The 144,179-nt window shown below is 42.3% G+C and overlaps 1 protein-coding gene and 1 long non-coding RNA gene across 2 annotated transcripts; one reads left to right on the forward strand and one right to left on the reverse strand.

Moving 5' to 3' along the window:
• Positions 1 to 38,911: 38,911 nt before the first annotated feature.
• LOC147634345 (uncharacterized) lies at positions 38,912 to 90,819 on the reverse strand. The gene is made up of 23 exons (XM_086805490.1): positions 90,053 to 90,819; positions 82,334 to 82,548; positions 81,376 to 81,484; positions 81,182 to 81,283; positions 80,177 to 80,236; positions 79,967 to 80,045; positions 78,533 to 78,680; positions 78,263 to 78,386; positions 77,809 to 78,018; positions 76,486 to 76,634; positions 73,523 to 73,625; positions 73,283 to 73,378; positions 55,477 to 55,541; positions 55,109 to 55,232; positions 54,788 to 54,850; positions 54,618 to 54,677; positions 40,631 to 40,792; positions 40,476 to 40,549; positions 40,287 to 40,380; positions 40,055 to 40,191; positions 39,859 to 39,939; positions 39,665 to 39,770; positions 38,912 to 39,184 (listed from the first exon to the last, which is right to left on the reverse strand). Exons 1-23 carry the CDS (start codon positions 90,224 to 90,226, stop codon positions 39,110 to 39,112), a joined length of 2,610 nt encoding a protein of 869 aa, XP_086661616.1. The 5' UTR covers positions 90,227 to 90,819; the 3' UTR covers positions 38,912 to 39,109.
• LOC147634346 (uncharacterized) lies at positions 39,032 to 81,614 on the forward strand. The gene is made up of 3 exons (XR_015267004.1): positions 39,032 to 39,208; positions 77,471 to 77,720; positions 81,133 to 81,614. It is a non-coding gene; the product is annotated as an uncharacterized LOC147634346 (long non-coding RNA).
• Positions 90,820 to 144,179: the final 53,360 nt, after the last annotated feature.

Below are 144,179 nucleotides of genomic sequence, written 5' to 3' on the forward strand. Positions count from 1 at the left end.
ACGTTTTTCTGAGATGTTTTTGACATTGCAAATTCCACAGATCAAAGCTCTCTAATTCCTCTTAGCCCAAGGGGTAATCAAGCATGCTCTACAAGCTGATGAAGACAGAATTCAGTTTTATCAAGTCTACATTGAGATCAAAGCTCTTCATCAAATCTGCAGGTGACTTTGGTAAAACAGAGATTAAGCTTTCATTATTTGGTCAAATCTTGTGTTTCTTGGCTTAATCCTCTACTAGACTCATTGCTATTGATGCCTTTGAAAGAATTTGAGCTCATTTGAAGTGGAAGGCACCAGATCTGGACTCCCCGCATACTCTGTTTTCTGCACACAAAACAGAGTATTAATTTCCTAATCAGTGATTAATCAGTGCTAATCACTGTACTTTGGTGCAATTGAGGGTTCAAATTAACCATTAGGTATCTGATACAGATCCCTATAACTTCAGATTGCAAATCGGAGTTGGTTTGATACTCCAACCATCCCGTACAAATTGGTTACCCTTGATTCAGTGTAATTTCTGGTAAAATTGTGCTGATAAAATTGTGAAAATCATCATTTTGCATTTAACCCTTGGTTAATGCCTGTAAATCTCACTCAAATTAAAGATTATTCACAGCCAGAGTTGCATTTGGAATGTGCATGAGAATGAATGCTATACGCATTATGTATTGGGCACATTGCATCAGTGTAAAAATGGGAACAGACACTGCCCTTGTCAAGATTAAGGCAAGAGGTAAGACCTCCCGCATAAATTTGGGTTTGCATTGCATAATGACAAAATATAAACATCAAAAACCCAAAGGAACTGTCAGCAAAACATTGAAACATGTTGCTCACATGGAGCAAAATGACCTGACGGACGAGCTCATGGCCCCAGCCATGAAAGAAGAAGAATATCTCTTCCCAAGAAGAGGATCCACACCGAGAAGAAGACCTGAAGGAAGACATGGACACGAGAAGAGAAGCTGCCACAAGAAGAGAAGCTACCCCGAGAAGACTGAAAGAAGAGACGGACACGTGGAGAGATGCTGCCACGAGAAGAAGACTGAAGACAAGAGAAGATGTGAGGCTCTAAAGAGTGAGGAGCCATGTGAAAATCTCTGAGAGAGAGAGAGAGAGAGAGAGACCCCACAACCCAATGTAACCTGCCCCAATAAAGTAAAACCACCTCTGAGCCACCGATGATGTAGGCCACGTGGTAGATGTATGTGTGAGCACTTTAGTCAAGGTCGCGGGCAACTATAGTAAGCCTTGGACACATAGAGAGAGAGAGTGTCAAGGACTATGGGTTTAGGGATCTGAGGCACTGGTCGCAGGCTATCAAGTAAGAGAGAAACTTGATATAGGGTCCAGGTGTGCTGAGATAACTTGAGGGGAGGAGTAGACACTGGTCGTGGACTATCAAGTAAGGGAGGCAAACTTGGTATAGGGTCTAGGTGTACTAGGATTATTCACTTGAGGGGAGGTGTTGAAAAATACAAGTGAATAGGGTGTGTGTGGGAGCAAGCTCTTGGATAGAGGTTGTAAAAGAGGAGATGTAATTGTGAAAGAACCTGTGAAAAGGTGAGAAGAATCTACTGAGAGAGAATAATGGGTAGCATGAGGGAATTTAGGAGTGTGGAGTTATTCTGGGAGATATTCAGGGAAAAGAGAAGAGGTGGAGAGAATCAGGCAAAAGGTGGAGATATTCTGGGAGTGAATCATGGAGAAATCAATGGGATTTGATGCTTGATGTAAACTCTATAAATTGAGGCATAGCCCTAATGAGAATTTGCTGGTTTTTGAGTATCCATGCCTACATTAATCTATTTGCTAATTATTCACTAATTACATCTTAATCACTTGCTAATCACTTTGTTAATCATGTTGATTCTAGTGTATGATCCACCATAGCTCATCATTATGCTCAAATTTCAACATCCTTGCCACACCTACTGTCCATGATCTGAGCACCTAGCCGCCTACTGCATAGAGGCATTCTTTCAGCCCTGACATGTTGCTGATGCCAACCAACATGCCTCCTGCACCTTCCCATGATGATGGTTATGATAATGATGTTGATAAAGATGATGATGTTTATGCTACTGATGATGAGATGAAGTGGGTTACTGATGACAATGCTTCTAATGTGATGACTACACTGCTAGTCACCACTTGGTTCAAGCTCTCCATTGTAAAAATCTTAGACCATTTGGTGCACACATTACAATGCTAGAGCACAAAAACAAGTTGGGTTTCCAAGTAAAATTTTGTGATTTTTAGATTTTTGGGCTTAAATTTTTTCAATCCATCAAAGGTAAGGAAGCTATACTGAAAGCTCCTTCAATGCTTACATCTACAAGCTCAATTTCAACCTCCAAATTTTGTTACCTCTAATGACCCTGATTAAGAACTAATCATCATTATTAGTATAATATTAGCAAAATTTGGGTTAATTAAAATTTAAAATTAGAAAATTATGGTGTAGATCCACTGTGGGAAACTCTCTCTTGCATCCAAATTCATCGTATCCATTTGCATTGCTCAATTTGAGTGGTTTTCACTACATTCACTTCAATTTTAGTGTACAATTTGTATCTAAATCATCTTCATTAGCTTGAAATTGGTCGTTGCATGAAAAATCAGAGTTTAATCTTGTAAGAGAGTATAGACAATGCCATAGAGACTTGTCATAAGCTCATGGAGGTAAGACCCTCTCACATGGCATCAACATTGGGAAGTTCATTAGGGAAGGGTCACATATCCTCAAGCAAATCAAGCATCTCAAAAAGCAAAGCATGAAGACACAAAGCACAATCCTAAGCATGTCTAAAGCACAAGTGTATGAGATGACCACTACACACAGCATGGCATCCACACTAAATGCATCAAAGGCACATAAGGAAATCACGAACAAAGCATCAAAGGAAGCATCAAAGCACCAAGCATCAAGTGGAAACAAGAAGAATGATGTCCACACCAAAGGAGTTGTTAAAGAGCCAAGAGTCAAGCCAAGGAGCAAAGACCAAGAGCCACGAAGCATTCAACAAAGTGAAGGAAGACACGACATCGACATGAAGCATGAAGGAAGCAACAAGGGATCTTCATCAAGAAAAACCAAGGACATCTCAAGCCAACAGCACCATTAAGCAACATTAAACAAGGACATCTCAAGCCAACAGCACCATTAAGCAACATCGAGCTACCAACAACCACTACCCTAACCAAAATTATATGTTGTAAAAGCCACCAAATGAGTAGACAAATTGATATGCAAATGTAAAACACTCCATCACCAGAGAGTAGCCAACATACCACACTGGGAGAGTGAAAATCAGCCTGCCCATTTCTAAAAGTAACCTCTAGGCTAATGTATACAGAGGAGGGGGGCACATATGCAGGGAGTGGGCAAGAGAGCATAGGCAAAGGGAGGGGTGGAGAGGAAAGCGGGGGGGGAGAGGGCAGGCCACAAAAGGATTCGGGTTCAAGTGAGGCCTAATGCTAAACTATGCACCTTCATCTAGGACACCATCAATTCATGTTACTCTCCTTGGACTGTGCACCCTCATCTGTGTTAACAATCCAAAAATGAGATTGATCATGGTGATAGACATAGATTAAGCAACATAATTAAGGTAGATTATACCACACTAAGAACTCCATAAGAGAGAGAGAGAGAGAGAGAGAGAGAGAGAGAGAGAGAGAGAGAGATTGCACACTCAACAATAGCTCTATTCTATTGCATATCACAAAATGAACCATACAATGATATAGGCCCTCTAGCCTTATCCCACTTTACACATCATCATCCATGTGGCACTCCCTTTTCCACTCTTTTGGTCAACACTCACACATCATTCAATATTACATGTGGCATTCCTATCTTACCACAATATCTTGCAACTTTAGGGTGCTTTCCCACATACACACAACACCACGATTACATCTCTCAACACCCCCTCTTAATCGAGGTGTTCCACAACTCACCCATCACCCATCTCAATGTAGCATTGCACAAACGCAATCGCTACCTCTCAACACTCCCCCTCAATGATACATTGGAGTGTCCACCATCAACCAATCATGTGTGCGCGTGTCTACCATCTTAGACACCAAGTCCATTTTGAGCCGACTCGCTCACAATGGAACCACTGAGTCCAATTTGAACATGGAAGTTCGGGTGGGAACCAACCCATGCGCATGCACCTCACACGTTGTCGTGCCATGGCACGTCTATGGTGTGAAACCATGCATGTGAGGCCATCAAATGCAAATCCAGATGCATGGGTTAAGTGCCATGACGAGTCATTATATGATGCCATGTACATATGTTCATATTGTAAATGAGGTTCAATAAGACGACGAGCTGAGGCTGAGCCAGATCTAGGAGTTTTTGTATATGAGTGTGGTGGGTGATGGTTCTGCTGTTACTCAGAGCTCATGGGTAAGTTAGAAACATCCAGTTATATATGATGGTATGAGTGGCACGCCAAAGGGATAAGTTAATGATGTTAATGGCTTCCCATGTGCATAATGTGTAGTAGCTTCTTAATGGTATCGATGGGTCAAATTAGTGAATACCTCTTATGGAATGCAAACATGAGGGCATGCCAATGCACAAAGGAATGCATTTATGAAGACATGGAGATATATTTGAGTGAACAATTGGGGGATTCTATAAATCACATGGTCGATATGATGACATTATAAACTATGGAGGCATCAAGAGCAATGGAGATTCAATGGGGCATTAGAGTGCCGAAGTCTTTATTGAATGCGGGGGATACAATTGGATGATCTACTTTGCATTGGGAAGCTTGCCTTAATGCCAAGGTTAGGAGCATTACACACCTTATTGAAGGAAGACCATAATAAGGGATATTAAAGGGGGGCAGCTTGTGTGGCATTAAAAAGAAAAGTAATCGAAAGTATTGGAAATGGCGGGTGGCAGCATACGTGGAATAAAAAGGAATGTTTTTTTTATTGGAAATTTCTGGATATTGTGCAAAATAGAAGCAAGCGCAGCCTTTTGAAAAGGGAATCCCGAATCTTGGGCTGCAAAAGGTGGTGAGGGCCGCATTCCTTGCGGGAAAAAGAGGAGAAAACCAGAGTGTAAGAGGCGGCAAAAATCAGAGTTTGGATGTCTGCAGAAAAAAGGAGAACCAGGGCATTTATCGACCAGTGAATTTCAAATGAAAGATATATCTACTGTTCACACCGTGTAGGTGCTAGAATTGAAGAGCGAATTGAGTACTACAACAAAAGATGCTTTTAGTTTTCCACGCTACCTTCATCGAATAGTCTGCAGCGAAGCGGCTTTTGATATTAGTGAAATTAAATCAAGAAAAATTTCACTTGTAAACCTTCAGATAAGTGTCTTTTTTTTATTTTTTTTAATATACTTTCACTTCATACGATTTAGAAAAATCGTATATCTCATATATCAAAAAGGGTTTTGGAAATGAGTAGAAGGATTTGGAGAAAAAGTTAAAGGATTTGGAGCTTGGAGATTTGTGGGAAAAAGGTATCAAAAATACATTTAAGTCGCGGGAAGTTGGTCTTACTTTCTACTCGATTGAATTTTGGAAATCATGAGCATGTTATAGTTATGCCATATGCCATCTTTTGCTTGTGAGATGTTAGAATTAAAAGGCAGGTTTTCAGGTGATAAAGGACATCTTGAAATGATGAAATTGATAACATTGGGATGTATGGAATGTGAATGATCACATGTATGTTGGAAATATTTGAAGGTTAAGCTATGCCTACATGTGATTGGCTTGAAGGATTTGGAAAAAGGAGCCAGTGAATCTATGCCTAAAAAGGGACAAGCACTTGGTACACAATTTTGTGCAATCATCAGGATGAATTCAAGGATGTATTGACGTGAATTGACACATGTATATGTCATTAAAAATGGAGATGTCCAATACTCCTTGGGAAATTTTGTGTGTGAGTTTCCTTGTTAGATTTGGTACCTACTCTCACAGCTAGAAGTCTCGTACTTTCCTGGCTATACCGCACACATCACGACAGCTTTTTGGTGAACCCGACGTGAAACTGCTGGGGTGAGAGTGTGGTGAAATATACAGGGAAGCTATGGCTGAGAATTTTGAGGGTCAGGGGGTTCATTTTGACCCCGGAGTTATGCAGATGTTTCAGATGTTTACCATGTACATGCAACAGCAACAAGCTGCTGAGAGGGGACAAATTTCCACGACCAAAGCATTACAATCAATTGTGAAAAAGGTGGATCAATTTGATGGGAAGGATATCACAAAGTACCTGCGCAATTACATAAAGGAAATGGAGCTAAACAGGGTGACTGAGGAGGATATGGTTCGAAGTTTCGAGCTGGTATGTGTTCCTGAAATAAGAGAGCGCATAAGAGGATTGCAGACAGCACATGGTGGCAGAAATTGGGAGGAGTTCAAGCTTGCTTTAAAGGATGAATATTTCATGGAAGATTCTGAGCGAGTGACCAAACGAACTTTCTTGGAATGGGTCACAAAACCTAAAATGGGAATTTCTGCCACAGAATTGCTAAGAGAGTTTGAGAAGCGCTATGCCCAGCTGTCAAGGATAGAACGCACAACTTTGGACAGAGAAAAAACAGAGCTCTTCTTACAAGCAGCTGGGAAAGATCTCCAAGAGAAATTGGAAATCCTCCTTGAGGATAAGGATACAGAGCAGGGATTAAAGAGTGATTGGAATGATGTTGAGGATGCGGTCACCATGTTAGCAAAGCGGCAGCGGAGGAGGGATAAAATGGTGATGGGCTCTGCAACTCCTATAACTGCTGTTACTCCTGAGAATCTGCCAAAACCAGCTGCTACAATCCCAAAGGTAGAAGGGCCGATGGATGAGCTTATTAAGGGTATGCGTGACCTAAAATTGAAGATGTCCAGGATTGAGGCAGGCTTCTATGCAAAGGCCTCAAAGCAAAGAAGGGTTTACATATAGATGCATATGGTGTGATGACCCAGAACATGCAAAGAAGGATTGTGCTAGCTATAAAGAAGCTCTTAAAAATCAACTTGTGTTTTTCAAAGATGGGAAAATCCATCTTACAGAGACTGGTCTTCCATTGAGTACAAACTTTGGGAAAGGAGGGATGAAAAAGCTGGTTGAGGATATGGCTGCTAGTCATGCCATTTCTATGGTTGAGGCAGCAACCTATGGATTAAAGGTTGATCAATCAAGGCAGGGATTTGAGAATGATGAAGATTATGAGAATGAGGATTTTTGGCCATCAACAATGGAATTAATTGCGTCAAAGAAGGTATCTAAGCAAGCTTTGCATGAGGCAGGTGACTGTATACGTCTTGAGACTGGCTGGGAGGAGCCTGTGGATTCTTTATCTGTTCATGCCTACATTGCTAAATGCCAGAATAATGAGGCACAGGTAGAGGAGAAGCGAAAAAGGGAAAATGAGGAAGGAGGGCCATCAAAAAGAGTTACACGTGGAAGTGAAAAGAAGGATCCTAGGCCATCACATATGCCTCCACAGCATAGCAGACCTCCACAGAAAGTTTCAATGGAAGAAGTGCCAGCAAAAATGAAGGAGAAGGGTAAAGGGAAAAGTCCACTCTACAAGCTTCAATCTGATATTGAAGCTGCAACAACAGATCTCAAAAAGGTGCTTGAAGAGAGGATTCTAAACAGCAGGGTGGAATTTACACTAGGGGAAGTCTTGGGGATTGCAAAGAAAGAATTTCATGATGAGATAATTGATATTATACGAAGAAAAAGGCAGTCCATAATTGAATCTATTCCATCGCAAGGGGAGGCAAGCACTTCCAAGACTCATGGAGTACAGGTACAGAAAAAGGAAGAGAGAGAAAATGTGGTGGAATGTAATCACTCTGCTGAGATGGGGCACGACAAGTGCGCTTTGTGGAAGAGGATGATGAAAAAGAAGTTCTTACAAAGAGTCATTACTCCAGGAGCCATTGGGCAAGAGCAACCACTAAAACCCTTGTCAAGATAGGTGATTTGGAAGAGCCATATGTCGCTCTAATTGATCATGGGTCTGAAATAAATCTTATGGCTAAAAATCTCTACAACAAATGTAAGTGGCCAATGGATGTGGATCATGGGTGGATGATTAAAGCAGCTAATAACTCATCTGGAGAACTTTATGCAGCATGTCCAAATGTAAGGGTAACTATAGGGGATGTGAAAGATGATCAGAACTTCTTTGTTCAGGAGATGTCATCGTATCCCCTTATCCTTGGGCAACCCTACATTACAGCTGTGAGGATGGAAACAAAGGTTTTGGATGATGGCTCGGCATATGCAAGAATAAGGAGTAAAGATGGCAAAAAAGCTGTTCAGTTTTTGACAGTTTGTATTAACCATGAAAGGAATCGTGAGTCTCTTCGAGCACAGTCACTCCCAAAGATAAACAGAGAATTCATGAATTACAGGGAGATGAGGAATTTTGGCCAGGTGCCATTGTAAAGCGGGATTCCAATGGTACAAAGGAAAATGAGTTCTCGCAGGACTCAATCAATGTAAATAGCTTTTCAGCAAATTTTCAGGGATTCTCCAGCTATGGGTCACTGGTTTTTGTAAAAAGCAAGGATTTGAAGCGTGGCATGCGAAAACATATACAAAATGAACAAAAAAGTTTTGAGCAGTGTGGTCTTTTGGAGAAGAATGAGTTTATTTCAGGGATGCTTGATGAGGTGTCATTTGTAGATACTATGGATGTGCTTTTTGATATGGGAAGAGCATGCTTACAGGGTGGAAATGAAATGATAGAGGTGTCATCTGTGGAGATGTATGATATAATCCAGGAATTCGAGGGGGTGGAATGTAAAAACATGAATTGCGAGATGGATGCTCATGTTGATACAAAGTACAAAACAGTTGCAAAGAAGGTGAAACCAGTTGCCTTGCCTTTGCCACCAGGAAGCAAGGAGAAGATAGATGAAGCTTCTATGCAACCAAATCTTAGAGATCCGAAGAAAATTGGGCATAAGTTTACTCAAGAAACTCTAAAAGAGCTGAAGATTGGTGAGAAGGATTTTCTATTGCCAGTTGAAAGGGAATGCTTTGAGGAGATGCTTGTAAAACATGGGAAAGCCTTTGCTTTTCAGCCGCATGAGATAGGCTGTGTTGATCCAAGTGTAACAGCACCAATGGTGATCTTTATTGTTCCACATGTGCCCTGGAACCTGCGGCCAATTCCAGTACCAAAGGCTCTCTTGCCAAAGCTGATGGAATTACTAAAAGAAAAGATCAGGATGGGAATCTTGGAGCCATCATGTGCCCCATATTCCAACAGATGGTTTACTGTACCAAAGAAAAATGGGACATTGCGCTTTATTCAAGACATGCAACCTGTAAACAAAGTCACAATCAGGAATGTGGGAGCAGGTCCGATTGTGGATGAGTTTGCAGAAGCATTTGCAGGGAAAGCTATATACTCTATGGGTGATCTATATTCGGGATATGATCAGTTCCAGCTGGATATACAAAGCAGGGACTTGACCACAATGAGAACTCCTTTGGGACTAGTAAGGATGTGTACTTTACCACAGGGAGCCACCAACTCAGTGGCACATATGATGAATGGAATGAATAAAGTCTTACGAGACTTCATACCACAAAAAACTATGCCATTTTTGGATGATGTGCCAATAAAGGGCTGTGATGAGAAAGACAAAGATGGGGATTTGGATTCAAAAGGGTGCCGCAAGTTTGTGGCGAATCGTATAAAGGATTGTGATATGATTCTATCCAGGCTTGAAGAAGTGAATCTTACTTTATCTGGGCTGAAATCAGTGTTTGGAGTTGGTGAAGTGCTAATAGTGGGACATCTTTGTAGTACTAGTGGACGCCGACCTTGTCCAGCCAAGATAGATGCAATACAAAGAATGAAAGAGACATGCATTCGAATTGAGTACTACAACAAAAGATGCTTTTAGTTTTCCACGCTACCTTCATCGAATAGTCTGCAGCGAAGCGGCTTTTGATATTAGTGAAATTAAATCAAGAAAAATTTCACTTGTAAACCTTCAGATAAGTGTCTTTTTTTTATTTTTTTTAATATACTTTCACTTCATACGATTTAGAAAAATCGTATATCTCATATATCAAAAAGGGTTTTGGAAATGAGTAGAAGGATTTGGAGAAAAAGTTAAAGGATTTGGAGCTTGGAGATTTGTGGGAAAAAGGTATCAAAAATACATTTAAGTCGCGGGAAGTTGGTCTTACTTTCTACTCGATTGAATTTTGGAAATCATGAGCATGTTATAGTTATGCCATATGCCATCTTTTGCTTGTGAGATGTTAGAATTAAAAGGCAGGTTTTCAGGTGATAAAGGACATCTTGAAATGATGAAATTGATAACACTGGATGTATGGAATGTGAATGATCACATGTATGTTGGAAATATTTGAAGGTTAAGCTATGCCTACATGTGATTGGCTTGAAGGATTTGGAAAAAGGAGCCAGTGAATCTATGCCTAAAAAGGGACAAGCACTTGGTACACAATTTTGTGCAATCATCAGGATGAATTCAAGGATGTATTGACGTGAATTGACACATGTATATGTCATTAAAAATGGAGATGTCCAATACTCCTTGGGAAATTTTGTGTGTGAGTTTCCTTGTTAGATTTGGTACCTACTCTCACAGCTAGAAGTCTCGTACTTTCCTGGCTATACCGCACACATCACGACAACGTGCATCACTCATGCACACATCATGACAACCATTTTGAGCTTCTCGATGAGCTCGGGCATGGCAACCCTCAATGGGTGATTACAAAAAAAATTGTTTTGCGCATGCAAGCTCAGGGACGGTTACCCATCATCATACATTGGATGAAAAATCAATTACAAAACATTTTGGTTGAAGCCGGGCAATGAACCTTGATAAAATATGGGTGAGAAAATGTTGCAATTCCATTTTGGCTATAGTCGGTCAAGGCACACTCTATGTGGGAACAAGTATTCTAGATCTTGTACATAAACATGCTTCATTACATATGAACAAGGTCTTGAAATGGGTGTGTGAATGAGGCATTACATATAGTAAGGTTAAAACCTTATGCTTGAAGTTTGAACCAAATAACTTCTAGCAGATTAAGTCTGCATACTCAGATGCCGTGACCCACTGACCCACACTTCAAAGATTTTGAATTTCACATCGAATTCTTTGGGACCCACACAATCCTCTTTTCCAGCTCTCAACCCACTCCATGTGCTCAGGGGCCCACGACTGATTATCTTACAGCCTTTTCTACATGCCCCATGTGCTCAGGGGTCCACGAGTGATCATCTTCTTCATCACATCGTTGTCTGCGCAACTTTTCTATGCCATAGCCAAAGCTTTCACCGCTATGGCTGCCCTCCTCTCTATTAGCTACAATTGTCTCTGCTTATTGACGAAGAGCACGTTGGCTGCTGCAATATGCCTTGTTATCCTTGATGCCCAGCCAACATCTCCCTTATGGTGTGCGTTGGACCCCCCCCCCCCCCCCCCGATGCTTGTCTCCTGTATAAGTAGCATAACACTACCGTAAGCTTCTTCTCAATAGGCCACCGTCGATGCTAATGTGCTTGAGCTACTATGGCCACTGTTTCCTAGTCTGCTCTGCAGTAGAGATCACCGTGCTCACACTGCTATTCCAGCCCACACTGCCACTTCTACAGTCTACTGCTACACAAGGCTTCTCTCTTCATACTGTCCTAGCATTGATTGTTGTCGCTCTCTTAATGATGCTGAAAATTTCATCTTTGCTCTGCTTACTCTATGGCAATCCTTTCATCACCCGATCCTATTGTTGTGTAGATATGTGCCTCTTAAGCTCTTTATTGAGTTCCACATGCATGCTTCCTTGTTTGCATGCTTCTCCAAGGGTGCTCTTCCACACGCTTCTTCCTTCCAAGAAGTTCTTGAGGTGCCACAACATGTGAAGCCTCCTTGGACTCCACTAACATTGCCCATATTCTTGAGCAATATCTTGAGCCATGCCCCATAGTGACATGCTCCATATGGGCTAGAAAATCAACCCATTACAACTTGATTCGGAGACCGACAAGCATGCTCCTTGCCACAATGCAAGGTTTGTAGGATTGATTAATCCCACCACATAATAGCAACCCTTCTCACATAGAGCATTCTTCTAATGCTCCAAACACATATGAGCATCTTCTATGCTCATAAACACCAAAAATCTGAGGCAAAAAAAACTTCACAAAATACCTTCTTGAGACATTTGTCTCCTTGGTAGATTCCTTTTTGAACTGAAGACTCCATAGCCTTCATACTTGCTGAAATCTCCATTTTCAGCTTCCATGATGATGAGCAGGCTCTTCATGTTGCAAAACTCCCATTTGCAACTCTCTTGGGTAGCTTCTATGCAACCTCCTTGTTGCAAATCTCCTCTCAAATCCTCACAAATGCAAATCCAAATGATAATATGAGTGTGCATAATTTTTTTTTCATAATAACTGAAAATAATGCTTAATCATATGAACACATAACCAAGAAAAACTATACATAAATATTCACCACCATGACCAAGAGCCCAAGTTGGCTCTGATACCATGTTAACAATCCAAAAATGGGATTGATCATGGTGATAGACATAGATTAAGCAACATAATTAAGGTGGATTATACCACACTAAGAACTCCATAAGAGAGAGAGAGAGAGAGAGAGAGAGAGAGAGAGAGAGAGAGAGAGAGAGAGAGATTGCACACTTAACAATAGCTCTATTCTATTGCATATCACAATGAACCATACAATGATATAGGCCCTTAATGAAAAAACAAGTAGAGGGAGAGGAGACACACACACAAGAGCAAACCCTAATGTATATTGCAAACCCTAACAATCCAAAAATGGGATTGATCATGGTGATAGACATAGATTAAGCAACATAATTAAGGTGGATTATACCACACTAAGAACTCCATAAGAGAGAGAGAGAGAGAGAGAGAGAGAGAGAGAGAGATTGCACACTTAACAATAGCTCTATTCTATTGCATATCACAATGAACCATACAATGATATAGGCCCTTAATGAAAAAACAGGTAGAGGGAGAGGAGACACACACACAGGAGCAAACCCTAATGTATATTGCAAACCCTAACCATAGAGGGAAGCCATCTCCCTTCTCACTCAATGCAAAAAGCCATAATCCATAATACACTAGACACACTATGAGTTGTGTCCACACACTACTAACCCTCGCTAATGTCCACACACTATGACCAGCTGGACGCGATCATTTATGTCTCACACATGCTGCTACCTAACATGCCAGCACATAGCACAGCTGGCACACACTGACATCGAGCTTGAATCTCAACAGCCCTCTCAAGCTCATGATGTACTGCCATAGATGAAGATGTAGATGAGCTTGGGCTATCAAAGCTCTCAACACTCCCCCTCAAGCTCATCCCACATACTCCCAACATAGTACAGAAGTACTCAAACTTCTCCTTGCTCAGTGGCTTTGTAAAGATGTCGGCCACCTGCTCTTCAGTCTTCACATACTGTAGATCCACTGTACCATCCAGCACTTTCTCTCTGACAAAGTGATAATGGACCTCTATGTGTTTGGTCCGTGCATGAAAAACTGGATTCTTGGCCAATTATATGCTGCTCATGTTGTCACAATGAATGACAATTTGCCATCAACAATAGGCTCACCCAAATCAGCCACCAAGAGATTCTTTAACCATATTCCTTCACATGTAGCAATGGCTGCACCCCTATATTCAGCCTCTGTAGTACTGGATAAAGCAACAGTGGGTTGCTTCTTGCTACTCCAACTTACCACAGTACTTCCAAGTGTAAAGGCATAACCACTAGTAGACCTCTTATCATATGAGCTACCTGCCCAATCTACATCTGTGTAGCCATGTATATCCAAGCCTTTACCATGCTCATGAAGAAGACCATAATGTGCAGTGGTCTTTACATATCACATAATGCGTCTCACTGCATCCAAATGAGGTTTTCTGGGGCTCTACATAAATTGGCTTACTAGCCCCATAACATAACTCAGATCCGGGCGTGTGATAGTTATGTAAATAAGGCTTCCAACCATCTTTCTATACATAGATGGATCATCCAACTCTTCACCAACATCAGCCCGTAACTTTACATTCTGCTCCAAAGGTGTACTCATTGGCTTACACCCTGTCATGCCATATTTTGCCAACATATCCAATGCATACTGGCGTTGCACTAACCATGTACCTGCATGGTTTTTGATCGCTTCAATTCCAAGAAAGTATCTCAATTCACCCAAGTCTTTCATGTCAAACTGCCCACTCAATGCCTTCTTGACATGCATAACATCTATAGCATGATCACCTGTGACAATCAAGTCATCCAGATAGATGACAAGTAAGACAATCCCATGATCTATTTTCTTCACATAGAGTGAAGAATCTGCTGTAGAAACCTGAAAACCAGGGGATCATGGATAACTCTATTCATAGTACCTCAAAACTATATCATGTAACATATCATTGGAAAGATCTTGATGAGCACTGACAGCTTACAAAATTTAGGGCATTTGAATTTTTCTGAAAATTTTAGCCCGCACATGTTTACAGATTTACAGGTTTGTGGGATTTGGCAGTTTTTTGACCTGAAATTGCACATTTTGTTTGACGTTAATATAACTTTCTCTCTTTCTTTCTTTCTTTCTTTCTTTTTCTCTCTATATTTTCTGCACATCTTCTTTAATATTGTGTGTTATATTTGTTGTGAATGATTGCTGAATTCTAAGCATTGAATTTACCGATTCTTCCATGAGACAAGCGGCCCTCCTCGTGGCCCATCTTGCGTGACTCCATGCTAAAACCTAAGCCTAACACAGAGGTCCAATGCTTAGTGCTAAGTAGCACTAATGAAGCTATAAAACAATGCTAATTGGCCCACTAATGCTAATCCAAATCAAGAGAGCAAGGAGAGTGAAAATGACTCGTGACAATGAGGCCAAAAAAATCGATTTTATAACCTCGAACGAGGTTCAGTGGCATCATGCACTTTAGGGTTTGCAAGATGTACGCTCTGGATTTTAGGGTTAGTGAGACGAAAGGCCAAGATACGCACTTAATTTTAGGATTAGTGAAGGATTGACGGCTGTGACATTAAGAAAATTGTGGACTTATTTTTGGACCCTCTAAGAAATGCCAGGTCATTGTTCTATTCCAAAAAGGGGAGATAAGATATCTGCTCATCTTATCACTCCAAGCACAAGGTTCTTGCTTCAAACCATATAAAGTTTTCTTCAATCTGTATACATGAGTGGGATATCTTGGGTGTACATATCCTTCTGGCTGTGCCATATAAACTTCTTCTTATAGATCACCATTTAGAAATACATTTTTCACATCCATTTGATGCATTTCCCAACCATTTGTTGTAGCCATAGCAATGACTGCTCTCACTGTTCCCATCTTTGCCCCACTGGACTAAATGTTTCATCATAGTCCAAGCCTTGGGTTTGTGTATAACCCTTACCAATCTCGCTTTATGTCGCTCAATGGAACCATTTGACTTGCATTTCACTTTGTAAACCCATTTACAACCAATGACATTTTTATCTTGTGGTAATGCAACCAAATCCCATGTTTCAACCAATGTGTCCATCTCAACATCCATTGCCTTCTCCCATACATGCTTTCCAATAGCTTCTGTATAGCATGTAGGTTCCACATGATTCACCAAAGTGGTCATATATGCATAATGCATAGCAAAATCACGATATGTCAACCTGTCAACTGGATATCTGACCCTTTGGGATCTCCGCAATGCATGTGGATCACTCTGAACACCTGTCACTCTAGCATGTGGTGGCACATATCTATCCTGCCTTGCACCAGGTGTGCGTAAAACGGGTATTCCAAGTTCCTCATCCAAACTCTCTGAACTTGATGACTCATAACCTATAATTCCAATTCCTTCAACTCTTTTTTTCCCTTTATCCACAGCACTACTCCCAATGCTCACACTCTCATGCCTCAAAATGTCCTGACCATGGACGTACAATGCTACTCTCAGACTCTACTGGCCCAGACATAAAAATAGAACTAGAACTTGCTTATGGGGGTAGCAAGTTCACATGCACATCAGCATCAAGTGAATCAATGACACCCTCATCCTTTTCTTTGTACCAACTAATAAGTTTATCAAACACCACATCTTGTGAGATAACCACCACTTGCCTAGTTTGTAGATTGTAACATTTGTATGCCTTACGATCATGTGCATAACCAACAAATACACACTTCTCTGCCTTAGGATCCAACTTCCTCCTTCTCTCTTCAGGCACATGTACATAAGCTATGTAACCAAACACTTTGAGGTGTCTAATGTCTGGCCGAAAATCTGTAAGCCGCATCTCTGGCGTACTTCCATGTATGGCTACTGTGGGTGTCTTATTAAGTATATACACTGCGGTGGCATATGCTTCTTCCCAATAATAGTCTGGCATACTCTTTTCATTGAGCATCACCCTGGCCACTTCACACATGACTCTATTCTTTCTCTCAGCAACACCATTTTGCTGAGGTGTATACCTGCAAGTTAACTGCCTTCTTATTCCATGCTTTCTCAAGGAATGCTCAAAAGCATGTGAGGTGTATTCACCACCTCACATGCTCAAAAGCATGCGAGGTGTATTCACCACCTCCATCTGTTCTCAAACATTTAATCCAAGAGCCATATTGCTTCTCTGCAAAAGCTTTGAAATCCATAAACTTTCCCAACACTTCACTTTTCTCTCTGAGAAAGTAAATCCAAGTCATTCTGCTGAAGTCAATGAATGTCACATAATATAAGCTGCCTTTAATGGATGGGTTTTGTGCAGGACCCATACATCGCTCTATGAACTATTTCAAGTGGCTTGCTACTTATGTTGCCTTCTCTAGGAAATCGCAACCTCGCTCGCTTTCCAAACTGACAAGCCTCACAAACATGCATATTCCCATTATACTTAAATCTAGGTAGCCCACTAACAATGCCTCTTGCCTACATCATACTTAAATCTAGGCAGCCCACTAACAATGCCTCTTGCCTGCATGTTCTTTAATCTTTGTATATTCACATGCCCAATCCTTTTATGCCACATGTGTTCCATGGGAACACTCATGGGAACACGGATTATGGAAGGAGGCCGGAAGCAATTAATGCAAGAGAGCGGGATTATAGCCATGGGAACATAAAGACGCACATAATTTTTCTATATTTTTGTGCCGAAGTGCAATGTAAATCGTTTTAGGCCAATGTGGGTTCTAAATGAGAGTTCTACATGTATTAAAGCAAGGCTCACTTATGGGGTTGTCCGCCCATGTGTGAAAGAGGCCTAGGGTTAGGGTTAGTGTAAAAGAGATGTTAGCTAAAGAACGAGGACGCTTTTGGCCATTCTCATAAGCTATTGAGTGAAGCTCTTGAGGTTGAGCTCTCAAGCTATGGCAACTCTCTAACTCTCTCTATTGTACTCTAATGAGCATCAAGCTCCAATGAGTATAGCTCTACTTCTTTCTCTTAATCTGTTTTAGCATCATTGAAGTAGATTAATCTATGATTAGTTGAATGCTTCTTTCTTTCTCTTGTGTATGCATGCTTGTAGAGTGTGTGTGTGTGTAGTCTCCATTGATGCAAGCTCTTGCCCACTTCATTGGCAATGAGTTATTTATGGATAGACTCTCTCTATGAGCTTGTGGGTTTGTGAATGTTATATTCTATGCTTGCTTAAGCTTGTGGGTTAGTAGATGCGCATTTTAGTTCTATGTTAAACCTACACCTGTAGAGAAACTGAAATCTGTACACATACATGAAGATTGAACATTTCGAATTTGCTGCAAATCTCACAGCAGCTGCACACGCATTGAGTTCCCTGCACACACATTGAATTTGCTGCAAATCTCACAGAGCTGCACACGCATTGAGTTCACTGCACACGCACTTCAAAAAATAATAATAATAATAAAAGAAGGCGGCTGTGCGTGAACAACGCACCATGCGGAGAGACCCACACACCGCACCATAAAGACCGCCACCGCACTGGATAAAGGGGTGCAAAAAAAAAAGCAAAAAAAAAAAGATTCTGGAAAATTTTTCATTTTCTACCGTAAAAAATTGGGAGGTTTTCTAACTTTCCGAGAGGAGTTAGAAAACACCCATCGTCAAAATTTTGGTCCCGGAACCATTTTCCCATAGTGAGTTCAGTATAGGAAACTCGTAAATTTTAGGCGATTTTTGATCCTGAAAAATACACTATTTTTTAAAGCCTAATGTGTTCGAGGGGGTTCAAAATGGGTTCTGGCAAAGTTTGAGCCAACTTGAAAATTTTTGGCTTTTTTTTGAAAAAAAAACCTTAAATTTGACCTTATGCACTTGCGGTCGGGACGTCATATAGACACTGTCATAGGGTCTAGGGCACCTTCTAGAGTACCTACACAGGAAAGTGGAACCCAATCGGTAGGAAATTTGGCAGATATTGCTGAAACCTTTTTCGAATCCCAATCTGATACCCTTTCCAGGACAACTAGCTCATTGTCTATGGACAATATAGGGCCGTCAAATAGTCATCCCTTAGCCCCAAATAGGACACCCACAAGATCTTTTAATCCATTTTTGAAGCCGACATCATGGGGTTACCACTCAATGTGAGACTTCAATATGTCTACACACGAATGCTCAAGGAGCTGAGATCTTTAGGGATCCACAACAACGATATCTCGTTAAGATTGTAGACTTTTTCTCAGAGCTTGATAGAGCACCTCTAGTCAATGACCAGGGTAACATGTACATGGGTGGAGATGGTGTTCTCGCTACTACGAAGTCACCTATCATCCAGAGAATGTAGACAAATTAGGAGAGCTCTCTAAGAGTGAGTTCCTAGATTTATCAAAGCCTTCCAGAGCAAGGGAGTCTACAGATGATTGGCTCATTGAGCCGGACATGCCTGGACCATCCAATGCCCAGTCCTCAAAGCCATCCATAGATGATTTACTTTTTGTAGATCTAAATTTGGAAAGGGACAGGAAAGGCAAGAGCAAAATGGATCAAGGGACTGAGAACCAATGGGAGTTTGTACGACAAATTCCAGTGACAAAGGTCTTTCAGGAGGGATGAGGACTCTTTAGAAGGATATTATGCCACAACTATATTGCCAGAGCTAGATCTTCCTCTAGCACTTGTGGTGGTAGTCGAGAAGCTTGCAAGATACAAGAAGTGAATCGTGATAAAAGGGCCAATGAATATCGAACCTTAGATTGGAAGGAGATTCGTGAGCTCATGTGGAGAGGACAACCATTATTCATGGAAGTGTTCCCAACTAATACAGCTAAACCAGGAGAGACAGCCTTTCTTGGAGAAACTGTTGCTCCTCCCCTACGAGAGTTCACTAGAGAGGGACCCTCAACATTAAAGTGGACCACTGCAAGTAGCCCAACTCTAGCACCAAGATATTATCCTACACCAAAAGTGCGACCACAGATCACACCACAACAACGTTTCTCTCACTATGACAATCGGAGGGGTAGGGGAGCCAACTCGGCCTCCCATAAATACACCTCCTGAAATGCGGGTAACAAGATCTTTGGAGAGGGTTGGTGAGGCAGGTAATAGGGGACCCACACCAATTTGGGATGCATATGGACCATCTTACCAAAGAGAGGAACCACTGAGAATGAGAGGCCGTAGGCCTGATGATGAGTATTCAAGACGAGTAAGGCCATCAACTCTTCAGAAAAACTGGTAAAGAAGTACGAAGGGTCGGGAGATCCATATGACCATGTAGCAGCATTTAGGCAAGCAGTTCGAGCTGAGCAAGTGACTGACAAGCACACGCAAATTGAAGGATTTGGGCTCACTCTTGAGGGAAAGGCCCTTGCTTGGTTTCAGGCACTAGAGACTTCAGACAAATCTTCTTTACGAGTTTTGGAAGAGAGATTCATTGCTGCTTTTTCCTTGATGGGGATTCAATATGACACAGTAGCAAACATCTACTCTTTCAAGCAAGGCGAGACTGAGAGTGTTAGAGACTGTGTAAATAGGATGAAGCAGTACATTAATCGTTGCCCAGAAGATGAGAAGCCCACCCAGAGTCGATTAATTTCTCTGTTCTTAAAAGGACTCAAAAATTCAACACTACACACACATCTCTATGCAAATCCACATTCACATCCATACATCCACATCTACATGCATACCTCCATTTTCACATCCTCATTTATACATCCACATCCCATATATACATACACATCCATATCCACATCCACATCCACATTCATATTCACATCCATATATCCACATCTACATGCATACATCCATTATCATGTCCTCATTCATACATCCACATCCACATACATACATACATCCACATCCACATTCCCATTCACATCTATACATCCACATCTACATCCACATACATACATACATCCACATCCACATTCCCATTCACATCTATACATCCATATCTACATCCACATTCATATACATCCACATCCACATTCCCATTCACATCTATACATTCACATCTACATCCACATACATACATACATCCACATCCACATTCCCATTCACATCTATACATCCACATCTACATCCACATTCACATACATCCACATCCACATTCCCATTCACATCTATACATCCACATCTACATCCACATTCACATACATCCACATCCACATCCACATTCCCATTCACATCTATACATCCACATACATACATACATCCACATCCACATTTCACATTCACATCTATACAGCCACATCCACATCCACATTCCACATTCACATCTATACAGCCACATCTACATCCACATTCACATCTATGCATATACATCTTCATGCATACATCCATTTTCACATTCATACATCCACACTCATCTTCATACATACATCCATTTTCACATTCATACATCCACACTCCCATCTCCACATCCACACATCCACATACATACATCTCTTATCGCATCCTATCCCTTCCCATATCTATTTATAGAATATAAGGGAATTCTTATATTTGATATAAAATTTCTTCATCTAATTCCATTTAAGGATACTAACTCTTTCGAAATAAAAATCAATCTTTTATGCATCTTCCTATGCATAAATTCATTTTAAATGAGAATGACACTTTGAATTAAAATTCAATCTTTTATGCATCTTCCTATGCATAAATTCATTTTAGATGAGAATGACACTTTTGAATTAAAATCAATCTTTTATGCATCTTCTTATGCATAAATTCAATTTAGATGAGAATGACACTTTTGAATTAAAAATCAATCTTTTATGCATCTTCTTATGCATAAATTCAATTTAGATGAGAATGACACTTTTGAATTAAAAATCAATCTTTTATGCATCTTCTTATGCATAAATTCAATTTAGATGAGAATGACACTTAAAAATCAAATTTTTATGCATCTTCTTATGCATAAATTCAATTTAGTAGGAATTACACTTTTAGAATAAAAGATTTTCTCTTATGCATCTAATTTATGCATAAAATCTATTTATGATAAAAAATCACACTTTTAGTATAAAAATATCTTTTATGCATAACTCTATGCATGAAATCCAATTATGATAAAAGTAACATTTTTACAATATAATAATCATCTTTTATGCATACCTCTATGCAAGAATTTCAAATGTGATAAAAGTAACACTTTTATAATAAAATAATCATTTAAAAAAACATTTTTATAATAAAATAATCATTTTTTTTTCATATCCCTATGCATGAAATTCAATATGCTAAAAGTAATACTTTTGATATAAAAATTTATCTATTATGCATACTTCTATGCATGAAAATAAAAATGCTAAAAGTAACACTTTTGATATAAAAATTTATCCATTATGCATACTTCTATGCATGAAAATAAAAATGATAAAAGTAACACTTTTGATATAAAAATTTATCCATTATGCATACTTCTATGCATGTAAATAAAAATGATAAAAGTAACACTTTTGATATAAAAATTTATCCATTATGCATACTTCTATGCATGTAAATAAAAATGATAAAAGTAACATTTGATATAAAAATTTATCCATTATGCATACTTCTATGCATGTAAATAAAAATGATAAAAGTAACACTTTTGATATAAAAACTTATTCTTTATGCATAATATAAAATTTTAATTTCTCCATGATTATAATGAAATTCTTTCAATTAATGTAGGATGATAATTCCTAGAATATGGTAAGAAGTCCTCTTTTTATGCTTTGAATGACATTATTTTATGCGTAATTTTTATAAAACTTTTGGCATAGCTCCGCTGCTATGACTGATAAATCTCAATTTTTCTAAGGGATAAAGCTTATCATTAAGGAAATAATTAGAATGGTCTCTAATTGGATCATCAATCCATAATGGATTGAATCATCAATATGCATAAACTAAAAGCATAGAAAAAAGCCATTAATTTGGCCTCAAGTATAGCTTAATCTTGGATTAAGGAAAAGATTTATGAAAAGCTTCATTTGGATTGAGAATGGGTCATGAGTATGACCATTTCTTGAGTGAGAGAGAGAAATTACATAAAAACCATTAGAATTTAAACATAAATGGAAATTAACTTCAATAGCATTTATTAAATTATGTAACTCTTCACTACTATTCACCAATTAACTTCAATAGCATTTAAAAAATAATACCAATTAAGCTTCTCAAGCTTGAGAGGGGTTGAGAAGAGAGAAACATTGAGAAATTATAGAAAAGATCAATATTCACTAATTACCTTACAAATTGCTTGATTCTTTGTTCACGGTAGAGGCCCCCAACCAATCAATTGGTTAAGTATGTTGATGGAGCCACTAATGGGGATTGAAGAAAGAGGGAAGCTCCAAAAACTAGTGAATTATTAAATGAATTCACAGTTTTTGGCTTAGGTGGAGTAGAGTAACGATGCATAAACACTATATATTTTTCAACAAGGGGGAGGCTTCTATTTATAGGAAAATTTGAGCTCCTAACCAAACAAACTGATTCTAGAATTTTCCAAATCAGTTTGGTCATTTTTTGACCATTTTTAGGTCAGTTAAGCTAACTTTTTGGAGCTAGACTTGAATTAGGAGAGAGGAGAGATGAAATATCTCAATTTTTATGAGTTTAAAACTCATTCAAGCATGTGAAATATGCACCTCCTTTAAAGAACTCCCCTTCCTTACATATGTGTCATAATGGAATCATTTTAATATTGCTCATAGTTTTTTTACTAATAAACCTTGTACATTTTCAACTCTTCATCTTATGTGAAATATGCACCTCCTTTAAAGAACTCCCCTTCCTTACATATGTGTCATAATGGAATCATTTTAATATTGCTCATAGTTTTTTTTTACTAATAAACCTTGTACATTTTCAACTCTTCATCTTATGTGAAATATGCACCTCCTTCAAAGAACTCCTCTTCCTTACATATGTGTCATAATGGAATCATTTTAATATTGTTCATAGTTTTTTACTAATAAACCTTGTACATTTTCAACTCTTCATCTTATGTGAGCATTTACTCATTTTTGGATACCCAAAATATCTCATATTTTTAATATTGCTCATAGTTTTTTACTAATAAACCTTGTACATTTTCAACTCTTCATCTTATGTGAGCATTTACTCATTTTTGGGTATCTTCTTTACAAATTGGATTTATCTCCTCCCTACACATGGATTGATGCTATTGGCCCATAGGAACCTTAATTGGACCATAATCCAAAAATTTCTGAAAATCTAGACCCTTAGGCTAAGGTCCTTTATACCCATTTCCAATAAATTCTAATTGCACATTGGAAAGTTCTTTTTGAATTTCTGTTTCAGGGGAACTTATTTTAATAAGATGAGATAATTTTCTATCCAAAAATATTAAAAATCTGAATATTCTCTCTCTAGAATATTTTCTCTCTCTAAGTTAGAAACAAGGTCTTTATATTTCTGAAGAGGGATTGATTACAGGGGAAGATACTAGACATCAAAAGGGGGGTTGGGGGAGGAATCTTACACCCAAGGTGCTAAAACAACCCAAGGTCCTACCAAGCATCTCACATGGCCGTAGACACATCATGTCTCAAGTCACTTCTATATATTTCTAGGGCATGTGTTTCGTAAGTTTTTGTTTATCATAGCACCTAGTCCATACCTAAGAGGTAGCTACCACTAGGGATATCTAATATACTTCTAGGGCATAAGAACTTGGCATACCTAAGAGGTAGCTACCACTAGGGATAACTAATATACTTCTAGAGCATAAGAACTTGGCATACTCCGTTGGTATATGTCTTACACCATCTTCAAATAGAAATACCTTCTACTAAGTCCTCTAAGAATCTAGAAATTACTCGCCACATAGTAACAACTAATTTAAAACTTAAACTAGCCAACTATGTGTGAACATACAAACAATATATGCAAAAGTGAAAAGCACATAAAGAACAAAAGATTATGATTTGAATACACCTGTTGTAGTGCTCATTGATGTGGCGCGTTTGTCTTGATGCATTGCTGATGTGCAGATTGCCTCTTTTGCTCTTTGTAGGCATTGCATGTCTCTCCCCTTCCTAATTTGTGTGCACAGTAGGTGGACTGTTGGGGCGTGTTTGTATGCTCTTGTTTAGCTGAGATTTTTACAAAATGTCTTATTAATAAACAAGAAAAGAAAAGAATAAAATTTATTATTGGTACCAATCACCGAATATAGCCGAGGGAAAAAACCCAGTGGAAGAAAAGTGCCCTGGCTTGTTGATCTTATTGTGGAGTTGATGAGCTTATCCTTGCACTGGCGGTGGATCCGTGTCTACTTCTGCTGGAAAGATTGTATCAATCACTTCAAGATGCAAGGACAACCCTGTACAAAATCCAGCCTCTGGAGAAGGTGGTAGAGGAAGGAGTGCTTCCTCGCTAAAATATGGCATTGGTTCTATGGGAAGGTTAAGTAGACAATGCCGATTTTGGAATTGCTCAATATAGGTGCTCAGTGATCCAAAATTGACATGTTGAGGCTGGGGGAAGTAGGGCTTGCAAGATAAGTGGTTGCAAGTCATTTATGCATGTATCCCTCCATTGTTGTGCTTGAACCTCCTTAGGTAATCTACGTTGATTTGGTCCTCGGTCTGGTACTCTCACGTCAAGAAGGTTATGGCGTTGGGGTGTAATTCCCATGATTTGTTTCATTAAGGCCGTGCCATATCGTGTGCCATATCATCGAAAGTAAGAGCGGCATAGCCAACAAATGTGTGAAGCTTCCCCTAATACGAGTCATGCACACTCTTGACAATGTGGAAATGGATGATGCTGTTGATAGAATAAAGTGACAAAGTGATGCCCACAGCAAATTTCATCTAAGGGAGCATAAAAGTACCTAGAATGAGTTTGAAAAGGAGGAGCACTATAACCCCCGCGATGTTCAGGTTGAGTACTATTAGGGTCAATGCATGGTCGACATGTATCTCGCTAAGTATCCATCAGGAGGTATCTAGACGTAGAACAATGAAATTTAGAAACTTCAAACTTTATACACTCATATCCATCATTACAATCCCTATCAAAAACAATGTAGATAAGATCATCTCAAAAATAACACAATCCTGTAAAGGCAGAAGGAACCACATTAGTAAAAGTGAGACTATTCAAACACTGATCTACCAAAGAGCTTCAATTGTAGTGTTAATGCCTTACCTTTGGTTTTGGGTATGTCCTTCTTAAGAGGTGGGAAGGATAGCAATTGTCGAGGAATTTGAGCAAGATAAGAGGATTTAGGCAGTGAAGTGCTAGAATCTATGCTCAAAGGAGACTCATGTAAAGTTGGATTTGTCTTAGGTACACAAGTTGATGGTGGAAGTGTGTAACAAGGAGAAGTCGGGACAACTGGTGATTCAATACATGTTTGGAGAAGGTCAACACAAGGAGATTTGTAGGTGCTATCACAACCACCTATCCTATCTTGAAGAGGTTGTGTTGATTTCCTTTGCACCCACTGATATGAAAACCCAAGAGTGGCTTTTGGAATCTTATTGATACACTCTTCTGGCTCTAGCAAACCATGGCATTTGGGAAGCCAAAGTGCTGTTGCACCCTCATAATAGCCTTGTGCTTTAAGAACATGCTTTGGTACCCAATGAGTAGTAACAATCTGAGGCTTAAGCTTGGAAAAGATATACATTTTAGGAGGTTTAGCAAGTAGGCTAGATGGTACAAGTTTGTACGTATCTTTGGGTAGCCAAATTGACAATTCCTTCTTGCTTGGCCTTCTTTGAGCAGTGACTAGAGTAGTTGGAACATGCCAGCCATGGCCCTCACTTGAGGACTCATCGATTATCCACATCATTTGTCTTGGAGATTGAAGAGCAGATGTTGAAAGTGGGGTGTGTAAGGTAGAACTACCACCCTTTTGATATGATAAAACTCGTGGAGCAGCAGATCCCAAGATGCAATCAGAATCAATTTGCAATTTGTAGTGTCTATTGTTCTAATCTAATGAACAATTGGTAGCACTTAACCATAATCGACCAAGAACAACCTCTACCACTGCCTTGGACTTACTAGCCACATAAAAGGGAACTGACATCTGGTGATCCTGAATGGACATCATGATGACACATTTTCCCTCTATAGGGTTATCTTCACCTGAGATGCTTCGTAAGTCAATAGGAATGTGCACGTGTTGGTTGTCCCAAGGCTACCCATGTGTCAAATGAGAGAACATTATAATCTGCACCAGAGTCAATTAAGGCAGAGACAAAGTAGGTAGTCTCATGAAGATGAAGACACATGTGAATATTGAAAGGATCGACATATTGTTCATCTCAGTAGCCAACTGTAAGGTCAACACGGAAGCCTTGTGACGCTCCTTGGCTTCTGCAACTCTAGCTTTAGCTTCTTCTTGAGCTTGACGTTTAAGTAGATCATGTGCTTCTTTCCGTGTGTGGGCAGCATGCATTTGTTGAAGCATGGCTTCAATTAATGGTTCATTGTATTTCTTGAGACGACTTCCATTAATGAAGTTAGGCATTTGCTCACCTTCTAGTGTCTCTAAACGCACTGCACCACTAGGAGTAAGCTCATTAATCACAAACGGTCCTAGGCCATGTTTCTTGAGCTTTCGCTTATGCTTCTTAAGTGTATACAAGAGCACAAGGTCCCCTTTTTTGAATCGACGAGTTGTTACATTTCGATCATACCATTGCTTTTGTCTCCTCTTCTCGGCATACATCCCCATTACCGCCAAATAAGCGGGTCTCATGAAGCTTTTCCAATTCATCAATGCGTTGAGAAAGCTTATGACCAGTCCAGTCCAATTGTTTAGCAACTCGTAGAGTAGGTACAAGAAATTCAATGGGAAGAATTGCATCTAGCCCAAAAGCAAGCTCAAATGGGGTTGTGCCCCCACAGATGTTTTATAGGCTATTCTATATGCCCAAAGAACTGAGTGCAACTTTTGCTCCCAATCAGTCCTATGTTTGAGCTTGAGCTCTCAAGCTATGGCAACTCTCTAACTCTCTCTATTGTACTCTAATGAGCATCAAGCTCCAATGAGTATAGCTCCACTTCTTTCTCTTAATCTATTTTAGCATCATTAAAGTAGATTAATCTATGATTAGTTGAATGCTTCTTTCTTTCTCTTGTGTATGCATGCTTGTAGTGTGTGTGTGTGTAGTCTTCATTGATGCAAGCTCTTGCCCACTTCATTGGCAATGAGTTATTCATGGATAGACTCTCTCTATGAGCTTATGGGTTTGTGAATGTTACATTCTATGCTTGCTTAAGCTTGTGGGTTAGTAGATGCACGCTTATGGGTTTGCTGGCATTAGGGAAAGCTAAGATTTAATCAATGTTTGAATGGGATTAAGAGATTGCCATGCATTGCTTGTTCTCTTGATTAGTGTAGTAGGTTTAAGGGATTGAGAGATTGATTGAGGTGTTGAATGGTTGAATCGTCAAGTGGTGGTTCGTGTATGTGAGCTCTCCCACAAGGAATAAGCCTTCATGCACTAATCGGGTCGAGTCCTTGGATTGACATTGTGTTTCTCAGCACATTTTGTTTATGTTCCTTTGGATCCTTCCTTCTCTTCTCCCCCATCATTAACATCTCTTAGCTTCCCCACTAACACAAATCACATGCATTAGGACCTCAATGGAAGGCTTCTTGGGCCCTTTTATTTGGCAATTTAAGGAGTCAAACCTTTTCTCTTAAGAACAAACGTTTTCTAATTAGAAGCTTCAAAACGGCTACTTTATTCGAATTTGAATTTTGGGGGGAAAATGAAATTTAAAATCTAGCGGAAAAAACCATATCATGTAACATATCTATGGAAAGCTCTTGATGCGTAGATCACGGATCTATAATCTCCGCTCAAATTGGAGCTTGTATGTAGAAGTTATGGAGGTCCGAAAATTGTAAAATTGCCTCCCCCCTTTTTGGGAGAAAAAGTGCACCCTTTGACCACTCTTACACCTCTCTTACAAACCCAACATTTCAGTCCACATGGCAACCCCCCATTTGGCTATTCCTTAATCACCTTGATTAGGCTTGGGCAAATTAAAGGGCCCAAGAAGGCCCCATTCACTTCCTAATGTAACCTGGCTTATGATTGCCAAAAACAAAGTGAGCCAAAAAAAAACCATGCTCAAAAAATATAAAAAATGCAATCATTCACAAAAACCCCACCCCTCAAACCCGTTAGAAATTCCCAATAAACCACTAACCTTTTCATTTACTAACTAGACCTTCTTATTCCTTCTGGAGGAACAAAAGACCATTGAATGTCAATCAACATCAAAGCCATCTACAAGCATGTCAATTCTCCCCACACAAAGGTCTTCAACGTGATCACCATCATAAAGGGGGGAATGTTAACCCATTTCTAGGGTTAACAAGAGCTACTACCATTATCTTATATCAAGGAGTCAAGGTAGATACACCAAACGGTCATACATTCAAGATATAAAGCAATGGTATCCAAATCTATAGCTTGGACGGGCGCCCGTGTGATTTGACAGAATACTTATGGTGGTGATTCTCGCTTTAAGAGAGTTAGGATGAAGTCCTAAAGTGATGTACTTCATGGATATATTATGAGAGTAGTCATCATAATAACCCTAATTGGACACCTCTCGAGTCGATGCCATCCATTGGTAATCGTCACTTCATTTCGCCCCCGTTGACATTAAAAATGCTAACATTACATATTTTAGGTGTGTGATCCCACGTTTGTTTATATGAAAGGCACGCCATGTGATTAATTATGAAGATTGCATGCTTAGATTAAGTGTTTACACAAGCCTAGGCGGCCCTGGATAGCCACGGGATTAATTATGGTGATTGAATGCTTAGATTAAGTGTTTGCACAAGGCTAGGTGGGCCATGAATAGCCATGGACCTATATTTTAAGTATGGTCGCCCAAGGTGTGAAGACTAAGGGTCATTTTGTATTCTCACCATTCATTCTCTTATGCAACTAATGGAGTGCTCCTCTTCCCTGCTCTCTTGTGTGTCTTACTTGCTTGCCTAATTCAATTAGAGCTACTATATATATGTCATTGTGTATGTGTGAGTGCATGTGATAGAGGGAGATTGAGTGAGAGGGGGGTTGAGCTTCCACTAGAGTGCGGCGGTGGCGTTGGAGTGGAGATTTGGAGTATGGTAGCCTTGCCCATTCAATTGTGAGCTGGGTTATAGAAGATTAGCTTCTCGGTTTGAGCTATTTTATGCTCCCGAGTGCGGTTGGGCAAAGCCCCATGATCTTGGTTAGTTCTTGCACTCTTTCTATGGTGCAAGGGCTTCCCATAAATGGCACTGCTATATCCATGTTGCATAGCCACAATGCATTTTGAATGCATGTGTTGGTATGAATGAATTCTGTTACATTTCTGTTTTTTATTTTTTTCAAGAAGGGTAGAAATGAAATGAATTGCTGAAAATTTGTCCCTTTTGTAGCATTGTTGTTGAAATCTACATATTTTACAATTTCTTTAATTTCATGTTTCTCAATTTCTATATGTTTTTCAATTTGTACAAGTTCTACAATTTATGTATTTAGGTTAATTCTTCTCCCATATATCATTTACAAGTTCAATTTGTGATTTCTATAATTTTTGGTTTTTGTATTTTTTTTCAATTGAACATGAAAGTGAAAGAATTGGGTTAAATAGACTACAAATTGGTTTCCTAGAATAGTATTTATTAGGGGTGGATTTGCAACAAACATAATTTTTTGTATTTTTTGCACATTGTACATTTTTGCATTAGTGTAATTAACGCGAGTTAATTGTGCTTAATCTCTAATTTATGGCATCTTGATTTACTGACCACATTTAATACGTGCAAGCTTTTAGGCCTCTTACAAAAAAGTTCAAAAGTCTTTTTTGAATGGCTGGACACATTTAATGTGTGCAAGCCCCAAGTCAAAGATTCTAGGAAAACCCCTTTCGATAAAACCGAGGCCACTAACCAAAAAAAGTTCAAAAGTCAATTTTGAGTGGCTGGATGCATTTAATGTGTGTAGGCTCCAAGTCAAAGATTCTAGGAAAACCCCTTTTCGATAAAACCAAAAATTGAAACCATAAACAGTAAACCAAAAATGTAAAAAGAAAAAAAAATAAACAAATAAAAAGTGAAAAGGTAAAAGGGGAAAGGGGAAAGGTAAAAGGTCCAAGGGCAAAAATATATAGAAATTTTTCGAAAAGTTCTCCCACAAACTTGCCTAATATATGCTTTAGGCTATTGCAATCGTGTTGACGCAACTAAATTTATAAAGGTTCATGGAATTTTTCTCTTAAGCCAAGACTAGGGAAATTACATGCATAGAATAAAAAGATCCAGTTTGTTAAGCCAATCTCATTAGGGTTTATGGTTTATGATTATAGGGAAATTATCTAAATAATTTGGCTCATAACCAAGACTCCATGACAAATATAGTGTAAAATTATTTGTTCCTTAGGCCAAATCTTTCATAGTTTTTGCAAGATCTGATGGCCAAAGGTTTTAGCCCTTAAGCTTGATGTTTCATTGTTTTGGCTCAAGAGAAAAATTTGGAAGGTCATATAGGCTTTGGTTCAAGAGCCAATAGACGCAATGCTTGGAAGTGTGGGCTCTTAATCCCAGTCTTTATAGGGCTATATTGTTGGCTCTTAATCTCATGGTTTTAGGAAAATGCTCTTGAGCAAAAAGATTTTCCTCAACAAGAGCCAAATCTCAAGGTTCATGGAGTTTGGACTCTTGAGCCAAGACTCCAAGGCAATGATATGAATGTTAAAAGATTTAACTCTCTGGCCTGAACTTTTCTTAATTAATGAAAGTTCTTGACATAAGAGCCAACTTCTCTAATGCTTAAAAGATTTAGCTACAAAAAAGGGTAATCAAATGGATCGCAAATATTTGGCTCTAGGGTCATGTGCACTTCACCCTGAGCTAAATGATCTTGATCTCAAAGAATTGTCTAAAGAGGTGCAAATATCCGAGATCTCAGAGGCTTTGGCTCAAGAGGCAATATCCCTAGGGCTTGGAAGATTTGGCGCTTGAGCCAAATATCTCTGGGTCAATGTGGTTTTAGTCGGAAGCCAGATCTTTCTAGGACCATGTGGTTTGAGCTGGGAGCCAAATCTTTTTATGGCCATGTGGTTTTTTCTGCTCAAAAGTATTGATCACTCAAGGTTTTGGCTCTTGAGCCGAATCCTTTGCCTCTTTAAAGACTTGAGAGCCCAAAGCATTTTCAAGAGGCAAAAGATTTAGATCAAGATTCAGATTTTCCAATGCTCTAAAGAGGCAAAAGATTTTGGTCAATAGGCAAATCTCCAAGATCATAAAAGGCTTTTGACCTAGATCTTATAGCCCCAGGGCTTAAAAGATTTTGCCATTTAGCCAAACCTTTCTAAGGCCATGTGTAGATTTCTCTTCAGCCAAGGGTTTAAGGCAACAATTTTGTTAGAAGTTTATGGTCCTTTGGCTTGGAAATTTTGGCTCTTTAGCAAACTCCTTGCTACATATTAATGATCCAGATCCTAAAGATTTGGCTCACGAACCAAATCCCCATAATTATAAAGGTCCATGTAGATGGCTCTTAAGTGAGAGTGTAGGGCAACGATGTGCTTAAAAGTTAATAGTCCTTGAGCTCTGATGTTTTGGCTCTTAATGTTATGTGCATGCACATGCCATGGCTAATCCTCAACATGAATAGTAGAACCCTTAATCTAAGTCGGCATTTAGGGCATCATTAGCAGTAGGAGCATTACCATTAGCAGTAGTAGAACCATTAGTATCATCAGCATCATCAGCATCATCAGCATCAAAATCGACATCGTAGTAGTCAATCTCATCATGATTAACAACAACATCATCACCATCACATCAAACATCATTATGGAGGGATCGTAGTAGTCAATCTCATCATGATTAACAACATCATCATCACCATCACATCAAACATCATTATGGAGGGACCAGGGATCCTATCCGTAGCCCATTAGGGGATCTCAGCCTACAATCATCGGCAACCCTTAGGTGATCCTAACAGCCAATTCGCAGTAGCCCGGTTGAAGACCAACAGTTTGGGCACATCATGCATGAAGCGCAGCATTTAACAAGAGAAAATCAAGATTGTGTGTGTCCAAAGCTGGCCAACTGGCACTCCAATCAAGTATATAAGCATAAAGTCATTAATCAACAAATTCATTTAGTTCATCTCATTCATTCATCATCTCATAAGTTAGTAGAAGTCACATAGGACCAGAGGTCAGCCAAGACCCCCTATAACAAGTTACTCCTCCGCGAGACAAGCCTGGCTCAACTAATATTTACATATTTATCTCCCTACAAAGAATCAACTCTTGCAGACATGCCAATAGAGACAGCATCCAAACAAGACAGCACCCAAACAAACAGCACCAATACAGGTTAAGGAAAGACAAGGCGTTGAGGCGACCACAGCTCCAGTACAAGAAACAGAGGCCCCAATTGATGCAAGCAAAAGAAAATGAAGTCCAGAGCCATCTAGTCCAAGCAAGAGAAGGCGGTTGGAAGATGAAGTAAGAATACCCCAACTGGCCTCCTTGTATCAACAATTCTTGCAAGAGACAATGGAAGAACTAGATGAGCTACTCAACCAACCACAGACTGGGCTGGAAGAAGAAGCAATCACAAGTGCAATCTAGGAGCAAGAACAAAAGGTCTGGCAGGGTGCCATCTCCTCACAACACACGCGCCATGATCGTAATGCCACCCTCTGGAAACAGGTTAACGATGCATGCACACAAGTGCAAAAATTAAAAGACAACTTGGCAGCAGCAGCTGAAGCTACCCATAAGGATGTAATCATGAAGAGCTTGAAGGCCACACAGGAGCAAGAGAACGGGAATAAAGCCCTGGAAAGCAATAACATGGACCTCAGCCAAACAATCGTGCAAAGAATCAAGGAAAATGTCAACCTCAACGCAAAATTAGAACAAGCTGAGCAGCTTCAGAAAGAGGTCACCCACATAAATGAGCTCACTACACTTCATGCACACCAAATACAGAAGCTCCAAACCAATGCCAAGGCCAAGAAGAAGATTTGCAATGCCAAATCTAGTAGCTAACAGCATAGCTAAAGGCAGCGGAGAAAAGGGCAACTCATTTACAGCACGAGAGGGAACAAACAAACAAGGATTGTGCAGAAAAGATTAGAACACTTAACGACACAATAAGTGCAAGTTGGGCCAAAGTACAAAGAAAAGAGTTGCCACACCAAGAGGCAATGGTGTAGCTTACACAACAACTACGACATTCAGAGGCTAGCTGCCCAAAGGCTCCAACAAATCACTGAAGCTCAGGAAAGAGAAGCAACGGCCAGGCCGGCCCAAGAGAACGCAACTAGAAGATTCGAGGAATTACATGCTGCAAGGATGGTCCAGGAAATGGCAATTTCAAACCTCCTTAGCAACACTAACTCCCGCCTATAAGAGTTAGAGTATTGGCTGCTCTGGCGATCCAAGATAAAAGTCAGCGACGACTGGAGCCTAACGATGATCTCTATCTCCTCCCTGACCGCGCCTCTCCGAGTTGGGTTGGCCTGCTACTGCCAGTAACTCCTCGGGCCCCTCCTCAAACTCTTATCTTATTTTTGTCTACACTAACAGTCTCTCTACTTCAGTATGACATAAATCTAGTTGAAGATATAGGTATAGGAGAACTAACCCTAATTTAAAAAAATACTGAAAGAGATGTTGACCCTACCATAATAATGGGAGTTTTGCGGGGAAACTTAGTATTAACTAATCCACAAGACATCTTCTTCTACCCTTTACATCCTATAGTGCTAAACCTTCGTAGTTGGTGTCGCGTCCTCCATAATTAAGAAATTATGGACAACAGTGTCGAAAAATTAGACCTGTTTGTCCCACATGACATTCCTACTGAGACACCCGCCAACTATGAGGTAGTAGCACATAGTTACCAATGGATTATAAGTCATGGGTGGCTAGAAGTATATAACACTCACCAGCATCTATATTTATGTGAGTCCACTTTATATCATCCTTTTGGCATTCTAAAACTCTACTCTAATATCTACAAGCACTTAGAAGCCATGCTAACAAATGTAAATACAATTTTGATGCTACCCACATTGAATATTCCATTATTAATTTCCGAAGAGATTCCTAACACGCCACCTACTAACACATCTCAAGCTGACTGTATTTTGTCAACCTTCAATCCTCCAGAGATAGATTTTCCCACTAAACCTTTCGCCCTCGGAGGAGATACTGGCATCTCACCCATCTCCACAATGACACTCTCAAAAGATACGACATCCTATCCCGCAAGATAATTTTGAGGCATTCAATGATGACACCATTTTGGAATCTTTATCAGGTGTAGAGTACGAGGGCTTCATTCGTGCTGGCAACCCTCTTTTGAAGCCAAAGTTAATGTTCAAGGTCCTCATGCCGATAATTCCATTTGAGCCAACTAGACGAATCATGCCAGAAGCTTACTCGGAGATCACCCAAACAAAACAGCACAATGTGCCATACCCTCTCCGAGCTCCATGCCTTGAGTTAGAAGAATTAATTCCTTTGGCTAGAGAGGGCACATTATGGGCGAATATGGAAAAGCACACAAAGTTGGCAAACCCCCAGTTAGTTGATCTGCTGGAAATATGGATCATTACATTCATGATCAACTACTGCTTCCAAAGGTGGAGGAAAGCACACCTTGTGCACATAAGAGGCAGCTATGCCACCATAGTCACCGATGAAGGGCAACCCAGATTAGCGGAAGGAGTACCTGACAATTCTAAAATACAGCCAGGTCTATATGGACGCGCCACCAACACAACGAGTGGATCCTTTATACATGCCAGTTAAAAGAAGATGGACACCGTTGGAATTTCAAGAAGTCAAAAGGAGCGACTCACATGTTTGCTACAACTTCCCAATTTTCATACCATCAAAATTTACAAACATACAGGAGCAAAGACAGCAAATGCTTACATGGATACGGGCATGGCGCATAATTCCAAACCCAGCAATAGTGGGTATGAAGCTGAACAGCTGAAGTTCGACATGAACCGAGGGCCATCTGACAAGGGCATCATGCTTTACTACCACCAACTAAAACGATGTCTTCCAAAATACATGGCTCATATCACATTTGGTTGGACCCTTGTCACGGTTAGATAGGTTCATGTCTCACGGCTCATGACTTACTAGGCTCACATGGGTCTATTGAGCTAGGCTCATGCAGATTTTATAGTGTAGGCTATCAGATCCATGTGAGCTAAGCTCATGCAGATTTGCTAATGTAGGCTCATGCAGGCTAACAAAGCATAGCTTACATGGGTCTAGTGAGCTACGCTCATGCGAATTCATTGATGTAGGCTCGTGCAGGTTTAGAGAGCTTAGCATGCATCACATCTACATAAACTCACGTCACGTTTGAGTAGGCTCATGTCTTGCCTAAGTGTGACTTCCTTGGCTCATGCAATTTTTGATGAAATAGGCTCACAAAGATTTGATGAACTCACCTCATGTCTTAGTAAGCTCATGTCGATGTCTGGTTAGGCTCACATCACACCTTGGTAGGCTCACGTGGGTCTCGTGATCTAGGCTCATTAATTTCTAGGTGCATGTGGGGCCCAATGCCTCGAGCAAGGTTGGTGAGTAATTATTCATCACAGTAATTGATTTTTTAGTGCTTATATTTAGGAATGATGATAATTTTTCTTGGAAATTTTTAGTGCTCATAAATAGGAAGGACAATAAATTTTCTTCGAATTTGGTACATGTCCAAATTTTTTGATTGAAAAAATCTTTCCGAGACATGGGTAGGAAGGTAAAGTCCTCACAAGTGATCAAGTTGGTGTTTAACTGCTTTGTTCAATATTAGGTGCAACCACTAGGCTCACATCGGCGGGGGTTTCGCGATAGGCTCACCACATGTATGGGTAGGCTCATGTCGCATCGTTGTAGGCTCACAATACGACCCTGTTGGCTCACATGTATACTTTTCACGGGACTATGGACTCACATGGCCGACCAGAGAGGTACTGCGCAATTTATTGCCTTGTTTTTCTTGTTCCCTTGAACTTTTGGACTTGTTTGGGGATGTTTAATGTGCCTATACTCCAAATGAGATCATTTTTGCTAGTAATGGAATGCTTATGATTGTTTCTTGTTGATTTTGTGTTGCATGCAATGCATGAACAAGAAATCATAACTCTTCACACTCTAATCCACAAGACCAAAGCTTCTAGCTAATGTTTCGGAGTGGATCTCACTCCTAATCACTAAGGCTAAGCAATCCCTTGACTCAATGCAATGAAGTTCAAGTCTTTTGGCCTAAAAATCATGTAAATAGCCAAGACAATTTTGGGCTTTCCCCTTCCAAAACATTCAAGCCGATTGTTATAAAACCTTATGCAAACAAGATTCAAATAAACAAAACAAATACCTCTGAAGCTCTAAAGCCGTATGCATTTCGAAGTGTAGCATCCTAATCAACAATAGGCAATATTGGATGATCCCAATAGCTCGAATTTAGAATACTCCTTGAGGACCACTATATGTTCGAGTTACAGCTTACCTAACCTTGCCAAAACAAGTGTCGTTGGAACTAAGGACTTAGACTACTCCTTGAGGAGACCAATATATGTTCGAGTTAAAAGCTTACCTAGCCTTGCCAAAACAAGTGTCGTTGGAGCTAAGGCCTTACAATAATCCGTGAGGACCAATATATGTTCGAGTTAAAAGCTTACCTAGTCTTGCCAAAGCAAGTGTCATTAGTAGCTTTAACTTAGAGCCATAAAATGTCCCTTCTCAATTGTGGGTGTGCTAGTCCCACATATGGATTACCTAGCCTTGCCAAAACATGTGTCCTTGGCAACTTTGCCTTAAAGCCGTGAAATGTTCACTTCCTGATTGTGGGTGTGCTAACCCAACATTCAAATCCTCACTCCAGTGTCACACAGAGAACTCTATAGCCATGGTCGTGAAGAAAGAGCTTAAATCACCTTGATGGAGGTGACATACAAAGGGTCTCACTCAGAAGAGGTGAAAGAAAAGAAGAAGCTTATGCAAGGGAAATCTACAACCAATCATATCCAAGCAAGCATGAATCCAATAGAAGACAAGCTACTTAGTATATTTTTAACCTTTAAACCTTGCCTAGTTTGACTCTTAAGGAAAATACAAAACAAGGAGCTTTGGTTTAAAAAAAGCAACTCCATAGTTACGATGTTCCAAGTAACAATGCACTAAGCAAAAAGCAAAAATAATTATTTTCTATAAACATAAAGTCCAAGTAAACATTTCAATAACACCATCACTCCATAAAATCTCCATGTATCACACATACTACCCTATTTCCTCTCAATTACATGATTCCAACCTAAATTATTTCTACCTTTTCAACCATTTATAATGTCACCAAGAAGTTATCTTTAACAATCAAGCTTTTTCCATGCACCATACAATTTGGCTTTGCAAACTAAACCAAATTTCAAGAGGTTACTTTCATAAAAGGTTTTTTTTTTAATTGAACGTGTTTTAGGGTCAAATAAGGAAAACCTTCAACATCTAGAGGATTATTTATTTCAAATGACTACAAATTTCATTGTGATGACATTTTTATATTTGTATTGTATATTCAACTAAATTTTTGTATTGTATTAATTAAATGCCACTAACATGGCATTTAATTAATACAAACCTTAGACATGAGTTCCCTCTTCTCTCTCTCCCTACCTTTACTCATCAAATGAGCTATTTATGGCCTTTTATAAAGACTTGTGAGACCTTAAATAGAAAGGGTATGGGTAAATGCATGGAAATAGAAAGCATATGGAGAGTCATCATTTCATTGCCTTAAATAGAGAGGACATGGAGGGGTGAATGCATGCAAAAAGCAAGTATATGGAGGGTCATCATTTCATTGACTTTTTCAAGCCATACTAAAATGGAACCTTAGAAAAACACTCTTATTCTTGCAAATCTCAGAGAATATATTTAATGAAAATATAAAAAACATTTTGGTGCCATATATTTATTTTGGGTGATAAATAATCAAATTGGATCAAACACGAGATCAATAAAAGAATGAGGTGTTTTTGGGGGGGGGGGGAGAATGTGTTGTATTAATTAAATGCCACTGACATGGCATTTAATTAATACAAAGCTTAGGCATGATTCTCTCTCTCCCTCCCTTTACTTGTTAAATGAGTTATTATGGCTTTTCATAGAGAATTGTGAGACCTTAAATAGAAAGGGTATGGGTGAATGCATGGAAATAGAAAGCATATAGGGGGTCATCATTTCATTGCCTTAAATAGAGAGGACATGGAGGGGTGAATGCATGCAAATAGCTATGGAGGGTCATCATTTCATTGACTTTTTTGGAGCCATTCTAAAATGGAACCTTAGAAAAACACTCTCATTCTTTCACAATATATTTAATGGAAATGAAAAGACATTTTGGTGCCATATATTTATTTTGGGTGATAAATTATCAAACGCGAGAAGAGATCAATAAAAGAATGAAGTGTTTAAGGGGGGGCGATGTTGTAAAAGGGAGTTATCCCCTTGTAAAGCAAATGTCCATTCAATGAATGATGCAAAAACAGAGGACAAATCAAAAGCCTTTGTGTTCTCAGCACTCGCAAAAGCATTTTCTCTTCCACGCATCCCCAAAAGCAGCTACGTTTCCTGGACGAGAGAAAACGATCTGCAGCACCAACCATCACACCAGGTAAGACCCTCAGTAAACCCTAAGCCATCAACACCAATTAAGAACTTGAGATTACCCTACTCTGCTTGTTTTAAATAATTGTTATAGACCACTGTTTCTCATGAACTATGTGAGATGTTTATCACTGAGGAAAAGCCTAAACTGATGTCCCTGAACCAAAATTAATAAGATTATCATGTCAGTTAGCTTGACCCTTGTCCACCTAATTATGGATGCGATGCGTGATTCCAGTCAAGCAGAATTTGCCTGACTCACCTGATTACAGCATGCCTATATATATTGCCTTAACCCAAACATCATTCAATAATTAAATGGACTTAATGCAGCTGCATTTCCAAAGATGTCATAAATTTCCACAAGTACAAGATGGACAAGGAGGAGAAAGCTTAGACTAGTTTGATTGCCTTTTTTCTAATTGTCAATGGACCTAAGATCCATTTAAGTGGAGAGAGATACCTGCAAAACACCTAACGTGCAGCTCTGGAACCCTGCTGCACAGTATATGAAGTAGTAATCCCACATGCGAAGAAACTTCTCGCTAAATCCAAGCTTCAGGATTTCACTGCCAAGGAACAACAAAGACCGTTCAAACTTTTAAGCGAGTGTGATGTTACCAAGAAGTATTTCTGTAGTTATGTCATTTGTTTTACCTGTGGTTTGAATGGAATTTCCTTCGCCACGCTAGTAGCGTATGATAATAGTGGATACCTATGTTCTCCATATGCTCCACGCTGCAAGGCAAAATACATCAGCGGTAGCACTCAATTTCTAGATAGAAGAGGTCAGAAGCAAGTGGAAAGGTTGGCAAAAATCTTCACAGAAATGTGAGGCTTCAGTAGTCCTCACCATAATGAGGACCCAGCAGTCATGGCTGCTGTCAAGGTACTGAAAGCAGGTAAACAACCTCCTGGGAAAATGTACTCTTTGATAAAGTCAGAACTTGTGCGGTATTCATCGTATCTCTCCTCTGGAATGGTGATCACCTGTAGATGCATCAAACAAAATGAAGTCCATATCTGCAACTTGCTTATAAATTTAGATCGCACCAACGGTCAGAAAATCCCAAGGCATACATTACCTGTACAACCACAATTCCATCCTTGGCTAGAAGATGGTCACACCTACGGAAGAATTCCTGAAAATGGTCATGCCCAACTGCTTCCAGCATTTCACTGTAATCATATAAGCTCTGCTTAGCACCTTCACTCCACATAAAATTCTTCACACATTCTCATGGATGACTTCCATCAGGACTAGAAAAGCTTACCAAGAAAGGATTCTATCGTATTTTTGGAACCCAGGTAGAGTTCGATAGTCGCAAAGCTCGAGTGTTATCTTATCCTGATTAAAAGCAACCCAGAGATAAGCCTTCTTTGTTACTGGCACTGAAAATTAATATTGTCATGAAAAGCACAAAATTACCTCAAGGCCAGCTTCTTTGATCCGTTCTTGGGCAAACTTCAGCTGCTCTTCGGAGAGAGTAATGCCTGTGTATTTGCAACCTATCCGATTCACAATCTCTAATGCCATGCTGCCCCAGCCAAATCCAATTTCTAGCACTTCATGTGATTGCTGAATTTGTGCCTACCAACATTCACGCAGCACGGTTGTTGCTTACCACTATGAACAAGGCATACATACACGGAAGACACACAAGCTGCTAGTACTAAATAAAAATTAATAGCAAACATTGAGCTTAAGAGACATGCAATTCAAGTTCCGCAAAGCCCGTAATTCTTTTCATAGGATTTTGGTCACTTCTAATCGTATTGATCTATACATCCTCATTTTGGTGTCAAATTTTTTTCTTGAAACTGTTGAGTTTCAAGCTGATCGTACATGATATGGTCTCCACGACCTTGCCCAAAGAGCGCCCTAAGGGCATTGTATCGCACTATTTGGGAAGGCCGGGGTGAATGTAAATTATGCCCTCAAGAGTCAAAATGTCTGATGAGAGCAAGAAAAGGAAGACATGTTTTAGTAGCACACTCTTCAAGTCCATTGTAGGAATTAAATGTAGAATCTGACTAAAGGTGTCAACTTGCCAGTCCACTCATATAGAAGGCCAACAGTTCTCACTATTTTTGAACACTGCTTCTCTTTTTATCCAGATACCAGGCCCAAGTGTGCTAATGCCTGATAACTTGCCAAAATCCCCTTTCGTTTTGGATCAAATAGATGTGCCCCTTAGGGAGGTGCTCCAGCATCTCTATGGTTAGCATGTCCTCATGGAAGGCTGCTCAGTTTAACCTCCACGAGCTCCCATATTAGCTGCCGCAAGCAGGGCATTTTCCACAAAGTAGTACTGGGGGTATCACTGCGCGCTCCACTGCCAGGAAGGGTGCCACAAGGATCTCTCATGGGGCTAGTCACTAGTGTGACTGCCATACAGGCTTTATCCCTCTTCTCTGAGTCTGGATTGCCTGTGTCAAATATTCTTTACTGCTTGTTTTATGGGGAAGTTGTCCCTCCTTGTCTTGAGGCAAATCTCATTTTAAAATCCTTTCGTGTACACCATGAATATGTGAGGATGATTCTGTTTCAAAAGTAACAAAAAGTTGGCTCTGTCCCATGCATTTTCTTGGAGTCAAGATATAGCAAATCAATACTCCTTGCTATCACATGTGGGGATCCAATGCCTTGGGTAATTGACCTTGTGTTTGTGACCTAAGGGGGTTTGGTGGACTCCAAGACGTCTAAATATTTGGAAAGTACAAGCTTTGGGAATGGGGGATTATCTTGGAATACAAAGGATCACACTCCTAAAATTTAGTAGAGTTGCTATTTTTGGCCCGACTCCGATGGAAATTCTGTTCGTGTCATTACATCTAGAATTGAGCAAACGGGGGGACATGCCAAAGCACATTTGGTAGAAGGTCTACCAGTTGTGATATTTTTAAAGGTAAAGATCATGGGAGAACCCATCTCTTAGATTGGGACATGTGGCAAGAAACCGGATCAAAGTGAGACAAGTGGCCTCAAACTTGTCCGAAAGTGGATCAAACTAAGACAAGTGGCCTCACACTTGTCACTTTAGCTATTGTGTGGCTCTCCACTAGTCATTATAGCCTTCTCTATCCATTTTAGCTCATGGGAGGCCCTAATCTATAAATTGGAGCCCTCTCTCTTCGTTTGGAGTAGGCTCTCTTGCTGCAAGCTCTCTTCTACCATGTTGGCTGCTCGCATTCTTGTCTACATCGCCTTATGGAGAGCCTCTACATTACTTCACTCCCTTGTATAGAGGGTTTCTCTATTTTTCTAGCCCCTTCATGGATTAATGCATGTTGTACAAGCTGAATCAACCACTGTACCTGCTGTACCTGCCATTGTACTTGTATGTACCGGCTGAGTGGACTGTATATGTTGTTTTCAGATTAAGTACCTGTTGTTTTTAGATTTTGTACTTGTTGTACAAGCCCTTGTACTTGCTGCACCAGCCACTGTATTTGCTTTACCAGCCATTATACCTGTTGTATTGGCTGATTTGAGGGCTGTACCTACTGTACCAACCACTCTACCTCGTGCACCAACCATTGTACCTATTGTTCCAGCCACTCTACTTGTTGTACCGGCCCTTGTACTTACTATACCAGCCACTATACATACTGTACCAGCCATTGTGCTTGCTGTTCCAACCATTGTACCTGTTGCACCAGCCATTGTACCTGTTGTTCCAATGCTATACCTGCCCTTGTACTTGTTGTACCGGCCCTTGTACCTACCGTACCAACCATTGTACCTACTGTACCAGCCCATGTATTGGCTGTACCGGCTGAATGAAAAGTCGTACAAGCTGTACCAGCTCTATTTTTTTTTCTGGGAAAAAGATCCTTCAATTAGTTAAAGAAAAAACAACAACAAAGGGCTAAGTACAACCATAGCGGGCTAGATATAAACTCGCCTCATATAAGGGCGGGAAACAAGTGATCATAAGGGGAAGAGATGCTTCTCCTCCGGTTGGCCGCTTTGTGAGGAGAAGGCTATCTCATAAGGGGGGGGGAGGGGGGGGGGTAACAACCACACAGGTGGTCTATAATGCCAAATGGGATCACCGCCTCTAACTGAGAGGAAAGGGCCAGGCCTCCAAAGTCTCAAGAAGGCTTCCGGCTCCTTTCACATGCGGTCAGAACCTCCCTGTAACTCCCCTCACTGACTGTAGAGGGTGTGAATAATATCAAGCCATATGCTCCTGATGGTCTGAGCCGGCGGAGTGTGGGTACCCTCGATAGCCTCGCTGCATCTAGCACGCGAAATGTGCCAAGCTACGATGCTACTGCAAATCTCCCATCTCTCGCATGAGCCTGGCCTCCAGTCACCTGTAGGAGGGGCTATGATTGGTACTGCTGCAATACCATGGTGAGAGACCTAAAGGGCTATCCCTCCCCCATCCTCCCCATAAGCTTTGATCACTCTAGCCTCTGTGGCCCAAGCGACAGTGCCCCAAGTTATGATCCAGGTCGATGCCTTATCCATAGCGAAGAATACCAAATCTGCTGAGCCTTCGAGAAGTGCCAAAGGCAATGACGTTGAGACTCCTGATGGTGGCCGCACCGCGCACAAGCCGCTGACCGACTTCCAACTGCCAGCCAAATACCAACCGCCAAAGTCCTATGTGCCATTAACCAAAGAAAGAGTGTGATCTTTCTAGGCCAAAAGCTGTCTCAAAGCCTCTTCCAGGAATTTGAAAGGAAGCCCTGTGATAGGCCCTGTGATTGCCATTGTGTTGCTGCCGACGGTGTGCCATCTATCTCAGGCATTTGGATCCTACAGCCTAGCCGCATTGTATATGCAAAGAAGGGGGTGTCCAGAGTCTCCTCCCGATCTGCAAGATCTATGTGCCATTCCTGTGCCCGAAAATCGATCACCCTCTCCCTCTGCAAGGTGCAGCCTCTGAAATCCTCCAAGAGGAAGCTCTAATCTCTCTAGTCTGCCCTGGGATCCAATAGAAAAAGTGAGGAGACAACTGTCCTCATCTGCTCCGGGACCGCCACGAGGACATCGTGTCTAGTAAACACTCCTAACCACACTGGGTCTTGAATAGGCATCAGCCACTCTTGAGGGATAGCTGAGTCAATGTCGATGCTGAGCCTATCTCGACCCCGGATCCCTATCAGGCCTCGCTCCTGCTCCTCCAGGGGTAACTGCATGTGTGCAATCCAATCTCCAAGAGATTTGGCGCTCAAGGCTCCCCAAGATACATGTGGTCGGGCCCCTAACATGTGGCCACTCAGTAAACGGAGCAAGGGTTTCCAGACCAAAGACTGCCAGAGCCGCTCATTTGAGGCAACTGGAACTATCTGTCTGAGGGCTGGCCTGAGATGATCCCAAGCCCGAAGTAAGCTGGCTGCAAATCTGTCCTCAAAAGCTGGGCCAAAACCATGGGCTCGCATCTCTATGAAGATACATCGGGTACTCTACGGCCACGGCTCCCAAGGCTCGGAGTGCGGGCTGAAATCCGGGCCAATAAGAAATCCTTCCAAGGCTCACCACCGGGAAGGAATCCTCTAACAACAATCAGCTTGCCCAACAAGGCACGGCTCTGAATAGCAAGATCGATGAGGCCAAGCCCCCCTCTGCTATGTGGCTGAATGATCACTTGCCATGCCACCTTGGCCCTGGCTGGCCTCCCATCACTTCTGGCCCATTAGAAGTTCCAAATCAATCATTGTACCTAGCCAATGCATGCCCAAGAAAAGGCCCAACACGAAGTGATGTACCACATGGTGGCTAAAAGTACCTGGTTCGCCACCACCAGTCTACCTGCTAGGGAGAGCCTCGCCGAGCTCCAATATAAAAGCTTCTTCCGAATACTCAGAAGAAGCGGGGCGAGCTGTTGCTCGCGAGAGATATCAATGCCAACCTGGCAACCGAGATATCGAACTAGAGTGCCCTGCGAGATCCACTAAAAATCCTGAACTGGTCGCCAAGTCGGCACGAGTGTTGAGCCTACCCAAAAACCACATAACTTGTGCCAGTTGATCTGTGCTCCTGATGCGCGGCACAAAACCTCCATCCCCTCCGCAAATCTCTATAGATTTCCCACATCTCCTGCGAGGAAGGCTGTTGTGTCGTCTACAAACTTTGAGTCCAGCACCTCCTCCTGCGTGCGGAGGGGAAGACGCAATCCTTGAAGCTTGGTCTCGTGGGGCGGAGAGAGAACCACTCATGGCCTTGGCGACGAATAGGAAGAGGTAAGGTGCCAAAGGACAGGCATTGTCTAACCGAGTGGGAGAGGGGGAATTTGTCGCCACGGGCTCCCTGAATGCGAACCTGGTTGTGTGAGGCTGAGTAAAGTCCTGAGACTCCACGAATCCACTCCATGGGGAATCCCATCCGGCTCATAGAAAGCTCCAATCTACCCTATCATAAGCTTTCTCAAAGTCTAGGAGTAGCACAATGAGGTCCTGCTCCCGCATCTTGGCCGAAGCTATCGCCTCCTAGAAGGTAAAGATGTTGTCCAGAATGCTCCAATCCTGAACAAAGTCGGTCTAAGTGTCGTGGATCAAGTCTAGAAGAAAAGACTGAAGTCTCTTGCCAATGGCCTTGGCCAAGATCTTATAGGCTGTCCCTAGAATCAAGTGAATCAAGTCCTCTGAGAGCCTCTCTAGCATGGCACCTGCGATCATAATCTCATTGAAGGCAGCACGAAGGCCACCTTCCATGAGGTCCCAATGGCGAAGAAAAAAGGAGACTAGAAGCCCATCCGCCCCCGAGCATTTTCCCTTGGGAAGTGCTATCACTACCTCTGCCAACTCCTCAGCAGTAAAAGGTGTCAATAAGAATGACTGAAGAACAGCAGATGGAACCACCTCCCTCATATGCCGCCAGACCCTCTCGCGTGCTTCCACCACCTTTGGAGATAGTGGGGCACCAGTGAGGAGGGATCAAAAAAAGTCCGTGGCCGCCACGTAACCTGCGAATATCGTCTCTCCTCTTGTCAAAGGAATCCCTTGTGACTCTATCACTTGGCTGAGTCTAGAAAGAGGGCCTGGCATGATACATGTACTCCACCCTCCTCTCCTCTATGGATCTAATCTCTGTGCGAGTGGCGGCAAGTTGACTCTCGATCCACTAGCTATCCGGGGACCTCTCTTGAAGCTGCTGTAGAGAGGCAAGACTCCTCAAACTCCTCTCCTGCTCTCGGAAACCCTCTAGTTGGCTTTGGGCTGCCTCCTGCAAGAAACAGTTGATCTCCCCTAACCCTCATCCACTATGCGTACAACATGGCCTGAAAGAAAATCCAATCCCGCTCATATTTGCTCTATCTTGGTGCAAATCTCCGGGTCCCGAATGAGGCTATTCGGGATCCTCGAGCTCACCTGCCTGTCATGCCTCCAAGGGTCCTCTTAAGGACAAAATAGCCAGGGTGTGGTCAGAAAAAGAAGTACCTGCCAAAATACCAATCATACCCCCTCTGCTGCAAGCCCACTCATCAACGTAAAATCTGTCAAGTCTAGAGAGGTTGGGACAAGTGCTCCTATCCGATCTCGAGAAGCGAAGGCTCCCATGGCTACGCCCAAACTCTAGAAGATGCCAAGGGTCCTGTCCCTTGATTGCAAGAATCATCTCCTCCTAGGCTAAGTACTCTGCTCCTAAAACTATGGCCGTGCCACCCCCAAGTCTGTCCTCTGCTGCCTCTATCATGTTAAAGTCACCACCACAGCACCAAAAGTCAGCCTGAGGGAGAGCTTGCCATATTGAGCTCCAAAAGAGGGCTCTACCTGCATCAGCGTTTGGAGCGTAAACGTTGAGGAAGCCAACGCTATCCTCTCCAATAGTAATGGTGATCCACTGTGCACGCCCGGGGACGATGACTCCTGAGCCAGTCACTGCCGTCAGTAGTTGCTCACTGACAAAAATACACACCCCTCCCTGCATCCCAAAGGGGCCGAAAGGTGGGGACCAAAAAGTGTGACTCCTGCCTGGAAAAATCTTCCTGCATCTGCAGGAGAGCCCCTCTGAGAGGTAGAGCTCTTGGAGGAATAAAATGTCTATGGGTCTCCCAACCATGGCTCTCTGGAGCTCACCTCGTCTCTAAAAGCACCGAGGCTCCCCCTACACCCTGAATGTTCCACTTAACAATCCGCATATCAGTCTCTGTGTGATGCGTGTGGGGGTTTAGACGGGGAATAATCACAATCCGTGCGGGGGCGAGGGTGTGCCAGGTGGGCACTAATCCTGTCCTCTATGTGACGCCACTCTGTACGAGCACGAGCGTATGCATGCTCTAGACTCATTGATCACAATAGAGGTATCTTTAAGAGGGGGGAAGAGGTACCGCACCAGAAGTATGCATGAAGACAAAAGGCAACACCTCCAAGTTGGAGACTACCATCTCCCCGTCTTGGCCTCGATGAGCAAAGCCTCCAAGCTCCATCCTAGCCAAAGGCCAAAAATGGGTGAGAATGTCAGTGATGCGAAGATCCTGGAGGTGCTGGGCGAGCTCAACTGTTTGGCCTTGGATGGCAGCTGCCACCATCTCGGGATCCCACTCTATCCCCGGGGCTGCACTGAAGAGGAAAGAGAAGATCATTGCGCCATTATCTGACGTACAGGTCCTAGAGTGGTGAAAAACCACACATACCCGAACAGGGGCTACTGTCTCCTTAAAAATGCCGGTCCCTTCCGTCGGCAAACATCGGAAGAAACTATAGTCCATTGGCTGTTCCAGGATCCTGGGAGGCCCACCAGGGGACTCTAGCGGAAGAGCCCTTACGGGGGAAGCGGCAATGGTCATCTCTACCAGCTTCGAGAATCGACGAATCAAGCGAAGGATGGATCTTGCCGGCTGTCTTTGCTCCAGGTCGGGGGCTGCTCCCAAGAGTACTCTGGAGAGGTAAAAGGGGGGAAAGGGGGGGGGGGGGGAGGGAGGGAGGGAACTGCGGTGGGTAAAGTCGGTGCCGAAACAGGGAGAGGAGGGAGGGGAGGAGGTGAGGAAGGCGTTGAGGGAGGAGGGGAGGGATGCTGCTGAGAGAGATCCATCAGAGAGGACGGTTGCGGGGAGGGGCTCACCGGGGGGCTCAAAGAGGCCGGTCAGCCTCTCAGAACACTGGGGTCGAGAGGGGGGGGGTCCTCGACAAGGGATCAGTCACCATACTGGTGGGGCCGGAGGGGCCCACTCTAGGACTGACGAGGGCGTGTCACGAACGGGAAAATCGTGAGATAAATGCTCATCACAGTTCTCTGAAAGAACCGAATCCTCTTGAGATCTACCAGCTTGGCGCACGTGACGGCAGCGCTCAGCTCGGGTGGTCGTTTGGCAGCCCGAGCACACAGGCCAGCCGATCGCCACTAGCCGGTAGTTGGGTCATCCAGAGTCGGGGTCTAAGGCTTTGTTGCGTGAGGGCCTGCCTCTCTCCCTAACCCCTGATGAGGATCAACATGAGAAACGGGGGGAGAAACCACTTGAGGCGGTCGCTTGGTTTGCCACCGAGGGCAAGCTCCATCTGCTTGCAAATGACGCATTGGCCAAGGAGGCCTGAATACTCCACGTGTTGTTGTATGGGGTCATCCTGGAGGCCAGGAAGAGATATACAATGCGGTATAGACTCCGGCAAGGCCACACAAATACGGAGGGATGGAATCCCAACTGCCCGCGTGAGGGCCGAGGCAACACGGGGGGGGGGGGGGGGGGCTCCATCACTCTTCCGATGGCACCACCAATCACTAGGAGAAGAGGAAGAAGGTACTCCTTTTCATAAGGCCTAGAAAACAAACTGTCACTGAGAAGCCCGAAATGCCAGCTAGTGGGTCAGACGCTAGATCGAAGCCGTGCTGCCACTGTGCAAAGAAGGCCTGCGTCGTACGCAATGCAAGGGGACTCAGCTGCATGACCCGGTCTGACGTCGTTGGAGAGTCGAATTCCACCTCGTAGCATCAGCGCCCCAGAGGGTGAATATCGGTGATCTTCGCAGGTTCACCAATGAGGCTGGCCTAAAAGAGATCCCTGAGCTGTCCGTGCGCAGGGCGGCTACCAACAATTTTGCAGACCAGAGTGGAGGCCTCATGAGAGGCAACTATCATGGCGAGAACCTGAAAATCCGCTTCAGAGAAAGAAGTGTAAGCAACATCGGCTTCAATTGGGGGTGACGGAGTAGCTGCCATGGAGTCCTCCCGAGGGAAAAGACCAAAATGAAGCCAAAACTTGCCGAAAACAGGGGAGCCCTAAAGCATTGAAAAAACCTGGAAGGAAAGGGATACAAGGCTGAGGGCTGAAGGCGGGAGAGAGGAGGGAAGAGGGGGAGAAACGACGGCAAGGGCTAGGGAGGAGGGGCGGGCAAGCATAGGAGAGAGGGGAAGGGAAAAGGCTCAGGGGCAGAAACAAGGCGGGAGGGGAGGGGGGGGGGGACGGGGGACGGGGGAGGCAGGCGAGGGGGAGGAGGGGTGAAGAAGAGGGTGGGCAGAGGGGGTTCTGCGCAACAAAGGAAGGAAGGCGGGCAAAGGCGGAGGGGCGACACAAAGAGCAGCGACGCGGGGGAGGATGGCGTAGAGATGCGAAGAAGTGGGAGGCGGAGCTCGCAAAGGGGAGGGCGAAGGAAACCACAGGCAACGAGGGGGGGGGGAGCTCGGGAAGCACGCACACGATCAGTGTCCTGTACCAACTCTATTGCATGAAGACCTGTGGTTTTTGGGGAAGAATCAATACCCACACAGAGGTATATGGATTATATTGTTGGCTCGGCATTTCTATAGCCTCTATACCGGCTGAATTTTATGGTTGCCTCATGCTAGGCCGTATTATGGCATTTGTATATGGATAATCCGGCATCTCCCATGGGGGAGAAAGGCCCTTAAAGCTTGTAGATGATATTTTCTCCTTGGGTAATAAAGTACTCAAGGTAGGGAAGGGGGGGGAGGGGGGGAGTGGAGGAGGAAGGGGGGAGGAGGAGTGTCTGATAGAATGTGCAGCGGAAGAAGGGAAAGTGGAAACACAGGAGAGAGAGAGAGAGAGAGAGAGAAAGATGGAGAGGAAACACAGGTGAGAACCTGCTCTCAATATCATCACCAAAAGGAATACATGTCCCGAGCAAAAGGGGAGAACCTCGTAAGTGAGGGACTGCAGCTAGACAAGCTAGGCAAGCAATAAAATATGAGGGAGGCATGCCGGCTATATATACCTCTACATGAAGACAGCCGACTGGTGATAAATATCTAGGACCATAAATGGGGAATAAATATGGGTAAAATACATGTGAGGGGTGACCAGCCTCTCAAACTAACATGGTCAGCCCTAGAGGCTAAAATAGGACACCAAATAGGAAGCCAGCAAGTAGGGGATAATATCTAACACCCCCTCTCAGCACTGGATGCTGAGCAAACTCCAAGAAGGCCAGAGACGCTGTCCTCGATCAAAGATGAAAGATTGCAAAGACAGGTACCAAGAAAGCTCCATAAGCAATCTCCTCAGCAACTCAGCTACAAAAGCAACAGAACAAGCTGCCAGGTACACCGCTCCTCTGGAAGAAAACAACCATATAGGCTGCGACGTGCTGCTCCAAATAATGGTTCCAAACCCAAGTGTAAGAACACTCCCCGAAGTTAAATGTCGTGTATCCAGCCTGGAGAAGGTATGAAAAACCTCATAACCAACCAAGATCAGATCCTGTATATAATCAATCCTGGGAGAAGAAAACTACTCCTCATTGGAACCCTCAAAAGAAATAGAGTCAATCTGCTCCAACTCTGTACCAAGAGTAGCCAAATGCTGTATAAAAGCATCGTCTGAAAAGGTCGGGATCACCAGATGTAAAGACTCTGTAGAAAAGATGGGATCCATCTGTCAAACTCCATAACATGAGTTGCCCAATGCTGTACATAAGTACACGCCACTGAGGTGGGCATCACAAGATCAAAGGACTCCACATCCCCCTCTGAAAAAAAATATCATCGGACTGATATAAGTCCAACTTGATTCTGATCCAAATCCAAAAAACTCTAGAAGTACCACTGTGCCCCAAGCACGGTTAGCAACCACAGATCCAAATCATCCCACCGGGTCCAAAAAACCATCCTCCAAAACAACAAGCCAGCAGAATTGGCAGGGAGAGGTGCATCCTCAAAAGCATCACAAAGAGAGGCAGAGGTAGACTCCTCACAATGAGGAAGGGAAGCACGAATATAGACTGCAGTGGTAACAAAGTCCTCAAAAGCATCACAGATAGCAGAAGACTGTTCCAAAAGTAGAACCAAATCCCAAGAATCAACAACAAATAAAGGATCCATGTGAAAGGATCACACCGCAAAAGTACAAAACACCCTCCTTGTTCTGCAAATACTGCAAAGAACACAAGCTCGGACAAAATAAACTCTACTCAGGATCTCTAAAAAGATCACTGATCTCCTCCAAATAACTGTAAACTCCTGTCACAGAAGAAAGTCTCCACAGATACAACACAGCTCCCGAAACTGATCCTCAAGTGAAGTAGCTGGAGCAAGGCCCCCTCTCAGTGTAGAAAACTCCTGTGGGAAGCAAAACGTAGCCAAAACACTGCTATCCAGCAAAAAATAGCACTCCACCGCCAACAGAAGGCAAGGAACATGTAGAAACCGGGAAACCGTGTAGGCCAGGAACAAAACACAGGTATAGATGCTCCAAAATCAGCAAAACGCTGACTGAAAACTGAAATTCAGAATCCTCCTCAAGTACCAAACTGCCTCCAAAGCCACAATCCAATCAAGAAACCCCCTCTGCAAGTGATCTGTGTCCCTTGGAGAAGAAAACACAGCCAAACAAGGGCTACAAACCTGAAAATTCAGGCCAACCAGTGTCCACACCTCCTATGAGGAAAAACACTGAAGAGAAGGTACCTTCGGGTCCAACAGATGAAGCCCAAGTGAAGGTAGAGTTACCAGCAAAATGGGTTCAGAAAAACGCAGCAACCATGGCTGCAAATCTGAAAACGCAGAGGTATAAAGGGCTGAATATGGAAACGCTGAAGCCTCATATCAAGAACTGCTGCAAAGAACAACCAGGGGGTGGGAGGGATGGCACGAGATAACCAGACAGGATAGGCAAAAGGCAGCCCAGAGAGCTCCAAGATCAGGGCTGGGAAAGCAAGCCCAAACAGGCCAAAAACGCAGCCTGTTTGGGACAGCTATGTTGCTGTCCAGACCTAGAAAAAAATGCCTAAGAACCCCTGGAAGGTGCCGCCAAGATGGGCAGGTATGCTGTCCAGAAAAAACACCCCTGTCAGGCTGCCTATAGGCTACAAACTGACGCCCTGAAGAGAAGAAACTGCAGCCCACTGAAGTGGTGATGAATCAGCCCTTGAAATCTGAAACGCAAGCTTCAACTGGAGTAAAAACGCAGATCTGTCCATGGGCGGAAAAAAGCAGATATGAAGAGGTAGAGGAGGGAGCATCCAACGCTGAAAATCACCGGCGCTCTGATACCATGATAGAATGTGCAGCGGAAAAAGGGAAAGTGGAAACACAGGAGAGAGAATGAGAGAGAAAGATGGAGAGGAAACACAGGTGAGAACCTGCTCTCAATATCATCACTAAAAGGAATACATGTCCTGAGCAAGAGGGGAGAACCACGTAAGTGAGGGACTGCAGCTAGACAAGCTAGGCAAGCAATAAAATATGAGGGAGGCATGCCGGCATTCCAGCCTCTATGCGGCGCCACTTCTGCGCATCTCTCTTTTACAGTTTTGTGGATTAAGTGGCATATGTTTAAGGTTGTGGCCAATTTCAGAGCTTAATTGCATTAATGGTCAAAGAGTCTTGGCCGTGCCCGAGAAGTTACAGAAGTAAAACACCAGTAAAATGCCCAAGCCCCTATCCTATCATAAGCTGATGGACCAATGGCTACACTTAGGTAGAATCTTCTCGCATTTTGGGCTACAACCAGTTGTGAGGTGGTGTTTCATGAATTATTAAGAAGTCATCCCATCATGCGACCAAGGCTTTTTGCAACCCCTTGTGAATAATCATTTGTGCTATAGCACTATGCCATACACATTCCAAGAAATGATGTGGCTCTATTATTCTTGACTCAACTAAGATCACTATAGACGTGTGGCCCTTTCACTGAAGTCCTGGAGAGAAAATAACAGAAATCACCTCTAGGAATGTGCTCTTATATGTGCTTGAAGTCTAGTTACAATGGAGATCCACTGGGCTGAAGCACGCAGCTTTGTAGAATAATGGTTTTGCGGCTTTGTTAAGTGTCAGAGTCTTCTTGCAAAGCATATTACAATCAAGTGGTGGTGAGGAACTGGATGTATACGTACAGCAAAAGGTCCTCATGTAGATCAGTACAGCTCCATGTCAGCTTGGAACCACAAAACTTTGTTATCATCTGGGATACTCGCATGTCTCTTAAGCAGCTGCCCTTAAGTTGACTTGTTTCCCTGAGAGAGGGGACTACGAGCAGCTCAGCCCACTCAGTGTCCATTTGGGGCATGAAAGGAAAGGAGAAGGCTAGGGTTCTAGAATCTTGGGGAGATGAGTGGACGTACTATAGGACTACATATGTTGAGGGAGTGGAAGCATCATGTTAAGCTATATTGGAATTCTGTGATGGGAGCATGGAGTCTTCTGCATCAAGGTGGGCAGTAGCTTTTACTGGGGATTGACTTCTGGCCTTGTATAACTGGTAAAGTGGGATCGAAGTTCCCACCAAACTCTAGCATGTTTAAAATTTATAAGGCCTCCAATTCAATTTTTTTCGAGTAGAGAAACTACTAATCAGTCAACGAGGTTGTTCCGCCCGAAGCTCTATCCACAGGGAGCAGGGAGAGTCCAGAGCTCACTTGTAGGCAAAATATTCCGAGTGTCCATCAGCCATGGCAAGTGGGGATTGATCCGTGCTCAAGAGTTCAATCACTTGCCAACTCACCTACATGCCTCGGATATAATGCCTCCATTTACAATCAGAAGTCAATTCAAGAAGCCTAGAAGTTGGATATTTGTTTGGACACCAAAGAGAAAATTCAGCCTTCACGCAAAGAAAGATCACTTCAGGTGGTTTGGCACATACAGCGCGACAGGCCAATCACAGGTTAGAGGAATGAGCTTTAACACGTGATAGGCTGGCGGTGCATTAGACAGCACTCCAGACAGCAAGAACGAGGAAGAGAACACTAGGCAAAGGTACCGGACATAGCATGTGCCTAAGTGACATGACAATCAGCAAGGGCAGTTGGGGCTGCAGCCTTAATCTGGTCAGAGGCATCTAATGCCATTGGATATGAGCCAGTTCCTATTCCCTGACATCAACAACAACAAATTAATCGGTTGTTAGCCTATTGACAGCAACAACATGGGAAATTCTAACTGTAATTGAAGGTTACCAATGACCATGCCACTTAATTTCAGTACCTTACGTTCATTGCCTTCTTTCCTACACATTTTTTCATGGAGAGTTTTTATTTGGGTTTATTAATGACATGTGTATTTTACATACTTTATTGATCATGCGACTGATCTTGCGTAGCTGGGCATCTTCCAAGCACTCTGTTGGGTTCTGCAGACAAAAAAAGGTTTAGGCAAAACTGGTCTAATGAAAAGGATAAGCGTAAACCAGTAGATTTTAAATTCTGTTTTACAAATTGCAAGGAAAGTTGAAAAGTAAACCTTGAAAATTGCACATGAGTATGTCATTGTCTCGTCCAAGAAGAGACCAAAGAGATTATTACTCTGTACATAAATGATTGACATTGTGAACAGTTTAAATTGTCTGAAAGTAGAAAACTGCAAGCTACAATGGACTCAGCAATGTACACACACACACACACACAAACTTAACTTTGCCTAGGCCATAAACAAAATTTGGGAGCATTCGAGAGAAAGAGGACTTTGATGCTAACATACTTGAGAGACAAGGAGCTGTGCTACTTAATCATGCATGCCCTTAATGCGTAACAAATCTGCTCATTGATCTCAAAGGAAACTTACAAGATCATAGTGTGCTGCAATATTTCGTCGAGCGTTCGTTAAGGAGTTGCCTCGTAAGAAGTGCCTTATGTAAGAGCTTGCAGATCCAACAATGGCAGTGAAGAGAACTGGACTCCACCATCCTCTGAAGTATGATAAACGAGGAATCACAAAAATATGAGTGCACATTCATGACTTGGTTTTGCCGTGTTAATGAAATATAGTCTTTATATACTTGTGATAATTAAGTGCTTGAAATGTAAAGACAGATCAAGTTCCAAAAATATCAAGGGCTTGGTATTCTGTGCCAAAGAACAAATTCCAAAGACAAAGAGACGTAAACCAGCTCCATGTTTGAAGGACATGGATTCACAGTGCTAAGTGCTTACCTTCTTGATATGCGCTGTCTAGACTGTTGGTATTGATCTCTATTATCTCTGTTATCAATCAATACCTGAGAAGAGCAGTTCCACATGTCATAGTCTAGCAACACTCTTTTACACACAGGAAAAGCCCATCGCATTTTCATAGTACTGATTTTGTTCATTTATTTTCCAATGTTACAAACATTCTATATCTAGATCTACTTTCTAGATGGCTTTCAATTAATAATTCTTAGGTTCATAAAAGTATGAGAGTACACTATAGAGGTTGTTCTTGTTTCTAAAGCTAGCATCAAATTACAACAATCATCAAACCTTTTTTGCATATATACTTCTACATGTTCAGCATGACCATGGTTGCAATTATACTTATCACACATCAAACGTGATAAAGCATGAATGAGTTTGAATTTAGTAGGACCCACCAATCACACATATGTTATCGTACACACTTCGTTCTAATGCCTGTGGATTCATGGTCTACATAAAATAATAGTTCCTAAACATGTTTCAGTTTTTTGGGTAGTAGAAGATTGGGAGGTTGAATTGTAGCAAGCTGCTTATAGACTAAGGCTAGCATGATGATTTGGCTTGTTGATGTGATGGTTTGACATGAGCGTTAGAGACAGAGAGGATGCTTCACTACTTTATACTTCATGATTCTTCAGTGTGCATAGACCATGGTCAAGGCCATATTTCTTAAAGTTTATTCAAAAGCTCAGTAGAAGAGCACATAACTTTTGTGAGCATCATACAGGTTTTTTTCAAACATTTACAAACGTTTGGATGAGCAATTAAAGGAGTATGATTGCAACTATGTCGGCATCAGCTGCCTGTGCTAGAAAATACATGTTAAAATATTTTGCATCTCTTTAATGTAAGGGGAAAAGGCCTTAAGTTGGAAACCTTATTTATTTGGCTTGCGTTATTTATTAATGCATGTCGAGTTGCTTTGTGTGGGTCGTGAGACCTTGCTGGCTCCCTATTTAAAGGCCTCCCTCCCCTCACTTGTTATCATCCATCCTCAAGCACACATTGTGGCGCCTTCTTGCTGGCTATTACCGTTGTAAACCTCTTTTGCTATAATCAAAAGATCTTGTCTGCAATCTCTCACTCTACTTGTCTCTCTCTCTCTCTTCCTTTGTCTATGATTACGCCTGTGCACACTCTTAGATGGTATCGATTGCCTAAGTTCAAGGGGCTGCCTTCGGTGTTTTTGCTTCCCTCTCCTCCGGCATTTTAAAGGTGCTACGTTTTCTTCAAGGAGGTACTGTGTTTTCTTTTTTGGTGCCTCTACTTCATCAGCGAATTCCCTCTTCTTGTCTTGCGAGTCTCGCTTGGTGCCAAGGGGGCAGCAATGGAGGGTGCTTTCTTTGCGTGTTGAGCCGCCCAACAAGCTTGGACTCTCCTGCTTCTTCTCCGGCTTCCCTCCCCTCCAGTTGCATGTTTCCAATGAGTTTTGGGACTGTTTTTTTGGCAGTTGTCCAGCCCATTTCTCTCGCTTTTGAGAGGGGGCTGATTGATCCTTGTGCCTTGTTCCGTTGGAAAGTGCTAGAGAGAAGTCTTGGAGTGCTGAGATTTGCAGTTTTTGCGGCATACTTTGTTGCTGTGGATGTGGGTCCCCCCTCTACGAACAAGGAGGACAAGTTGGATGGAACCAACTATGCTCATTGGAAGCTGAATCTGTAGGTCTAGTTTTATTCATAAGGGTCTATGGGAGATTGTTCAGGGCAATGAGAAGAAGCCCTAGCGTCCTCTAACATCGAGGAGACGTTGGAACCAGGATCAGGAGGATGAATTCTATAACACGCCGAAGCTCTGGGGGTCTTCTTTCAGCCCTAAACACTACTGGAAACATGCTGATGCAAAACGCAGACATGAAGAGAGAGAGAGAGAGAGAGAGAGAGAGAGAGAGAGAGAGAGAGAGACATGCTCGAAATTCGGTATATTTCATATAGTACAAAAAGGTACTCCTAATCTACAGCCCTTGGCTGCCTTCATAAAAAGGTGAACATCACCAAAATCTATCCCTAACTAGGACCCTAAGGACCCAACTCCTAAAGAGTTGAATGGTATAACACAATGAGCACCTTGCCCTTTTATAGTCTCTAGGACTTCTTGGAGTGCTGGCCGACCAGTAGTCCGCCAACCTCCTGGACAAAATAATCATAAACTCCATAAATATAGATGCGCCTGCAGCCACCTCATCCGACAGTGCATCCTAGTCCTTCTCCAAGTCCACACTAGCTAATCTGCACTCTGTGCTCCATAATCCTGGTTCTATCTAGTTCTCATTCTCTTTATCTGGCTGCCTCTTCTAGACCAGCATCTAAGAATGTCCATGGCATCTTTCATGCACATGACATCCCCCTCTGCTAAACTTGATGACGGAATTCCAACCTGTTCTTGGATGACTGTCATCATCCCACTTCATTCCTGGAGTCCCTCTGTCATCCATCCAACTCTGGCAACCCTTTTCACCGAAAACCCGGCCCAGTCTCCAAAACCACTCTGACTCTAAATAAAATCTATGCAGTTGTTCCCTCCAATCCCCAATCCATTCTTGACCTGACTCTGAACACTGTCTTGGTCTTCATTCCTGAGAAATGAGTGTGGCACCCTCACATCACCCCTTGGAGGATAATCCTCCCTTGGGACCGTTGCCCGAGAACCTATCAGGCTCACAAGACTGCCATCCCCTCTGGCTTTGTGGAACACCACCAACAAACCTCGTGGGAGCTCTTCCCGATTCTGTGTTCCTTGCCTTGGGCTTCGTATCCGTGTACTTTCCTCTACCTTGGACCTATACACCATCATATGGGACTAATTTAGTGTTTAGCTTTGCTGAGCTTGATGCTTTGATACCAATGTAGCACACGGAAGATCTGGGGGTCTTCTTTCAGCCCTAAACACTACTGGAAACATGCTGATGCAAAACGCAAACATGAAAGAGAGAGAGAGAGAGAGAGAGAGAGAGAGAGAGAGAGAGATGCTGGAAATTCAGTATATTTCATATAGTACAAAAAGGTACTCCTAATCTACAGCCCTTGACTGCCTTCATAAAAAGGTGAACATCACCAAAATCTGTCCCTAACTGGGGCCCCTAAGGACCCAACTCCTAAAGAGTTGAATGGTATAGCACAATGAGCACCTTGGCCTTTTATAGTCTCTTGGACTTCTTGGAGTGCTGGCCGACCAGTAGTCGGCCAGCCTACTGGGCAAAATAATCATAAACTCCATAAATATAGATGCGCCTGCAGCCGCCTCAGTCGACAGCTCCTGGATCCTTATTTGGCTCAGCCGACAGCTCTGTCATGCAGCTGACAATGCATCCTAGTCCTTCTCCAAGACCATGCTAGCTAATCTGCACTCTGTGCTCCATAATCCTGGTTCTATCTAGTTCTCATTCTCTTTATCTGGTTGCCTCTTCTGGACCAGCATCTGAGAATGTCCATGGCATCTTTCATGCACATGACAAATTCCTTGCAGAATTACAAGAGGATCGTGATTCGAAGGTGCATTTGGCACTCGTGCAGGCCAACTCGAAGGTGGTCTCAGCGGTCGTGCACATCAACTTTGGTCCAAGTTGGAGGATCTCTATGCTAAAGATTCCTTAATGAGGGCAATTACTCTGCAAGGGCAATTCTACAGTCTGGTATTTTCTGCTGGTAGTTTGATGCAGTCGTTTTTAATGAAGGCCAAGGTTATCCATGACCAGTTATACTCGCAATGGGTGCTACCTTGTCCTCTGCACAATTGGCTGCACTTATCCTCCCCAAGCTCCCGTCGGAGTATAATGTGGTTTCTCGGGCTTTGAGGTGCTAGGTCACAACAAGTCAACTTGATTTTGATGACCTCAACTCCCTTCTCTTGGAAGAAGAATTCATCCTTGTCTCACAGGGTAAGTTAAATTTGTCTAGTGGTTCTGATCAGGCTCTTGCTTCTGTGCATAAGAAAGTTCAGAGGCGGTGCTACTCGCGTGGGAAGAAAGGTCATTTGTTTAAGGATTGTCGGCCCAAGAAGGACATAGCCAAAGGCAAAGACAAGTCCTCCTCATCGAAGGGCAAGGACAAGGTGACTTCGATTCGGCTTCTGACACTTCAGGTGATCCCAGGGCACTCCCTACTCAAGAGAGTCTTGGCATTGGTGTGCTTGTCTAGCCCTAACACATGACTCCCTCCATGTGCTGCTTTTCGACGAGGCTTATGGGCAGGAGAGGGGGCTGTTTTCAGCTCTTGAACAAAAGAGAGCAGATGGTAGGGAACATGGGCACTTGAGAGGATAGTGTGGGTTGCAAGTCTACATCGACAACCACTTGTTTGCAATACTGTATTCATATGCATTGGTATGGAAATCTGGTCAGAAATGCCCATGACACTATGTACTTGATTCTCCCAAGATCAATATACTTTATTTGAGGGAGGGGTCGGCCGTTCCGGCTCATTGTGTGTCTCTTGTCAATTCAGCAATTTACTTCTTGTATTTGAACAAGTGTCCATCAAATCTTAGTGTATTTAAGTGTATTGATTAGCACTGTGTTCAACCAAGTTACATTGGTATCAAAGCATACGGTTCTCTTTCACTTCTATCGTGAGAGACGATCACCGTGAACACTAACTATCTCTATGGACAGCCATACAATGAATGTTGGAGATGCTAATACAAGAGGCAGGGACGATGAAATGCATGCCTCCAATGCTTTACACAATGAGCAAACTCATGTGGTGCACAATAGGGAACATGAATATGTGGGACAGCTGTCCCGTGGCAAAGAGAAGATGCAGGAAGAAGAGTCCATAGTCTTGAGGGCTGAACTTACTCGTATGCAGGCTCTTCTCCATGCACAAGAAGAAGAATTGAATCTCTACCACCGCGAGGATCCATTGATACATGACTATTTGAAGGCCAAGAAAGCTGAATCTTATATAGATCATGCAATGGCAATGATTGCTCAAGAGTTGCACATGCAACCAAGGGATGCAGCGCGTGCATACTTGGCTCGTACCGAGGATGCCTATGCAGAAAAGGCAACCATCCCACATGTCTTGGAATCCCCACAAGTGCCCGAACAAGAACTTATGTCTAAGAGGATGAATCTCCATGCTATGGGAGAGGAACAATCAGTGACTTCACGCCATGCAAGAATACCTTATGTAGCCCGTGAAGGATACAATGTTCATGGCAGTGGTCAAAATGTATGTCAAATGCCATTGCCGGCTGAAAATGTGCATGCACAACACATGCATCATGGGCTGCAATTTTCTGTTGGTGCAAGTATTCCGCGTATCTCTCATGCCACTCATGCCTTCGAGTGTGCTCGTGAGGGAGAAGTCATGGCTGAAAATGTATCAATGCATGTTGAGGGACCAGCCATGCCTCATGCTTACAGGGCACATGTATCTATGCCTTATGCATCACCTTTTGGTCCAAAAATGATGCCAGTCACCTCACAGGGGCTGTCCCAATGGACAAACATGGGGGAAAACATGTTGAGATGCACACACATGCATCAAAGTCTCGTGACTTCAAAGCCGGAGACAAATCTGTGATGTTTGACACATATCATGGGAAATATGATGCATCAAAGGCACTTGCTTTTATTGCCCGGTTTGATATTGCTTTTAGTGATGAGGATTTCACTCATAAATCCATGATCCGGCATGTAAGCATGTTCATGAAAAGCACTGCTGCCCATTGGTGGCTCACGAAGAAGCTCTCACCGAATCCTGTTAGATCATGGGAAGAGTTCAAGGAGAGGTTCTATGCTCAATTCTTGCCTCCCAATGCATTGAATGTGATAACAATGAAGTGGGATTGGGTAAAGCAAAATGAGGGAGAATCGGTAAATGCATATGTACAAAAGTTTTGGAAAGTGCTTTTGGAGGTGTCTCCATTTATGCATGTCACCGAGACGGAAAGGAAGAGAAGGTGTCAATCGGGATTGCAACTCGTATACAAAGCAGGACTACAAATGTATCCTGGTCATACCTTACACCAATTAATCGCAGCCGCCACCGCCACCAAGCAATTGGAACTCAAACTGAGTCGATCCAATAAGGCTAAACCCTCATTTCAAGGCAAAGAGAGGGCTGTCCAAAACCTAAAAAATGACGGACAGCCACCTAAAAAGGACCAAAACCAAGATAAAAATGGTCCAAAGGCTCAAAATAACACTACCAAGAAGCGTCCCTTCAAACTGAGAGACTATGGTCTCACTCCGGAACAAAAAAAGCAATATATGAGTAAGGGGAAATGCTTTACTTGTGGTAGCACCCACCATATTGCAAAGGCATGCCCAAACAAGAAGAAGCGTGATAATGCAAATGCATCAAAGCCTAATGTGAATATGGTTCCGGATGTGCAGGGCAACACTTCACATGATAGCAAAGATAGGGTTGTATGTAAAGCTTGGGGACAGCTCAAAGATCAGCCCGCTTTGTTCATGTTTGATGATTGTGCATCTGAAAATTTTATATCCACACAGATGCCAGCTGCTTTGGGTATTGAAGTGGAGGACATGGGTCCTCAAATTGAAGCAGGGGCTGCCTTTGTTGGTAGAGAAGTGCAGGTCATGGCTATTTTTGGCAAGTTGCGCATACACATTTAAGGCTATGTAGATCATGAGGATTTTCTTGTGGCGCCTTTGAATGGATGTGATGTATTGCTTGGAAAGCCTTAGCATACACGTATTGATCCGTGCAAGGCTTACAAGACCAACACGATCACCTTCATGCATAAAGGCCGAGAACATGTAATTGATGCTGGTGAGGAGGGTGATACCATTCCCCTTGTATCTCATGTAGAAAGTAATGAAAAAGAGTGTTTTTGCATACTTGATTTTTGTACGAGATTATGTTCAAAAGAAGGATGGATCCTTTCGTATGTGTGTGGATTATAGAGCTTTGAATAAGCTTACCATCAAGAATCGGTTTCCAATTCCACGCATAGACGACATCCTTGACAAGTTGGATGGATCAGCATGCTTTAGCCGAATTGATCTCAAGAGTGGGTATCATCAAGTGCGTGTAGTGTCTGAGGATGTACACAAAGCTGCTTTCAGGACAGCATTTGGGCTTTATGAGTATCTTGTTATGCCTTTTGGTCTTACAAATGCCCCGGCTACATTCAATAGAATGATGGATCGCATATTCCGTGGGTACAGGAAATTTACAGGTATCTTCTTTAATGACATCCTAGTCTTCTCGAAGACCAAAGAAGAGCATAAAGCTCATTTGGCTAAACTCTTCATAAATGCAAAGAAGAGTGAGTTCTTCTTGTCAGAGATACATTATCTTGGGCATATTGTGTCCAAAGATGGAGTGCGGATGGATCCTGCAAAGATTGATGCAATTCGGAATTGGCCCGAATTGAGTTCGGTGCATGAGATCCGTAGTTTTCTTGGATTATGCTCTTACTACCGCAGGTTCATTCGGCACTTTGCATGGATTGCTTCTCCTTTACATGATTTGACAAAGAAGAAGTCCGTGTTCAAATGGACTAATGTAGAGATAGATGCATTCCTCAAATTGAAAGATGCAACTACTCATGGTCCAGTGTTGATCATTCCGGATTTGCAAAAGCCTTTTTGTGTGGAATGTGATGCATCTGAAAATTGCATAGGAGCTGTCCTTAATCAAGAGAGACATGCCGTGGCTTATGAGAGCCGTAGATTGCATGATGCAGAGCTATTTCTTGGCATTTATGAGAAAGAGCTCTTGGCTGTAATTCATGCACTTACTATATGGACACATTACCTTCTTGGGACTGATTTCACTATGAAGACAGATCACCAGAGTTTGAGGTATTTTCTTACTCAAACTAAGTTGTCAAAGAAGCATATGAGGATGGCCAATTTCCTCTCTATGTTTCATTTTCAGATCTTGCACACCCCGGAAAAGAAGAATGTAGTGGCCAATGCCTTGTCACGAAAGCCGTATGTAGCAGCTATCTCGGTTGCCTCTCATGGGGACTTGTCTACCATGCGTGATTTGTATCATACGGATGCTGATTTTGCCACTATTTGGGCTGATTTGATGGCTGGTCATGCACATGCCTCATATGTGATCAAAGAGGGTTATCTCATGAAAGATAATTGCCTATGTGTAGTGTCTAACATGAGGCAAAAGGTTTTGGATGAGTGCCATGCTCCTCCATATACTGGTCATAGAGGCATAATGTGCCTACTACGCACATGATTGAGCGGTATTTCTTTTGGCCAAGTATGCGGAAGGACATAGAGGCACATGTACGTGCATGTATCACCTGTCAAAAGGTCAAATTTGATAGGCAAAAGGCACCAGGTTTGCTTCAGCCATTGCCTATTCCCACGCAACCATGGGAAAGTATTACAATGGATTTCATTATGGACTTGCCACGTACCCAACAGAGTAATGAAGCAATTTGGACAATTGTGGACAGGTTTAGCAAGCAAGCTCATTTCTTTCCGGTCAAAAAGACCATCAAAGTTGAGCATATGGTTAAAATATATCTTGCACAAGTGTTCAAACATCATGGAATGCCGAAGTCCATTGTGGGGGATAGAGATCCCAGGACTACAAGTCTCTTTTGGTGGGCCTTATTTGATAATATGGGCACCAAATTGGACTTCTCATCAGCTTATCACCCTCAAACGGATGGACAAAGTGAGGCTGCAAATTCAGCCGTGTTGGATCTCTTGAAATGTTATGTGGCGGATCACAAGTCTTCTTGGGAGAAGTACTTACCGCTTGTGGAATTTGCATACAACAACATGGTGCATGCATCTACGGGAAAGGCCCCGTTTGAGATTGTTTATGGTAAGGTGGCTTTGCCACCCATCCTTCGCACTAAGGATGAGATATTTGCAGCTGATGAGTATGTAAGAGACTTGGATATTGCTTTTGCTCAGGTGCGGACAGCCATTGCAAGGTCACAAGACAAGCATAAAAAGGCTGCCGACAAGCATAGAAGGCAATTGGATGTTAAGGAGAATGATTGGGTATTGCTGAAATTTGAGAAAGCAAGACTTGCAAAGAGGCCTGGCAAAGAGGGTGCATATCCTAAGCTTGCAACCAGGTACTATGGGCCTTTTCGAGTGATTGAGAAGATCAATGAAGTGGCTTTCAGATTGGCATTACCTAGTCATTGGCACATACACAATGCTTTTCATGTGAGTCTCCTTCGCAAGTATGTAGGGCCAGAGCCCAATGAATTTCAGTTTACGGACAACTGTTTAGAAGCCGGTGGGGATGTCACCATTTGGCCACCCAATTGGTCCACCCGTGCTTTCTTATCATGTATGTACATTGGACTGGTGTCCATGGCAGTTGTTTATGCCGGGGATTGATGCCACTCATGTGATATTGTAGACTTGGATTTCCGTTGGGACTTGTGCCTCCGTGTACATGCCCGGAAATGCTTGGTGGATTGGTGTTCCATTGGGTCTGGTACCTCATCTACTTGCCAGGAGCACGTCTAATTTGGTATAGTCTCATGAACGGGGATTGTCCATACCAACGCTGCATTGCATAGCATCTTTATGTGCTTGCATGCAATTGAAATTGCATGCTGTTTTCATGCTTGCTTGACCAATGTGTAGTTCCAGGTAAGGGGACGCCCGCCCGTGAACCGTGCATGTAAAACTGTCTGCTGACATGGTTGTGTGGCATGTGAACAGATGGTAAGTATTACCCAATCTAGGCTCAAATAGCCCTTAGGACTTGGGCCAATATTTATAAGTGAGTGCATTCCCACTTCATTAAAGTTTGGGCATCCAAAAGTCACTTATAAATTATGACCGCTTCCAAGTTCACACTCACTGAAGTCCCGAGACGGACAAGACTCAATGTCCAGGACCTGATCCTCCCCTTTTACTCATAAATGGGCATCTCCCCATGTCCCTTCACCTGATTGGACCCCAATTCACTTACTTATTAAGAGAAAATTCGTGTTTTCTCTTCATGAAGATTTTTGGAGACTGAAAACTCTGTTTTTCCACCGTTTCTCTCAATTTCCAAGCTCTCCATAGCCATACCCAACTTGCTAGGGTGTTTTCCAAGCTTCCAAGAGTGTTTCCAAGTGCTAATCACTCACCTACTCACTCCCAATGACTAAAATTCAACAAAACAGCTCTCATTTTTGCTGTAATTTCTGGTCTTTTTTACTAAAAACCCTAATTTCAGCCTTCCTTTCTCAAGTTGAACCATAGGGGAAGCTTTCCCAAGGATCCCTTCATCCTCTTGAAGACTTTTGTCGCGAAGAAAGACGACAAATCAAAGATCTCAACACTCCAAGGACTTCCATCGCGAAGACTTCCGCTGTTATCGACTCTACTTGCTATTGGTAAGCTTTTATGCTTAAATATGGGAGCAAGTAGCAGGAGGGAGGAACCGGATTACAAGATCACATACCCTGTGTAGTGTTCTCTTGTCCTACGGGATTGGTGCTACCATGTGTTGGTGGAACAATAGAGAGCAGATGGTAGGGAACATGGGCACTTGAGAGGGTAGTGTGGGTTGCAAGTCTACATCGACAACTACTTGTTTGCAATACTGTATTCATATGCATTGGTATGGAAATCTCGTCAGAAATGCCCATGACACTATGTACTTAATTCTCCCAAGATCAATATACTTTATTTGAGGGAGGGGTCGGCCGTTCCGGCTCATTGTGTGTCTCTTGTCAATTCAGCAATTTACTTCTTGTATTTGAACAAGTGTCCATCAAATCTTAGTGTATTTAAGTGTATTGATTAGCATTGTGTTCAACCAAGTTACACTCCCCTCACTTATTTATCATCCATCCTCAAGCACACATTGTGGCACCTTCTTGGTAGCTATTACCATTGTAAACCTCTTTTGCTATAATCAAGTGATCTTGTCTGCTCTCTCTCTCTCTCTCTCTCTCTCTCTCTCTCTCTATGCTTCCGCCTACGCACACTCTAACAATACATTGATGTTGACTACATTCCTCAAGAAAAGAAGACTGTTTTGGCCTTTAGAAAGCAACACCATTACAGTCACCTCCACACCACACTCACCTCTCAGTCACAAGCCTAAGCTCAAGCAGAAGCTGACAAAGGAGGGCAGAGAGCCCCTTGCACATCGTAACTAACTCGCAAAAAAGTGGAGTGAGAGGAACATGCTTTAATACAATTTCCAGAAAATAGATCCAACTGTGCTACCGAGGATCAGGAGTGTCCAGTCTTTTACAAGTATGAGGACCAAAGTTGCATGGCTTTCTACTTGTATGAGATCTGTGGGCATAAAGAAAGACCCTTACAACATCATATGTGCGAAGGGAAAGACATTGCCAAGGGCCCAACCTCTCATGTAATCAAGGACATTAGACATATACATACAAATCTTTTGGTTTAAAGCTCTCCAAAGTTAACCGTAGGAAACGAAGACCACGCCGAAGATATAAAGGGTATGGGCAGTTAAGAAGAGCAAGTGCAGATATCTTCTCGGCCCTAGCTTGATGTCATAATGGCAAGACTGAAGTAAGCATTGCTTTGAGCAATCAACTAGAAAAGGTGAAGCAGACATGGAGCATTAGACAATGTGGAGCACCACTGATGAAAGGAAGAGGAGAAGAAGAGCGCATGGCCAAGGTATGTGCACATAGGGAAGAAGGGTGATGAATGCACAAAAACGAGGCAAGAGGGCAAAAAATGCCATGCAGCACTAGGCAGAGGTTAGCAAAGAAAGACATGACATCTGCTGTTGGGTTGCCTTTTAGACCCGCAGCCACAGGGTAGAGGCTTGTGAAGACAACACGGGAAAGAAAAGCACAAATTTAGGCTTGGTTTGAAGGATAGAGCTCAAGTCTCTTATGTCAGAGGTGGTGGGCTCAGCCACATCTTTGGGTTCATGATATTTCTTTAAGCTTGTGGATTTTGTATCACGTGCACTCCACACTTGGGTGCCTTGTGTTCCTGTGGACAAACTAATCATTGTTATTCGCAGATTTGGGCTAGTGATGTGCATATTGTGCCCCAATGTGGCAGGTTGGGCAGCCTAAAACCAGGTTGGGCATCAGTGTCAGCGTTAGCTGGTTGAGCAGGCCCACGAGTCAGAAAGAAGTGCAATTGTGTCCTTTAATAAGCCCAGACCTCCCTACTTCCTCAAGGGCAGGTCACCAAGCATGAGTAGGTGCATCTAGGAGATTCAAAGACCAAGACATCAAGACTTCAATTCAGCAGAGGACACCATGGCCCCTCGCTTGGGTCTTGATCCCTGGAGAATCCTCCCTATGAGGGATGTGCATTTATGAGCACTTATATAGGGCCGTGGCTATAAATAAAGCAAGAAAGCAGACTTCTGATTAAAGAAGCCCTATCATGCCATCAAGTCAGACATCCTCCCTGATTGGCAAGACTCTTTTACACAGTCCTTTCCCCCCGGAGTGGTTAGGCTCCGAGAATTTCAGCAGTGGACCTCTGCAGCAGGCGAGGATTATTGGTTTCCAATCACCAGTTTCATGTTGACCCTCCTCTGGCCAAGCTGGCCCATGACATATCTTGGCGACTTTGGCTCTGGGAGAGCTAACCTGTGACATGCATCCATTGACACTTGTCTAGTGGGACCAAGGCGAGTGAGAGTGGCAAGATCCTTTCAGCCTGGAAAGTCTGACCACCCCCTTTTTTCACTACCTGGCAAGGATGGGTTGGATGATCCACATTCATGAGATCCGTGGCTCAGCTCACTCGTCCTCCCACAGCATCTCCCCCCACTTCCTCAGAGATTTTTGGAAGCGCTTTGAGACAACTATCGGCCAAGGAAGATCACAATCGACCATTGGTGCCTCGGAGGGGATTGCAACATGCTGGAGGATGCAGAGGACAGGATGGGGGGCAGCCAGGAGACCATTCATGGGCCGGAGCTAGCTGCCTGGGAGGAACTAGTGCTTCAGGTGAGAGGCCAGGATCCGTGGACTCTCCCGGAGTTTGGCAGGTTGCAGGGGAGCCTATCTTTCTCGCGCTCGGATAGACGGGCCACAGGGGTTAATCTATCCCGCATCGACAGGTTTTACATTGATGAGTGGGCCTGTGATAGAGGTGGCACAGTGGGCATACTTGCAGGCTCCTCGTTTTCAGATCACTATCCAGTGCTTCTCCAGATCGAGGACCCCACGAGAGGAGAGCAGGGCCAGAGCGTCCGGATTCCAGATTGTCTCATAGAGGAGCCCGAGATTGCGATCAGAGTTGAGCAGGTCTGGCAGGAGCTGCAGTTCAGGAGAGGATCGGCAGCCAGCGACCTTGCCAGTGGCTTGCAGGAGATTAGCCAGATGCTCAGACAGGCTGCCTTGGACCGGCTGGAGGCTTTCAGAGAGCAGGAGAGGAGCCTACGGAGGAGTCTAGCGTCCCTCCAGAGACTCCAGGAGAGGGATCCTACGAGCCCTTGGATCTCAGAGCAGATGGAGTCAGCTCGCACGGAGATCAGATCCATCGAGGAGAGGAGGGGAGGGTGGAGTTCCGATTCCATGCTCGGGCTTCTTTTTGGACACAGGCTGGGGACAGAGTGACTCGAGATTTCTTTGAGGCGACAGGGCCTCGCTTCAGACGAGAGGGTCTCAGGCGTCTCCGGCAGGCTGATGGCCAGGTTGTGGTGGATCCCCCCAGGGTTCGGGCTATAGCCACAGATTTTTATAGGGACCTTCTCTCTGCTGAGCCAACAGATGACAGGGTGAGAGAGGCCCGGGAGGCAGTCTGGAGCTTCACGAGACCGGTTGTGCCGGCCCATTTACAGCACTCCCTTCTCTCTCCCTTCTCGGATACGGAACTGGAGGAGGCTCTTCAGGCATTACCTCGGGGCAAATGCCCAGGAGAGGACGGTCTTTCGGTGGCTTTCTTCCAGAGGTACTGGGGCCTCTTACACAGGGGCTTCAGATTGGCATTCCAGGAGATTATGGAGTCAGGAGTCATGCCGGACAGCATGGCTGAGGGTTTGATCCACTTGATCCCCAAAGAGGGAGGAGACAGACTGGAGATTAGACAGTGGAGACCGATCACCTTGCTAGGCACGGCTTACAAGGTCCTAGCTAAGGCGATCAGCAGGCGGCTTCAGCCTCACCTTCCGGACATCATCCACTCCACGCAGACTGGCTTCATCCAGGATAGGAGCATTCTGGATAACATTTTCTCCTTCTGGGAGGCTACGGCTCTGGCTAGATTTCGACAGGAGGATCTGGCAGTGCTCCTTCTCGACTTCGAGAAGGCATATGATCGGGTGGACTGGGCCTTCTTGGAAGGCACTATGGAGAGGATGGGCTTCCCCCCTCAGTGGATCCGTGGGGTCTCTGCACTTTACTCATCGGCTCATATCCAGGTGCTGATACAGGGCGTGCGCGGAGAGAGGTTCCAGCTCTCGCGCTCGGTGCGGCAGGGGTGTCCCTTAGCGCCCTTTCTTTTTCTTTTTGTGGCGGAGGCCATGAGCACTTTTTTGACGGCACAGGATACAGGTTTGCGGGGCCTCCAGCTTCCCATCCGTACCTCGGAGGAGCTCCTAGACTCGGAGTTTGCGGATGACACTGCTGTCTATCTTCAGGGAGGTGAGGAGAACCTCCGCCGCTTCGCCTTAGCCATGGACAGGTTTTGCAGAGCTTCGGGCGCTTTGATCAACTGGCACAAGTCGTGTGGGCTGTGGGTCAGCTCTATGCCCCCCCCGACTTGGAGGCCAGTTGACGGTTTTCAGTGGCTGCCCCCTGGCACTACAGTGCGTTATTTGGGATGTTATGTGGGCATTGACATATCTCCGGAGCAGCAGATAGCCCCCCTTCTTCTGAGCATTCGGAAGAAGCTTCTGTATTGGAGTACCGCTCGTTTATCTCTGGCTGGCCGAGTAGTTGTGGCCAACCAGGTTCTGCTTGCTACTATGTGGTACATCACTTCCTGCTGGGCCTTCTCTCGGGCATGCATTGGCCAGGTGCAGCGGCTCATCAGGAACTTTCTTTGGTCCGGTGGCGACGGGCGGCCCGCCAGGGCCAAGGTGGCATGGGCGGTGATTACTCAGCCGAGGGAGAGAGGCGGCCTGGGCATTGTTGATCCTATTTGCCAAAGCCGAGCATTGCTTGGCAAGTTGGTAGTTCGTGGCCTCCTGCCAGGCGCTGAGCCGTGGAAGGAGTTTCTTGTTTCCAGGATGCTCAGCCGCACCCCTTCTCTTAGCGGCCCCTGGACCCCCAGCATTAGGTGGATCTTTACAGAGCAGCGATCCAGAGGAGTGGGCCTTGGCTTCGAGGAGCGTTTTGCAGCTAGCCTTCTGAGGGCCTGGTCGCATCTGAGGCCGTCACTCTTCCAGACTCCTCCGGGCACCGATGAGGAGCGCCTGAGGCAGCCATTGATCTGGAACCCCTTGATTCGACTTCCCAGTGGCCATATGGTTGGATCGCGGTCTCACGTGTCGTGGGGCCCTTTGAGCTCCGGCCCAGCCCAGTCCCTAGACGACTGGATATGTTTCCAGCAGCTGCCTCTAGAGGCTCAGGAGAGGAGACTCAGTGGGATGAGGGGCAGAGAGTTGATGAGACAGGACATTGAGGCGGCCATCCCCCGGGAGTGGCGGACCCCAGTACAGGACCCTCCACCTCCACAGTGGATGGGTGTCTTTACTCGGCATGAGATCCTTCTAGCGGTCTGCGGCACAGCGGAGAGAGTCGCCCCACTCACTTTCGAGGTGGGAGAGGGTGGCCAGCTTCAGAGGACACGACTAGATTTGGATGGGCTCCAGGGTTGTATTCTTTAGAGGGTGCGGGTGGTCGGCTTTCATCAGAGACAGTGGCATGTAGACCCCTCACCGGCCTCGATAGGGGAGGACTGTTCTTGGAGATTATGGGCTTGGGACAGCAGGCCTCTTATTCGCCTTCAGTGGGATCCAGGTGAGTGGTTTTGGCGAGATCCCTACTTGGCCCCTACCAGCCCAGGCATCCCCTTTTTTCAGTACACAGCGAGGCTGGGGCGGCGGATTCAGAGGCACAGGATAGCGAGCACCCCGGCGGCGGCCGAGCATTGGCGGCGACAGGGGCTCTCCCCTGCCTTTCTTAGGGACTTCTGGCAGCGCCTTTGGGCCAGCTTCCGGCCCCGGAAGGTGACGCTTTTTCTCTGGCTCACAGCGCATAGAGGACTGGCTGTGGGGGCATGGCTAGCTTTTGGCAGACACCCAGCGTCCTGCCCTCGGTGCGGCCATGCACAAGAGTCGCAGCGGCACTGCTTATGGGATTGCCCACAGGCTCAGCAGGTCTGGCAGCGGGCTCTCAGGATGGTTTTTGCAGGCTCACCAGGTGAGATGCTGGTGACGTGGGGTGCGGTGGCTTGGGCCACGGACAGCGGCCCGGCCCTTGGATATGAGGACGTCCCTGGCAGCGCGACCATCCAGGTCTCTGACAGGGCGATGGCGGTGGTTCCGACGCCAGACTTCTCATCGGCAGCCCCTCAGGAGGGGGTCGGGCACAGATGGGAAATGATCAGCAGCATGACGGCTTGGCACATATGGAGAGCCCGATGCAGGGAGGCCATTGACCGCCAGGCGACTCCACCGGCGGAGGTCATACAGGCCCTCTGGGTGGACATCATTCACACCTTGAGAGGACACTGGGGGAAACTCCAGGGCGACTCGGATCGCATGAGAGGGCGCCGCAAGGCTTTCCTCCGCACTTGGCACCCTGGCCCTTTCCTCACCGCGAGGGGCGAGGATGTCACTTGGCACTACAGGCCTCCAGTCTGGCTTTTCTCACCTTCCATATGTACTACTAGGTAGCCCCCCCCCAGAGAGCGGCCAGCCACACGGGGGTGGAGCTCAGGAGTTCACTGTGTTTTATCCCTCCTTGCGAGGTGAGCTTTGTAGCCTTATGGCGTTTTCTCATTAACTAATAGAAGGATCTTTTTCCCGGAAAAAAAAAAAAAGGAAGATCACAATCTTCCTCTGGCAGTTGTGCAGCAGTTGGTGCCCTGACTCCTTGGGATGGTTGCAATGCACACACTGTGCCGGACGTCCTCCGATGGCCAACCAAGTGCCGACAGTAGCCTGGGTGACACAGACTGCTCTCTCCTAGGAGGAGGCAACAGGAGGACATGCTCTCTGACTCTCTCTTTCTGCAGGATTGATACTGTTCCCAATCCCGGCAGATTGTTAGAGCCCTGGTCTCCAACTCCCGAGGACTAGTCAGAGATGGGAGATCATCAATAGCATTGATTATATGGCAGGCCCATATTGCAACAAAACCATCGAGGGCACTCTCACCCCTCCTGCTGAGTCCATGGATTCCGTATGAACGGACATCATTCATACCCTCCACTGTCTGCGGGGGAAGCTTCAGGGAGGTTTGGATCGCATGCGTAGTCGGAGACAGGCTTTTCTGCCCACATGGCACATGGGTCCCTTTCTTTGATTGGGATGTCGAGATCACGTGGCATTACAGGCCCCTCGTATGCGCCCCCCCTCCCTCTTCGTTGTATGAGGTAGGTTAGAACCACCCTCCCCAGTTCCTACTTTGCCTCTTTGGAGGGTTCTCAGCATGTACAGTTAGCCTATGGCTGTTTGATTTTTAACTAATAGAAAGATCTCTTTTCCGGAAAAAAAAAGGATCTAGTAAACTCTCCTTTTGCACACAGCACGTTTATCCTTTTGCAAATTTGGATAAAAAGCATGCATGCCCTGTGTGTTGATCACTTCACGTTCTCTCAGGGAGGTGAACCAAAGGCCATGGGCATTAAAACAAATTCAACAAATATGAGTTGGGTGCCAGGCTGATAAATTGCCTTCAATGCTTTCTAGGCTTTAGGCCAATAGGGCACAAATGTTTTAGTACGAATGCATAAATTAAGTTGTGATGGCACACTTACTGATAGCAAGTTGAGAAGTCCTTTTTCGGAGTCCACACATGTGAAGTCACCATCAACATACGCATCTGCAAGACCAAGATCTGCTCTTGTCGCAATCTGCCCACATCAAGTCAACGTAGATGATTCAGCCCTGACTTTCAGCCAACCAACTACCCTTGCTGTTGATGTGAGAGCGGAGAATCCTATTACATGCAAATTTTGGACAGCATGCTTGAGGGTAGTATGGCTTGGAAAGATTACCTTCCAATAGAATGAGGGATGATTTATGCGTAGAACACACTTGTCGGAAATTCCACTGTTATGCTCTCCAAAGCTTATTAAGGGCCCACCAGCTTCTTGAAATCTGATCAGCAGAAGATACAATTAATTCAAGATGCAGTTAAATCATCCGAATCTTCTAAAGGCAACATAGATGGTGGTTGGCTGAAGTCCTATCAGAGTGCAAGGGCTTAGTATCTTGTTTGCATGTTTAGCTTCATGCAATTGCTACCATGGCCTTAGAAGTTCTTATTCAACTTCCATGCTTCTGACACGGATATTAGTTTTTGTCATGAACTTGAAAGGTTATAAAATCTGGAAATATGCACTGAAAGTGCGTGAACACAATTGACTGTAGAAAGGCACAACCTACCATAGCATAGAGAGAATTATCCTGTAGGTGTTCTAAGGACGTCTAAAAGACAACAGTGACAACAAACTGCTTGACCTCCGTTTTAAATGAGGGCTTGACCTCCGTTTTAAATGAGGTCTTCCTACCATCTTCACTCTGATGACATGTGTATTTGAGGATGTTCTTCTGTAACATGCGGAAGCTTCGGGATCATTTCGGTAACTTTAATGCTCAGAATTCAGCAATCTTTTACGACGAATACCATGCACAAAACTGAAAGTCGATGTGCAAAAGAGAGAGAGAGAGAGAGAGAGAGAGAGAGAGAGAGTAGGAGAGGACACAGTATTGGGTCCCAAATACCCTCTGTAGGGCCCCCACCACAAATGATGTATTTGCTTTATTAGAATGATGCAAATCAGAAAATAAAGACTGAACCTTGACCTGTTTTGGCTGAGATAAATCTCTGCCCTTGACCTTCAACCTTCACCCTTGCGTTAGCTTCTCCCTTGGCTGTCCGGGCCCTTGAGTTGATGCAGAACTTTGTGAAATATGAGATGAAAAGACTGACAACATGACTTGGGTATTTATACCCCTCCATGTATCCAGTCGGCCAGTTCTACAGGAGTCAACCAGCATAATAATGCTCATGACTGGCTAAAATAGCAATAAAATGCTTGAAAAAGGTATTCACACTTCTGTAAAGTGTCTCGGCCATTTGTGCATGGCTATGGACTTCTGGGCAGCCTGTGTGGGCTGCCCCACACCTGGCCAACAGCCATTCTAGGCCTTTTTGCCCAGTTGTCTGGCTGGCCCAAAGCCCTAGGGCTGGTGGCCGACAGCCCCTTACAGCCCATCACATGGCTGGTGGGCACAGCCGGGGCCCTCCTTTGCCCCTTGGGGGTGGGTCTACGCCTCCCCCATGCCCACATCAATGGTCTTGGGGTAGCCCTATGGGCTGGCCCCATCTCTACATGCAAAAACCTACATGCCTACACACAGGTCTGGCATCCAGTACCATACCAGATACACAAAGCAACTAACATCATTCTAGAGGGAGACTCACAGCATGGACTGGCACTCCTTCATGTGCAAGACAATGCACACCTAACAGAGTGTAACCCAGGCTGACTCGCCCCGAATTGGGCTCACATGGGAATTGGGCTCACATGGGACCAGTTTCCACTCCAGGTCCTGCACCTTCTTGTTCAGACATGTCCACGTGGCATCCAAGTGCAGGATGCACGTGACATTGTCATTAAGGATAAATCAGGGAATTTCAAGCATTGGACTGCGTCTTTTACACACCTTATGTGTCATAAGCAATTCATCAATGAGAAGAAAAGTAATCTTTCTTGAATGAGAATAGATTGATAATATGAGGCATCTATTGGGAGTTTGGAGTGGGAGGCCACTAATATTATGTGAAGTGCTTGTTTGGTACAAGTCCTGAGAGCACCAGTATCTGACTCCTGAGAACATTGTTTTCTGTAGTCTCTGTGAAACCGCATTCTGGCAATGTGAAGTTACCTACCCAAATCGGTGCTCCATAATGACTGCCAGCGACTAGTAAGTCAAGTAAGAGGGATCTGGTTGGAGCTGTTTATAATGCACCAAGAAGGAATGCCTCTCTAGACATGGGAAAGACATATACCCCTGGTTAGTCTGGCCTCTGTTGCTGCTCTCACGAGGGAATTGGCCTAAGTACACCACTCCTAGGCATGTGAATACCCTAGACTACCTGTAAAATCTTATCAATGTTGCATCACCCTTATCATCCTCCACATTGGCTCTGGAAGCCCTTGCTCCACATGTGCTTGACCATAAACTTGATCATTAAGTGTGACTATAGGCCAAATTACTTCAACTTTTCCAACCTTATCTCTCTCAACTGGTGGATCAGTTTGACTTGCGCAAATGTGTTAAAATCTCATGTCCTCTGTGCTTGGCCTCCTAAAGGATGGCTCTAGGTGTGAAGATATGGATAGAAATTAGCTGATTTTTTGTTCCAAGGAATGCCTAGGAACTTTTCATATCCAGTGGTAATAGTAAGAGCAACCAAATCTATGCACCTACCTACTTCATATCCACTTGGTACTTACTGTGCTATTACAATACAATGACACCTCAAGATGATGCTCCATTAAACTGTGACAGAGTATTGAAGTCAACAAGACATTAGATTGGGGATACAACAACGTTTATAAGTCCAGGAATGGAAGTTGCATAATGTATTTCTAAAGCATTTTTTAATAGGTATTCGAGATAACAGGATACTTTATCAGAAACATTCAAGATCTAGGTAAGAAACCCCTCAAAACTTCTATGCCATGGTCTCTACCTCCTTGCTCATTGAAATGTAACATTTTTGGTATTTGAACTTTGCATGATGTCCTGACTAAATGCAGCTCAAGCCTGGCAGTTCAGGATAGCCAAGCTCATGTCCACTACAATTTATTGCCATTAGTCCTTCCTAAAACTGGGCTTGCGATGGCTCTTCTGTAACCTGTGCTGGCTTGATAGAAATGGTAACGTGAATCATTGTGTTAAGTTGTTCTATCATGGTGCAGAATCTGAAGGAAAGAAGCTTACTTACTGTAAACATCCTGTCTTGATATATTGTCGGAGAAACGCTATTACTATCAACCGAGCAGCAGCTTCAGGCCATGTCGGGCTTGTGTATTTGATATTTTTCAATGGACTAAATGTTCGTCCAAGCAAATCATTTGCTGCTCTCAGTCCAGACTGCATTCAACAATAGTTAGATAAAACTCTCTCTCTCTCTCTCTCTCTCTCTCTCTCTCTCTCTCTCACACACACACACACACACGTGCACCCGCACATGCATGCACAACCGCCTTGATTTCTGTCATGTCACATCTGCAGAGAAGATGCATTTATAGTTTTAATGGTGTTTGCCTTTGACCAGGTTTCCTTTAAACTTTAAAGATTTTGTTTTCTCAGCTCCTGTTCTCTATTTAGATTTCACAAAAATGAACATGGAAACACTTCTCATCAGCATAGGTGCCCATCATTGTGAAAATAGGCATACCTTTGAAATTAGTTTGCTATTGAGGAATTGATTCGACACCTACAAGATTCCTTGGTTCAATGACCCTCTTCAAACTTCATCAATTATTCCTCGTGTTAGTAGCTTACATAGCTCCTTAATGTTTCTTATCACAGTTTTTTATAGAAGCCACCAATGCCCATCATTGTGAAAATAGGCATACCTTTGAAATTAGTTTGCTATTGAGGAATTGATTCGACACCTACAAGATTCCTTGGTTCAATGACCCTCTTCAAACTTCATCAATTATTCCTCGTGTTAGTAGCTTACATAGCTCCTTAATGTTTCTTATCACAGTTTTTATAGAAGCCACCAATGTTTGGATTCTGTGGTTAAGGCTCTTGAGTAGTGAAATTGTTTCACGAGCAGATTTCAATTTTTGTAGAGCCTTTTGAATATTTTTTGTCATGTGAAAGATATTGGGAAAGTTTTAGAGGCGTAGCTAGATTAAGTAGAATATTATAGACATCTAGAGAAAAGTAAGTCCTCTAAACACACAAGGTAAATGCAGCGAGGCCATGGAGGGTACCCACACTCCGCCAGCTGAGTCCATCAGGAGCATAAGGCTCGATATCATTCACACCCTCCGCAGTCAGTGGGAGAAGCTACATGGAGGTTCGGACCACATGCGGAATCGGCGGGAAGCCTTCTTGAGGCTTTGGAGGCCTGGCCCATTTCTCACAGATAGAGGAGGTGACCCCACTTGGCACTACAGACCATGGCAAACACGGCCATCAAGGTGGTTGAGGTCATTGTAAGAGGTATGTATTTATTATCTACATTGTAATTTGCATATCTGAAAGGGTGCACGTGTATCTGAAAGAAGGTAGAAGAGCGCTCAAGTAGTACCTTTAAGCCATCTTCATGAAAACCGTAGCCTTGATATGCTCCACAGAACCATCTTCCTCGTTTCCCTTGGATGCTGTCCAGCTGCTCGGATGCCACCACTGCAGCAGGTGATGGGACTGGATGACTGGTATACCATTTTAATATCACATCTTGTGGAGGATTTGAAGGATTCAGCGTGACCAGAAATGGACGGCCAGTATCACCTAGGTTCTGTAAAGTACAAAAAATAAACCAATGGTCAACACTTGCTCTAACCCAACCTTAGTCAACTATTAAATATAGAAAACTCAAATATTCGCATGTCTCTTATACCAACAGACATGCAATGCCTTTGGTGCTTTCTAGCCTTTCCAATTTCTCTATGTATATCAATCATGAGGACCCTCAACAACATTACAATCATGAGGACTCTTAACAACATTACATCATCCTCCATTTTATATCCAACACCAACCTGAAGTTTGTTAAGCCAATATGTTACACAAACTCGATCATCCTTGCAGCCAAGGAAGTTCCATGCACACCATGCCGCAGAGTTTTTGGGCATAAATTTAACATCTCTATGCAAATATACATCACTGCAAGAAAAATTTGCGAGAGAAGATTTGTAAGTGGCCTATATTCAAACGTTCAAAAGGTTTTTTCTTGGTACCAGACTCTTAAAAAGGGAATCACACCGAAAATCATCATGCAGGGTCCTAACAAACATAGAGAGCTTACTAACCTATAACTATACTGGAATGCACCTAAAATACGGCGTTCATCATCTGTGGCGTTGTTTCCCAGCATCTCCAAAGCGTCAGGTGCATGGGCCCCTATGATACATTGGTTGAAAGTATCAATGTTACCTTCTGTATCCCCCACCTGTATACCTGCACACACAGAAGCACTACACAATGGTATACGCAGTGTGCACACAAATCTTTGGAGTTGTACTATTAGATAGCCTTCTCACTCACTCATGGGAGTTGGTGGGGTGAGCAGAAGAAAGAAATATAGATTGTATTAAACATCTATGAGAGACCCAAAGGGTCTATGAAACCAAGAATGAGTACATATTATCCATGAATAACTGGTGGTTAGAGGCATGAAAAGGGTCTATGAAACTAAGAATGAGTACATATGATCCATAAATAACTGGTGGTTAGAGACACGAAAAGGAAAAAAAAATGGGGGTTAGGGACATGATGATGAACCTGGTAGGTAAAGCTTAAGATGTTTCTTAAGCTAATCAATTCTAGCCTGATAAGTAATCCACTATGAAAACTGCTCATGTGTCTAATTTGCTGAAAAGGATGTTGGGAGGAAAATTTTACATGTACCTGGTGAGACTGGTGGTTGGCACCAGTTCTTAGAGATTAGTCAGAATGGAGCCCTATAAAGGTTGCTAAATAGTCTTCAATATGTTTAGGCCCTCATTTTAAAAAAAAGAGGGACAAGGCTTGCAAAGGGCTAGATGTGTTGGAGGACCTGCACTCATTGAACAAGGCTTGTAAAGGGTCATGTTGGGGGGCATTGGGCAGCTTGCCCTCCAGCTCTCCTTGGCCTTGAGCCCCACTCAGGCCTTTTGACACACTTAGTTTAGTCCCTCAGTTTGAAGGTGCGTGGTGTGTGTGGAGGCAATTCTTGTGAGGATCTGCTGTCACCATTCTATCGCACGTACAGGGAGAGTAATGCAGAGCCCTATATGGCTCCCCAATGCTTGCTAGCTAGCCTTCTCACTCCTAAGCTCCTCTAGGTAAATTATTTCTGGGAGGGGGTGCGTGGGCTGGAGACTGATGCTCGGTGCACTGTTTTTAGACAATCTAACAAGAGGCATAAAAGCTCTTCATTCTCCCTACTCGGGAAGGTCCTTCCAACACAAGAAAGACTTAATTTCTGGTGCTCAGAGCTTAACAAAAGTTCAACACGAAAAAAAACATGTTGCAAATAAATCCCTGTTGTTTTACGAGAAAAGGAAATGCTAATAATGACTGCCCACGTCCTGTCATTGTTTTCATCCCAGGGCTGATCACTGATGTGAACAATGTGTTACATCAACACCTAATCTACACAATTCTGGTTATGTATATTGCCGGCATACACTAATTGTGGGTGTAATTTAGGGCATTGCAATTAAATGAAAATCAGGTATTGAAAATTATGCTTGTAGGCAAACCTTGTTCTGATGTCCAAACTTGAGATACTGCACAGTTTATTCGAAATTGACAAGCTTTTGCCTCCAGCTCTGCTACAAGCTGCCAGAAGCACACAGATACATCTACTTTACGAAACTACAACGTTCAAAGAGTGTGTTCAAGAGCAAACTATAAAGCACTGCAAGAGAACAGATTGAAGGAGCTTTAGTTTAAAGTGAGTTCTCACATACTTTTCCTACATAGCTTTGTGAACGGCCTTTCACAGTTAGCCACTGTGGTCGCCCAAAAATCTGCATACAACATTACAGAGATGATTTTTGCCATAGCATCATAGTTCACGATAAGTTTGCTTTATTTAGTTTACTCAGCTACACACATTCTTAATAAAACCAGGCCCAGTACAAGAAAATCAAATTAAGCCAACTTTCGAGGGGAGGATGGCTTCAATTGTAGTTTATTGATCCATAACTGCGCTCTTTTTCTTCTATAAAAACCTATATTTCAACTGCAAAGGATCAAGGTATGACACGCCCACGCACCCACCCCCGCACCCCCCCCACCCGCCCAAAACAGGTGCTGCACATGGCGACCATCACGAACTGATCATATGGTTCATGCATGCCACTCTCACACGCAATTGCCTCAGGGTCTTACGTTACCCCGTGACAGATGTACACCTAGTCTAATCCTTGTGCAATGCCTACCTCACAACACGAATGGCCTTTGTTCCTTGGTCCTTAGGGCTCACAATTGGCTTGATATGCTAAACCCAAGCCTAGTGTGCCATAATACACAACAAATGCACCTGTGTGCAGTTGATGCATTGGGGTTGATGCATTGTGGCAGTAGAGCTGAGACTTAGAATGTAGCTGAGGTCAATATCTCAACTATTTTCACCATTAACATAAGGTAGCTCATATATTTGTTGGAGGAAGAGGTTCTTCATGTTGGTGCACATAGCATCCTTTACTCAATCCTTGTAATCTGCTAATCAAGTAACCCTGCAGGTTTATGTTACTGGAGCGTTGCGAACATCCACAAGAAGCTTCCACATACAAAAGTACTGCTTTGGTAGTTGGGAACATCGTGGGGGAGGGAGGGGTTTCAAGAGATCCTTACCTTAAAAGTATAGAATTAGAAGGATAAACTAAGCTACCTTTATATGTTGTACTTTGATTATCATGAGGTGGTTTCTGAGCAGAGTTGGCTATATGATTATTTGAAAATACAGCTACCTGCAGAAGGTGATGATTTCGACAGAATTTTAAGACCGCCGCAGCAGAGGATTGCAAAACATCCCGTGATGAGCAGGACCATATAGACGCACACATTGGAACCTACAAAAACGACACAAAATACGGAAGCCTTGCTGTAATGACCTTGTCATTGTGGCATCAGTGATGAAAAGATCAAAAAATGAACTAGTTACCAAGTAGCAGGAAAGAAATTCTTCCGAGTATCCACGCTTCTTTGTGAAATGTCCAAGCGTCTCATTTGCACTCAGGCCATCAGCTTCTGTCTCTAAACTTTCAAGGTACCTGTTAACCAATTTTTTCACTATGGTCAGCTACTTCAGTGAATTCATAATGGCAAAAGATTGTGTTTGTAATCTTGTTCTTGTAGTATTGTATAGACAAGCAAATACTCCGCGAGGGGAAGGAAGTGGGGTTGAAGGGCCTGGGTGGGTGGGGGTGGGGGGGTGGAGTGTATGTATGCAACTACAGGCCATTGGGACCTTGTGCTAGTGTTTACTTCTGTGGGCAATCTTCATAAGTTCTACATGTGTTATGTGTTCAACTGTCTACGCAATTCAGTGCATCAAAGTCGAGATTAGCAGATGTCAGTTCCACAAGAGTACCTCACCAAGAAGAGAGGTGTCACATGGTACAGTGAGGCTTGGGAGCTCTGATTATATTTTAAAACTAAGTATTCAGAGGTATTTGTAATGCATACGTACACATTATAGGTGGCATATATTAAACGCATGATGTACAATACATATCAAATGGAATGCTTGATATATGTGGCATGCTGAGGCTTGATGAGCTTATGAAAGGCCTCAGAAGTGAACCCACTAGCTGGGTCCAACTCATGGCAGGCCTTCTGTTCTGTTTGCCAGAGTTGTGAATGCACAAGGTATGCCAAAGACATTACGTATGATCATGGAATAAACATTGGTTGAGTAGTACATGGCAATTGCTAGAGAAGCCCTAACACTTTGGACAAGACTGATACGTACTTACCATTTGGCTAATACATAAAAGAAGCAAACTAGACTTCGCTGCACATGCTGTATTTTATACTGAGGCCATATACATACATTGTTACATTAGAATGAGAAGATGACAGCCATAAAATAAAAAACAGGAAATGAGTTCAAGACATACTCCAAAACGTCATACTGAAACTTGATGATCTCTCTGATCATTCGCAAGAAATAAGGGTTGAGCACGTTTTTCTTCTGTGCGAAGAGGCCTGAGAGCCCATTGCTGCTCCATTCCCAACCCCGACCTTCATCCATGCTGACTGAAAAAGACATGTCCGAATCTTCAAGTTCCACCCCTGTTTCTTCAAAAAGTGTTATCATGTTTGGGTATGTGACCTGCACAGTTATACACAGCTTTGTCTCACAACAAGATAATTTGCAAGCAAGCAGAGCAACAAGTAAACTAAGTGTTAGACATCAAAACCTAAAAACCAGACTGGCAAGAGGTCAACAAGCCAACCTAGGGCTCTCTATTTGGAAGCATGGCCATCAGCCACATGCACAGAAAACCCAGGCACAAAACCTTAAAAAAGAGAGAAGCCACAATAACCAGGAAGGCCTTGGCATGAGGGCATCCATATGGCAATAAAGCTCTCCACAAGACTTATCAGCCACAATAACCTATCAGGAACTTTAGAATGCCTTCATCCTGATGGTTATAAAGCTCTCCAAAAGCCTTATCACTCAACTGCACTTAACTACCCCAACAATATGAAACCAGTAACACATCTGTAAATCACCGAAAGTAGCCTCCAGCCACTTGGAACCAACCCCGACTCTGCATTGTACACCTACCACTATGGGGCAGCATGAGCTTGGAGAGCTATAAAGCAAGGAGCAGGAGGCTGAGCTGAAGTATCAGCAGGTGATGATAAGCACAAGCCAAACACTTCAATTGCCCAGTGACACACCTCACCTGTGGTAAACAGAGAATAGCATGTACAGGCCCATGGGCAGGTGCCGGTGCCCCATGGCAATGATGATGTGGTGACGATGACACATGGCAGGTCATGGTCAGCAGGCCGACAACATATTGGCCAACCAGTACATAGTTGCATCCAAACTACGTTTGGATGTAATCCAAACGTTGCAAACATTTGGAACGTTCACTAACGTTTGGAAACCTAGTGAACGTGCACTTTTGATTTTATAGGTTAAAAAATGGACGCAAGTCGTCGTTTTTTTTTTCGCTTTTCCTTACGTGCGTTTGGCAGCCTCTGTGCGGCGCTCAAGTCTTCTCCTGTGGGCGTCTCTATGCGGCGCTCAAGTCTCTCTCTCTCTCTCTCTCTCTCTCTCTCTCTCTCTCTCTCTCTCTTGCTCCCGCACACGCTTAAGTCTCTCTCTCTCTCTCTTGCTCCCGCACACGCTTAAGTCTCTCTCCCTCCCGCAAAATTGAAACTAAAGGTTGTATAGTATTAATAAGTGCTTTAATGTTAATTGATGAATCTTCAAACTTCATATTTCAAAATTTTATGAGTAAACTATAAATTTTGTATATATATATATATATATCAAGGGCAACGTTCACAACGTTTGGAATCTTTTCAGCACGTTTTCCAAACGTACTAAACGTATCGTTCACTACGTTTGGAACCACCTTGAACCAGTAGCATTGGTGCATATGTTTACGTGGGCAGCAAATCATCATAATCACTCAGTGTTGGACTTCACTGAACGTCGCTCTGTAAGCGAAGTGCTAGCCAGGAGTGTACAGTAGGTCATAGGGCTACAGTTGATGTTTTCACTCAGCCATATCCATTGTACTAGAGATTACGTTGTATTACTTCTTTCTTGTACATAATACAGACAGTAGTTTCGGACTCTTGTGTGTGTTGTGTGATATTCTACCGCACTCTTCTTTCTATCTGTGAAAACCCTAGCACATAGGCACAAGTATTCTATAGTTGGTATTAGAGACTAGTGAACCTGCAAAAACTTTTCCTTTTGTAGCAACCATGTGCAGTGACTGCTTGGATAGGGTAGAGTCCCTAGGCTCTAGGAGTGGCACAAGTCTGGGTAAAAAGTCATTATTTGGGTTCTTTCTGGTATTTGTGGAGTAGGTCACCCCATTAATCTCACCCATTTGGGTTCTTTTTGGTATTTGTGGTGTGGGTCACCCCATTAATCTCACCCACCCTTTCTCAGTGTGAAAGGCTTTCATCCTTTGCCCATCATTCTTGATTCCTAATTTGGGCAACTTGTTATGGATCCAGCAGAGCTTTACTCCAAGTCTCAAAGCAAGCATGGAGGCCATGTCACCGTCTTGATCAGATAGACTTGGAAGCTCAAGCGCCTAGTAGTGTTCTGGATTTGGATTCTACTGAGGCTTCTACTGTTTAGTAGGGACATGACAATTCCGACGACTAAGTGTCGAAACTTGCTGGAGGAGGACTTTGTACTTGACAAGCTTCTCTCCCAATGCGACGGTCATCATTCTACACCTGCCTGTAGTCTACAGGAGAGACGCCGTTCACATAACCAATAGTCTCCTTCGCAGAGTCCCTCTCTGCTGGATTCACCGGATAGTTCCCATTCGCCTTCACTGGCTCGACGTCAGGGTACTACCAGGTTGCCCAGTTCTTCCTCCATGCCTGGTGAGGGACAAATTCAAATATTGAAGCTTCTAAAGTCTCCCAAGTTCAACGGGAAGATGGATGGAGAACACCGACTCAACCCCCACGAGATGGCTACCACTTTGGCGGCAGTAGGTGGTTCCGATGTTTTTCAACTCCATTTGGTACGTATGGCTTTGACAAGTTCCGCCATCTTTCGGTGGGAAGGAAGACCACTATCAGCACCACTCCGTTACTTATTGGGATGGTTGCCGCAAGGCAATCTTGAAGTAGTTTATTCTTGTGGCCTATTATCGTGCCCTAAAGCGGCAACAGGAGCGCTTTGTCTTGAAGCAAGGTGAGCAATCGTTTCTAGAAGCTTTTGCTCATGCTTCTGAGGACCATATGGCAGTCCAAGCAAGTTGAGCGCTTTGTGGATAGTTTGAAACCTTCCTTCTACGCAAATGTCTGTGAACATCGTGCCCGTGATCTTTCGGATGCAATTCATCTTGCTATGACCCTCCAGACGCAAAAGAGTTCCAAGTCAAACACTCTACAAAAAGGCCAAGAGCAAAAGGGTAAGGACTTTTTTAAAGATGGAGTTGTTCAGGCCATGGAGGATAGCAACAGTCTCCTGTGGGGGAGAATCGTGTCCACGACTCTCTTTGGAGGAGTTCCTAACCAAGCAATTGGCCGGTCAATGTTTTAAGTGTGACTCCACCAAGCACATCGTGACGGATAATCCGAGGACCATGGAGGAGAAGAGGCTTCTTCAGACCCGGAGGAGCATTCTGAGGAGAAGGCTTCTTCAAAATCGGAGGATGAGTGTGAAGGAGATGCAAGTATGCACGCCTCTCGGCTTTTTTATTTCTCAGGTTGAGCACAGGCCACAGGTATGAATAGAGGAAGTATTTAGCCTAGTCTCTGAGGGAGTGTTCATAGTTGCCGTCTACGCTGTAGGTGGAGAATCTTTGGCCTCAAAGGCAATTGCCTCAATTTCGGGGCTAGTACAGGAGGACACATCTCGCTTGTTGTTTGCATTGGGTGGAGTATCCTCAGTGTCAGATATTATGGAGGCACACCACAAGAGAACAGATCATTGGATTGGTCTTCACCCATTGCATAGACTTCTTGGAGACTATACCCACAATGGACAGGGTTTTTGCTTCGGTGTATTAGTAGATGTATTACTTGGAATATGTGCCACAAGATGGTGGTCTAGACATACAAGTGCCGAGCAGTACTGTTAGATATAGATTTGGTGCAACTCTTCTCAGGAGTCTTGTTCGTGGTTCTGCTTTCTTCCTTCAAGGTGCATTGGCATTGGTGTGCATTGTGCAAGCAGGTATTGTGATCCATGTAAGCCGATGCATTACTAGTTGGAGTGTGGATAGTGGTGCTGCCTCTCTCTCTGGTGTTTTTCCCATGGGCTTCCGGAGGATACACAGTGGTCTACAATGTTTTTTTATGGACACATAGAAAGTGTTGGATCAGGTAGAAGTTGGTCATTCGCAAGTTTCTTTGCAAGTCTTTTGTGTTGACGACACAGCAAGATGAGGACGAAATGTGAGCCTTCGCATTGGATGCAAAGTGGTCTCGTAGTGTTCGGGATCTTGGGTATCTTGGCTGAGCTTAGCTTGGAACCTTTCCTTTTATGGAAGGGCACTTTATATGGACACCGTGCAAGTGAGGGTTGTAACATGCGGAAGCTTCGGGGGAGATCGGTAACTTCAATGCTCAGAAATCAACACACTTGTCGCGACAAAATTAACGCACAAAACTGAATGTAGATGTGCAAAAAAATAGAGAGAGAGAGAGAGAGAGAGAGAGAGAGAGAGAGAGAGAGAAGAGGACACAGTATTGGGTCCCGAATACCCTCTGTAGGGTCCCCCACCACGAATGGTGTATTTGCTTTTATTAGAATGATGCAAAACTGAAATAAAAGATTGAACCTGAACCTTCTTGGCTGACGAGAAGCCTCTGCCCTTGACCTTCAATCCTTCACCCTTTTGTGTTAGCTTCTCCTTGGCTGTCCTGGCCCTTTGATTGGCTTCAGCACTTGGTGAAATATGAGATGAATGACCTGATTTTATGCTATGGGTATTTATACCCCTTCAAGGTGTTGGTCGGCATTAAAACCAAGCGGTTGTTTATTAAAAGCCCCACGATTGCAGAAAATAGCATTTAATGCTATTAAACCTTGCGCATTCAAACCTGGCTGCTGGCCAGTATGCGCATCAGCCTTTGGCTGCTGGGCAGCCTGTGTGGGCTGCCCCACACCTGCTGGCCGACAGGCCTGTAAGGGCTGGATGCCTGTCCAGGGGCCCTAGGGCTGGCCTACGGCCCTTCTAGCCCATCCCATGGCTGGTGGGCACAACCAAGGCCCTCCTTGCCCCTATGGGGGTGGTTCTACACCTCCCCCATTCCCACATATCTATTCTTGGGGCAGCCCTATGGACTAGCCCATTCCTATATGCAAACCCTACCTGTCTACACAAAGGTCTGGCATCCAGTATCATACCAGATACACAGAACCACTGACATCATTCCAAAGGGAGACTCACAACCTCACAACACGGACTGGCACTGTTTCATGTGCAGGACAATGCACACCTGACCTTGGACGCATGTGCAGGACAAATGCACACCTGACCTCGGACGATTGGAATGGAACCTTGGCTGACTCGTCCCGGACTGGGCTCACATGGGACCAGTTTTCCACCCCAGGTCCTGCACCTTCTGTACAGATAAGTCTACGTGACATCCAAGTGCGGGATGCACGTGACAAGGGCAGCTGCAAAATGCAAGTACACAAAGGATAGCACATACAAGCTTGTGGGCAAGAGCAAGTGCCACATGGCCGTGACACCTCTAGCAATGACATATGGCAACGATGACATGGTAGCGATGATACCTTGCAGGTCATGGATAGCAATCCGACAACATGTATTGGCGAACCAATAGTATTGGTGCATATTTAAACATGGGTAGCCAAAATGTCATAATCATCGACTTTCCTCAACGTTGGACTTCACATAGCATTTCTCTATAGACGAGTGCATAGCCATGGCTTGTGAGGAACTAAAGCCTCCCAAGTTCAACAACAGGAAGATGGATGGAGAAGTCGTCACCAACCGCACTCACGAGATGGCTGCCACACATAGGTGGTGCTGATGTTCTTCAGCTCCATATGGCTTTGACAGGTGCCACTCTCTTGTGGTGGCAAGGCCACCTTAGGCACCACTCTGTAACTTACTTAGATGATTGCCACAAGGCAGACTTGAAGCTGTTTATTCCTACGGACTATTATTGTGCACTAAAGCGGCAATGGGAGTGCTTTGCCCAGAAGTAGGGTGAGCGGGTAATCGACTACCTTGCACGCTTCTTGAAGCTTCTACTCATACTTGTTTCATGCACATCAACCCCATGATATTTCAGACGCGTTGTCTTGCTACGACTCTCGATATGCAGGGGAAGCAACAAATGGACAAGAAGATTCCGCTATTCAGGCCATCGAGGATAGCAACAGTTCTTGTGGGAGCACGCAAGAGTGTAGTCCCACACACAAAGTGTAGCCTCCATGCATTACATGGGGTGTCCTCATGTCATCATATAGTTTATGTGCACAAAAGATTAAGGGATAGAGTAAGCAAAACATAAGTGACCATCATGGGAACGGTCTATGATGGTAATCAATAATGCTCCAACCATAGAGGCATAGTCTAGAGAAGGTCTTCACAATGAACGATTAATCTGATTTGAGACAAACATTCATTTGTTTTTCAATGTGAAATCGTACCATATTCATTGATTCATTGTGATTAGCACCTAATCAAAGACTTAAACCCATGCAACAAATTGCTTCTTCTTCATCCTCAATACACAATAGAGAGATGACCTAATCTACCATGTATTACTAACATGAAGTATATACAATGCTGAATAGAGATGCTCAATGGTAGCACTTCTCCTGAGCTCTCAATCACTCAATAATGGTTGACTGATCAATGAATGAATATGACCAAGGCCTAGACTCCTATTTATAGTGTCTTATGTTGGTGAGTTCACACATTGGTACACACTCCAATAGCATGGCTCGTGGACCTACTATCTCCAATGATGTCTCCGCCCCACTGCCTCCTCGGGAGTCCTCATGTGGAAAGCATTCTTGCACAAGAACAGATTGTTTCTATTCCCTTCAAAGTCTGCCAGCACTCAACTAACTATCGAGAAGGAAACATCAAGAAGATTGATCTATGGCATATATTTTAGAGGTCTGATCAATAAACGAGAGAAGTGAGGTCCATTTGAGGTGCTTTGAAATGCCAAGTGCTTTAGTGTGCTAAAGCTAGAGTAATAAGATCTAACAAGAATTAAATTGTGCACAAGTGTAGCCTGATTGTAAAGGCGGTCGTCTAAGTCTCACAGCATTCAACTAATTATCAAGAAGATTGATCTATGGCATATCTTTTAGAGGTCTCATCAGTAAACGAGAGATGTGTTATGGACCAATGTGAGGTGCTCTGAAATGCCAAGTGCTTTAGTGTGCTAAAGCTAGAGTAATAAGATCTAACAAGTGTATCTAACTAAACTATGCAGAACTGTAGTCTGATTGTAAAGGCGGTCATCTACGTCTGGTAGCATTCAACTAATAATTGAGAAGAGAACATCAAGGAGAGATGTGAGGTCCATTTGAGGTGCTTTGAAATGCCAAGTGCTCAAGCGTGCTAAAGCTAGAGTAGTAAGATCTAACAAGTGTATCTTCCAGGCTGACGACTCGGGTTTGAACCCTGCTACCTACACCTCCTAGGTATGATGGACATGATCATTGTCTATTGCTAAAATACTTGCATCATCTCTTTCTTTCTCCCCCCCCCTCCCCCCTCCCCCCCCCCCCAAAAAAAAAAAAAAAAGTTCAAAAGCGTACTCCTAGGTGAATCACAGGGTCACTTGAGTTATGCTTAAGCCAATAAGATGTAGAGTTGTTTCCATTAGGAAGTGCTAAAGCTAGGGAGGTGATAAACTGACGAGAATGAAATCGAATGGGGAAAACTGCGTTAGATGAGCAGTACCTACCTAGTGCATTGAGTGTGCTAACGTTTCTTGATGGATGTAGACTGCGTGCGTTTCAACAGCATTAGTGGTAGAATTTCCTTGGGCTAAAAGAAATATCTTATGAATTATGCATCCACAGATCATTTTGGGCGCGCGCGCGTGTGTGTGTGTGCGTGTGTGTGTGTGTGTGTGTGTGTGAGAGAGAGAGAGAGAGAGAGAGAGAAAACACTTACACGATTGAAGACCATGAATCCGAGGTCCACTGCAATGCCGTCTACTTCCACAGTGCGCGCATGGCCGCCCACATAGTCTTCTTTTTCGTAGACCACCACCTGCACACCAGCCAGAGCAAGCGTGCGAGCTGCAACCAGGCCCGCAACCCCCATCCCTATCACCGCCACCCTCATCTTCACAGATTTTTTGCGTGCGTTATTTCGCCCACTGCTCCACGCTCTTCTGCGGGGGTGTATCTCCCCTTTGAAGCACCTCCTTGAAGCGAAAGAGGCTTGGAACACAACTCAATTCAAGGCCTTCGAATGCGTTAATGAACCCTTAGTGCAGCTTAAATAGCGACAAGCAAGGGCTTGGTTTAGAAAATGCACAAGGATTTTAAACACTCAACTTGCTGCTGTCGGCAAGTGATCGGCGGCTGCTTTGTGTTGCACACTGCACACAATTCAAGATAGTGCGGTCGGCTGCTTGTCTTTGAATTACCGACATTAAGCACTATCCGCATTGCAATTAAGGGGCATAATCCAATTTGGGCAGAATAGTGTGGCGCCCAAACTGAGCTCGTAGAAGAGAGACGGCAATGAGCTTTTACACAATCTCTAGAATGGCCGGCAGGCAGCTCTCATTACCCACATTATAAGAATCCGAGGCCCATGCCAGCCCACAAAATGCCACAGGAAGGGGCAAAGGCTAAAGCATGAGGCTGCTGGCTGAAAGCTGCTAAAATAAACAGTCCGTGGAATATGAAAGAGAGAGAGGGGGGGGAGAAGGGGAAAGATAAGGTTTGTACTGTGTAGCATAAAACTAGTTTTGGGCGTGGTCGCAACTTCAAAATTTGAAAAATATCAGTGGGTGAAAAGTTTTTACGTACCATAACAAAATTTGGAATTACCTGGATGATTTTCTATATTCGCAGCTGGCATAAAGAGCTGCTACGTCAACCTTCCTTGTGGGTCACCAGATGCTTTTGTTGGCTATAAAAATTAAAAAAACAACCGCGCAATTAAACATAATTCGATCTCAGTACGAGTAAAATTCGATCGAATCTTCAAAAATAAATTAAAACGAAACCTTTGGCTCTTCCATCGACGTGGATCAATCCTAGCCACGCGCCATTTTCTCACGTGTGATTCCACGTCTCGATGATTTATCGAGTGTCTTAAAATTATTATTTTTTTTTATTTTCTCACGTGTGATTCCACGTCTCGATGATTTATCGAGTGTCTTAAAATTATTTTTTTTTTTGGGTAAACCTCACGAGAGCTTTTTGGCCTGCCTATGGCAAAGGCCTACGAGGGGTTGCCTTGTTGCCCATCAAGGGTTGCTTTCTATGAGTTAATGCACCTTTGCCTTTCTTTTTTGCGACTACTAGAAGGGAGCAACATACTCCATGAGGACCCCTCATATCCTCTACAATGTAAGGGCAAAGTAACTATCGGGTGTCTAGTGGGGGATAGAACCTAGTACCTCTAGGTTACAAGCCACCCCCTATAACCACTAGAACAAGCACCTTTGCCTTTCATCAGTTAGCCAAATTTCAAAAACTCTCTCTAGTCCTCTAGTTCATTGAGCATTCCCTTTTCAATCGTTGCTTTCTATGAGTTAATGCACCTTTGCCTTTCATGAGTTATGGGCCTGCCTGACATCCTCTAAATAGCCTTTCTATGAGTTAATGCACCTTTGCTTTTCATGAGTTATGGGCGTGCCTGACATCCTCTAAATAGCCAAATTTCAAAAACTCTCTCTAGTCCTCTCATTCATTGAACATTCCCTTTTCGCTATTGGTATGACCATTCAATTACCTACAATTACCTACCTTTGCCTTTCATGAGTTATGGGCCTGCCTGACATCCTCTAAATAGCCAAATATCAAAAACTCTCTCTAGTCCTCTCGTTCATTGAACATTCCCTTTTCGCTATTGGTATGACCATTCAATTACCTACATTCTTATTCCTGCACAATAATAAGGCAGGCCATCATGATTCCCCACCTTGTTTTTATTGGCAAAAGAAAGTTCATAATTATGAAGTTTTGAAACTTTTTAACTATGAGTAACCTCACCTGTCTTCAACAGGTAGGGGTTAGGCACAATGCTCAAATAGAGCTCCTCCACGAATTGGAATGTGAATATTTTTCGGCTACACATCTCCTTGCCGTCTTCTCATCAATCTCATAACAACCTTACCATCCAATGCCAATGTCTTACACTTTGGGACATGAATGATGGGTATCTTAGCATCAATGATCACAACTTGACTTACATCACCAAGTTGCAAACAAGTTATGTAATGCCTTCATTCTAGTGTAGAACTTGTTGGGTTTATCCTAAGATGATAGGTTGGACATAGGCACAAATCCACTCCAATTCAATAGGCAATCTAATGTCTCTCATAGATTTCATCATCTCCTACAATCTCTCTCTCTCTCTCTCTCTCTCTCTCTCTCTCTCTCTCTCTCTCTCTCTCTCTCTCTCTCTCTCTCTCTCTCTCTCTCAACTTGAAAATTTTGTAAATGACCAAAACAATAATTAGAATCATGAATGAACATTATACACAAAAAACAATACATTTGAAAACTATACGAAAATGTGGTGCCCAAAATGTTTTACATACAAAAGTCCCCATAAGCTATATGGTGGTCACCAAAAAAATCTCATGAATATAAACGTTTCACATACGAAGGTCATCATAACCTATATAAGGACCACTAAAAAAACTCATATGCAACGATCCTAAACTGGAAGATATAATATATCTAAGTAGAATCAGATGGTGCCACATAATCTTGGTGTGCTGATGTGGAGCCTCCTTCATCAAAAAGGCGATGTCTATGTACTGTCGTGCGCATGCTGCAACGCCTATACTCAAAACTGCCAGCTCTATTCTCAAATTGACCTGTACCTAGGTAATACATAAAAACCCATTAAAACCCTTGGATTTTTAAGATAAAAGTACATACGTGTCAATGTGTATGCAGAGATAGCAGTATTCGAAATAAATACTTTCACAGTATCTGATGATCTCACTTCTCTCTCTCTCTCTCTCTCTCTCTCTCTCTCTCTCTCTCTCTCTCTCTCTCTCTCTCTCTCTCTCTCTCTCTCTAACCAAATTTGATAGAATCTTTTTAAGAAAAAGTAAAACAAAACCTTTATAATCTTCAACCTCTTCCATCAACATGGATCAATCCTAGCCATGCACCATTTTCTCTTATGTGAATTTGGGTTCACGTCCCATGCAGCAAAATTTACGATTTTTATTCTAAAAATGGTTGGAAAGTTCACAAATATGAAGTTTTGAATATTTATAACCAAGTATTTACATGTAAGAACACAAAAATTACAAATTCGTTTACATGAGGTTTTGAAACGTTATAATTAAATATTTACACGTACAAACACAAACTTTGCAACCTTACAATCCTATTAGGTTGAGTGGGCCACATGAGTAATAACTCCTCCTACTAAATGAAGGCATCCATAGTACATAGTTTTCAACCATCATTTGACACTTTTTTTTGCTAGGAATTTTTTAGAGTTGGTGGTGTGTTGTAGGTTGGCCTGTCTCACTAGGTCTAAATGTTTGTTTAGTTTTTTAGTTTTATTATGGTTATGCATCACTTTATGAAAACCATCGAGACTTTCCAGTATTATTAAAAGCTTCCATGTGATATCAAAAGGATTATTAAAAGCTTCCGTGTGATATTAAAAGGATTATTAAAAGCTTCCGTGTGGTATCAAAAGGATACATATGACGTGGGTCTGGTGTGGATCAAGCCTTGACTTTTCTATCCATGTTATGGCTGATAATTTGCCATGCACCCCAATTTTAAAATGCTTATCAATTATCAAAATAGCAAATCTTACAAATATGATCTATTGAGTGTAAAAATCTTTTTAATGTACTCCAAACTCTCACATTTTTTTCCCTTTTTGTAAAAGTGGTGACTTTTTATGGTAGAATATACCTAAATGTTAATGAAGTTTTATTGAGTGTAAAAATCTTTTTAATGTACTCCAAACTCTCACATTTTTTTCCCTTTTTTGTAAAAGTGGTGACTTTTTATGGTAGAATATACCTAAATGTTAATGAAGTTTTAAAAATGTGTAGTTAAGTATTTATAGTTGCAAACACAAACTTGCAAGGTACCTAAAAGTCGGCTCCATGAAAGGGCCTTCAATGTTCATATAACTTGGAAAGTTTTAAAAATTTATAGTCAAGTACTTATAGTTGCAGTATACCGAAAATTCGGCTCCATGAAAAGGACTTAAATGAGCCACACATACGGAGTGACAACGATTGGCCACGTGGCCTCGTTGTATGCGAACTGAGCCAAAACAATTGCCCACAAAGCCTCTTGCTAAGTCAAAATGATTGGACGCATAGCCTGCCTCTTGTACTAAAAGAAGGCACGCATGTTTACACCCAAATACACAAAAAGGCCACAAATGAGCCACGATATGTAAAATTGATGGGCCACGCATAGCCACTAAAAGAAGGCATCCCGTGTTACACACCCAAAACCACCATTTTTGGCATCCAATTTTTCACCCACCCACCATTGTTTGGTCCTAGAAAGGCCATGCTTTCACGTTGTTTTGTGGTTGGCCACAATTGGAAGAAGCAGTTTAAAAATGGAAATAGAAAACAAACTTCAAAAGTATGTAAGACTGTGAGACAAAGCTGCAATAACTTTGGATACCTTTTAAAGTTGCTACCTAAGAAAATCCGACTAGTGGCATTTTGAAAACTGTTAATTAATTGGGGGTTAATACTTTTATATAGTGTATGGTATGGCCCAGACTCTTATTTTGTACCTAAACAACAATTGATGTTATATGTTGATGGGATGCTATAGTTAGAAAGCTTATATAACAAGTTGACAATCACATTTAGAATGTGTATAACCTAGTAGGAGCATTGGTCTAACAGTACATTCCATGAGTGACCAAATGTAAACTACGGGGGTTTATATAAGACATTTTGATTGACAAGAATATAGAAAATCCCTCATGAGCAGCCAAAACGTAAACAAGACATTTTGATTGACAAGAATATAGAAAATCCCTCATGAGCAGCCAAAACGTAAACAAGACATTTTGATTGACAAGAATATAGAAAATCCCTCGTGAGCAGCCAAATGTAAACTACGGGGGTTTATATAAGACATTTTGATTGACAAGAATATAGAAAATCCCTCATGAGCAGCCAAAACGTAAACTGGTGGGGGTTTATATAAGACATTTTGATTGACAAGAATATGGACAATCCCTCGTTAGCAGCCAAATGTAAACTACGGGGTTTATACAAGACATTTTGATTGACAAGAATATGGACAATCCCTCTCATTAGCAGCCAAATGTAAACTACAGGGTTTATACAAGACATTTTGATTGACAAGAATATAGATAATCCCTCATCGGCACACTTGAGTGTTGAGTTCCCCCTTGAAGCTTGCATGCTTGTTTTTCTTTCTAACGTGCATGTGAGTGACTTGCCTTTTTGAGAGTGTGATGACTTGTGAGATCGTGACTTGCCTTTTTGACAGTGTGATGACTTGTGAGATTAAGACTTGCCTTTTGACAGTGTGATGACTCTATTCCCCCTTTTCTTCTTCATGTCCATTCTTTCTCAAGAGAGAGGTAGCAAGGTTAAGTTGAGCTCTCAATATCGTCATTCCCTTGTTGCACTTGCCTATTAAAAAAAGGCTATTCATACCCGATAGTTCCATCTGGTATGGATGGTGTCGGACATTAATTTTGTAGATTGTTGAGTGCAAGTAGAAGATTTTTCCCCTCATGCGTGTCCACACACACACACACACAAAATTCATGTAACTTATTCATGGAACTAAGTTGATAAGTTTACTATGATTATTGATTTAGAAACCATGAGGCCCCTTATAGAAACCATGAGGTTAATTGAAATATCAAATATCAAATATTAACTTTACTATGATTATTGATTTAGACCCGTTATAGAAACCATGAGGTTAATTGAAATATCAAATATTATGTAGCATATGATGATACTGATGAATTTATGTATGAACCACATGTACCATTATCAATCAATTTTACTCTATGTAGCTAGTTAAATTTTTATTTATGTATGAACCACATGTACCATGATCAATTAATGATATTGTATGTAGCTAGTTACCTTTTAATTTTTGCAAAAGTGGTGAATTTTGTGATAGAATATATCTAAAATGTTCATAATTTTGAAGATTTTCAAAATCTATAGTTATTGAAAACACATTTTGAAGATTTTCAAAATTTTAGTTATTGAAAACACAAAATTACAAGACTTAAGAAATTTGGCCTCAAATGAGCCATAGTACATGCACTAGGATGACTAAATTTGACCAGTATTCCATGTTTACACTCAAAACAACCCATCTTTCACCCACTCCCTATTGTGTTAGTCCTAAGAGCATGTTTCCATGTTTACACTCAAAACAACCCATCTTTCACCCACTCCCTATTGTGTTAGTCCTAAGAGCATGTTTCCATGTTCTTTTGTGGTAGGCCATTGGTGGAAGAAGATAAATAAAAGAAACTCTAAAAAGCATGTAATGACTACAAAAATTATTTGAGACAAAGGGTTGGAAAAGTTGCAACAATTCTAGATGCCTATAGAAGTTGACATCTAAGGAAATACCACCAAAAACACTTGAAACATTAATAGATGCTTGGGATTAATATCTTTTAATAGCTGTTCCACTTCAATTAATATGAACTCGAGTGCTTGTCTTACCCCCATATTAAGGTGCTTACTTTTCTAAGATGGCATTGGAACATATGAAGAAGTGGCCTTAGTATGTGCTTAACGCCAAATGGGGAAATCTAAGACTTTGTGTATATACCCTTAAGGCTATATATGGTGGCTATGGACTATTTTTAAGTTATGGCCAGCCAAGAAACTAGCCACTTGTATATAAGGTAATTTTGACAATAAGAAATATGCAACCGTTCCCCTTGCAATAAAATGCTTGTGAGATCTCTTCCCTCTTTTCCCTATTCTCTTGCTTATGTTCTTTCATAGCTAGATGCTTTCATGCTTGGGTAGGAATGATTGTAGCTTCCCCTCTCTTCCCACCTCTTGTGAGATTGATCCATAGTGTAAGAATCTTGGTGTGGGAATCTTTTTCTTGCCTCCATATAGGCAGATAAAGCTCCTCCTCCGCACCTATGGGTATGAAGTTCTCCAATGTGACAATAGAACGAGGATTCGAACGACAAACTAGCACCCCCAGGGGCTGGGCATGGAGCAAGCTTTTTTTGACACTGATATATCTCTATATCCTCTACTACCCATGCATTCTCTCTCTTCTCCCCTGCTCCTCCCTCCTTCTAGCCTAGCCTAGCCTCCTCCCCCCTCGCCTCCTTCATTCCCACCCCATCACAACTCCCCCCAATGCCCCCCCTCCTTCATTCCCACCCCACCGAGCCAGACTGATGCGTAGACTACAGGAGATGGGAGTGCCCACACAGAGCTGATTTGGGGAATCATGGCTTTATACAGGGCAGGCACGTACTACTTAGGGTATATCTGAGATGGTTCACTCCACTATTGGGGTGAAATAGGGCTGCCCCCTTTCTCCCACCTTATTTGGGATGTATGTGGATGAGGTTTCAGACTATGTAGAGCGGGAGGGTGATAGAGAAGCATAGCTAGCAGGGACATGGATTCCGATGTTATTGTATGTTGATGATATTGTGCTGATCTTAGATTCTCCAGAGGGGATGCAACGTCATTTGGATGCATTGCACACGTTTGCACAGGATAGTGGATTGTCTGTTAACCTTGGTAAAACCAAGGTGATGGTGTTTAACACCACAGCATAGTGGGTTAGGAGGTTAGTACCCACCTTTACATATGGTCAAGAGACAGTGGAGTATACAGATGCATATACTTACCTTGGTGTGGTTTTTAGTGGCCCACTATTTTCCTTGAGGAGAGCAGCAGAGACCAGATTGACCAGAGCTTATGCAGCATTGGGGAGACTAGAGAGGATGTGTTCGTAGGTTCAGTTTCAGGAACCTCGAACAAAGCTCTGGCTCTTTGGACACTTTGGTCACTTCAGCCATGCTGTATGGAGTGGAGATATGGGGACCCTTAGTGGATCACCACAGCCGAGCTAGTAGCACTGATGGATGGAGATGTATGGAGAGGCCCTTGGTTTCTATGATTTCCCGGATGATTAGGGCCAAGGCCTCCGTACCACATGATTTTATTCGTGCAGAGATGGCTGCCCCCCCATCAGTCTCCTTTATACATAACACTTGGGCTCTCCCTAGAGACAGATATGCTCGCTTAGCCCTGGAGTCTTCACGACAGTTGGCATCACAGGGAGACGGATCATGTTGGTATGCATAGATGACAGCTTGGTTCCAACTGCATGGCTTTAGTATGGACAGGCTACCTCCATTTCAGTACTCCCCTGGATGCACCCTCCCTCTCTCTCACACGGGCAGAGATTACCAGACTTATCAGGTAGGACTTGACTGAGCTAGACACTAGGAGGACATGGATACAGCCGACACACGAGCTTGGTACAAAGATGGCTTCTATAGAGATCATCTTCTCCAGCTCACGGAGGATGGGTTTGTGATTGGACCCAACTACATGGATACTCATCTTTCTCATGGGGTACAGTGTGCTATTGGTCAGCAGATGCGCACATCCTTACACTAGCTAGAGATTAAGACTGGCAAATTTAGAGGAGTACCAGATGAGGCTAGGATTTGTCAGTTGTGCTAGATGGAGCCAGAGACAGAGTTACATTACATATGTCACTGTCCAGTATATTATGAGATACGAGGCCGTTTTCACTGCCTGTTCAGAGAGGGTTTCGGACCACTTTCCAGAGTCATGAGATACCAGGATCAGAGATGCCTCGGATTATACTTGCTGGAGTTGTGTAACATAGAGAGGGTCTCTTGAGAGGGAGGGGATCAGAGAGGGAGAGACACCTATAGAGGCAGATTACAGACTTCTTTCGAGTAGAGATTGAGCAGTCAGCAGGCCAGCAAGCATTGCAGCTAGCCCGAGAGTATAGCCGCATCGAGGTACACTAATTGATCGGGCTATAGAGCTGGGGCGAGTCCAGGCGCCCCAAGATGAGAGGCCCATCTCGACACTAGTGGAGACTACAAGAGAGGATCAGGACCATACTCGCACGGCATGGGAGACGTCCAGTCAGAGTACTCACCATGGAGGACATTGAGGATATCCGCCATCGACCGATGAGAGACATCTTTGGATAGTGATGTATATGATGCTTACCTTTGTTGCTGGAGTTTTCCTTCCCAGATGTTATCCATTAGGAGCTCCTAGTACCTTACTTTTCCTCATAGTTGTTGTTTTAGTTTCAGTTAGTTGTTTAGTTGTTTTAGCTTTTCTTACATAGACATTGTATCAGATCCACCAATTGTTGTAACCTTTTTGGTCTCATAGGTCATTTTGGCCTTTTGAGGACGTTAATATATCATTTCATTCTCTCTCTCTCTCTCTCTCTCTCTCTCTCTCTCTCTCTCTCTCTCTCTCTCTCTCTCTCTCTTATTTCTCTCATCAAGTGGGTGGGTAAATAAACAAAAATGGGCTAACCCTTTTGCCGCCCAAATGTGGCAGAAGTGGTTAGTTCATAGAGTTGATATTTAACACATCTCGTGTTAGAATCTCACTTAGTTGTTGATATTTAAGACATAGGCTAAATGGAGCCCAGATCTTCACAAAGACAGATCTCAAATCAGGGTATTGCCAGATTAGGATTAATGATCAAGATATCCCAAAGACAGCCATCAATACTCGCTATGGGCACTATGAATTTACTGTCATGCTGTTTGGATTGACAAATGCCCCAGCTACATTCAATCGCCTAATGTAGGACATTCTCAGAGAATACTTGGATGATTTTGTTTTTGTTTTCTTTGATGATATTCTGATTTACTCAAAGAATGCAGCTGACCATGAAGCTTACATCCGTAAAGTTCTTGAGATTCTAAGGAAGCACCAACTCTTTGCAAAAAAAGAGAAAATGCACTCTCTGTCGACCATGTTGAATACTTGGTTTTTCTGGTATCCAAAGACGGAATTACTCTAGATTTCGTAAAAGTCCAAGCAGTCATAGATTGGCCTTAACCAAAGACAATGAAAGAAGTCACGGGATTCTTGGGATTAACTGGTTGGTATAGAATTTTTATACCTAAGTATGCTCTCATAGCTTCCCCCCTGACTAATCTTCTCAAGAAGAATACCCCGTTTCAACGGCTGCCAGGTGTCAGAGCGCTTTTGATAAGCTGAAGACTACCTTGGTAACCAATCCCGTTTTAAAGTTGCCAAATTTCTCTCTGCCCTCTGAGGTAGTAAATTGAGGCCAGTGGTTTTGCCCTGGGAGGTGTGCTCATGCAAGAAGGTCATGCAGTGGCCTATGAATCCTGAAAACTCAGAATGCATGAGAGAAATTATGCTGTCCACAACCTGGAGCTACTTTCGGTAGTCTATGCCCTAAAGTTGTGGAGACATTACCTACTGGGTCAAAGATTCACTTTGATGATGACAGATCATCAGAGCTTAAAGTGGATCTTCACTCAGAAGGATCTCAACATGCGCCAAAGAAGGTGGATGCAGACCTTGCAGGAATTTGATTTTGAAATCAAGTACCACCCAAGCAAAGAAAATGTGGTAGCAGATGCCCTTAGTAGAAAAGCCTCCTTGCTTGCAATCACAGTTGTGTCAAATCCATTAATTAATGAAGCAAGAGAGAAGATCATGCAGGATAGATTCTTTGGCCCTATTGCTACCCTACTTATGCAGGAAAGAAAAACTCCTCAAGAGTTGAACCGAGTTCAAGGGTATAGCCTAGATGAAGGAATTATGTATTATAATAGCAGGCTATGCATTCCCAATGATGAGGGAAGTACGGGGTCAAATTTTGAATGAAGCCCATGACAGCCTTATAGCAAGACATCCAGGTTTCATCAAGACCTACATGTCTGTAAAGAAAAACTTCTTTTGGCCTGGACTAAAAGAGAATGTACTTAATCATGTACGTCAATGCCTGATGTGTCAAAAAGTCCAAGCCGAGAGAGTAAAAATGCCTGGGAAGTTACATCCATTAGACATCCCCCAGATGAAGTGGGAATGTATCAGTATGGATTTTATTACCAGACTACCTTCAGTGCAATCAGGTTACAACTCCATCTTTGTGGTAGTTGATAGACTAACCAAAGTTGCCCATCTGATTCTATTAAAAGAAACCTACGCTGCAATGGATGTGGCCAGAGTGTTCCTCAAGGAAATCTTCAGATTGCATGGCCTACCCAGGAGAATAAGTGATCGAGATCCCAAATTCACGTCAAGATTCTGGACTGCATTCTTCAAAGCCGTAGGAACTTTCTTGGATCTCAGCACAGCTTACCACCCCAAGACCGACGGTCAAACAGAAAGGGTGAACCAAGTAATCGAAGATATACTTTAGTCATGCTGTGGCAAGGAACCCAAGAAGTGGCTAAGCTATCTGCACCTAGTCGAATTTCGCCTACAATGCTTCTTATCACCGAAGTATCGGGATGAGCCCTTTCAAAGCTCTGTATGGACAAGACTGCCTAACACCATTAACTTGGTCCGACCCATTGATTAGGGTCGAGATGTCCAAACAGATGCTTGACGACATGGAGTAGTAGATGCAGTCAATCCGCAAGGATATAAAAGTTGCCCAAGATAGATAGAAGCAAAAATTCGAAGAAGCAGATATGGTTTTCGTTCGAGTATGCCCCAAAAGAAGTTCTCTATCTCTTAGGAAGTACAAGACGTTATCCCCCCAGATACTGTGGGCCATATATGATTACAAAGAAAGTAGGTGACTTAGCCTATGAACTTCTTCTGCCTCCCATCTCAAAGTACATAATGTATTTCATGTCAGCCTACTTAAGAAGTATGTACCGAGCCCGAATCATGCTTAATGATGATGAACTCTTAACTTCTTCAACCCAAGGGTAGATGGAACTCTAACCTGAAGAAATCCTTGATGTTTGAGAGAAGGTTTTCAAGAATAGAATTCTGAGAGAATTATAAGTCAAATGGAAGTTCTATCCTTTTGAAGATGCCACCTGGGAGAAAGAAGCCGAACTGATGCGGGATTATCTCCAGTTTTTGCGAGATGAGGACATCTCGTATTTTTCAAGTGGGAGAGGATGTAAGATTCCTTCCCAAACCCTCAAGATGTCCAATTTCTTCCCTTGTAATCAATCCCCTTTTCAGAATAATAAAAGATCTTGTTTCTACCTGTTTTGGCCTAGAGAGAGAAAATGTTCTAGAGAGAGGTATCTTTGGATGGAAAAATATCCCTTCTTATTAAAATATCTTTGGATGAGTTTTTAGATATCTTTGGATGGAAAAATATCCCTTCTTATTAAAATAAATTCCCCCGAAATAGAAGTTTAAAAAGAAATTCCTAAGGTGCATTAGAAATAAATTATAATGTGCACAAAAGACCTTAGCCTAAGGGTCCCTGTTTTTCAGAAAATTTTGGATTAAGGTCCAAACAAAGGTTTGACAGGCCAATGAGATTAATCCAAATGTAGGGAGGAGATAATTGAAGAATAAAAGAACCCCCCCCCCCCCCCCCCCCCGAAATGAGTAAATGCTCACATAAGATGAAGAGTGGACTAAGGACCAAAGAAAAGAATTTAAAAACTGAATTTTGACACCTCAATGTGGGGATCTCCCCTCATGAAGTAGGTGCCTTTTTCTCATCATTATCCCCAATTTTTAATCAATAAAATGAGATATTTTCATCTCTCCTCTCTCCTGTTTCAAATCTAGATCCAAAAAGTAAGCTGAACTGACCCAAAAATGGTAAAAAATTGACCAAACTAATCTGGAAAATTCTAGAATCACTTTGCTTGGTTAGAGGCTCACTTTTTCCTATAAATAGAAGCCTCCCCCTTTTTTTAAAGCTTAATGATGTTTATGCACTATTACTCTACTCCTGTCCTGAGTCATCTACATTGAATTTTTTAATAATTCAATTGTTTTTGGCCTAATCCTCTCCAAAGTGAATTGGTGGCCACTATTGCTTCAAACAAGAGTAGAACCCTCAAGCCAAAGGAGAGCTTACAAGCTCCATGTAAGCTAATTTTCTTACTTTGTTTATAAATTTTAATGAAAAATCTATGGTTTTCTTGATTTTTATGTTTTGCAAATGATTGAATTAAATTCAAATGCTATGCCTTTGATGAAAAGGCCACCCCCTTCTCTTCTTTACATTCCAACCTTTCTTAATCCTAGAAAGATTAACTAAGTGATTAATTAAACTCTTCTTATTATTTTTTCTCTTGAATTTAGCTAATTGTGTAGATTAGAGTTCTATAATTCTAAATTGGATTAATTAAGTTAAGTGAAGAAATATAAAAATGAGAAATGGTTAGCCATACAAAGGAGGTTATGGTAAAATTTTCTAGAATTCTGTGAAAAAGAAAGTTTGTTTTTATGTTATTCCAAAAGAGTAATTCCCACCATTTTTGCATCTAAAAGAAATATTCTAATTACTCCATGTACATATTCACCTATGAATATGCATGGATATCACTAATATTAATTATTAAATTTGATTTCTATGCATAGAAAGATGCATAAAGAAATTTTTATAATTACAAAAGTGTTATTCTTATTAAATTTGATTTCTATGCATAGAAAGATGCATAAAGGAATTTTTATAATTACAAAAGTGTTATTCTTATTAAAGTTAGCCTGGTGTACGTATTGTGGCTTATTTGAGGTCAAATTTCTAAAGTCTTGCAAGTTTATGTTTTTAATACTTAACTAAAGATTTTAAAAATCTTCAAAATTATGAACATTTTAGATATATTCTATCACACAAATTTGCCACTTTACAAAAATGTAACTAGCGACATATAGTACCATTGATTGATTATTGGTACATGTGGTACATACATACATTCATCATTATCATCATATGCTACATATGATACATATGATACATTCATCATTATCATCATATGCTACATATGATACATAAAATATTTGATTTTTCAATTAACCTCCCGTTTTCTATATCAGGGGTCTAAATCAATAATCATAGTAAACTTATCATCTTAGTTCCATGAATAAGTTAAATAAATTCTCTGTGTGTATGCATGCCTTCGCGCTGTCGTGCCATGGCACGCCTATGGTGTGAAACCATGCATATGAGACCATTAAATGCAAATCCAGATGCATGGGATTAAGTGCCATGACTTGAGTCATTATATGATGCCTAAGTACATATGTTCATATTGTAAATGAGGTTCAATAAGACGAGCTGAGGCTGAGTCAGGACTTGAAGCTTCTGTACATAAGCGTGGTGTGAATTATGGAGCTTTATGCTTATGGAAGACCTTGTAATAGGGAACACCCTTCTCAACATGTATGGAAATGTGAAAGCATGTATGATGTGAGGATTGGTTTTGAAGAATGCTCTTTTTAAGATATCGTGTCTGAGAATGCCATGATTTCTGTTCTTACTCGGATTGAGCAAAACAAGGAGGACTTCAATAAGATGCTGCTCTTACAATCCTTGCTTTGATGATCATCAGATACCTCGATAGCAAAGAAAACAACTAAGCATAAAGAAAGGATGCTTCATTGTGATTCTATCTTAGAGAGGGCATCTCTGGTACCTCCTTTACCAAAGGCTCCAAAAAAGAAGGGCAAAAGCAATATGGTGGCAAAGTTAATCAAAACAAAAACCCCATGTCAGGATGGGAGAAAGAATCAAGAGAAGAGAGTGGGAGGCTTTTTCGACATTTGGGGTATTGAAGATAAAGACAATAGTCTGTGCAATACCAATACTCAGATTGCTTGGCGAAAGAAAGTTTGGAATCGGGATGGTGTTGCTGCGGCTGTTGAAGTTGATGAACCTTGGCTAACTCTGACTTGGAAGCTGAGGGAACTCCGGCAATAACACAATCCAGTGCACCTTAGCGCAGACGCAAGGTGGCAGCCTACGTGGGATGCTTTAAAAAAAAAAGAAAATTTCCGATTAATAAGCAAAAATAATGGAGGCGCAGTGTATTCGAATCGGAGGAAACTCGAGATTTTAGCTGCAAAAGTAAAGGGCTCCCGAATCTCTTGCGGGAAGGGTGAGAAAAACCAGAGGTAGCGCAATCGAAGACAAGAGGTGAGCAAAAATCATAACCAGGCGGGAATACAACCAGAGCTTTTTAATTCATGAGGGTGGCAACTGTTTAGGGTATCTTGGATCTTGATTTAAAGAGGAAATGAAGAGCTATCTGGGGATATGATTTTCAACAAATCTCACATTACGTGAAGAAATCAGAATCGGGCGCTTACAGCAAGGAAGCAAATAATGAGAAAAGCGAAAGTCATAAATTCGCTTCTTTTTTCTTTAAAAAGATAAGTGAATTTTTTTTTTATCACTTACGATTTTCAAAATCGTAAAGCTCTTAAATAATTACACTATCTTTTAAAGCTTTTGGATAAGGCTTTGGGTAAGCTTTTTCTTGTTGTTTTGGAGAATCTTGGGGTTTGGATTTAATTTTCTACTCAGCTGGATTTTGGAATGCTAGACATGGAATTTTCAAAAATCACATGATTATGTGGTACATATGCCATATGTCATCTTTTGTTTGTGAGATGTTAGAATTTAAAGGCAGGTTTTCAGGTGATAAAGAACATCTTGAAATGATGGAATTGAGGACATTGGATGTATGGAATGTAAATGGACACATGTATGTTGGAAATATTTGAAGACTATGTTATGCCTACATGTGATTGGTTCGAGGGATTTGGGAAAGAGGAGCCAGGGAATCTATGCTTGGAAAGGGACAAGCACTTGGTTCACAATTTTTGTGCGATCATTAGGCTGAATTCAAGGATGTATTGAGGTGAATTGACACATGTATATGTCATTAAAAATGGATATGTCCTATGCTTCTTAGAGAATTTTGTGTGTGAGTTTCCTTGTGAAATTTGGTACCTACTCTCACAACTAGAAGTCTCGTACTTTCCCAGCGACACCGTCCACGTCACGACAGCTCTTTGGTGAACCCGACGTGAAACTGCTGGGGTGAGAGTGTGGTGAAATTTACAGGGAAGCTATGGCTGAGAATTCTGAGGGTCAGGGGGTTCATTTTGATCCTGGAGTTATGCAGATGTTTCAGATGTTAACTATGTACATGCAACAGCAGCAAGCTACTGAGAGGGGACAAATTTCCACGACCAAAGCACTACAATCAATTGTGAAAAAGGTGGATCAATTTGATGGAAAGGATATCACAAAGTACCTGCGCAATTACATAAAGGAAATGGAGCTAAACAGGGTGACTGAGGAGGATATGGTTCGAAGTTTTGAGCTGGTATGTGTTCCTGAAATAAGAGAGCGCATAAGAGGATTGCAGACAGCACATGGTGGCAGAAATTGGGAGGAGTTCAAGCTTGCTTTAAAGGATGAATATTTCATGGAGGATTCTGAGCGAGTGACCAAACGAACTTTCTTGGAATGGGTCACAAAACCTAAAATGGGAATTTTTGCCACAGAGCTGCTAAGAGAGTTTGAGAAGCGCTATGCCCAGCTGTCAAGGATAGAGCGTACAACTTTGGACAAAGAAAAAACAGAGCTCTTCTTACAAGCAGCTGGGAAAGATCTCCAAGAAAAACTGGAAATTCTCCTCGAGGATAAGGATACAGAGCAGGGACTAAAGAGTGATTGGAATGATGTTGAGGATGCGGTCACTATGCTAGCAAAGCGGCAACGAAGGAGGGATAAAATGGTGATGAGCTGGAGAACTCCTATAACTGCTGTTACCCCTGAGAATCTATCAAAACCAGCTGCTACAGTCCCAAAGGTAGAAGGGCCGATGGATGAGCTTATTAAGGGCATGCGGGACTTAAAATTGAAGATGTCCAGGATTGAAGAAAAGGGGCTACCATTAGGGCAGGCTTCTATGCAAAGGCCTCAAAGTAAAGAAGGGTTTACATACAGATGTATATGGTGTGATGACCTAGAACATGCAAAGAAAGATTGTGCTAGCTATAAAGAAGCCCTTAAAAATCAACTTGTGTTTTTCAAAGATGGGAAAATCCACCTTACAAAGACTGGACTTCCATTGAGTACAAACTTTGGGAAAGGAGGGATGAAAAAGTTGGTTGAGGATATGGCTGCTAGTCATGCCATCTCTATGGTTGAGGCAGCAACCTATGGATTAAAGGCTGGTCAATCAAAGCAGGGATCTGAGAATGATGAAGATTATGAGAATGAAGATTTTTGGCCATCAACAATGGAATTAATTGCGTCAAAGAAGGTGTCTAAGCAAGCTTTGCATGAGGCAGGTGACTGTATACGTCTTGAGACTGGCTGGGAGGAGCCTGTGGATTCTTTATCTGTTCATGCTTACATTGCTAAATGCCAAAATAATGAGGCACAGGTAGAGGAGAAGCGTAAAAGGGAAAATGAGGAAGGAGGGCCATCAAAAAGAGTTAGATAGTCTGCATTAACCATGAAAGGAATCGTGAGTCTCTTCGAGCACAGTCACTCCCAAAGATAAACAGAGAATTCATGAATTACAGGGAGATGAGGGATTTTGGCCAGGTGCCATTGTAAAGCGGGATTCCAATGGTACAAGGGAAAATGAGTTCTCGCAGGACTCAATCAATGTAAATAACTTTTCAGCAAATTTTCAAGGATTCTCTAGCTATGGGTCACTGGTCTTTGTAAAAAGCAAGGATTTGAAGCATGGCATGCGTAGACATGTACAAAATGAACAAAAAAGTCTTGAGCAGTGTGGTCTTTTGGAGAAGAATGAGTTTATTTCAGGGGTGCTTGATGAGGTGTCATTTGTAGATACTATGGATGTGCTTTTTGATATGGGAAGAGCATGCTTACATGGTGGAAATGAGATGATAGAGGTGTCATCTGTGGAGATGTATGATATAATCCGGGAATTTGAGGGGGTGGAATGTAAAAACATGAATTGTGAGATGGATGCTCATGTTGATACAAAGTACAAAATAGTTGCAAAGAAGGTAAGACCAGTTGCCTTGCCTTTGCCACCAGGAAGCAAGGAGAAAATAGATGAAGCTTCTATGCAACCAAATCTTAGAGATCCGAAGAAAATTGGGCATAAGTTTACATAGGAAACTCTAAAAGAGCTGAAGATTGGTGAGAAGGATTTTCTGTTGCCAGTTGAAAAGAAATGCTTTGAGGAAATGCTTGTGAGACATGAGAAAGCCTTTGCTTTTCAGCCGCATGAGATAGGCTGTGTTGATCCAAGTGTAATAGCACCAATGGTGATCTTTACTGTTCCACATGTGCCCTGGAACCTGCGGCCAATTCCAGTGCCAAAGGCTCTCTTGCCAAAGTTGATGGAATTACTAAAAGAAAAGACCAGGATGGGAATTTTGGAGCCATCATGTGCTCCATATTCCAACAGATGGTTTACTGTGCCAAAGAAAAATGGGACATTGCGCTTTATTCAAGACATGCAACCTGTAAACAAAGTCACAATCAGGAATGTGGGAGCAGGTCCGATTGTGGATGAGTTTGCAGAAGCATTTACAGGGAAAGCTATATACTCTATGGGTGATCTGTATTCGGGATATGATCAGTTCCAGCTGGATATACAAAGCAGGGACTTGACCACAATGAGAACTCCTTTGGGATTAGTAAGGATGTGTACCTTACCACAGGGAGCCACCAACTCAGTGGCACATATGATGAATGGAATGAATAAAGTCTTGTGAGACTTCATACCACAAATAACTATGCCATTTCTGGATGATGTGCCAATAAAAGGCTGTGATGAGAAAGACAAAGATGAGGATTTGGATTCAAAGGGGTGCCGCAAGTTTGTGGCAAATCATATAAAGGATTGTGATATGATTCTATCCAGGCTTGAAGAAGTGAATCTTACCTTGTCTGGATTGAAATCAGTGTTTGGGGTTGGTGAAGTGCTTATAGTGGGACATCTTTGTAGTACTAGTGGACGCCGACCTTGTCCAGCCAAGATAGATGCAATACAAAGAATGAAAGAGACATGCATTAATGTTACAAAGCTGAGGAGATTTCTTGGAGCATGTGTCTTTTATGTTATTTGGATCCCACATTATGCACATGTAGCAGATCCTCTTTATCAACTTTTGAGGAAAAATTAAAAATTTATGTGGAGTGCACTACATATTAAAGCTATGTGGAAGCTGAAATGTTTGCTCCACCTACTCTGAGGAAGGCAGATTATGAGTGTGGCAGGCCTGTGATTGTTACAGTTGATACTAGTCCTACTGGAATAGGATGGGCAGTAGGGCAAGATGATGAGGATGATCACAGGTATGTAATCAGATTTGGAGCAAAGGTATTAAGCATTCGACAAAGAAAATATCCGCAGATCAAGAGAGAGTTATGGGGAATAGTCACTGCTCTAAAATGTGAAAAAGAATATCTTATTGGGGCATCTGTACTTGTGGAAACTAATTGCTTGCCACTTCTTGGGATGATAGCAAGTTGTACCACTCCAGATATTGCTATGCTTAGGTGGATTGCCTATATCAAGTCACTAAATCCTGAGTTTGAGCATATTGCGGGAAAAGATAATCCAGTTGCAGATATGCTATCAAGAGCCAGGTATGAAGATGAAAAAGAGATGATTAGTGACATTGATGATGTGGGTACAAAGTTCTACACTACTGCATATGCAAAGGGGGACCATATTTGCCTATCAAATGCACTTGAGTCTTTTACTGAGGAAATGTATGAAGGAGATTGGTTGCTTATTGGTCAATACTTGAGTACTCTGACAAGACAGGGAAATTGGTCTGACTCAGAATTTAAGAGGATCCACAGAAAAGCATATGGTTATTTCCTAAAGGATGGGTACCTCTGGAAGCATCCTAAGCAGAGGAATGCTATGCCACAGAGAGTCATATGTGATAAAGAGACTCAAGGAAAGCTTGTGAAAGAATTCCATGAGAGTCTCTGGGCTGGACATAGAAGTGTGTGGGCCACCTTTACCAAAATAAAGGAGAAATATTGGTGGAAAGGAATGAACAAGGATATTTCCCAATATGTGGAAACATGCATGGTATGTCAAATGTACTCAAATGTGCGACATCGTGATGGATTGCAACCAACCTACCCACCTGCCATGCACTACAAATGGGTAGTGGATCTAGTTACAATGCCTTTGGGAATTTGGCAGATGCGGTATATAGCACTTGCAAGAGAAGATTTGACAAATCAGGTAGAGGGGCGTGCTCTTAGAACAAAGAGTATGGAAACAGTATGTAAATTTCTCTTGGAAGATGTGATTTGCCGGTATGGTTGTGTTGGGAAAATAACAGCTGATAGGGGTGAGCTAGATGTTGAAGAAGCAAGGGAATTCTTCTCTAGAATTGGTATCAAACTGTCCCTAACATGTGCTTACAATCCTGAGGGCAATGGAAAAAGTGAGCGAGGACATCCTCCAATCATTAAAGCTTTGGCTAAGGCATGCAGAGAAAGAATGCGAGAGTGGCCAAAGCTGCTACCATATGCCTTGTGGGCTGACCGTACAACTCATAGCTCAGTGAGACAGGATACATGCCTGCAGAATTAATGTATGGTCAGAAGCCAGTGATGCCAGTTGAAGAAGTAGTTCTAACTTGGAATGTATTGCCCTGGGTGGAAGGATTGAGCAGAGATGACCTCCTTGCATTGCTAATAAGACAGTTGGAGAGGAGGCCTGGAGATGTAGAGCTTGCTAAAGCTCGCTTGAAAGATGCAAGGTTGAAAAATAAAGAAAGATTTGATAGAAGACACAGACTCCGGCCAAAATCTATTGAAGAAGGTGATTGGGTTCTAATGTATGATAGTAGCCTTGACAACCAATTCACTGTTCAAAGAAAATTTACAAAAAGATGGTTTGGCCCTTACATTGTCAAGCATGTGCATGGAAATGCCACGTATACTCTGTGTGAGATTGATGGAATAGAGATAAAGAATCTTGTGGCAGGCAAAAGAATCAAGATGTTTAAAAGAAGGCATGATAGTGATCCTTTTGATTCACAGGAGACTCAGGATGAGAGGCTTGACAGTGGTAGTATGGATATGGTTGAAGAGGATGATCTTCCTGGTAATGTAGAAGATGAAGATGACATCCAGTTATATGTGGATCTTGATGATGATTTGGCACATACCAGAGGATGTGCAGGTTTAGAGGGGGTGGATGTCATGCCATGGCACGCCTATGGTGTGAAACCATGCATATGAGACCATTAAATGCAAATCCAGATGCATGGGATTAAGTGCCATGACTTGAGTCATTATATGATGCCTAAGTACATATGTTCATATTGTAAATGAGGTTCAATAAGACGAGCTGAGGCTGAGTCAGGACTTGAAGCTTCTGTACATAAGCGTGGTGTGAATTATGGAGCTTTATGCTTATGGAAGACCTTGTAATAGGGAACACCCTTCTCAACATGTATGGAAATGTGAAAGCATGTATGATGTGAGGATTGGTTTTGAAGAATGCTCTTTTTAAGATATCGTGTCTGAGAATGCCATGATTTCTGTTCTTACTCGGATTGAGCAAAACAAGGAGGACTTCAATAAGATGCTGCTCTTACAATCCTTGCTTTGATGATCATCAGATACCTCGATAGCAAAGAAAACAACTAAGCATAAAGAAAGGATGCTTCATTGTGATTCTATCTTAGAGAGGGCATCTCTGGTACCTCCTTTACCAAAGGCTCCAAAAAAGAAGGGCAAAAGCAATATGGTGGCAAAGTTAATCAAAACAAAAACCCCATGTCAAGATGGGAGAAAGAATCAAGAGAAGAGAGTGGGAGGCTTTTTCGACATTTGGGGTATTGAAGATAAAGACAATAGTCTGTGCAATACCAATACGCAGACTGCTCGGCAAAAGAAAGTTTGGAATCGGGATGGTGTTGCTGCGGCTGTTGAAGTTGATGAACCTTGGCTAACTCTGACCTGGAAGCTGAGGGAACTCCGGCAATAACACAATCCTGGCACCTTAGCGTAGACGCAAGGTGGTAGCCTACGTGGGATGCTTTAAAAAAAAAAAGGAAATTTCCGATTAATAAGCAAAAATAATGGAGGTGCACTGTATTCGAATCGGAGGAAACTCGAGATTTTAGTTGCAAAAGTAAAGGGCTCCCGAATCTCTTGCGGGAAGGGTGAGAAAAACCAGAGGTAGCGCAATCGAAGACAAGAGGTGAGCAAAAATCATAACCAAGCAGGAATACAACCAGAGCTTTTTAATTCATGAGGGTGGCAACTGTTTAGGGTATCTTGGATCTTGATTTAAAGAGGAAATGAAGAGCTATCTGGGGATATGATTTTCAACAAATCTCACATTACGTGAAGAAATCAGAATCCGACGCTTACAGCAAGGAAGCAAATAATGAGAAAAGCGAAAGTCATAAATTCGCTTCTTTTTTCTTTAAAAAGATAAGTGAAATTTTTTTTTATCACTTACGATTTTCAAAATCGTAAAGCTCTTAAATAATTACACTATCTTTTAAAGCTTTTGGATAAGGCTTTGGGTAAGCTTTTTCTTGTTGTTTTGGAGAATCTTGGGGTTTGGATTTAATTTTCTACTCAGCTGGATTTTGGAATGCTAGACATGGAATTTTCAAAAATCACATGATTATGTGGTACATATGCCATATGTCATCTTTTGTTTGTGAGATGTTAGAATTTAAAGGCAGGTTTTCAGGTGATAAAGAACATCTTGAAATGATGGAATTGAGGACATTGGATGTATGGAATGTAAATGGACACATGTATGTTGGAAATATTTGAAGACTATGTTATGCCTACATGTGATTGGTTCGAGGGATTTGGGAAAGAGGAGCCAGGGAATCTATGCTTGGAAAGGGACAAGCACTTGGTACACAATTTTTGTGCGATCATCAGGCTGAATTCAAGGATGTATTGAGGTGAATTGACACATATATATGTCATTAAAAATGGATATGTCCTATGCGTCTTGGAGAATTTTGTGTGTGAGTTTCCTTGTGAAATTTGGTACCTACTCTCACAGCTAGAAGTCTCGTACTTTCCCAGCGACACCGTCCACGTCACGACAGCGCGTGCGTGTGTGTGTGTTAAGTAAGGTCACCTACATGATCTTAGTGGTACATCCAATGGGGGGCTGCCTTCTCATCCCTACATCAGGTACTTATCTAATAAAAGAATAATTTACGAAAATCTTCTACTTGCACTCAACAATCTACAAAATTCACATTCCAACACCATCAATACTAGATAGAATTAGTAGTCTTTTTGAAATAGGTAAGTGCAACAAGGCATGAAGATATTGAGAGCTCCACTTAACCTTGCACTATGATTACCCCTCTCTTGAGCAAGAATGGACATGAAGAAGAAAAGGGGAGTAGAGTCATCACACTCAAAAGGTAAGTGGTGAGACGACCTCATTCATATGCACATTAGAAAGAAAAGCAAGCATGCAAGCTTCAAGAGAACTCAAGACTCAAGTGTGCTGATGGGGGATTGTGTCACACAAGATGTCTTATATACAAATCCCCGTAGTCTACATTTTGTTGCTCATGGAATGCATTAGCACATTATTCCGAGACCAATTCTCCTTCTAGGGTATACATATTCTAAAAGTGATTTCAGCTTGTTATATCAACTTTCCAAGCGTAGCATCCCATGAACATATAACATGAAGCGCTTAGTGGTGCAGGTACAAAATAAGCAGTAGGAGCATACCATATGATATATAAAAATGTTAACACCAAAATTTTCAAAATGCTACTAGTTGTATTTTCTTAGGTACCAACTTTAACAGGCATCCAAAGTTGTTGCAGCTTTTCTAACCCTTTGTCTCACACAGTCCTTGCACACTTTTTGCAAGTTTTTTTCCTATATTTTAAACAGCTTCTTCCAAGTGTGGCTAGCCATAAAACAACGTGAAAACATGCCCTTACTAGGACCAAACAATGGTGGGTGGGTGAAAGATAGGATGCGAAATCATTACTTTGGGTGGTGTAGCACGAGATGCTTACTTTTAGTATAGGCCATGTGTGGACAATGAATTTTATATATTGTGGCTCATTATTTGAGGCCTTTTTATGCTGCCAAAGTTTGGGTGTAAACATGGGTGCCTTATTTTAGTACAAGAGGCAGGCTGTGTGGCCAAGCATTTTGATTCGGTTCGTATATAAGAGGCCACGTGGCCAAACATTTTCACTCAGTTGCTATACATATGTGTGGCTCCTATGAGGCCTTTTCATGGATCCGAATTTAAGATATCTTGCAATGATTAATTAACTATAAATTTTTAAAACTTTTAAAGTTATAAACATTTAGATATATTGTACCATAAAAGGTTACTAGTTCTGGACCCAATAAAAAACGTGAGATTTTGAAGTACATTAAAAAGATACTTACACACTAAATAATCATATATGTAAGATTTGCTATTTTGATCATTGATGAGTAGTTTGAAACTGGTGCATGGCCAAACTCTCAGCCACCACATGTATAGAAAAGGCGAGATTTAATCCACGTTGATGGACCCATGTCATGTATATCCGTTTGATAATTGTGCTTTCATATCAGCACATGGAATCCTTTAATAATACTGGAAAGCCTAGATGTTGGTTTTCGTGAAGCCATGCAAAAATGGCCGACCGACGCCGGCAAGCCGTGCCGTGTTGAGCGACGGCGGCGGGCCGACGCAGCCGCCTGGCGGATCATGGATGGAGGCAAGACTCGAGACGAGGCAAAGGGAGCCGAGCGAGGCATGAATGCAAGTGATCGGTGAGACCCGCAAGGAAAACACGCGAGACGCGCTCGACGAGCCGATGGAGTCGTGTCATGAAGCATGGACCATGAAAGGCCGCATACGACAAAGGCGTCGCGGGACTGTTTTCGCCGGTCTCGTGACACTTGAAAGAGGTGGAGAGAATTAAGCAAAAGAGGTGGAGTGAATCAAGGAGAAATCAATGGGATTGGATGCTTGGATGTAAACTCTATAAATTGAGGCATTGGCCTAATGAGAATTTGCTGGTTTTTGATTATCCATGCCTACATTAAGCTATCAGACTAATCATATCTTAATTATCATCTAATCTCTTTGTTAATGATGTTGATTCTAGCATTTGATCCACCATAGCTCATCACATTGCTTTAATTTTAACATGGTATTAGAGCCTAGCCTAGAATCCATCAAGTTTATGAGCCCATTATCTAACTAATTAGGATTAGTAGATTATTAGAAAATAATCACTTTTTTATTTATTTTCAAGTAGCCCACTGTAACCCCACCAGTAAGTGGAGGGGCCTGATCTCCTTCCAAGAGTAACATTAGCTCAAGCCCCTTTAGCCACACATAGCTATCACTTGTGCTCTAGCCAAGCAAATCGGCGCAGCAAACCGCCTATACGAAAGCTCACAATTTTTGCTAATCTACAGGCGCCATTTTTTCTGAGGAAAAATGATATCTCTTCTTCTCCAGTTGCAATGGGTCTAATTCCTCTTGGCCCTAGAGGTTTTCAAGGGTGCTCTACAAGCTGGTGAAGTCAAAATTTTATTTGATAAAGTCTAGTGTGAGATCCAATTTCTTCATCAAATCTGCAGGTGACTTTGGTAAAACAGAGATTAAGCATTCAATGTTTGTTCAAATTGTAAGATTCCTCCCCAGCCTCTCAGGATGTCCAGTATCTTCCCTTGTAGTCAAATCCCTCTTCAGAAATATCAAAGATCTTGTTTCTAGAGAGAGAAAATATTCTAGAGAGAGATTATTTAGGGGAGAGAGAGAGAGAGAGAGAAATCCCACAACCCAATGTAACCTGTCCCAACAGAGGAAAACCTAAAGGAGCTCTACTAGAGCAAGAGAGCTGAGGCAAAGAGAAGAAATGGCTCGACTCAATAGCAGAGGAGAAGAAAAAGCATTTTTCACCCGAGGAGGATTCTCTCGAGGACGAGGACAAGGAAGAGAGTAGGAGGAAGGACCTTCACTTGCCACAACTGTGGAAAGCCAGGACACATGGCAAGAGACTGCTCTACAGCAAACCCAGTGGAGAAGAAACGACATCAACAAACTTCATGGAGGCTCCTATAAGGAAGTGGAGTCAGATCATCTTTTCTGAGAGAGAGAGAGAGAGAGAAATCCCATAACCCAATGTAACCTGCCCCAAGAGAGTAAAACCACCTCTGAGAGCCACCGATGATGTAGGCCATGTGGTAGATGTATGTGTGAGCACTTTAGTCAAGGTCACGGGTACTTGTAGTAGCCTTGGACACATAGAGAGAGAGAGAGTCAAGGACTATGAGTTTGGGGACTTGAGGCAGTGGTTGCAAACTATTAAGTAAGAGGGAAACTTGGTATAGGGTCGAGGTGTGCTAGGAGTATTCACGTGAGGGGAGGTGTTGAAATATAGAAGTGAATAGGGTGTGTGCGGGAACAAGCCCTTGGCTAGAGGCTGTAAAAGAGAATCTATAAATGTGAGAGAACTTGTGAAAAGGTGAGAAGAATCTACTAGGAGAGAATAAAGGGTAGCATGAGGAGATTTAGGAGGTGTGGAGATATTCTGGGAGAGGTGGAGAGAATCAAGCAAAAGAGGTGGAGTGAATCAAGGAGAAATCAGTGGGACTGGATGCTTGGATGTAAACTCTATAAGTTGAGGCATTGGCCTAATGAGAATTTGCTGGTTTTTGATTATCCATGCCTACATTAAGCTATCAAATAATTACTCACTAATCACTAATCTTAATTATCATCTAATCTCTTTGTTAATGATGTTGATTCTAGCATTTGATCCACCATAGCTCATCACATTGCTGTAATTTTAACATGGTATGAGAGCCTAGCCTAGAATCCATCAAGTTTAAGAGCCCATTATCTAACTAATTAGGATTAGTAGATGATTAGAAAATAATCACTTTTTTAATTATTTTCAAGTAGCCCACTGTACCCCCAGCCAATGGAGGGGCTTGATCTCCCTCCAAGAGCAACATTAGCTCAAGCCCACACATAGCTATCTCACTTGTGCTCTAGCCAAGTGAATCGGCGCAGCAAACTGCGTACGAAAGCTCATGATTTTTGCTAATCTACAGGCGCCAATTTTTTCTGAGGAGAAATGATATCTCTTATTCTCCAGTTGCAATGGGTCTAATTCCTCTTGACCCTAGGGGTTTTCAAGGGTGCTCTACAAGCTGGTGAAGTTAGAATTTGATTTCATCAAGTCTACAGTGAGATCCAAGCTCTTCATCAAATTTGCAAGTGACTTTGGTAAAACAGAGATTAAGCATTCAATGTTTAGTCAAATATTGTGTTTCTTGGCTTAATCCTCTACTAGACTAATTTCTATTGATGGCCTTGAAAGGATTTGAGCTCATTTGAACTCTAAGGCCTCAGATCTGGGCTCCCCGCATACTCTGTTTTCTGCACATAAAATAGAGGATTAATTTACTAATCAATGATTAATCAATGCTAATCACTATATTTTGGTGCAATTGAGAGTTCAAATTAACCATTAGGTATCACATACAGATCCCTATAACTTCAGAGTGCAATTCGGAGATGGTTTGATACTCCAACCATTCCGTACAAATTGGTTACCCTTGATTTAATGTAATTTCTGGGTGATTTTATGCTGATAAATCTGTTGTTTGCAATCATTTCCTAAACACCACATTGAGTTGTAAAAGGGTAGACACTGCCGTTGAATCTTGAAATTGGATCAAGAGGTAAGACCCCCTTCACATTATCATGAGTACAGCACAAGAAATAGCCAAATTTAATGGGGAGCAGTTTTACACATGGCAGACAAAAACCATGTATCTGCTTGTTGCATGACGAATGAAGATCAATACAAGGATGCAACAAAAAAGACACTTAGGGCTCTTGAAAAGAGTTCCAAGTTGTAGATGAATGTGGGAGAGGGCTTGACAATAATCCCACATGGGAACTTTTGGGAGTTCTAGAGTTTTTGTATAAAAGGTGGCCCATTTGAGAGCTAGGGAGGACTCTTTGGTCATTTGGTTGAGAGGCTCATAGAGAGAGCTTGCTCCATAGCTCCTTCTCATGTGCTCTCCCAAGGCTCTCCATCTCCATTCATGCTTCAATCTTGTACTCTCTATTCTCTACATTTTCAATGATATGAGGTTATGGTCTACACACTTGCTAATCTAGATTTCTTAATGATGTTTTGATGCTAAAATCTGATTGTAGAGTGCATGTGATGAAGCTTGTGCATGAAATGATGTGTAGTTGAGGCTTGTGTGATAGCTCTTTGCATGTTAGATTCTTTGCATAAGTTACATTTTTGTGCTTAAGTGTAGCCAAATCTTGATGCTTTGATTATGTTAGATTGATTGCTTGAGTGATGAAGAAGGATTGAGTAGGACTAGAAGTCATTAGTGTGTGGTTAACTCATCTTCTCCCATTCGGGATAGCCTCTATGCGCTAACCGGGTTGCATTCACGGATTGACAAAGTGTGTGGGTTGGAGTGTAGCCTCCGCTATGCTATGATGTCCCAAACAATGGCGCCGCTGCCGGGGAACGCACACCTAAGTTAGTGAAGGGTGTTAACCATTACTTCTTACTAAGTGCTCCATTGATTGCAAAATCGTGGATTAGGGTAGATTAGAGTAGAGTTTGCAAGGGCATTGAGTGTGTGATCTCAAGGGCGCCTTGTGTGTTTTCGGTTTTTTTATTAGAAGCAAAAAAAAATAAAATTATAACCCTATTGCGGTAGAGTAATCCCGCCATTAATTAAGTTCAAGTTGTTGCTGTTTTTGTATTTTTTGTCGTGAGTGGCGTATGGTGGCGTCGGGCAAGTCAAAGTGGTTGTAGCTAGGTGACGAAGGACTGTGGGAGGTAAGCAGCTGGCCGCAGTAAAGAAATATATATATATATATATATATATATATATATATTTACTTGAAGTGTGGCAGCAGGCGAAGTGGTTGTAGGTGAAGGCGCCTGAAAGGAAGAGTGAGGCAAAAGAAGGTGGTAGCCAAGGGGCGGTGAGGCTCAGCAAAGAAAAAAAAAAAGAGAAGAAGAAGAAAGCGAAGGCGTCAGGCTCAAGGCGGCTGGAAAAAAAAAATAAAAAAAAATATATACGCTGAAGGCCGTCGAAGAGGAAGCGGAGGTGGAAGCGACCTGCGTGGAGTTGAGAGGTCGAAGGCTGCGCAGCAGCAGAGCAGTGCGTGAAGCGTGGGTCGAAGCTGTTGGAGGGGCAGAAGAGCGAGCGAAGGCGAAGAAACAAAAGGCTGTAAGAGCAGGCGGCTGACCGGCGGAGCGGAAGGTGTCGAAGCGCAGGCTGTCGGCAGCACGGAGCGAAGGCCGGCTGTGACTGTGTCTTTTGAGCCGGACAGCAACTATGGTGCGGGCGGGCTGTAGCAAGCAGCAACGCGGAGCAGCATAAGAGCAGACGGCCGGCAGAAGGCGAAGAGAGAAGGAGCAGGCGGTTGACTCTGGTGAAGGAGAGAGAAGGAGAGGAAGGTGACTCTGGTGGTGCAGCTGGCAGAAGGCGCCGCAAGGAGGCACGTGCGCGCCGGCGAAGAATCCGGCGAGGCGGCGGATAAGGTAGGTGCATTTTCAATTTTTTTTATTTTTTATTTTTTAATTAATTTTTCATGTTTTTTTGTATTTTTAAATAAAAAATAATAATAATAAATAAAAAAAACTACAAAAAAATATTTTTTTTTAAAAAAAAGAGAGAAAAAGAGAAAGAAAAAAAAGAAAGAAAAAAGAAGAACAATTTTTATTTTTGTATTTTGAATCCATTGTTCATTTTTTTAAAATTTCTGTAAAATCTTGCATAATTAAAGTAGCTTGCATTTTTTTATTTTTTATTTTTTTAGAATTTTTGTGATTGATGCATAATTAGTAGATTCATATTTTTTGTAATTGGTACGAAATTTATTAGTTTTTTAAAAAAACCAAACAAACAAATAAACAAAAAAAACAACAAAAGGAGAAGAAAACAAAAGAAAATTAAAAAAAAAATTCTATAAATTAAGTGTTTTTAGGAGTCTATTTTTTTTGCATATTTTATAATTTTTCTTTTTTTTAATTTTTTGCATAATTAGTGTAACTTGCATTGTTTTTTTAATTTTTTTAACTTTGTGCATAATTAGTATTTTTTTAGCGTGATTCATAATTTTTGTAATTTAAAAAAAAAGTAAAAAATAAAAACATAAAATGATTAAAAAAATAATTAAAAAAATAGGATAGATAGTTACACCACACATACTCATTTTAGTTGCATTTAGTGATCTCTAAAACCGAGTTCTTTGACTTATCGAAGCTTTCCAACGCAAGGGAGTCTAGAGATGACTGGCTCATTGAGCCGGACATGCCTGGACCATCCAATGCCCAGTCCTCAAAGCCATCCATAGATGATTTACTTCTTGTAGATCTAAATTTGGAAAGGGATAGGAAAGGCAAGAGCAAAATGGATCAGGGGGCTGAGAACCAATGGGAGTTTGTACGACAAATTCCAGTGACAAAGGTCTTACAGGATGACCCACTTCAAGAGGTCTATAAGGACTCGTTAGAGGGATATTATGCCACAACTAGATTGCCACAGCTAGATCTTCCTCTAGCTCATGTGGTGTTAGTTGAGAAGCTTGCAGGACACATGAACAGAATAATTGATAAATGGGCCAATGAATACCGAACCTTAGATTGGAAAGAGATTCGGGAACTCACGTGGAAAGGACAACCATTATTCATGGAAGTGTTCTCAACAAATACAGCCAAACCAGGAGAGACAGCCTTTCTTGGAGAAATTGTTGCTCCTCCCCTACGAGAGTTCACTAGAGAGGGACCTTCAACATCCAAGTGGACCACTGCTAGTAGCCTAACTCTAGCACCAAGATATCGTCCTACACCAAATGTGCGACCACCGGTCACACCACAACAACATCTTTCTCACTATGACAATCGGAGGGTAGGGGAGCCAACTCGTCCTCCCATTAATGCACCTCCTGAAATGCGGGTGACAAGATCTTTGGAGGGGTTTGGTGAGGCTGGTAATAGGGTACCCACACCAATTTTTGATGCATGTGGACCATCTTTCCAAAGAGAGGAACAATTCCCACTGAGAGTGAGAGGCCGTAGGCCCTATGATGAGTATTCAAGACAAGTAAGGCCATCAACTCTTCAGAAATTGGTAAAGAAGTATGAAGGGTCGGGAGATCCATACGACCATGTAGCAGCATTTAGGCAAGCAGTTCGAGCTGAGCAAGTGGCTGATAAGCATACTCAAATTGAAGGATTTAGACTCACTCTTGAGGGAAAAGCCCTGGCTTGGTTTCAGGCATTAGAGGCTTCAGACAAATCTTCTTTACGAGTTTTGGAAGAGAGATTCATTGCTGCTTTTTCCTTGATGGGAATTCAACATGACACGGTAGCACACATCTACTCTTTCAAGCAAGGCGAGAATGAGAGTGTTAGAGACTGTGTAAATAGAATGAAGCAGTACATTAATCGTTGCCCAGAAGATGAGAAGCCCGCCCAAAGTCGATTAATTTCTCTCTTCTTAAAAGGACTCAAAAATTCAACACTGCATACACATCTCTATGCGAAGAAGCATACAAATTTCAATGAGTGTTGCCATGATGCTATGGATTTCACCGATAACTTCAAATTCCAAGATGGTTCTGGCCCAGAGGTGAAACCTAGAGATCAGTGGGGAGATGACCAAAGTTCAGGGTCTAGCGCGCTAGTAAATCCAGACCAGATAGCTAACCTAGTACTAAGGAGATTGGGACAGACCTATCGTCCACCCATGCAGCCACAACAACAGCAGCAGAGAATGAGGAGTGTACTACAGGTCCTCATCTTTGTGGAGCATGTGGCGGTAACCATAAAACAGAGGATTGTAATACCTTTTCTCCTCTAGTCACAAACCAACCCACAAAAAAATGGTGCCAAGCCTGTGCTTGGAACTTTACCCACACCACACAGGAATGTACTCGCATTGCGAGAATGAGACAAGAACGTGAGCAGCCAAGGGGTGGAGTGGCTCCACAAATGTATCAACAGTATACTAATTTTGAACGTAATCCATCGATGGAACAAGAGCAAGCACGACCTGTTCTTGGTGCTCAACCTCCTGCTCCAGGGACTGCTCCTGTGAGGGTTGTTGACTACGACAATTCAAATATGTGTAGAGAATTGGTAAACCCAAGCTATGTGGAGGAGGAATATGCATCATATTCATCCAAAGAAAATATCTTTGAAAGCCCCGCATACCCAAACCAAGCACTGTGGTGGAGACTCAACCAGGGGAACAAAACTCTTTAATGCTGCTAGGCGGCTACCAACCTAGGACTCCAGGCCCCTCAGGTCAATGGCAGCCAAGGAAAGTAGAGGCCAAACCAATGGGCCCCTGTTATGAGTGCGGAGAACCCCATTGGGCTCGTGATTGTCCACATCGCTCAAGGCAAGCATCTCGATCCAATACAACAGTACAACAGTTTCCACCAATTGAAAGATATTGTCTAGGGTGTTGTGTAGAACACTTCCCAAAGGATTGTCTGCTGAAACCACATGAGGAAGGCACCTCTCAACCAAAGGTCTCACTCAACCTTGTAGGGGTAGTTCCATCACCACCTTCATCTGAGAATGAGGATGTTGTGCCACTTAGAGTCATGACTAGATCACAGACACGAAACGCCGAAATACAAACTGATGAGACACCTCGAACTAGGGATGCAAAGACAAATCTAGTGGACAAGACCCTACAGTCCAATAGAAAAAAAACCACTCGGAGGAAGAAGAACCGAAACAAGTGAACTAAAAGTGCATCCACTAGTTCTCAAGAAGCCTCTAAACAAAACATGAGGGATAAACCTTTTACATCCCAAGAAGTGCATGAGGAACATCAACCTCAACCTGAGCCTAGTACTAAACAAAATGAGGCTAGTACGACTGAGGATAGTTCTGGGGGTTCTGTTTTTGTGGATAGAGTGAATGAGACTCTAGAGGCCATCATTGATGCTCATAGAAGTCGCATTGCAGCTTTATCTGAGCTACCCAAGAAGCTTCAAGAATACCCAAACCCTCGTGAGGAGAAGATCAATCTAGCTGTACATCAGCAACTCATTAGGGAAGCACAGTCAATACTTGAGGGACCACCACCACCTATTCCTTGGGGCCCAACCTCTCTTAAGCCAACATTAGAAACCATACCAGAAGTGTCATCGAGTCGGGAAATGAAAAGTGAGCTCATTTCACAAGCTCATAGCGAAAGGTCTGCACCAATTGACACCCAATTGAAAGGAGGTAATCTGCCACCACCTAGCCTTGTCTTCCCATGCAATGATGAAGTTATTGATGCTAATGAGGACATGGCAAATGAGATGTGGGCCGTAGTTCATGAGAAAGTTAATGAGAACATGTCTTCTATTAGTTCGCCTCCATTCTCTAAGGTGGATTTTACCAGGGGCACGGAAAACAACTTTAGACGCCCAAGCATCCAGGAGGAAGTTCAAACAATTGTTTCTCCTAGAAGTAAGCAGACAATGAAAACCTTACCATCATATCTGGGAGAATATGAGAACTGTTCTCAAACCTTGAGGATACCCTCCATACATAAAAGGTTGACAAAGGAGAAGGATATGAGTATGGTGCAAGCTATTTTGTCAGCACCAGTGGCTTGTACCTTACCTTTGCTTGATTTGATAAAAATTCGACCTGAGTTGTGGAATGATATTGCCACATGTTTGTCAGAGCAGGTATTGCTACAAAAGGGTCACCATGAGTGTACTATACACCCTGAGACAAAGCATGTTATGCCAGTTCCTATCAACAAAGTAGGAAAATTTTGTGAGGACGATCAGGGAAATGCTACCCTCCCATTAGAAGTGCGAAAAGTATCTTCAACTGCAATACTTGATAGTGGTGCAGGAGTGGGCATTGTGACAAGGTCCATTTGGGAAAAGTGGGGCAAACCAGCTATTAGGAGTACCAGGATGTGCTTGCAGCTAGCAGATGGAAGCTTAGAACATCCCCTTGGGCTGCTTGAGAACATATTGGTCACCACATGTGGGATTGAATATGAGCACACCTTTGTAGTAGTGGATTTTGGAAAACATCCAAACTATGAAGTGATATTGGGTAGACCATTCATGCGACAATTTCAAATGATTCAAGATTGGGGATACAATTATTCGTGATGTAACAAGGTCTCCAATAGATGAGTTTGATTCTGCTTCATCTGAGGGCTCAAGAGTTACATTGTCAAATGGGCGAGAAGATCTGTGGATGTGTGGAGCCTCATGTAGGGATTTCAACACTGAGAGACTTAAGGGTAATCGAAGTGTATCAGATGAGGCATACATTCCACAACCCTTCCCTGAGCATTTAATTGATCCATTAGAATGGAGTCATGTCCTTGCAACATTATCGACATGTGCTTTACCTAAGCCAATTCAATTTTGTGACTCAGATGGATATGACATTATTCCTATACGAATGGTACAACCACGTGCCCTTCTAGATGATTTGTACTATAGGGATGCATCAACAACAGTTCTGCATGTAGAGGAAGTCTCTGCTACTCCACGAGCTTTATCATGTCAAAAGGATGGTGTTTCTACCCTACACAACCCACTTTCAAAATCTGCTCTTGAAGCTCCAAAACAAATGATGTGGATAATTGATGAGTACTCAAGTGAGGGCCATGGCTGGCATGTTCCAACTACTCTAGTTGCTGCTCAAAGAAGGCCGGGCAAGAAGGAATTATCAATGTGGCTATCCAAAGATGCGTACAAACTTGTACCATCTAGTCCAGTTGCTAAGCCTCTTAAGAAGCACATCATTTCCAAGCCTAAACCTCGGATTGTTACTCGATGGGTCCCAAAACATGTTCTTAAAGCACAAGGCTATTATGAGGGTGCAACAGCAATTTGGCTTCCAAAATGCCATGCTTTGCTAGGGATAAAAGAGTGTTTCAGAAAGATTCCAAAAGCCACCCTTGATTTTCCATATCAGTGGGTGCAAAAGAAATCAACACAAACTCCTCAAGAAAGGAAAGGTGGCTGTGATAGCACCTACAAATCTACTTGTGTTAATCTTCCTAAAACATGTATTGAAACACCGGTTGTCCTAATTTCTCCTTGTTACACCATTCCACCATCAACTTGTGTACCTAAGACAAGTCCAAATGAGTCTCATTTGAGCATAGATTCTAGCATTTCAATGCCTAAATCCTCTTATCTTGCTCAAATTCCAAGACAATTGCTAAAATCCCCACCTAAGAAGGACATACCAAAAACTAAAGATAAGGCATTAACACTACAATTGAAGCTCTTTGGTAAATCAATGTTTGAATAATGTAGTTCCTTATGCCTTTAGAAGATGTGTTCTTTTTGAGATAATCTTATTTTTGATTGGAATTGTAATGATGGATATGAGTGATCTAAATTTCATTGTTCTACGTCCAGATAACTCCTGATGGATATTTGGCGAGATACATGTCCACCATGCATTGACTCTGATAGTACTCGACCTGATCATTGCGGGGGTTATAGTGCTCCTCCGTTTCAAACACATTCTAGGTACTTCTATGCTCCCTTAGGTGAAAATTGCTGTGGGCATCACTTTGTCACGTTATTCTATCAACAGCATCACCCATTTCCACATTGTCAAGAGTGTGCACGGCTCGTATTAGGAGAAGCTTCACATATTTGTTGGATATGCTGCTCTTACTTTAGACGATATGGCACGGGCTTAATGAAGCAAATTGTGGGAATTACACCCAAACGCCATAATCTTCTTAATGTGAGAATACCAGAGAGAGGACCAAATCAACGTAGACTACCTGAGGAGGTTCAAGCACAACAATGGAGGGATACAAGCTTAAATGACTTGCAACCACCGATCTTGTAAGCCCTCCTTCCCCAAGCCTCAACATGTCAATATTGGATCAATATGAGTACCTATATTGCGCAGTTCCAAAATCGAAACTGTCTGATTAACCTTCCCATAGAACCAATGCCATATTTTAGTGAGGAAGCACTCCTTCCTCTACCACCTTCTCCAGAGGCCGGTTTTTGTGAGGGGTTGTCCCTGCATCCTAAGGAAATTGATACCATCTTTCCAGCAGACGAGGACACAGATCCACCACCAGCGCAAGAGTAAGATCAGTGACTCCATAATAAGATCGACAAGCCAGGGCACTTTTCTCCCACCGGGTTTTTCCCCTCGGCTATATTCGGTGATTGGCACCAATAGCAAATTTTATTATTTTCTTTTCTTTTCTTTTCTTGTTTGTTAATAAAAATTTTGCAGAGATCTCCACTAAAAAAAGAGCATCAAACACGCCCCTATAGTCCACCTACCGTGCACACAAATTAGGAAGGGGGGAGACATGCTACGCCTACAAAGATCAAGGAGGAGCAATCTGCACAAAATCAGCAATGCATCAATGCAAACGAACAACATCAACAGGGCACTACAACAGGTGTATTCAAATCTTAATCTTCTGTTCTTTATGTGCTTTTATCTTTTGGATATATGGTTTGCATGTTCACACAATGTTGGCTGGTTTAAGTTTTTGATTAGTTGTTAAAATATGGTGAGTGAATTCTAGACTCTTAGAAGACTTAGTAAAAGATATTTCTATCTAAAGACAGTGTAGGATATATACCAATGGAATATGCCAAGTTCTTATGCTTTCAAGGTATATTAGTTATCCCTAGTGGTAGCTACCTCTTAGATATGAGCTAGGTGCTAGGAGTAATAAAAATTTATAAAAATTATACCCTAAAAAAATATATACAAAGTAAATTGAGACATGACGTGTCTACAGCCATGTGGAATGCTTGGTAGGACCTGGGGTTGTCTTAGCACCTTGGGGCCGATGCCTTGGTTTCCATGGGGTAAACACTGACGTCTAAAAGCTTCAAAAAAAGACCTTCAAGGAATCTATCGCCTTGATATATGTTGGTAGGACTCTGGGGTACACTATGGGCCCTTGAGACCGATGCCCTCATCTTCTCAAGGGGTACTCCTTATGTCATTAAAAAAAAAAGGGTCTATCGCCCTTGAGATACTTAGCGGTCTTTAGATTCTCTTGGCGGAGGTCTCTTGGCCATTGCTTGGGTCTCTTTGGGATGGAACCTTAATCTTTATCACCTTCTACACACACATCAAAAAAAAAAAAAAGAGAGAGAGTTCCAATCACCTTTGCTCATATTTAGAAGTAGGTTTGCCACTTAGGAATAACTTACATACTTGTAGGACATTGAGACTGCGGTCATAACCGGCAGTGTACAAGCACACTTGCCTTTGCATAGCACTATCTACTACTTAAGTCTCACTTTGACTAGTCTTTACTCACCTATTTTAGTACTCATTAAAACTTTAATCAGCCTTGCACTTGTATGCTCACGTGTGAAATTATCATTGCTGGTTTTTCTTTTCTTTTCTTTTCTTTTCTTTTTTTCAATAAAAGACTTTACTTGTATCCATTGTTTTTTTGTTGCAGCTCTTGCTACTACCGCGCTTGAGGACGTGTGCAAAATAGGAAGGGGGGAGTGTTGCATGACGAATGAAGATCAATACAAGGATGCAACAAAAAAGACACTTAGGGCTCTTGAAAAGAGTTCCAAGTTGTAGATGAATGTGGGAGAGGGCTTGACAATAATCCCACATGGGAACTTTTGGGAGTTCTAGAGTTTTTGTATAAAAGGTGGCCCATTTGAGAGCTAGGGAGGACTCTTTGGTCATTTGGTTGAGAGGCTCATAGAGAGAGCTTGCTCCATAGCTCCTTCTCATGTGCTCTCCCAAGGCTCTCCATCTCCATTCATGCTTCAATCTTGTACTCTCTATTCTCTACATTTTCAATGATATGAGGTTATGGTCTACACACTTGCTAATCTAGATTTCTTAATGATGTTTTGATGCTAAAATCTGATTGTAGAGTGCATGTGATGAAGCTTGTGCATGAAATGATGTGTAGTTGAGGCTTGTGTGATAGCTCTTTGCATGTTAGATTCTTTGCATAAGTTGCATTTTTGTGCTTAAGTGTAGCCAAATCTTGATGCTTTGATTATGTTAGATTGATTGCTTGAGTGATGAAGAAGGATTGAGTAGGACTAGAAGTCATTAGTGTGTGGTTAACTCATCTTCTCCCATTCGGGATAGCCTCTATGCGCTAACCGGGTTGCATTCACGGATTGACAAAGTGTGTGGGTTGGAGTGCAGCCTCCGCTATGCTATGATGTCCCAAACACTGCTCCTCATGAGGAAAAATCTGTGGGGGCTAGTTGAGGGAAGAGATGAATGCCCAGAGGTGAGAGGGAAAAATGAGTGGAAGAGCACGAATGAAAAAGCATTGGGACTTATCACACTCAGTTTAAATGATGAAATCATTCATCACATCACAAGGATACAATGGGCAAAAGATGCATGGGATGAACTCAATAAATTATTTGGCACACAAGCTAAAAATTCAAAGATAAATCTGTCAATGCAATTCTACAAATTGGATATGAAGGAAAGTGAACCTTTAATCACACACTTGAACAGATATAAAGCAACAATTGGCTGCTATTGGCAAAAAGGTAGAAGATGATGAGGCCTTAGTAGTGCTTCTGACGAGTGTGGACAAAGGTGAATATGAAAACATTGTAGCAACACTAAAGAATGTACCTGAATTGAAGCTACACGAGATAGAAGGAGCTCTACTAGAGCAAGAGAGCAGAGGCAAAGAGAAGAAATGGCTCGACTCAACAACATGAGAAGAAAAAGCATTTTTCACCCGAGGAGGATTCTCTCGAGGACGAGGAAGAGGACGAGGACGAAGACGACTCAATAGCATGAGAAGAAAAAGCATTTTTCACCCGAGGAGGATTCTCTCGAGGACGAGGACGAGGAAGAGGCAAAGTAGGAGGAAGGACCTTCACTTGCCACAACTGTGGAAAGCCAGGACACATGGCAAGAGACTGCTATACAGCAAACACAGTGGTGGAGAAGGAACGACATCAGCAAACTTCATGAGGCTCCTAATAAAGAAGTGGAGTCAGATCATCTTTTCTGAGAGAGAGAGAGAGAGAGAGAGAGAGAGAGAGAGAGAGTGGAGCTCTACTAGAGCAAGAGAGCAGAGGCAAAGAGAAGAAATGGCTCGACTCAACAGTAGGAGAAGAAAAAGCATTTTTCACCCAAGGAGGATTCTCTCGAGGACGAGGAAAAAGAAGAGGCAGAGTAGGAGGAAGGACCCTCACTTGCCACAACTGTGGAAAGCCAAGACACATGGCAAGAGACTGCTACAGCAAACACAGTGGTGGAGAAGGAACGACATTAGCAAACTTCAGATCATCTTTTCTGAGAGAGAGAAACCCCACAACCTAATGTAACCTACCCCAACAGAGTAAAACCACCTCTGAGCCACTAATGATGTAGGCCATGTGGTAGATGTATGTGTGAGCTTTTTAGTCAAGGTCACGGGCACTTGTAGTAGCCTTGGACAAATAAAGAGAGAGAGTGTCAAGGACTACGAGCTTAGGGACCTGAGGCACTGGTCGCAGACTATCAATCAAGAGGGAAACTTGGTATAGGGTCCAGGTGTGCTAGGAGTATTCACTTGAGAAGAGGTGTTAAAATATACCAGTGAATAGGGTCCAGGTGTGCTAGGAGTATTCACTTGAGAAGAGGTGTTAAAATATACCAGTGAATAGGGTGTGTGATGCGAGAACAAGCCCTTGGCTAGAGGCTGTAAAAGAGAATCTATAAATGTGAGAGAACCTGTGAAAAGGTGAGAAGAATCTACTGGGAGAGAATAAAGGGTAGTATGAGGAGATTTAGGAGGTGTGGAGATATTCTTGGAGAGGTGGAGAGAATCAAGCAAAAGAGGTGGAGAGAATCAAGCAAAAGAGGTGGAGTGAATCAAGGAGAAATCAGTGGGATTGGATGCTTGGATGTAAACTCTATAAAATGAGGCATTGGCCTAATGAGAATTTTTTGGTTTTTGATTATCCATGCCTACATTAAGCTATCAGTTAATTGCTCACTAATCACGTCTTAATTATCATCTAATCTCTTTGTTAATAATGTTGATTCTAGCATTTGATCCACCATAGCTCATCACATTGCTGTAATTTTAACATGGTATTAGAGCCTAGCCTAGAATCCATCAAGTTTATGAGCCCATTATCTAACTAATTAGCATTAGTAGATGATTAGAAAATAATCACTTTTTTAATTATTTTCAAGTAGCCCACTGTACGCTCAACCAGTGGAGGAACTTGATCTCCCTCCAGGAGCAACATTAGCTCAAGCCCTTGTAGCCCACTGTACGCTCAACCAGTGGAGGAACTTGATCTCCCTCCAGGAGCAACATTAGCTCAAGCCCTTGTAGCCACACATAGCTATCTCACTTGTGCTCCAGCTAAGCGAATCGGTGCAGCAAACCGCCTACGAAAGCTCACGATTTTTGCTAATCTATAGGCGCCATTTTTTTGTGGAAAAATGATATCTCTTCTTCTCCAGTTGCAATGGGTCTAATTCCTCTTAGCCCTAGGGGTTTTCAAGGGTGCTCTACAAGTTGGTGAAGTCAGAATTTGATTTGATCAAGTAGTGAGATCCAATCTCTTCATCAAATCTTAAGGTGACTTTGGTAAAATAGAGATTAAGCATTCAATGTTTGTTCAAATCTTGTGTTTCTTGTCTTAATCCTCTACTAGACTAAATGCTATTGATGGCCTTGAAAGGATTTGAGCTCATTTGAACTCTAAGGCTTCAGATCTGGGCTCCCCGCATACTCTGTTTTTTGCACATAAAATAGAAGATTGATTTGCTAATCAGTGATTAATCAGTGCTAATCACTATATTCTGGTGTACTTGAGAGTTCAAATTAACCATTAGGTATCTGATACAGATCCCTATAACTTCATATTGCAATTCAAAGATGTTTTGATACTCCAACCATTCCGTACAAATTGGTTACCCTTGATTTAATGTAATTTCTGGTGATTTTATGCTTGTAATCATCTCCTAAACACCACATTGAGTTGTAAAAGGGTAGACACTACCCTTGAATCTTGAAATTGGATCAAGAGGTAAGACCCCCTTCACATTATCATGAGTACGGCACAAGAAATAGCCAAATTTAATGGGGAGCAGTTTTACACATGGCAGACAAAAACCATGTATCTGCTCCTCATGAGGAAAATTTTGTGGGGGCTAGTTGAGGGAAGAGATGAATGCCTAGAGGTGAGAGGAGAAAATGAGTAGAAGAGCAGGAATGAAAAAGCATTGGGACTTATCGCACTCAGTTTAAATGATGAAATCATTCATCACATCACAGGGATACAATGGGCAAAAGATGCATGGGATGAACTCAAAAAATTATTTGGCACACAAGCTAAAAATTCAAAGATAAATCTGTTAATGCAATTCTACAAATTGGATTTGAAGGAAAGTGAACCTTTAATCACACACTTGAACAGATATAAAAGCATTAAGCAACAACAGCTATTCGCAAAAAGGTAGAAGATGTTGAGGCACTAGCAATGCTTCTAAAGAGTGTGGACAAAGGTGAATATGAAAACATTATAGCAATACTAAAGAATGTACCTGAATTGAAGCTACACGAGATAGAAGGAGCTCTACTAGAGCAAGAGAGTAGAGGCAAAGAGAAGAAATGGCTCGACTCAACAGTAGGAGAAGAAAAAGCATTTTTCACCCAAGGAGGATTCTCTCAAGGACGAGGACGAGGACGAGGAAGAGGCAGAGTAGGAGGAAGCACCTTCACTTGCCACAACTGTGGAAAGCCAGGACACATGGCAAGAGATTGCTATAGCAAACCCAGTGGTGGTGGAGAAGGAACGACATCAGCAAACTTCATGAAGGCTCCTAAGTAAGTGGAGTCAGATCATCTTTCCTGAGAGAGAGAGAGAGAGAGAGAGAGAGAGAGAGAGAGAGAGAGAGAGAGAGAGAGAGAGAGAGAGAGAGAGAGAGAGAGAGAAACCCCACAACCCAATGTAACCTACCCCAACAGAGTAAAACCACCTCTGAGCCACCGATGATGTAGGCCATGTTGTAGACGTATGTGTGAGCTTTTTAGTCAAGGTCATAGGCACTTGTAGTAGCCTTGGACACATAAAGAGAGAGAGTGTCAAGGACTACGAGTTTAGGGACTTGAGGCACTGGTTGCGGACTATCAAGTAAGAGGGAAACTTGGTATAGGGTCCAGGTGTGCTAGGAGTATTCACTTGAGGGGAGGTGTTAAAATATACCAATAAATAGGGTGTTTGCGAAAACAATCCCTTGGCTAGAGGCTGTAAAAGAGAATCTATAAATGTGAGAGAACCTCTGAAAAGGTGAGAAGAATCTATTGGGAGAGAATAAAGGGTAGCATGAGGAGATTTAGGAGGTGTGGAGATATTCTGGGAGAGGTGGAGAGAATCAAGCAAAAGAGGTGGAGTGAATCAAGGAGAAATCAGTGGGGCTGGATGCTTGGATGTAGACTCTATAAAATGAGGCATTGGCCTAATGAGAATTTGTTGGTTTTTGATTATCCATGCCTACATTAAGTTATCAGTTAATTGCTCACTAATCACATCTTATTTATCATCTAATCTCTTTGTTAATGATGTTTATTCTAGAATTTGATCCACATAGCTCATCACATTGCTATAATTTTAACATGGTATCAGAGCCTAGCCCAGAATCCATCAAGTTTATGAGCCCAATATCTAACAAATTAGGATTAGTAGACAAAGCATTTTTCACCCAAGGAGGATTCTCTCGACAACGAGGACGAGGAAGAGACAGAGTAGGAGGAAGGACCTTCACTTGCCACAATTGTGGAAAGCCAGGACACATGGCAAGAGACTGCTACAGCAAACCCAGTGGAGAAGGAACGACATCAACAAACTTCATGGAGGCTCCTAAGGAAGTGGAGTCAGATCATCTTTTCTAAGAGAGAGAGAGAGAGAGAGAGAGAGAGAGAGAGAGAGAGAGAGAAACCCCACAACCCAATGTAACCTGTCCCAACAGAGTAAAACCACCTCTGAGCCACCGATGATGTAGGCCATGTGGTAGATGTATGTGTGAGAACTTTAGTCAAGGTCACGGGCACTTGTAGTAGCCTTGGACACATAGAGAGAGAGTGTGTCAAGGACTATGAGTTTAGGGACTTGACGCAGTGGTCGTGAACTAGTAAGAGTGAAACTTGGTATAGGGTCTAGGTGTGCTAGGAGTATTCACTTGAGGGGAGGTATTAAAATATGCAAGTGAATAGGGTGTGTGTGGGAACAAGCCCTTGGCTAGAGGCTGTAAAAGAGAATCTATAAATGTGAGAGAACCTGTAAAAAGGTGAGAAGAATCTACAGGGAGAGAATAAGGGGTAGCATGAGGAGATTTAGGAGGTGTGAAGATATTCTAGGAGTGGTGGAGAGAATCAAGCAAAAGAGGTGGAGTGAATCAAGGAGAAATCAGTGGGACTTATAAACTCTATAAAATGAGGCATTGGTCTAATGAGACTTTGCTAGTTTTGATTATCCATGCCTACATTAAGCTATCAGTTAATTGCTCACTCATCACGTCTTAATTATCATCTAATCTCTTTGTTAATGATGTTGATTCTAGTATTTGATCCACCATAGCTCATCACATTGCTGTAATTTTAACATGGTATCAGAGCCTAATCCATCAATGATGTTGATTCTAGCATTTCATCCACCATAGCTCATCACATTACTATAATTTTAACATGGTATCAGAGCCTAGCTTAGAATCCATCAAGTTTATGAGCCCATTATCTAACTAATTAGGATTAAGAGATGATTAGAAAATAATCACTTTTTTAATTTTTTTCAAGTAGCCCACTGTACCCCCAGCCAATGGAGGGGCTTGATCTCCCTCCAAGAGCAACATTAGCTCAAGCCCTTGTAGCCACACATAGCTATCTCACTTATGCTCCAGCCAAGTGAATCGGTGCAGCAAACTACCTACAAAAGCTTACGATTTTTGCTAATCTACAGGCGCCATTTTTTCTGAGGAAAAATGATATCTCTTCTTCTCGAGTTGCAATGGGTCTAAATCCTCTTGGCCCTAGGGTTTTCAAGGGTGCTCTACAAGCTGGTGAAGTCAGAATTTTATTTGATCAAGTCTACGGTGAGATCCAAGCTCTTCGTCAAATCTACAGGTGACTTTGGTAAAACAGAGATTAAGCATTCAATGTTTTGTTAAATCTTATGTTTCTTGGCTTAATTCTCTACTAGAATAATTGCTATTGATGGCCTTGAAAGGATTTGAGCTCTAAGGCCTCAGATCTGGGCTCCCCGCATACTCTATTTTTTGCACACAAAATAGAGGATTAATTTCATTTGAACTCTAAGGCCTCAGATCTGGGCTCCCCGCATACTCTGTTTTTTGCACACAAAATAGAGGATTAATTTACTAATCAATGATTAATCAATACTAATCACTATATTTTGGTGCAATTGAGAGTTCAAATTAACCATTAGGTATCACATACAGATCCCTATAACTTCAGATTGCAATTCGGAGATGGTTTGATACTCCAACCATTTCGTACAAATTGGTTACCCTTGATTTAATGTAATTTTTTGTGATTTTATGCTGAGATAAATCTGTTGTAATCATCTCCTAAACACCACATTGAGTTGTAAAAGGGTAGACACTGCCCTTGAATCTTGAAATTGGATCAAGAGGTAAGACCCCCTTCACATTATAATGAATACGGCACAAGAAATAGCCAAATTTAATGGGGAGCAGTTTTACACATGGCAGACAAAAACCATGTATCTGCTCATGAGAAAAAATCCGTGGGGGCTAGTTGAGGGAAGAGATGAATGCCCAGAGGTGAGAGAAGAAAATGAGTGGAAGAGCAGGAATGAAAAAGCATTGGGATTTATCGCACTCAGTTTAAATGATGAAATCATTCATCACATCACAGGGATACAATGGGCAAAAGATGCGACGGATGAACTCAATAAATTATTTGGCACACAAGCTAAAAATTCAAAGATAAATCTGTTAATGCAATTCTACAAATTGGATATGAAGGAAAGTGAACCTTTAATCACACACTTGAACAGATATAAAAGCATTAAGCAACAATTGGCAGCTATTGGCAAAAAGGTAGAAGATGATGAGGCACTAGCAGTGCTTTTGAAGAGTGTGAACAAAGGAGAAGAAATGGCTCGACTCAACAGTAGGAGAAGAAAAAGCATTTTTCACCCGAGGAGGATTCTCTCGAGGACGACGACAAGGAAGAGGCAGAGTAGGAAGAAGGACCTTCACTTGCCACAAGTGTGGAAAGCCAAGACACATGGCAAGAGACTACAGCAAACGCAGTGGTGGAGAAGGAACGACATCAACAAACTTCATGGAGGCTCCTAATAAGGAAGTGGAGTCAGATCACCTTTTCTGAGAGAGAGAGAGAGAGAGAGAGAGAGAGAGAGAGAGAGAGAGAGAGAGAGAGAGAGAGAGAGAACCCCATAACCCAATGTAACCTACCCCAACAGAGTAAAACCACCTCTAAGCCACCAATGATGTAGGCCATGTGGTAGATGTATGTGTGAGCTTTTTAGTCAAGGTCACAGGCACTTGTAGTAGCCTTGGACACATAAAGAGAGAGAGTGTCAAGGACTACGAGTTTAGGGACTTGAGGCACTGGTCGCGGACTATCAATCAAGAGGGAAACTTGGTATAGGGTCCAGGTGTGCTAGAAGTATTCACTTGAGAAGAGGTGTTAAAATATACCAGTGAATAGGGTGTGTGGTGCGAGAACAAGCCCTTGGCTAGAGGCTGTAAAAGAGAATCTGTAAATGTGAGAGAACCTGTGAAAAGGTGAGAATGAAAAGGTGAGAAGAATCTACTGGGAGAGAATAAAGGGTAGCATGAGGAGATTTAGGAGGTGTGGAGATATTCTGGGAGAGGTGGAGAGAATCAAGCAAAAGAGGTGGAGTGAATCAAGGAGAAATTAGTGGGATTGGATGCTTGGATGTTAAATCTCTATAAAATGAGGCATTGGCCTAATGACAATTTTCTGGTTTTTGATTATCCATACCTACATTAAGCTATCAGTTAATTGCTCACTAATCACGTCTTAATTATCATCTAATCTCTTTGTTAATAATGTTGATTCTAGCATTTGATCTACCATAGCTCATCACATTGCTGTAATTTTAACATGGTATCAGAGCCTAGCCTAGAATCCATCAAGTTTATGAGCCCATTATCTAACTAATTAGCATTAGTAGATGATTAGAAAATAATCACTTTTTTTAATTATTTTCAACTAGCCCACCGTACCCTCAACCAGAAACTTGATCTCCCTCCAAGAGCAACATTAGCTCAAGCCCTTGTAGCCACACATAGCTATCTCACTTGTGCTCCAACTAAGCGAATCGGCGCAGCAAACCGCCTACGAAAGCTCACGATTTTTGCTAATCTACAGGCGCCATTTTTTTGAGGAAAAATGATATCTCTTCTTTTCTAGTTGCAATGGGTCTAATTTCTCTTGGCCCTAGGGGTTTTCAAGGATGCTCTACAAGTTGGTGAAGTCAGAATTTGATTTGATCAAGTCTACAGGTGAGATCCAGGCTCTTCATCAAATCTTAAGGTGGCTTTGGTAAAATAGAGATTAAGCATTCAATGTTTGTTCAAATCTTGTGTTTCTTGGCTTAATCCTCTACTAGACTAATTTCTATTGATGGCCTTAAAAGGATTGGAGCTCATTTGAACTCTAAGGCCTCAGATCTGGGCTCCCCGTATACTCTATTTTTTGCACACAAAATAGAGGATTAATTTGCTAATCAGTGATTAATCAGTGCTAATCACTATATTCTAGTGCACTTGAGAGTTCAAATTAACCATTAGGTATCTGATACAGATCCCTATAACTTCATATTGCAATTCAAAGATGGTTTGATACTCCAACCATTCCGTACAAATCGGTTACCCTTGATTTAATGTAATTTTTGGTGATTTTATGCTGATAAATCTATTGTAATCATCTCCTAAACACCACATTGAGTTGTAAAAGGGTAGACACTGTCCTTGAATCTTGAAATTGGATCAAGAGGTAAGACCCCCTTCACATTATCATGAGTACGGCACAAGAAATAGCCAAATTTAATGGGACGCAGTTTTACACATGGCAGACAAAAACCATGTATCTGCTCCTCTCATGAGGAAAAATCTGTGGGGGCTAGTTGAGGGAAGAGATGAATGCCTAGAGGTGAGAGGGAAAAATGAGTAGAAGAGCAGGAATGAAAAAGCATTGGGACTTATCGCACTCAGTTTAAATGATGAAATCATTCATCACATCACAGGGATACATGGGCAAAAGATGCATGGGATGAACTCAAAAAATTATTTGGCACACAAGCTAAAAATTCAAAGATAAATCTATTAATGCAATTCTAAAAATTGGATATGAAGGAAAGTGAACCTTTAATCACACACTTGAATAGATATAAAAGCATTAAGCAACCAACTGGCAGCTATTAGCAAAAAGGTAGAAGATGATGAGGCACTAGCAGTGCTTCTGAAGAGTGTGGACAAAGGTGAATATGAAAACATTATAGCAATACTAAAGAATGTACCTGAATTGAAGCTACACGAGATAGAAGGAGCTCTACTAGAGCAAGAGAGTAGAGGCAAAGAGAAGAAATGGCTTCACTCAACAGTAGGAGAAGAAAAAGCATTTTTCACCCAAGGAGGATTCTCTCAAGGATGAGGACAAGGAAGAGGCAGAGTAGGAGAAAGGACCTTCACTTGCCACAACTGTGGAAAACCAGGACACATGGCAAGAGAATACTACAGCAAACTCAAAGGTGGAGAAGGAACGACATCAGCAAACTTCTTGGAGGCTCCTAAGGAAGTGGAGTCAGATCATCTTTTCTGAGAGAGAGAGAGGGAGCAAGACAAACCCCACAACCCAATGTAACCTGCCCCAACAGAGTAAAACCACCTCTGAGCCACCGATGATGTAGGCCATGTGGTACATGTATGTGTGAGCTTTTTAGTCAAGGTCACAGGCACTTGTAGTAGCCTTGGACACATAAAGAGAGAGAGTGTCAAGGACTACGAGTTTAGGGACTTGAGGCATTGGTTGCGGACTATCAAGTAAGAGGGAAACTTGGTATAGGGTCCACGTGTGCTAGGAGTATTCACTTGAGGGGAGGTGTTAAAATATACCAGTGAATAGGGTGTGTGCCAGAACAAGCCCTTGGCTAGAGGCTGTAAAAGAGAATCTGTAAATGTGAGAGAACCTGTGAAAAGGTGATAAGAATCTACTGGGAGAGAATAAAGGGTAGCATGAGGAGATTTAGGAGGTGTGGAGATATTCTGGGAGAGGTGGAGAGAATCAAGCAAAAGAGGTGGAGATATTCTGGGAGAGGTGGAGAGAATCAAGCAAAAGAGGTGGAGTGAATCAAGGAGAAATCAGTGGGACTGGATGCTTGGATGTAGACTCTATAAAATGAGGCATTGGCCTAATGAGAATTTATTGGTTTTTGATTATCCATGCCTACATTAAGCTATCAGTTAATTGCTCACTAATCACGTCTTAATTATCATCTAATCTCTTTGTTAATGATGTTTATTCTAGCATTTGATCCACCATAGCTCATCACATTGCTATAATTTTAACATGGTATCAGAGCCTAGCCTAGAATCCATCAAGTATATGAGCCCATTATCTAACAAATTAGGATTAGTAGACAAAGCATTTTTCACCCGAGGAGGATTCTCTCGACGACGAGGACAAGGAAGAGACAGAGTAGGAGGAAGGACCTTCACTTGCCACAATTGTGGAAATCCAGGACACATAGCAAGAGACTGCTACAGCAAACCCAGTGGAGAAGAAACGACATCAACAAACTTCATGGAGGCTCCTAAGGAAGTGGAGTCAGATCATCTTTTCTGAGAGAGAGAGAGGGAGAGAGAAACCCCACAACCCAATGTAACCTGCCCCAATAGAGTAAAACCATCTCTGAGCCACCGATGATGTAGGCCATGTGGTAGATGTATGTGTGAGCACTTTAGTGAAGGTCACGGGCACTTGTAGTAGCCTTGGACACATCGAGAGAGAGAGAGAGAGAGTGTGTCAAGGACTATGAGTTTAGGGACTTGAGGCAGTGGTCGCGGACTATTAAGTCAGAGGGAAACTTGGTATAGGGTCCAGGTGTGCTAGGAGTATTCATTTGAGGGGAGGTGTTGAAATATACAAGTGAATAGGGTGTGTGCGGGAACAAGCCCTTGGCTAGAGGCTATAAAAGAGAATATATAAATGTGAGAGAACCTGTAAAGAGGTGAGAATAATCTACTGGGAGAGAATAAGGAGTAGCATGAGGAGATTTAGGAGGTGTGGAGATATTCTGGGTGAGGTGGAGAGAATCAAGCAAAAGAGGTGGAGTGAATCAAGGAGAAATCAGTGGGACTTGTAAACTCTATAAAATGAGGCATCGGCCTAATGAGAATTTACTGGTTTTTGATTATCCATGCCTACATTAAGCTATCAGTTAATTGCTCACTCATCCCGTCTTAATTATTGTCTAATCTCTTTGTTAATGATGTTTATTCTAGCATTTGATCCACCATAGCTCATCACATGCATCACAGGGATACAATGGTCAAAAGATGCATGGGATGAACTCAATAAATTATTTGGCACACAAGCTAAAAATTGAAAGATAAATCTATTAATGCAATTCTACAAATTGGATATGAAGGAAAGTGAACCTTTAATCACACACTTGAACAGATATAAAAGCATTAAGCAACAACTGGCAGCTATTGGCAAAAAGGTAGAAGATGATGAGGCACTAGCAGTGCTTCTGAAGAGTGTGGACAAAGGTGAATATGAAAACATTGTAGCAACACTAAAGAATGTACCTGAATTGAAGCTACACGAGATAGAAGGAGCTCTACTAGAGCAAGAGAGTAGAGGCAAAGAGAAGAAATGGCTCAACTCAATAGCAGGAGAAGAAAAAGCATTTTTCACCCGAGGAGGATTCTCTCGAGGACAAGGACGAGGAAGAGGCAGAGTAGGAGGAAGGACCTTCACTTGCCACAACTGTGGAAAGCCAGGACACATAGAGAGAGAGTGTGTCAAGGTCACGGGCACTTGTAGTATCCTTGGACACATAGAGAGAGAGTGTGTCAAGGACTATGAGTTTAGGGACTTGAGACACTGGTCGCAGACTATCAAGTAAGAGGGAAACTTGATATAGGGTCAAGGTGTGCTAGGAGTATTCACTTGAGGGGAGGTGTTGAAATATACAAGTGAATAGGGTGTGTGCGGGAACAAGCCCTTGGCTAGAGGCTGTAAAAGAGAATCTGTAAATGTGAGAGAACCTGTGAAAAGGTGAGAAGAATCTATTAGGAGAGAATAAAGGGTAGCATGAGGAGATTTAGGAGGTGTGGAGATATTCTAGGAGAGGTGGAGAGAATCAAGCAAAAGAGGTGGAGTGAATCAAGGAGAAATGAGTGAGACTAGATGCTTGGATGTAAACTCTATAAATTGAGGCATTGGCCTAATGAGAATTTGCTGGTTTTTTATTATCCATGCCTACATTAAGCTATATGTTAATTGCTCACTAATCACATCTTAATTATCGTCTAATCTCTTTGTTAATGATGTTGATTCTAGCATTAAGCTATCTGTTAATTGCTCACTAATCACATCTTAATTATCATCTAATCTCTTTGTTAATGATGTTGATTCTAGCATTTGATCCACCATAGCTCATCACATTGCTGCTGTAATTTTAACATCCATGCCACCTCGGCCCTGGTTGTGGCCTCCCATCACTTCCGGCCCACAAGAAGTTCCGGATCAAATGTTGTACCTTGCCAATACAAGCCCGAGAAAAGGCCTAGCATGAGGTGATGTACCACATGGTGGCAAGCAGTACCGAAGTCAAGGTGCATTGAATTCCTAAGTTTCATCAATATCTAATCATGTTTAGTTGAGTAATGAAGCAATTTACCAAATCTAGGTAGAATGTTAAATTACAAAGGAAGTATATTTTTAAATAATCATAATAGAAATGTGAGTTTCAACAAAGAAATAAGATGTTGAAGAAAGATTAATCTTATTTTGGTATTAATTGGAGTATAAGAATAAATTATGGAAATCTAGTCTTTTTAAGTAAATATTAAAAAAACCATGTTAATTAATGAGTTAATGGTTGTGAAGTAAATCCGTGGTGTGAGTATAAATATGTTTTATTAGTATAAAAGTTTGAAGATGATTAGCAATTGTTTCCTAAAGAAGATGATTAGGAGTTTACTTATTTTTAGAGGGCTATGAATTTCTTTGATAAATATAAATAATTAATAAATGATGGAAAACCAAAAATAAGAAAATTATAATAAGTTTTACTAATATGGAATTTAATTTGGGTAAGTTTTAGTTTCGAAAAAGTATTTTAGAGAAATGATATCTATTTTGCTTTACATTTATGCTATTATCTTGGAAAATTAATAACGCTTTATCAATAAACAATTTGGGTATGGTTTAAAATAAAAGTAGACTTTATTTTTTATGTAGTTTCACTTTGTAAAAGGGATTTAGTAGAAAATAAGTTTATGATGGGGGTGTAGTGTAAAATGGAGTTAATTACATAATTAGTGGAGGGTTAATAATTAGAGTTAGAGAAAGAATTAGGGGCACTGTCCACCCTACTTGTTTAAATGATATCCTAGAAAGAATTAGTATAACCTTATCAAATGAATAAGTGTTATGAGAAGTGTTTGAAAGTAATGTTTGGAATACATAAAAATGTGATGATTTGAATCTAATAGTTAACATAGAAATTACCCTTACATAGTGTAACAGCCTAATACTTGGGGCTGACTAGAACCCTGTTTAGAGAGATATTTGAGAGTAGTGTTTTCCTGGGTCAATCTACCTTAAACTTTGGCAAACTTGTTATAATTTCTAAATTCTACATAGAATTCAATCGTTGCTCATTCACATGACCAATATATTTTTTCCAAATATCTATATTGGCCACAACACCTGTACCTTATGTAAACATAGCAGCCTTAGGCATGCCTACATCCAAAGTAAACATTCCATCCACTCTTTTTCCATTTGTAACCAAACAACATTTATTGTTAATGTCCTCAACATAGTAGCCCTTAGGGTTAAAGTGTACTTGCAAACCCTACTAACCATCTGCCCAATAGTAAAAACCAAATTATTTGTTATTTTAGGCACATGAAGTACGTCAACCTGAAACCTCATCTTGCCATCTTGCATAGATAATTCCACATTCCTAATGTGAGTAATAGGATGAGCCGTGTCATCACCCATCTCTATATAACCTGGTTTTTCTAAATTTTTGGTATCTCTAAATCACTCACCATGACAAGTCATGTGGTTAGAGGCCCCAGAATCCACATACCATATATCATCATTGTTTGTGGATACATATGCAGTCAATTAAATTTAGCATATGCTACATAACAAACGACTACTCACATCTATCTTCAGCCTACTTGCTTGAAGATGCATAATTGTTTAGCTACAACTTGCCACTCCTTATGTCACTTTGCTTCTTACTAAATTCTACTGCAAAGTGACATAGTTTGCCACAATAAAAGCAATCATTTGAACTTGATTTTGATTGCTATCTTTTCCAATTTCCTCGTCCTCTTTGTAAGTGTAATAAAGTAGGAACTTTATTCAATAGGGTTAATAATGGGACAAGTCCATGTATAAAAGAGGGGACTTGGACCATGGTTGAAACTTTTGATGATCATTTTTAGAAATGGAAACTTATGTTTCTTAGAGCTCATGGCTTCTCTCTTGGCTTGTGGAAGGCTATTTCCATTCTCTTGGTGAGAGACTAAACACACTTAGGCATCATGTTTACATGGTGATTACTCATATTTTTCATGCATTACATCCCTTCATTCCAATTGGTATCAGAGCTCTTGATTTTGATCATGGGCATGCATGGGTTGTTGGGAAAAATTTGCTTGAAAATTTGAGTTTCTTTTAATTTTTTTTTCTTTTCTCATTTTCTTGTAATCCTTGAGTGATTCTTGACAAATCTTCTCTAATCTTGCTTAATCTCATGGATATGGTGAGCATTTCATGGAAATTGCTTGAATTTTGAGTGATTTTGGCCAATTTTGCCATTTTTGGACCAAATTTTGGGCCTCTGGACCAAAAATTTGGGACAGTCGGGCCAAAACTTAGGGCAAGTGACTAATTGCAATTAATTTTTTTGCTAATCACATTTAGTAATCATCTTCTTCTTCCTCAAGCTTTCCATAGCCATGGGATGCTCTTCCTTTACCCGTTTTGATGCCAAACCTTAGGGTTTTTGTAGAGCTTCTTGAGATCTTTCATTTGAGCCTCTTTCTTGCAAATTTTTTCTCAAGATTTGGGAGCTTGTGAACCTTTCTCCATGGCTGAAAGTTGAGCTTTCATTGCCAAGTTCTACTCAACATAGATGGCTGCAAGCATCATATTATGGTGATTTCTTCTCTCAATGAGCATGGAGACTAGCAATGGGGCTGAATTTTCACTTCCACGTTGAATTTTGGGGCTGATTTTCGTTGCTTTTCATCGCCTCTTCCATGCCTCCTCCAAGCTATGAAGCTTAGCCACAAGCTTCATGAAGGATTGCTAAGTGTTTTAGCCCTTTTTGGTGAGATTTTGGGGAGCATTTCATGGCCAATGGAGAGGGAGAAATGGTGTTCTTTGGCTGCAAATCAGGGAGCAAAAAGAGGCTACGTTTTTCTTCAACAAGAGGCTTCTTCAACATTTTCTACCATTGAAGCTTTCCGGATGACATTGGTGAGTGATTTGATCAATTTCTTGCAAGTTTGAAGCATTTGGTGGAGCTTGGGAATGGATTAGGGTTGGACACATTCAAACTCCCCTAATTTTTAAAAATTAACCATTAAAGCTTGACCATTCACATGCCAATATTGCTTCTCCATGCATTATTGATGGCAATGGTGAAAGGAATTGATTCCACATGAGCTTGGCCAATTCATAGATCACATTTTGGGGGATTTTCTTCATTATGTCTCATTTGGCATGCCATTGATGGAATAGCAAGCTTATGCAATGTTTTTGGAGTCCCTCATGCTCATCTTGATGCCATATGGACACTA

The sequence above is a fragment of the Cibotium barometz genome, chromosome 11 (assembly GCF_041138505.1).
Source record: "Cibotium barometz isolate CiBa-2024 chromosome 11, ASM4113850v1, whole genome shotgun sequence".
NCBI classification, from domain to species: Eukaryota; Viridiplantae; Streptophyta; class Polypodiopsida; order Cyatheales; family Cibotiaceae; genus Cibotium; species Cibotium barometz.

Excerpts from the sequence above, each read along its gene's own strand:
- LOC147634345 (XM_086805490.1), bottom strand. The coding sequence starts at position 90,226 with ATGAGGGTGGCGGTGATAGGGATGGGGGTTGCGGGCCTGGTTGCAGCT. Across the intron at positions 78,387-78,532 it reads GCATTCCAGTATAGTTATAG|TGATGTATATTTGCATAGAG; the intron begins GTTAGTAAGCTC and ends TTTTTCTTGCAG. Across the intron at positions 78,019-78,262 it reads ATTGGCTTAACAAACTTCAG|AACCTAGGTGATACTGGCCG; the intron begins GTTGGTGTTGGA and ends TGTACTTTACAG.